This window comes from Thermobia domestica, chromosome 4, assembly GCF_964235325.1.
Source record: "Thermobia domestica chromosome 4, izTheDome1.hap1.1, whole genome shotgun sequence".
In the NCBI taxonomy this organism is placed as follows: Eukaryota; Metazoa; Arthropoda; class Insecta; order Zygentoma; family Lepismatidae; genus Thermobia; species Thermobia domestica.
The window spans coordinates 291202556-291324451 of record NC_137457.1 but is presented as its reverse complement, the minus strand read 5'-3'; the positions used below and the strand labels follow the sequence as shown (position 1 = coordinate 291324451).

Here is a 121896-nt window from a genome sequence, read left to right as displayed (position 1 = left end):
ATGGGCTTAGAGGAGTAAATTCAAATCGTTCATGTACAAAATAATATAAAATATTATATTATTTTGTATAATATAAAATAACCATAATTTAAAACATCAACTAACCAAAATTAGAAATGTTAATTAAAGTTAAAGATATATGTTAATGCAGTTCTTTAAGACAATCGTAATATTACTAAGATTGATATGTTAATTTGTTGAAATGTTTATCTCGCAATGTGAAAAATATCGACACATGATATTTTCATGATAACATCTGAGTTGTCTCGTCATTTCTCGGAAAGAACGAGAGTAGTAGGTCCATTTCTGTGTATGGCAGAACGAAATGAAGAAATATAACCAAGAGTAATATTTTACAGTTTGGAACTTGTTTACTGTGGCTACGGCCGTGTCATGCACTCCTATGTCAAGCCTTACTAGAGTTCAAGTCCTAGAAGCCCAACAAGGGGAGGACTGTGCTATTAGTTTTAGAAGAAAAAGAAGTGCGAGTAGCGGTATAGCTGATTACAATTTTGCAAAGAAATTGAAGGAGGAAAATATGACTGATACTGCAAATCAAAAGCGTGCGAATTTTTCAGCACTTAACAGCCCAAATGGTGTAAATAGGACTTCAGCTACACTTGCTAATACGAAGCCTGGTGCAGCAAAGAAACTTGTCATCAAGAACTTCAAAGGTAATGGAAGTAGCATGTCCTGCAGTACGGTTAATGAGCCTTGGCTTGTGCTACGTAGCTAGGCATGTGTGATGCTTGGGTGAAAGTTCAATACTTGTGTTTAGTTATGTGGAATAGCAAAATAGTGCAGATATTAATGCTTTTATTATATTAGTCGGCGAGAAGTTACAATAATAATTGTCGGATATTTTCCCTTGCACTAAACTTGGAAGGACCGATACTCACCTGGCCATTATGATTTCGTTTGTATTGTTATATTTATAAAATTTACACCGGATTCAGTTCAAAACAGTCACATATGTTGAAAGTAACGTAACAATATATTAATTAGACAGGTCATTTAGCTTTATATTGCAATATTCGTAGAGGAAATTTAGTGCAAGTGGTATTCATAAATGATAAATGTTAGATTTATTATTATTACTAGTGAAACCGGTAAGTACATCATAGTGTATGGTATCTACAACGAAGTTAGTCAACAGAGATAATTATATGACTCAAAACGTATAGAGCATTGCTCTTGAGATTATATTTCTTAACCTTGTAAGAAATGATCTTTCTGTCATGACATACAAGGGGTTAGTTCTGTATCCGATGGACTAAAACTAGGCAAAAAACGAAATGTTTACAGAAAAAATGAGTTGGTACGGAAGGGTAAAACTAGAAATGCAGTGTGTGTAAATGTTGCCGGTGGGGAGGGGGGAAACTAGGTAAAAAAAAAACTTTGCCGATCTGTACAAACTGTGAAGGTAAGTACAAAGCTAAGCTTCTTGTGAATCACCTAATCTAAGTGTAACTACATTTAACAAAAAAGCATCAATATTTACACACAAAAATGCCCCCCTCAAAAGCAGAATTTATGCCATACTAGAAGGTGGAGTCTGGGATTTGGTGACATTTTCAAAAAGATACAAGTAGTATTGCTGGGTAAACTTTGAGTCATTCTGCCCCAACTCGACCAACTCACATTTTTATAAAATTTGTGGAGTTTATTCTAATCATAGGGTGTAATTACCATGGCAATTTGTAGTCCCGTGGTTCTCTTAGTTTTGAAATGATTTAGAGGTTAGAATTCACAGAAAGTGTCAATTCTGAGTTCATGTAGGTATCTTCAAATTGCTATAACTCTGGCCCTAATTGGCCTAAGCAGCCGAAATAAAGCTTATTGTGCAAAAATCTGAACAAACTTTAGAATTATATTCATAACAAGTCCCATACTATTGGACTTGCTATGGACTTGTCTGGAAAGATGTCCCCTTCAAAAATTCTTTTTTATGCTAGACTATACAACAGTGGTTCTCGAACTTGTTGTTACTGCGACCCACATTAAATAATAATAATAAGTATTTTGTGGCCCACCTACTTTTATTCAAATACACATTGACATTCTACTTAATGGTGGTGTATTTCAAAACATTTAAATTCCGTAAATCACTAAACTTCTCGCGACCCACCAAAATAACGGTCTGCTACCCACTAATGAGTCGCGACCCACACTTGGAAAAACATTGCTGTACAACATATTAAGAAATGTTAAGGTGGGGATGCCATTAGGAACGGGAGATATAAAATATGTAGCTACGTGAGGGTATAAATCCTTATGTATATTATACAGGGTGGTCTGTGTATGTGTAAACACTCAAAATAAACTTATAAGAATGAAATGCGACAACACTGAAAAGGTGGGGAGGAGCTTTACAATAAGGACTGTTTTTTTTTTTTTTTTTTTTTCTCCAAAAGTACAGTACGATCACCGATTTACAAGAGAATGGAAAAACATAAATTGATACATTCCATGCATAAAGCAACCTGATTATGGTGTAAATCAGCCATGAAGTAACTTTCAAAGTTGAAAGCAACTACAAAGGAAGGTTAATAAGTGCTCATTTGAAAACACACAACACACATGGCTGCAACTACTTAATACCCAAGATAACTTAATATGACTGACTCTCAATGATGCAAAACATGATAATACAATACAATCCAAAAGCATGAGTGGATGGCATGGCAAACCGATTCAAATTTACATAAACAAAAGCGATTTAAAATGTATCAATAACTTTTACCTTGCGTCAGTACTGTTTTGCAAGATGTGAAGCTTAATTTTTGTCTACGGTAAAGATGTCAAAGTTTCTAAGGAAGGTGTACAAATGAAGGTGAAGGGCCATTAGTATGTAGGAAGCTAAGTTTAGCCCTATTGGTATCTGAGTTATTTAAAACATCCAAGTTACCAGTAACCTTTGTACATGCATGAAACAAATTCAGTGGCATTTCTGAAGTATGATTCTTGCTGGTTTAAGAGATTCATTTCTTACGTATGGTAAAATTTGAGAACATTATATATATATATATATATATATAGTATTATGGTTAACTGGAATAATAAGGTGTACCTTTGGTGTACGTGGAATTTTGCGAATCTTTTCAAATCGGGATTCTTCTTTATATTCAACATTAGTTGTATAATGAAAATGACCTAATATAAGTTTTCTGAAATATCATTCAACCGACTGTCTGGGTGTCATTATCTGACATATGAATATCGCAGACTGGTACGGGCAGCAAGTTTCTTGATAGTACCTTCGATATAGTCACACGGAGCAGGACGCTTGGGCGCGGCCATTTAGGCGCAAAGCAGTTCACGATGAGCTGCTTCGGCGGGGTTGTTCGTTCTTAACTGGTCATTGAGAACTCTGTCATACTCTCATACACATTCCATATCCTCATTCGAAATAATGCTGTTCTTCTTATGCCGCCCAATCGTATCGTTCCTTTACGTTAGATATATTATAAAGGACAGAAATTTGTTTCGGGGTGTCACAGGCTGCTAACAGTAAATTTTATTTGGCCTATTCTTCCTATTTCAATGTATAGCTAGTGCCTATAAGTGCCTATTTTTATGAAATCTGAAATAACTTTTTATTAATGCAATAGAGCGTTAACTATCCGGCCTAATGGGCAGAGCAAATAACAAAAAGCATTCAATAAATACTTAAATAGTACTTCCTGAAACACCTGTAGCATTAAAAACGCCAATTTTTATTCCAAAACTAGTTCTTATTCGTTTCTTCTGACCTCTTGGTGCAGGCCAGTACTTAATAAACACTTCTTATGTTTTGTACCGCGCATTTTAATAATTTATTATAGAAAATGAAAATATGCACAGTATTGTATACATTTTAAGATAGATTGTCTGGCTCAAAATGTCAAGTACACAGTGCAGTATGAATATATAGTCACAACTTTAAAATAACTAAACATTAACGGAAAACGTACTTTATATATATATATATATATATATATATATATATATATATATATACACACACAAATTACATATGTTTGTTACATGTATCATTTATTAAAAGTATCACAGTTATCACATGATGACAAATAGTATATTGTCAGTGCAGGATTGCAGATTATCTGAGCAAGACAGTGTTTGTATGTGTTAAGTTGACAGTCAACATTTTCAGTCTGGGGCCTTCCAACATTAGATTCATATTTTGGTGAATAGTGTAAATACAGATAATATAGGTACCGCCTGCACCAGCCAGAATACAGTTTTTGGGTCATAAGTGGCAAAATTCGGATAATTATATTTTCAGTTCCGGATATTCATCTTTAAATGTTTGGTACAGTTCCGTAAGATTTCCTAAAACCATCCGATTCTGCTTATGAACCCTGGTTCCATTTTCCTTGACGAAAAGAAATTGTTCCTTCCCAGGCACAGACCGTGTTTTCTATCATCTTTGATGTAAAATGCTATCACAAGGTTTTCAGTGTGTTCATTTAGGGTGCGTACAAGTCTAGGATTAGAAGTTGAAAAAGATATAATTGTTTTGCTTTTTTCACTAAATATTTTGAGGCTCCAAATTCGTTCTCAGTCTTTCGAACGCTCTAGCCCTTCGCCAGACCTGTCAATATTTTATTTATTTTTTTATTTACAAACGTTCCAGATACAGCTGAATGTCAGTTTACATTGGAATATCTAACAAATCTAAGATATGATAACATACGACATTCGGCTGTGGATGACAATAGCAATAATAATAATAATATAACATGTAAGTGATAACAAGGAAAGTTGACAATAGCTGACTAAAGTTTATCAATGACGTTGTAGTGCGGAGTTATATGTTGCCTCAGAATTATAAGTCTATGGATGTATGTGACATTTCGTTGTATAGTTTAGGAAGCCTGTAGAACAAAGAACGTTGAACCATTGAAACTCTAGGTCCTACTGTATGAAAAAGGTATGTGTTACGTGTTTGAAGGGAATTCGGAAATACAATTCTAAGAGTAGCTTTTCGGACTTCAGTTGACCATGTGTGAGTTTATACAGATATTTGAGGTCACTGATTTTATGACGAGTGTCAAGTAGTTGAACAGTTGTTTGTGGCAGTTCATGTTTTGTCATCACATGTGTGCGAGATACTCTAAAGCGTACTATTGCAAGGAAGAAATTTAGGACTGAGTTTAGCCGGGATAGTTTTGTAGGTGCTGCCATTGTCCAGATAGGTGACCAATATTCCAATTTAGGAGAAATTATTGTCTTGTAGAACGTTGCTAAGGAAGAGATGTTCCGTATTTCTATTAATCTGTACAGAAGTCCTACAAGACGCATCGAATGCTTAGTGATAGTGTTTATATGTTATGTGTATATTTTAATCTTTTCACTGCTTCTAATGCAAATACGGAATTTATCTTTCATTTGGCTTACAATTTCGGATTACACGTTTGTTTCACTCTTTTTATTTTTATTCAAATGGATACATAGGTCTATATATTTTGAAATACCTTGGAAACTTGATCGAATTCTTCGTAGAATTTTTATTGCAAGACTCTCATTGTAATGCAACTAAATCAACATTTGGAGCTAAAAATGTGCCTGAATCCTCTTATGACAATGAAATGGAGGAGTTATGCAGTTTTGTGATTCCTTTATCTTTGGATGTAGTTGGTTCAGCCTTGTCAGGTTTTTCGTACATTCATAATATATTTTTTGGTCTGTAGTTATGTCACTGATCACACGAACCATCCACATTTGTATTTTACGTATTTTATATATATATATATATATATATATATATATATATATATACACATCTATTATATCCATCTGTGAAAGGATTACAGGAATGCAGCATCTTCTGAAATTCCATCTTGTGGGTAGTTTAGTCCAGTTACACCACTGTCTGCTAAAACTTCTTGTGTATTTTGCATCCAAACTGCCATTCAAACTTTGACAGCAATGCTTAACATACACCAGTTCCTATTTTGTCACTTATACCCTGTCAGGTTCAAAGTAATATTTCTGGGCTTGACGTGTGATTGGTCAACATAAGAATGTTTGCTGTTGGCCTGTTCATATTGTTAACTTATTGTGCGTGGCCATAACAATACAATGTTTATAGATAGCATGTTTTTCACTAATTAAGGTTCAGTTATTTGACCTTCAGTGATTTCATTATTCCATTGATGACATTATTTTGTTGCTTTAATGCATCATGTAACTGTAAATATTTTATGTCTCCCAATCCCAATACTGTCCCACATTGATATTTTAATGTTATATAATGTAGAAGAAGTGCGTCGGGACCGTAATAAGGCAAATTGTGGAGGCGTTAAAATATTAAATAATGCTTTTGATAAAGTGGATACTTTCAAATATTTAGGATCAATATTAACAGACGAAAATGATATTCACGAAGAAATTAAATGTCGATTAAAGCAGGGAATTCGTGTTACTATTCAGTTCAAAATCTCTTGTCGTCGCGAATTCTGTCGAGGAATTTGAAGCTTAAAATATATAAAACGATAATGATGCCTGTTGTTCTGTATGGTTGTGAAACATGGTCGCTTACTCTGAGGGAAGAACATAGACTGAAAGTATTTGAGAACAGGATCCTGAGAAGAATATTCGGACCCAAGAGGAACGAGAATGGGGAATGGCGGAAGCTTCATAACGAGGAACTACATAGTTTATACGGTTTACCCAACATTGTTAGGGTCGTCAAGTCTAGGTGGCTTAGGTGGGCAGGTCATGTAGCTAGAATGGAAGAAAGTAGAAACGCTTTCAAAGTCTTAACTGGTAGACCCATAGGGAAACGACCATTAGGAAGACCTAGGCGCAGATGGGAGGATAATATTAAGATGGATCTCGCAGAGATAGGAATACAAAGTAGAAACTGGATGCAATTAGCTAAGGATAGAAGTCAGTGGAGAGCTTTTGTGAACGCGGCACTGAACCTCCGGGTTCCATAGGCCATAGAGTGAGTGAGTTAGTTATAATGTAGAAGAAGAAAAAATATTTTTGAAAAGTTTTGAAGGTGACATGTTTTGAAATAATCAGGGTCAAACTTTGTCACGTCACCTTGGCTACAAATTCTGTCCAGACACAAGCTTGTTATGTATTATTGGAAAGCTCGTTTAATTCCTTGTTAAATAATCTTTAGTTGAGCTTGCTAGACCAATTAGGGACAGAGTTACAGCAATTTGAAGATAGCTACATGAGCTCAAAAGCGGCATTTTCTGCGAACTTTGACCTTGAATCGTGTCAAAACTAAAAGATATGTGAGACTACAAATTGCCATGGTAACTACATTCTATGATTAGAATTAACTTCCCGAATGTAAGAAAAATCTGATATAGTCTGGTTGAAAATGACACCCAAGTTTGTTGATTTGAAATGGAATGACTCCTTTACAAAACATGCTCCAGCTGAGCATTGATAAGTAGAACCACTTTAAAAAAAATAATTATATATATATATTAAATAAAGTTGGGTCGGGATAACTTATGGATTTGTTAATCGAGTGTAAGTTTTCGCGTGTAGCGGGAACTATTTTTTTTCTTCCTCCTTCGAATTGCCTTTAGTCTGTTAATAATAGTTGGCATTAATTCCGAATACGACTGAACATGTTGCAAAATTTTGTGTTTCGTTGGAAAGTAAGATTACTTCAATAATGTGTATGCATAAGTATTTTCTTAGTTATGAACTTAAGCAGTATTTTCTGCCGAGATTTTAAAATTCATTGTGCGATGAGAGTTTGTAATGTTGTGTACAAAGGAATTTACTGGATTAGTGACGTACCAAGGTATTACGTATAGCTTAGGTAATAGAATTGGATACCTCTACTGTATTTCTGATCAAATGTTAGTAGGACCTAACTAATACGGTGTCGATTTTTTCCTGATACCGTAACTGATAGTGAGTAAAACACATACAAGGGAGCTAAGATGATGTAACGCGCATTGAAGAACTGGTGTGATATCAAGTCTGTTGTTTCCTCAAGTTATAAATGTAATTCTTGCAAGATATTAATATTTGATTTTGTTTTCCTATAAAGCTAGGTGATCTTGACGGATGGAGCGCACTTTTCGTAGAATAAGTTTTCTCTAATGAGCCGGCATATATTGAACAGTGCTATTTCTGATTCTTAAAAGTACAACTTTCAAAGTATTGTTAATAATATTGTTCCCTTGTAGTAGTTTAAACGGGGATCACTGCGCTTGTTCTATCGATTGCATTAAAAATTTTAGGTAAAAGGAGGGGCTAAATAAGTAGATCAAGTTAAGTCATAAAGTTGTGCTTTGAAGTTTAGTGTTTGGCAAAGCGGAATTAAAACTACATAGATATGTGTTTGATGAAGTAATGAGTAATTTTCTGTATCTCTAAAATAGAAAGTATTTCACTATGTCCGGGAATTAAAAATGGTTCCTGGCTTCGTGTGAAACCTTTCTTATGGAAAAAAGTAATGAAATTCTCAATTCTCACACTTGTGGTGTACTTGGTTTCCTTAATATAAATAATAATAATAATATAAAAAGCCAAATTGACCCGCCCGTACTACCTGGAACGTGTAACAACAATACACGAGAACAATAAGCAAAAACTAACAAACCTCGTCTCTAGTAAATTACTTGATGGAGAATATGCACCAACATCTTTGGCATCTAAACAATTCCAAAGGATTTGATCCGTGAAATATCAACGGATTTTCTAGAGGCTGATTCTCCGGTGTCTCATATACACCATAAGATCTTTCACTGGAGAACCTGGAGAACCGTACTTCCTAGTTTACGACTCTCTCCTAGCACGTTGTTCAATGAGGATATAAACAGGAGGAAACAATGAAAGCAGTGGAAAGGAAAACATGTTGCGACAGACCTGAAACCGAGACCACCGACAAAAACTATATCGAATCATGTATATTTCCCAGATTGGCAACTGCACTAAGATTTTTATGCAATAAAGTTTTCGCACAGCGTTGAAACCCCGCAAAACTTCGGAAACGAACTACTGTTCAAGAGCTGTTATGCCCAATGAAAATTCAGGAGTTACATAATCATGACAAAAAGAAATTTAGAAGTACGAATCAAGGAATATCACAGAGATTCTAAAGCAGACTATCTAGTTTCACGCCTGCCATCATCATCATAGGTATTCTGCCATTATTGGCGAGTTAATTGCTGCAACTGAGAACCGTCTATGCTCCACGGTCTTCAGCTAACCTCTTCGTCTTCACTTACGATTTTTCTGTTTCGATACCTTCCATCAACTGTAGTTTCCTGTCGAGACATTTAAAAGGAACTCAACACAATATTGTTGATAAGACATTTTATTTGAAATCAAGAGAGAAGTGGAAAGATTTATTATCGAAAATTTCATCATTTTCGTAAAATATCCAAAGCTTAACATAGATTAGGGTTGGTTAAACAGGGAACAGGCGTCAGTAATTAAAAAAAAAAGTACATACAACATTGGTACCAAAACGAAAACATCAGCTTGAGCTGGCAACCTTCACTACGTGCAGAAAAGAATGTACAAATTGAGCCCGCCATTCTACAATGCACTTCACCACCATTTGGCGTGTGACTAGCAGCTAATATTCTCCGCACCGTTTTATCCCGATGAGTCCGTTTGATTTTTATTTTTCCCCATGTTCCTGTTGTATTGCCTTGTGTTTTTATCTCCATGAACAGGATTATTAGGGGAGAGCCGAAAGCTAGAAAATGCAAAGTATTTTCAAAAATCACAATTATAAGTGAGTAAAATGATTATTAAAATTCCCGAGCGTGTTAGGATATTGTCTTAAAAAAAATATTATTGTATCCTGTATTTAACTATTGATTTTTGCCAATTTTTATTCGATAATATATTTTTTTAAATATATAATAACATTTTGAAGTTGTAGATACAAAATCAGGTTTTTATGTATTACATCATTCTTCCGTGTCATCTTGGTGATTACTTGTAATAGGCATTTAGTGAATTTACTCGTTTGGTCACATTGGAAGATTATGTGCTTTAAATTTCCCAATCCCTCCTTACACCAATAGCCGGGAATGTCTGCTACGTATTTTGTAAATACTTGTACCGGTGATAATTTCGTACAAAGATAATAGTATGATCTGGTTACTTTTCCAACTTCTTATTTTCTCACATGGTTTTACATTCGTTGTTTATATATATATCCTAATAGAAATTCCCCAAACCGTAGTCTGCTTGTAGTTTGGTTTGTTATATTAGTGTCGATTTTGTTTCAAATATATATAAGAAAAAAGTTAACGGGTGGGATTTTTGTGTTAGTGGGAATGCCTTCTGAGGCTTCTAGTCGAGATTCTTCAACATGTTGATTTGTGTCTTGGTATGAGTAAATTTGATATTGAAAATGATTTTCCCTCATTTGTGTGATTAATCTCTTAATCCATTTGATCCCACAAAGAAAGAAAAAAAGAAGGTTGTTGGATTTGGTCAAAATTTCGTAGTCTTCGTCGTGCGGATCTCTTATTACTCTGGAATGTGAAATTTTGTTGTATGATTCTGCATCACGTGACGGTTCTCATGAGATCAGTGGGACTTAGTGATAGCAAATAAACAAGAATGGTAAAGATCTAGAAAATCTAATCTAACGGAACCTTAAAAGGGGAAAAATAAAAAAAATGGGTGGGTATATATGTTTTTATTTTGAAGTAAACATGTGGTTCGGATTCCACGTTAATCAGTAGGTCCACGTCTCATATATCCTCGCTGCTGAACAGGACGTTAAACATAATCATCAACCATCATGAACTTAACCCTCGTAGCACCAAGAGGGGGGAGGTGCACACGCACCCCAGCTTCAATTTTTTATGCACTTTTCCCGTATTTTTTGTGCATTAATTTATACAGTGCAAGCGCCTAAACACAATAAAAATGGGTAAAATATATTAAATAAATTTATCTGTTAATTTGAAACGTAATTATAAAGTATAAGCACAGTGTTACATAAGTATTAAATTATTTCCATATGGGATGCACTTGCATCCCTCCTTGGTGCTTAATGTAACTTGCTAAGCTTGGTGCTACAAGGGTTAAACAAGATTCACTCTAATATACGTGTTATTTTGGTAAAATTACAAAGAATTATAGTCGAGAATGGTTGTTATCAATCGAATGTCACCTATCATAGTAGATTGAGATTAATGGAATCTCAAAATGGAGCGATTTTTGCTAGAAGACAATGTGTTATTTGCCTTCAGAAGTGAAGCAGTGGTCATGTCATATCGTCCTGTTGCTCTGTACACTGACCAACTATTGACAACCGCCATATCTAGTGCTCTGATAACGAGTATCGGGAAGAGTAACATCATTCTAAACATCCCAGTACGTCAGACTTCAACCACATCCATTTCATCATTATCACCTTCATCCTCATCTATAAAATCGACTTTATGAGGTTGTAAAATAACTTCTGCATCACTAAAACTAGTGTTGCCAACACTTAACGAAAAAAAGTGGCTAAAATCAATATCTAAAAATGGCCAGAAATGGCTAGGAAGAAAAGCAAGCTTCCGCGCTGAGACAAACCTAAACAAATTCGGTTCCTGCAATAACATAAAATTAAAATAAAACTTCCGTAATATTTATTTCTCTTACCACCATCTGCTTTTTCAGGTTGAGGCGAAGCATTTTTCTGTCTTAATTCCTTCTACCGAGTTGCTTTTGTTTCAACTGATGGCAAAACTGTGGCTGAAATTTCTTATAGAAAATAACATTTTCGTACACGGTGCAACCCAAATCTCTTTCTTAAGATTGAAGAAAGGTTTTCGTTTTTAATCCGCTCCTGACTTCTGTTTTAATCGCTAAAGAAACTAATTCTGAAAATGGACTCTCCCCTCCAGCATCTGTGTGCTGATTTACTTCTTGCAAAAATTCTTCAGTTGAAGACTTATTCTTCTATTTCATGAAATGGATGTTTGCCACTGATAATATCTTAAAATCACAAAATGAAAACTAAAGCTAAGTCAGTAAGATTGTTTCAGTGGTTTTAAATCCTCATTGACATTCTGAGGGATGTGTATATTATCAGGAAGTCTATTCTAACGAGTTTTGCTAAAACTTACACGTCTTTCCCGAAGATTTCCGTATTGATGACTTATAGGTTTTGAGCTCATTCTCTACTATGCAAACAAGATATGGGGAGGGATCAGTATGACGATAATCTAACTTTCACAGGGCGAGTTCTAGCATATTTAGCACGTAGAGAACGAATCAAACTTAAGAAAATAATAAAATGACCCAGAGAATATATATATAAAAAAGTGGCTAAACCCAGAAAATGGCTAAAAGCAAAAGGCATATGGCTAGAAAAGCAAATAGTGTCTTTTTCGAAAATTTGTTGCTAGCCAAGTTCTCAAAAAGGCCAGATCTAGCCACAAAGTGGCTAAATTGGCAACCTTGACTAAGACGTTCGTCGTCACTCAGTTCTCGCCATATTTCCTGAATCTGTGCTACAGTGCACGACTGTATATTTTTGGCCATCGCTTACACATTTATAGTGCATAGAAAAGTATTACTCTGTATAACACACACGTCAAACAATGCACTCTGAACACACTTTATAAGAACTATTGACTTAGCGAAAACGATCACTGTTACCAGGTCAGACATTGTAAAGTCCCAGCGATCTCATATGAGACCACCGTTGTTGTAACGTGAAAATAGGTGTTGTAAGTTTTTCTTTTGTTAGAAGTGAGATTTCCGTATTGATTCTACATGTCTAAGAAAGAATTTTAGAATCATTGGCCGTTATTTCACCAAACAAAACTAGACTCAAAATAAATAAAACAAAACTCTCTCGCAGCTCAGAAAAAAGGTACTTATAATTGTTAAAAACATACGTATCTAATCACGCAAAAGTGCCACCTTTCTGTAAAAACCTAAAGTATAGTACCATATATTTTCAAACAAATCATTACTGCTTCGAAGGTTTGCATATTTTAGTGCAGAGGGGTTATTAAGTGATGTCATATGAGATCGCTGGGACCAAGTGGATTAATAGTTATTTGTATCCAGGTGTTTTTTTTTTTTTTTCCTTGTTTGTTCCAACTTGTTACTGAGACTGCAGGACAATCACAGTTTAATATAGTGATCGTGATCGTTATTGACTTTGTGGCTGCTTGCTGACTGAATGAGTGGTCAGTGAGTTCCTACAATTTCCTTTTTGCAGCAACTTGTATTTGAGTGAGTGAATTGGAAAATATTAATGAGAGTCTTAAAATAATTGGAATAAAATAAAGCGATCGAGGCCTTAAACTGTATCTGAGTGATAATTGAATGTTAGAATAGAATAGAAGAAGAGAGCAGGAGTTTGATATTGATGTTGCCTTTCAATATTATTCGACATAGAAAAAGTTCTCATGAGCATAAGTTTCATCACATAGAATCCAAGTAGCATTTCCATTTTCGCACATCGCTGAGCAATTTTTCAACAACACAAAATATATTATCTGCTTGCATAAGTTAATGGATGCATATTTATTAATAGAAAAAAGAAAGTGCTCCTTCCTTGCATTTCGAACTGAGAATCGGCACAACAGACAGTTTTGAGGCCATCTCTGAGTCCTTCCTTAATGCACCTCTTTGTAACTTTACTGCACACTAAAACATAACTATAGGTTCTCTCCATCCCTAAACACCCATATGCTTCTGTAGGAAACCTTTGTAGAGAATATAAGGATTAATTCTCACTTTATCATAGTTCACAGTGACCTTGAAAGTTGAAGAATGTCATGTACAGGGTGTCTATCTGTCACGAAAGTCATGAAATCAGAAAACGGTCATAAAAGTCAAGAAAACGTCACGAAATTTAGCTTTAGAGTCACAATTTTTTTGATCTGTACGAATATAAGTACAAACTGGAAATTTTTATTGTATAAAACCTCAAAATTCATCACCAAAAATGTCTATTGTCGGCTTTTGACGCCAGCAAATCGCAAGCAAAGCACGCTGCATGAAAATCCAGCCTAATTCACATTGAAATTCGCTCTTGAGGCTGTCCTTCAGCTGGCATCATTGAGCAGTGGCGATGCAAATCACATCGCCGAAACCACCTACGCATTTAACCAGTTTATTCAACTGTGAGAAGATACCAACCTTTTATCACTCCAAGGAACAGCCTTTGAAAGTAGAGATAAGATAAAAATAAGTGCTGAAGAATATTGGTACTGTTATTAGTCTTTGAATGATAACGAAATTTTATGGTTGGGTAAAGAAAAGGCCACAAAAAAGTCACGAAATTTCATTTTGGAATTTTAGTAGATATCCTGATGGAAAATCTACTGCTTCAAAATAAGCTATATTTCACGGAAGAGTCATACAGTCAGATATCACGAAAGTATTCCGTGTGTTCCTATTACTCAGGCGATGTTAAGCAATACAGTTCTTTACAGAAGATATGAAGAACACCTCAAAGAATCAATGTAGAGTCATATTTTTCTTTCAATTTAACATCTCATTATTATACCCGTTGGGCTGATGGAGATAGATGCCGATTAAATAATTGGTGGAATGAGAATGTGACAGGAAACGGAAAACGAAATCTTTGAGTTTTACGTCCCACGGTTATGCCGCGGAAATGGCAGGAAACGGAAGAACCTCCAGAAAACCCACAGACATGACAATGCAGATTCAAAAAGATGATAAAAAGACTGTAAAATGATAACAAAGATTTGACTTTGATGATGATGATTTCGCTTTGAAAGAAGAACAAAGTAATTTTAAAGTTTTGATGCTATTGAAGATGAAAATAAGTTTGTTAATTGTAGATGATGAAAGAGATAGGCTAAATTATGGTACATCTTTAATTATTCATGTTTATGAGTATTTAGAATGCTCAGATATTACGTTAGTGTATAATTACTGTTTGGTACTAACGTTTTGTTATATTTACAGTAAGAAAATAAACTTTATACTATATCATTGAAATAATAAAAAGGTGAGCGTTAGACGGCTGTAGGAATGGTGGAGGCCAATTAAGGGAGAAAAAAAATCAACCCCATAAATGATAGTGTCACAGGTCAGGGAAATTTACTTATTTAGTGACGGAAAGTCAAGGAAATCAATATAAGAATTTCAGTATGAACCATGTTTATAAAAACTATGTTTGTTAATGAAGTAAGCAGCGAATCATACAGAAAGTTCTTGTTTACCAGAAATGTGCGTCATACCTGAAAGAAGTTGTTTACTTCTGTGGTTGTGGTAATTCTAAAAGGTCAAAACATAAACGTACTCTCATTGAAAATGATATAGTGCAGACTATTATGTTAGCTTATAAGAATAAACGTGATGCTGACAACTGTGTATTAGCTTCAGGTTGATTTCTTTAATGCTACTTATATTCTATATCCGCAGTCGACATTTCGCAGCCAACAAGAGGCCTGTTAATGTCATTTAAATACCTCGCTTAAATGCACGTGTAGCTAAGTTTCTCTGTTGACACACCATATTTATGGATTTTGCGTCTGAGGTTCAGAGAATGATTAATATTGCTTTTCGCTTTGTTTATAGTTCAACAGAGACCTATGTTTTACTTACAACAGTTGATAGAAACCCATTGTGTAGAGTCATATTGTTGGTAAATGTATTCAGTTTTTTTTCTATTTTTCACTGGCAATGCTGTGCCCATTTGATACAGATATTTTTTGAAAGTGTCTTTCTATACGAATTAATCGAGTTAATGCCCCAACTTTTCTTTGGTTTAATGTCCAATGATAATGCTTTTTAAGCTAAAGGAGACTGATAATAAAACTGAATGATTGTGAAATTAAATTTCTGGACTTCCCAACCGAGTAAGGAACCTGGGACCATGCACACCACAGGAACATACACTAGCCACTAGACCAGCGGGGAAGTCTTTAACGTCCTGCGATTATGCATTAAGGCTAAATAACGAAGATGGTGATGGTGAGATGGATGATAACAGTGGAATGACGAAAGTGAGGGAAACGGGAGAATCTCGAGAAAATCCACACTCACACGGTGTTTGTCCACAACAAAACCTATTTGGCGGAAGCTGAGGTTGAACCAGAACTCCACGCGTCAGAGTTGAGCCCTCTGTCACTGAGCCCCCGCGGCTTCAGATTGATTTGTTTATTATAAAATCTTACTGCTAGAACGCATCCTTTAACGAATTTCTTCAAATTGCTTGAACGTCTCATAGCGAATTTTTTTGTTTTATCATCAATAGATTGGAAATAATAACTTTCAATGTGGATTTCAGCTTGAGGAATAGAAATAAGCCTATAAGCGCCAAATTAGGCGGAAAGGATGATTAGGGTACAACAATTGTATTGTTCTTGACCAAAAACTCCCTGATAAAGAGCGCCGAATGAGTAGGAACATTATCATGGTGGAACGTCTATGTTCTGTTTTTCGAAGTTTCCTATCTCTTACTCATAGCCTCCGTCAAGCGCCTTATCTCTTCTAAATAATACTCTTTGTTGATGGTTTGATCACGTGGTATGTATTCATAATGAACAACAACAGAAAAATCAAAGAAAACAATAGGAATCATTTTAATCTTTGAGTGGCTTTGACGTGCTTCTTTAGGTCTCGGCGAAGATTTTCCCACTCATTAGGGCGAGTGTATTTTTTTTCTCTCCAACATCATAGCAATGGAGCCAAGCTACGTTACTTGTTACGTTTTTGAAGAATTTTCTTCGTTTACATGATTTAATGGATGTTCAGTGATTACCACATGTTCAATAGATGTTAAGTGATTGCCACACACATTTCTTTTTGTTCATTTGCTAGCAACTGTAACAAATTTTTCATCAACACGATACATGTTCAGTTTTTCAACAAAGATTACAAGATAGTATGGTTTACTGATTTCTGCCTTATCAGCTATTTTGCCGATGGACAGACTACGATTTTTCCGTATATCATGTACTTTCTGAACGTGAACGTCATCACATGATGTTGGTGAGTGTCCGGGTTTTGTCTCGTCTTCGATGTATGTTCTTCCTGCTTTAAAACACTTAAACCATTCATAATAGTGGGTTCAGCTTATGTTTTTCCCCGTATAATTTCTGTAACAGTTTCAAAGTTTCTGTCAGCGTCTTGCCCAATTTGAAACAAAATTTGATCCACACATGTTGCTCTTCCAAAATCTTTATTTTCTACAAAAATAGCCACAAGTACGGAACGCAGCTTCACTCCAGCGTTTGCAGTGTGACAGTGACAGAAAGCTGAATGAAGAAGTTAACATTAAAATGTTCGGGAAGAATTACACTATATGGCGCTGGCAAGCAAGTAAATGATAGTTTCTTTGATAGTTTTTTTTTTTTTTTTTTTTTTTTTGAATTTTGAAAGTTCGGCTTCTTTTTGGGCAAGACCTCGTATGTTTGATCACAATCATATCTCCTTCTACTCGAAGTTCGTGATCAGTTTTATAATGCAGTGATGAATTTAAACTGACTAGGCTAGAATCGAAAACGTCAATGTCACCAACAGTCATCTGTGTGAAATTCCATAATGTAATCTTTATTGTGAATCACTGATTCTACCAGTCTCTTCGTAACTCCCTCTTTCATACTTCATCTCTTATGCCGTCTATTGGAAGAAAGCCAATCTGCCAATGTCGGACCCTCTTTTCAACTCCGAACCAAAATAATAAATCCATATTTTTGAATCTTGTTGTTCCAAAGATTCTGCTTAAAATGAAAGAAACAATGTAGGAAAGACGAAATTGATGTCCTGATATAGGTGTGAGAGCTGTTTGGATACATCAGTGATTTAATTTGGGTAGATGGGTTATTTGATGATTTGTGATCAAGAGGACGGTTAAGTAGAATCACGAGTTTTTCGCAATGCGCGATAAAACGAAATGCGCCAGAATTAAGTAATTTTCAGTTTCTTGACGTTTTATGATATTCTATGTGTTTTCATTGGTTTCCGTTGTGCGATAAAACGCGAAATTGGCAGTTTTGCGCGAAATTTCTAACAATACGCGATATAACGCGAAATTTAAAAAAATACATTTTCAAGACTTTAAAAACGCTAGTTTTCCGCTGACAGAACGATAGAACGTGACATCAACGGTGCATTTTGGGCGATTCAAACACGGCTACAGGGAACATGTTGCGCGTTAGCTATCACCATCGCAAGTGGATGGGGAGTTCCGAAGTGATGATTGATTGAAGTTTGTTTACGTATGTATGTGTTCCAATTGTGTGTGTGCGTTTTTTTTTTTGTTTTTTTTTCAAGTATGGACTGGTGATAAGTGACAAACGTACAAAATGAAAGAATAAAATGTGGAAATATATAACATGCTTATGTTTAATGCTGAAATGTAACTTGTGCCTATGTGTTTTCAGGAAACAGCAAAACTTTCCTACTCATAGTAAGTTTAGTTACTGATTTTCCTTCAGTTTGATTTTAAAAAGATATAATTTTCTATAAGTGATTGACAATGTCAAGTGAAATATCCAGTATATTTTGTTTTTAGGTAATTAATGGTTTATTTTTATAGTGATCTTTGAATAAAAGAAACAATTGTAAAAATGTCAGGGAATTTTTTCCACAAGAGCTGCAATATGCGAAACTTTATTTGGAAAATGCCACAAAACGCGAAATATGAAAAACGAAACGCGAAATTTTCAAATTCATAGTACGAAAAACTCGTGCCCCTACCGATGAGGATGAAGTATTGTCAAAGGAGAAAGGAAATCCTTTTAATTAGTTAGGAATGCTCTTAAAATGAAATTTTATTTTAATGTTGCTGGAAATTTATTTAAATTAATAACTTTTGGTAATTAAAGGCAAAACTTCATGGTTCTTGTTGTATAAGAAGCTGTCTAGTGGGGAAGTATCGGGATCCCTAAGATATTAGAGCTTGAGATACTGAAACATGGACGCAGCGTCAAGAGAGTACATAGTGCAAAAGCAATCGAGAACCTGTTGGTCAAAACATGTACGTTGTAAGAAAATTGTTTTGCTTTTCTTACTTTTTGTTCATCAACGAGATAGGTCAGATTATTGAAAATAAAGTTGTTTAAAAGTTAATTCAGTTAGTTCTGAAATGAAAGTGTGTTCTGCAAAACACCAGAACAAAAAGAAAGAAAAAAAATGTATATTCGGTTTATTTTTATTTTGTGTATACTAGAAGATAATAATCTATTTTTTCTCTTTCTTTTCTTTTCTTCAGAGAAACCAAAACTTCCTGAGAACTATCAAGAAAAGACATGGGAGAAGTTGAAGGAGGCGGTTGTAGCAATCCAGACGTCAAAATCGATTAGGTATAGTCTTGAGGAATTGTATCAAGCCGTGGAAAATATGTGCAATCACAAAATGGCGTCACATTTATATATTAATTTGTCAGGTAAGTTGTTTGATGGATTTCACTGTAGATAAATTCAAACCTTCAAAAAGCAATTGTTTTGTTTGCACGTACGTTAAGTTCTGATTCCTGAAGATTCCGTGAACTTCCCAAGTCTTATGCATAGTATTCATCGTGGACGGTGAGTCAAATGGTACTTCCATATTTCATGACCAATGAAAATTCTGGTGTTTGTATGCCGCATGTGCCTGCAGCTGCGACAAGTTGAACAGACAGAGAAGTAAGACAAAGTCAAACAGAAATTCAAAATAACTATTTGAAAAGATCTCTGTTATAGGATTTATGAGAGACTCGGAACGTACTCGGTATGGCGTCGACCTGCTAACTGGGCGGCTCCGAGTTCTATCCCCTGTGCGAGCGTGAAATTTTTTTCGTTATACCCTTGTTCTGATGTAGCTCTGAGACTAGCCTAACCTCTTTAAAATGGCTGTCTGGGTCAGAAATGCGAACCAGAGCATGCTACTGACTTCATCATCTCCATGAGTACCGAAGTCAAGAGGAGGGTTCATACTGACCTTGACAGTCAGGGAAATTCTTCAAAATATGCCGAAAGTCGGGAAATATTTCACATTCCACAATTTCCCCTCCATAAAGCTGCCCACACAATATGTAATATCTTTAAAATGGCCAGCTGGGGAAGAAATGCAGGCTGGAGCATGACACTGACTACATCTCGTTCATGAGTGCCGAAGTCAAGAAGAGGGTCCATATTGACCTTGAGAGTGAGGGGAAATGCTTTAAAATATACCGAAAGTCAGGGAAATCTTTTATATTTCACATTTATTTTTTCTTAAGCTGCCCACAGAAGAAAACCTCAATCAAGGCACTAGGAAAAAAAAAAGTCTTTAGAAATAAAGAAGCTTGAGCAACGCCGAAATGTGTTAAAAGCTTTGAAAGAATAACAATAAATTAAATAAAAGATTCAAATGCTACAGAAAAAGAAAAGTTATGTTTCTTGTTTTAGATAACCATAGAGGCTAAATTATGAAATAAAACGAAATCCTTCGGTTTTACATCACTTGGTTATTCCGTGTAGGGTAAAGAAAATGGTGATGATGAGAATGAATGAAATGGTGGAGTAAAGAAAGTGGAAGAAAACGGAATAACCCCGAGAACCTCACTCTCCTACATGGTATATGTCCACCATAAGGCCCACTTAGCGCAAGCGGGGATCGGACCATGATTCGATACATCAGACGTGAACGTTGTACCACTTAACCACCGTGACTCCGACTAAATTATGATATATTTACTTGTTTACGAGTATTCAGAATGCCGACATATTAAAGATATCGTTAGTGTATAATTTTTGTTTGGTGCTAGTGTTTTATTGTATTCCAAGTATAGGAAGCTTGACTCATAACAAATATTCTCAGTAAGAAAGTAAATCTATAAAAGAGAAAAAGGGGAACTTGGGTGGTCATCGGGATAGTGGAGGCCAATTAAAAAGTGATATTTTTCTAAACCTAATCATAATTGATCGCGGTGTCACGGATTAGGGCTTTTTTTTGAGACATGACGAGGGACAACCTCAGCAATACCCTGGAAGTTTGCTTTTAAAAAAATAAATAAGAAAATAAAAGATTGAGAGCTGGTTATGCATGCAACAGGTGCAAGAGCAAAATGTAGTAATCGGCTTCATTATTGTTTTAAAAACTATCAGTCTCTATCCAAGAGAGATGGACAAACACCGTGTTCGTGGGTTTTCTCGGGGTTCTCCCGTTTCCTCCCACTTTCTTCATTTCACTCATCATCACCGTCTCCTTTAACCTAACTGGCATAACCGTGGGACGTAAAACTTAAAAGATTTTTTTCTCTATCCAAGAGATTACAGCAAGGTCGGGCGTGAAGCGGTGGCGTGATAAAACTAATTTGTAACATTGATAGGAATCAACAAGCTTTGTAAATGCAAACACTTCTCTCCGTTCCGTGCAATTCTTTTGAAATACAGTATATTTACCAATTTGTTCAATTTTTTTATGAACGCCCCCCATTAGTTGTTATTGCAAATTTGTACAATCACGGGATATATACATAACTCCTTTTAAACGTTTGAACATGGCTGTGTAGTCGGTGGTGAAAGTTTGAACATTTAATGACCCGTTTTGTTCTTCAGAGAGAAATCTTTTGGTTGGTACGTTGAATCTTACCTTGTATTGGCCTTCGAACCGTACACAACTTGAATACAGATGAGCACAAGTAAAGTTGACATCCTATTTAATGAGAAACAACCTCACAGGTTTGCCCATTTATGAATTATACGCAATGTCCTTGGTGATTATGTGACTGGAACTTGAATTGTGTTGCGCTAGTATTTCTTTAATACTTAATGTGTTTTCCAAACGATTTCTTGACAATAGGATATTGAAAGCAAAATTCAGCAATATTCTTAGCATATAGCAGGGAGAAACAAAGTCAAAAAATGACAAATATACATATTACAGTGCAGCCCACTTATAACGAACTCGGAAATAGCGAATTATTGGATATTACGAACATAAATGAAATCCCCTTCACACCACCTATTTAAAACATGAAAGAAATGACCATATATTACGAACAATATTTTCCGTAAAGACCGCTTAAAGCGAGCTAAGTTTTCAAAACGGAGTCATGTTTTGTTTTCTTTTGCTCGTGCATGACTCTGGTACCGCAAAACTGGGTTTCATAGCTATTGTCACTGTGCAAGCCAAGCATAACTCACTCCTCTCTTTCCCACTCGAATGACAGCAGAAATCGCCCCGGGTGCAGATATTTTTGCCAACGCGCGTCCACCAAAGTTCAAGGTCTATGTTAAAAGTAGATCTCTGTTTTCACTGGAGCTCATTGTGTTAGACACGGAGAGAAAGTGAGGTGCGTTTTACGGTAGCTGTAAGGCAGGAATACATGGCAAGTTGAGTTTTTTTTAACTCGTGTTTGTGAACTGCAGTATGTGCGATAGGCTAGATACCAACCCAATTAATTAAATTATCTACAGATTTTATGCTATACTGTTTTATGTTCTATTTTAAACGTATTTGCTTGTTATCTAATCCTTTTTTTTTTTTTTCATAATTCGGGAAAGTACATGAGTTTATTTATAACGAAGTTCGGATATAAAGAACTCACTGTGTTGGTCCCTTGAAATTCGTTATAAGTGGGCTGAACTGTATATGAGTGAATGTAAATTGTCATGCGTAGTTTCCAAGAAAATCAGGAAAAACTATTTTTCATAAACTTAAAAATTGATATTGTACAGTAACCCGCTATCTATTACGATAAAACTAGTACTTAAGTTCTTCATTAATAATATAATATTGCTCAAGGGTAAAACATACATTAATCTACAGGCCACCACCAGTTAAACAAATTGACATATTTGTGACTAAATTCGTATGCGTAGTTTTCGACAAAAATAATAAAAGCTAGTTTTTACGGCTGTAAAAAAAAGATTGTCGTTCGTTCTCAATATAATAATTCTGGTTGGACATGTAGGCAGGTTATACTGTATATGTAAAACAAATGCACTATTAACTGACAGATTGTATCTGTTGTTATTTGTCGTCTTCTGGCGGTGACTCTCATATTCCTAACTATGTGAAACACATAGCTCCAATAGTGACGCACCTACAAACTCTTAGCAAGCTCAATTTCTTAAGGGGAGGGGCAGAAATGAATACTGCAGATCCAGTGGCGTAGAAATCATTTACAACCACAAAACTATATTTTTTACTTATATTTGTCCTGAGAGAAATATTCGGACGCAAGAGAAACGGCAAGGGGGAATGGCGGAAACATCAAAACGAACTGCATAATTTATGCGGTTTACCAAACATTGTTAGGGTCATCAAATCTAGGACGCTCAGGTGGGCTGGTCTTGTAGCCAGAATGGAAGAATGTAGGAACACTTTCAAAGTTCTGACTTAAATGCAGTCGGAAAACGTCCATTAGGAAGACCTAGGCGCAGATGGAAGGACAATATTGTAATTATCTTATAGGTAGAGGCTAAATAACGGTCCGGGCTAGTCTTTTTCCCCTTCACTAATTTATTATAAAATTTGTTAAATACAAATGACTTTGATTACAAAGAGTAAGATAGTGTCTATCTTGGTATTGACCAAATGAGAGGAAATAGGTGTTTTGCACGGTGCCCCTTCTCTCAAGGCAGTCTCTAAAGCACATACTGGTTCTGGTGAGCCTTGAAGGATAGCTCCCTCAGCCCAAGGTAGCTTCGCGAGGCTTGGTTGTAGCAAGGATCCCTAGTCCAATGCGACCTCGGGTAAGGATAGGTGTACCCCTAGTCCAATGCGACTTCAGGGCAGGTGTTGGTTAGTTGATCAGTTGGTCGACTGATGCCGGGTCCCTCGGTGGTCGAGCTTTTATCTGTCCTCTTCGGGTCCTTCCGTGAGGCCCGTCTTCTTTCGGCGTTCCTCGGTGTCTTTCGTGTCGGCCTCTTGTCTGCTACGCTGTTCACAATCAATTCCATGTGTTGTGTTGACATGTGCTTTTGTTATGATGTGGGAATCCGTACAATATTAAGACGGATCTCGCAGAAATAGTAATACAAAGTAGAAACTGGATCCAGTTGGCTAAGGACAAAAGTCGATGGAGAGCTTTTGTGAACGCGGCATTTTAACTTACGGGTTCCATAGGCCAGAGAGATACAGTATATATTATTATTTATGCCATCTGTAACAGAGCTGTAGTTCCTTTTACAAATGATATAGTGATGAATATATATACACAATATACAAATGTAAGGCTACGAAGGTTCATCAGCGTACAGTTGAAAAACAAATACAGTGGTACATAATTAAATTGAACTGCGTACTTTAGTTTCTTATGGGATATGTTTAGTGCATCTAGCAAGAAGCGTTTATTTTAATTTAATTTGGCACATAAAATTGCAAGGATTTCATATCTACTTATAGCCAATTTGAAAGTTCTCTGCAACATTCTGTTTTGGAAGGAACACACACACACACACAAAAAAAAAAAAAAAAAAAAATTATTAGGCAGTGGGCCTTTCCCTACTTACACTAATGCACATACTGCTTGTAAACTTTCAAAACTAAGTAAACTTCCTTGCATTACTGCTAGCTTACTTGCTACCACATCTGCCAGGCAAGCAGATCAGCTTCGGGTCTCTGCCAGTCCTACTATCAGCGTTCAATATGATATTCAACATCTTTCTGGTATAGTTTCATATTTAGGTTAAAATATTCAGAAAGAATATAATTTTTTATATACAGGGTGTTTCAAAACAACACCGACGTTTGGGAGGTGATTCCTGACACCAAGATAAGACAAAAAGTATAGACCATCCTGGGTGCACAAATGCTTCCTTTCGGAGGTATAAGCTGCCGTAAACATGAAAAATTAACTTTAAATGTCCATAGCTCCAAAACTATGGGACCTACCGTAGTCGGGTCAAGACTTCACTTAGGAACTAATATGTACTCTATCCAAAAATACATGTTTCAGGACTTAAGGTACTCAAGCAATTTTTATAGCGGGAGTTTGGCTACGGTTATATAATTTGAAGTACTCTCCAACTGTCTCTATAAATATTGTTTCGGAAGTACAACAGGATTCTGAAAGATAGATATTTCCTAAGTGAAGTCTTGACCCGACTACGGTAAGTCCCATAGTTTTGTCTATGGACTTTTAAAGTAAGTTTTTCATGTTTTCGGCAGCCTATAACTCCGAAAGGAAGCATTTGTGCACCCAGGTTGGTCTATACTTTTTGTCTTATCTTGGTGTCAGGAATCACCTCCCAAACGTTGTCGGTGTTGTTTTAAAACACCCTGTATTGTCGAGATCTTCTGGTTCTATGATCTGAACTACATAATTGGTGTTTAACAAAAGAAACAACTCGTAAATTCAGATATCACTGCTTATTGAAATTTTAACAGATTTCAATAGTTGTGATATTTGTTCTCACAGGAGATAAAACACTATTTACTATATAATCATATGATAGGATGGAGAAACAGTGTTTACACTTAACGGTGAATGGCAATTTCCAAACTTCATGGAACACTAAACTTAGTGAATGAGGCTTTGGAGAGACCAGTCACTATGAGAATGATTGTGAATTGATAATCACATTAAAGCCTGCGCGGACTTAGTTCAATGATTTGAGCGTTACAGAGTAAGTCTTTTTCATAATATTTTCTTACTTAGACACTTTTAAATAATTTTCAAGATAAATTCAAGATTATTTTTTTTATTATTTGTCTCGAATGCTAACTTAGTTTAATATTTAATCAAAAATTTACTTACGTAGTGATTTAAAATTGTTTAATGAAATATTGTTTCTTAGCAGTTCTGATTTAATAAGTACTTTTTTTTTTAATCCGTTAACCTTTAGACGCTCGCCCAAAATTTAGACTTTCACGGTAGGGGTTCTGGTGACCTCCCTAATTATCACAGAGTCATTATTCATAAACGAAAGCTTATAGACTACAGACACCAACGTGGTAACATTGGTGATGCAATTCCCATCGTATTCTTAGAAGAAAATGAAGCAAAGAATAAAAAAAAATAAAAAAGTGAAAAAATCGACTTTACGGAGATAAAAATTCAGAACAAAATTCCTATAAAAAGGCCATGTCATTTACGAAGGGCAATTGCAGACCTTCACGTTGTCAACCTTGGTGACTTCCCTAATTATCACAGTCATGGGCGGCGATTAGGGGGGGGTAAAGGGGGCAGTTGCCCTCCCACTTTTCTGAAGTGACCCATTGATGTATATAGTTTCATTTGGAAATGTGAAGTTATTGTATATATTACTGGTTCATAGAAAAGAAAGATGCCATATATTTGCCGTTGCGAGAGTACGTATTGGTTATTTCTCTTCTCGTGGTGTTAAGAATGCTACAGGAATTGAGTTTTAATGGCCACGGTAAATGGTCCAAAATTTAACCTATTGGAGCGCAATAATTGCAGCGTACTTTCATTTCTTACTAACAATGTTATTCAACCGCTTTGAAACTAATTGAGATAACATTTCGTCAAAAAAAGTCTTTCAGAAGTTATTCTTTAATTGCATAAAAATTGACAGTTCCTAAAATGTATTCTCTTTTTCCTAATACGTAGTAAAGAATATTGAATAAAAACAGAGTAATAAGAAACAACTTCTACCTTTTCCATTGTTTTGCAGTATAATATACGAGTGAAGTGGTGTGTTTAGGGGTGTACGAATGTATATATAATTAAATTTAGTGAATTCAACATAATTCTGGGTTTCAGAATTATTTCGTATAACTGGAGTGATTCTAAGTATTGTTGAGTTTAGATGTATTCCAAGAAAGTGAAAACTGCACCTAATGGCAACGAACATGTTTCGGAAAGCTACAAAAGTGTTTCTTTAAATGTCGTAGCATACACTCGTAGTATTTACTGTCTTTTTAAGAGTAATAACATGCATTTCATAGCATGTGTGGAATTAAAAATAAGTTGTTCATTTTTTGCTGGTTTCAATGTTACTTTTGCAAAACAAGCCTCATTATTCATTACTGTGATTAATATTATCTTTTCTATTTATTTGTTTTGCAAATTTGTTATTAAATAATAAGGTCACACAATTTTCCAGACAGAATTTTAAGATGTTCATGAGCAAGAAATCAAACCTCTTATACTTTCGTTGTTTAACAATACAAAGGGCTAGTACCTACTTCCGATGCTCTTGTCAATTTACTTAATAAAATATGAAATACGATATACGATATTTTAACTGAAAAAGATAGTATGCTATTAGTTATACAATCTTTCGTCAAACAAAGTGTTAGCATCAACCAGGTAAACTAACACTGACATACAAATATTCAGATCATGTCTTGCCCCCCCCACTTTCAACGTCCAATCGCCGCCACTGATCACAGTCATGATTCATACATCGTTGGAAAGCTTATGGAATAGAACAGAGATTCCAACGAGATAGCAATAAGAATTATGCTTCTAAACCAATTCAGTGAAAAGATATTCTTGTCTTACATGGAACCATCCAGAAAACTAATGTAATATACGTCAAAAAACTGAAACTCCAAAAATTGGCCAACTTTGCCACCTCCCTACTCCCTCCATATAAGCAAGAGATATAAATACAGGATATTACCATGTAGTAACCTACTTCATTGCTTCACATACCAATTTTTATGATTATTTCCAGAGGGCGGGAATGGTCTCCCAAAAAACCTGTTAAAAAAAACGAGCTTTACCCTCCTCCCCCTGCCGTGGTACGCTCCCACATACATAAAATGCACACCGGCGGAAAGCTGCATCCTTCAGGAATATATTGATAACAAAGTCATCTTCCGACCTTATTTAGGGGCTGAGCTATTGAGGTTTGAAGCCCCGATGCAGCAGTTGCGTCAATGCCCGTTTAAAGGTTAAAATGGTAGATTTAGTTAAATACTAATTTGATCTATCTCCCGTAGATTTTATCCAAATAACAAGAATAAAATATTGCCATTTGTTGTGTTCTTTAATCCCATTTGCTGATACATACGTCCAAAGGAAATGATTAGTTTACAGAATGTTGCAATTTATGCACATACAATAAAATGAGTATTGAGCGCGACCAGTGCTGATTTCACCGAAAACTTGTCACAAATAGGGATGGTTGTTCCATAGAGGTTACCGTCTTTTTTTTATATACACACAGTATTTTTGCTAAGGATATGAAACACAAATAGTACAGTAATATGTATCTGGGTAGATGTTCCTTTCAGAAGAAAAGTTTTGAATTAAAATTCTAATAAAAACACTTCTCGTCTCGAGTGCTGTATTCAAAAATTTATTTCAAACGGTTCAGTCGTTTTGTCGTGAAAAGGCGACAAATAATGTCAATTTTTATTTAAATACTAGCAGAATTCCCGTTTTTGAACGGGGAGAATGTGTTTTATTTTGGACCTAAAGGGTACCAAAACTGTCACCAATCAACTTAGTTACCGCAAAAACTATGAATTCGACACTAATATCAGTCATTTTCAGTTATTTTTACATGTCACCATCCTCCTCCTCCCTTTAGGAGTACTAATGAGGGCTGAATTTGGATTTAAATGGCATCGGAAGAGTCACTGTTCGTCTCAGCGACCCCGAAAATTATGGATTCGACACTGATATCGGTCATCTTCAATTATCTATCTAACTATCTGTGTATCTATATACATACATCCTCCCTCCCCCTTCCCTAAGTTGCATTGTCAAAGTGAAATGATAAAAACAATCCCAGACCCGAACCTCATCTATGTTGAAATGGAGATTGGTCGGGTAGTTCAAGAGTTACTTAGTCACAAACAGTCACTTTCATTTACATATGAAGGACACACGGGAATAACAATCTAAGTCCATTTTTTGCGAATTTGAGTTATTTTATACAACGAATAGCGGTCTTACATTTGGTAAACTGTGTATTTCGAAAATGTGACCAGTGTCACTGGAATTGAGCTTTGGAAGGATCGTGTACTTTGGAAAAACAATCAGTGTCCACAGGTCCATCGGAAAACGATCGATCCTCAGTTCTATAGTTCCACTGATTCAATGCAAAGACGAATTGATACTCTTGATACACTGTTTCACCGTCGAAAGTCATATTTTGGTCCATATGAAACATACAAAATCATAGAAACCTCTGAACTGCGAGAACTGAAAGCAGACCCATTGCCTCCAATAAAGCAGGGACAGTCGATTGAAATTTTCCGTACGAAATTTGAAGACTTGCAATTCTTGAAGCAATTCTGTAGGCGCGCAACATTACTTCATTTCATTGAGAATACGCGAAAATGAGGTGGACGAAGACAGTAAGTTAGTGTCAGTAAAGAAACCCCCACACAAACAAGAGACAAGGTGAAATACTATCTCTATGCATGTATTGTTTATTCATGGAAGATTCTGTATTTTTTTCATTTATAACAGTTAATAATTGTAATCTAAATGACTGTAGAAATCAATAAAAATGTGTATTACTAAAGAACAGAAAAACGGACGTAATAATTGTCGAGAACAAACTGAAAATAGTCCTTACACTTTTAAATTGCTTTTTCTCATAAAGTTTAAAAATTGACTTAGATCGTTATTCCCGTGTGCCTTTTATATATGAGATAGATAGATAGATATTCAAAGATGAAAGCATTTGTGGAAATTGACTTCTTTTTTCATTACATGGAATAAAACTAGCTCTGATTATAGCAGTTTAAATGTAGAATATCAGAAGTATTGGAAACGACTAGTACTTTTCTATTATAAATCGCCTGTATAAATCGAAAATTTAAGTTTTAGGATAAGTGTGACATTGAGAAAGTTTAACTTGTTATTTTTTGTTTTTGTGTCGTTGCAGCATTAACGGAGACTCATGTGAAAACCAACATTCAGCAGTTCTTGGCTGAATCAATGGATAGACTAATATTTTTGAAGAAGATGAATGAGTGTTGGCAAGCCCACTGTAGACAAATGATAATGATTAGGAGCATTTTTCTTTACTTAGATAGAACGTATGTTTTGCAAAATCCTGCCATTCATTCCATATGGTAAGTGTAAACTGCAATTCTTTGATACCAATTTTTACAATATTGTTAGTATAAAATGAGATAAAAAAGTCTGGAAAGACGAAACATATATCTTGTGTTCAAAAAAATGGCGCCCACGGATCACAGAGCACTATTCTATAGGCTAATAAAGTGAAAATGTTTTATGATGGTATGTCCTCCGGGGCCCATTCAGTCGCTATGGGGAATGAAAATTTCACCATGTGGCAACGTCGCAGATTAATTTAGAACCATTAGCATTACTATACAAATCCATCAAGCAGTTGGATCAATTGTTACACTAATAAGTGGCGCTAGTGTCGACGTCTATCGACTTCATCTGGAAAGAATGGATTTAATTATCTGATGGATTGGTAGATCTGCTCTATGGTTCTTTATCTGCGACGTTGCTACATAGTGCAATTCACGTCTCCAGGGCAGGATCCAAAAGGTATACAAATATATATATATATATATATATATATATATATATATATATATATATATATATATATATATATATATATATATATATATATATATTTGACTTGTATAATAGTGTTTAGTAGCCCGCGGGCACCGTTTTTAGAACACCCGATATACCAATCGATAGACCTCATTGAGCTAAACAAAGTGATATGGGCGAGTGTACATTCTCATGCGTAGTTTTCGAGAAAATCAAAATTGTAGAGCGGACTTGGTTGGAAGGCTGATATGTGTGAATTATTCTGTAGCGTTCATACTTCCAATGAATACTAATTATTGTATCGTTATTGCATTTTCGAGTTAATAGTGTTATTGATGGTCAGGGTTGGCTGGTTTAAACCAAGGTTGGTTAAAAAAAAAAAAAAAAAAAAAAAAAAAAAAAAAAAAAAAACTGGTTTAAACCAAAAAACGAAAAATGTTCGTAAAAGTGTAAGTGTTTGTAAAATCTTGATGAACACACATTTGTGGGTTATCACGTTTCACTCCCGTATATTATTCGTATTATATTCAGACCTAAATTCCCCATTCATTACTCAGAAAGATTATACTACAAAAGCAACTTTTTTGTTTGTTTTGTGATTTTTTTGTAATTATTGTTGTGTAATTGCAATCAAGGAAAAATTCTAAATATTGTTTCGTTTCAATGTTTAATATTGATAAAATACATCGAAATGCCGTACTTTTGTGTGGGGGGGAGGGGGGGGTCATACAGACCCCACGAGAGGCATTTAGTGAAATGAGAAGTATCTTTGGTATATATTTATGTATAAATGAGTCTGAGCCAAAGTGGACTCAAATAATTCGTATCTTTATACACTTTTCTTACTGATATGCAAATTAAGTCGTTGTATTTCTTTAATTTGGACCAATAAAAGTCGTTGTTAACTAACTTGAACTAAATTAGTTCTTCTGTACTCCGTAGTACTTTGAAATTGTCCATATGTAATTCTGTATAATGGTTTCACTTGTGCAACTGTATCTTTTTGTCCTTTTGAAATGACTCTTGACAGATGGAGGACAATTTCTCTCGGATGTAACTCGAGAAGCAGTTTTTATTCCGTTTTAAGCTTATGTGACCCCTTCCAGCATAACCCGGCTGTTGCATAATAACATCAAGGCGAAACAAACTTATTTCTGTCCATATATGATATGAATATATAGAGCAAATTATTTAAACCAAATAAACCTGGTTTAAACCAAATGGTTTTTGCCAACCCTGTTGATGGTTGAATAGTTTGGTTTTTAAGAAGCCCCATTACGGCGAAATTAAAATACCGCTAATTTTACAGTTATTGTGTGATATCTTCAAATACATAAAAGATAATCGAAAAGTGGAACAAGAGCTTCCTAAACAATATAATTTTACATGAAATACCGTTATCACGAATCACTTACCTGCTTTTGGTTTCCAGCCATTTAGAAAAATCGGCATTTGTTTTCGCGTGTCTAAATGGCTGCAAACGGAAAGCTACTAGGTGACTCGTGATAACTGTACCTAATGCAAAATAATATTGTTTAGGGTGCTCTTGTTTCACATTTTGATTATCTTTTATCTATTTGAAAATCACATAATTACTGTAAAATTAGCGGTATTTTAATTTCGCAGTGATAAGGCCTCTTAAGACGCTTATTATTTGTATTATTGCTTTATAATGAGATGTGTCCTCATATCATTGGTCCATGATGGTATGCGCCCAAATTGGAAAACGACCCTATAATTTAAATTGTTTTTATCTGCACTAAGCTACTGCCAAATACAGAACCATTACAGAATATTCGGAAAGATCTGTGACTTGATTAGTATCTAGCTTTTGTTTCCTCAACATCCGACTTAAGTCTTCATCCCGGCGAAATTAAAATACCACTAATTTTTCAGTAATTGTGTGATATCTTCAAATAGATAAAAGATAATTGAAATGTGAAATAAGAGCGCCCTAGCCAATATTATTTTGCATGAGGTACCGTTATCACAAGTCACCTAGTGGTTTTCCGTTTTCAGCCGTTTAGAAGCGCGAAAATAAATGCCGATTTTCAAAATGGCTCGAAATCGAAAGCAGATAAGTGAGTCGTGATAACGGTTTCTCATGTAAAATGATATTGTCTAGGGCGCTCTTGTTCCATATTTTGATTATCTTTTATCTATTTGAAGATATCGCGTAATTAATGTAAAATTAGCGGTATTTTAATTTCGTCGGGATGAAGACTCTTAAGAGCCCTGCCGTACTAAAAATAATACAAAATTTACCATTTTTCTTTTGCTTGTTTTTCATAAGTGAAAGGAGATAATGAAATGCAACTTACCACAATTATAGATAATGTCATTCTACAACAGGAAATATGATCCTGAAGAATGTTCAGTGTTGCCATCCATAGAAATTACAGTGTTGCCAGAAGAACAACGCCCCTAAAATCTAAGTTACGGCAGCGAGTAGAGGAATGAACTCAACTGCATTTGAGGGGCCGCGGTGGCTCAGTGGTAGAGCGTTCACCTCTGGTGCTTGGGGTCCCGGGTTCGATCCCAGCCCCAGCCAAGTGAACTTTGTGGTGGACGAACACCGTGTGCGTGGGTTTTCTCGGGGTTCTCCCGTTTCCTCCCACTTTCTTCATTCCACCATTTCATTCATTACTCATCATCACCGTCTCCTTTAGCCTAACCGGCATAACCGTGGGACGTAAAACTCACAGATTTCATTTCATTTTTCATTTCAACTGCATTTGGTTACGTATCATGTTGTTTTGGTTTCCTGTGAACTACTTTTTAACTAATAGTTGTATTTAGTTTGTAATAAACGAAATAGTTCTAACATACAGTTATTAAAACTAAATAATAATGCTATTTAAAAAGTAGTTCACAAGAAACCAAAACAATATGATACGTAACCAAATGCAGTTGAGATCGTTCCTCTACTAGCTGTCTTAACTTAGATTTTAGGGGCGTTGTTTTTTCTGGCAACACTGTAATTTCTATGGATGGCAACACTGAAAATCCTTTAGGTTCATATTTTCTGTTGTAGAATAACATTAGCTATGATTGTGGTAAGTTGCACTTCGTTATCTCCTTTCACTTATGAATAAACAAACAAAAGAAAAATAATAAATTTTGTATTATTTTTAGAAAGTCAAGCTCGTAAGGCTCTTTGTTGAGGCACTCACTTTTTTCGGTTTTAGTGAATAATTTAAAGACATTGTAGACCATCGAAAATTTAGAAAGCAAGGTAGGTAGTATCTGCAGGATGGTGTTGCATTAACTGGTAACTGTTTGAAGACCTTCGTAGAGGTTTTTAAAGTTCGTTGTACGATTACCTTCATACAGTGTAGAGATTTGAGTGCCCAACAATTTATAACGTCATTAGCTGAGCACCCAAAGCTCTGGTCTTAAAAAAAAACGATTACAAGTTTATTTAATAGCACATTGTAGTCACTACCAGGCGTAGCTCACTTTCCAGATTTTAATTCTTCATTTCCTGTAAATTATTCACTTCTTCTTTCTCACTTCAACCATAGATTGGTAGACAACATGGACATTTTAAAACTTTTCTCTCCGTTAAGAAAGCTGTTTTATACTTTGATAAGATCTCTTCTTCGTAATTGCATCAAGATATTCTATCCTTGGCCTTCCTGGTTTCCTTCCTGGTTTTCCTTCTGCCTTCCCTCTATCAACGCGGTGATCGGAGTGCGGAATAAGAGGGCTAAGCATGCTGTTTCTTTTTTTCCCTATTATCTTCATGATCTGTCATCCTTCATTAGATTCCTTTAGTACGTCTTCATTCCTTTTCCTTTCGGTACATGATATGCACCGCATTCTGCGCCAGCATTACATTTCAAATGCTTCCAGCTTGGGTTTTCCAGCTTTTCTCAATATCCACGTCTTTGATCTGTAAAGCGACACGCTCCGTACCAGTCTTAATAAATATGTCCAACGACTCATTTCTTAATGTTAGCAGTCCCCTTTTCTTGTTGAATACTTATTTAGTATGCGCTATTCTGGAACTAAAATTGAAAAATGTAGGGGTGTCGTTAGCGAAGAGTCGTAATCAGGTGATGCTCAAGACAATATTTTAGTGGGACATCGTTAAGAGAGAAAAGAAAATGAATTAAGATTTGCGGACTTTCAAGCTATAGCTTATATGAATGTTAATGAATAAGTTACAAGAATGCCAAACAATTAAGCAATACATTAGGATCAGTTGGTTAGTTTGAAGATTTTACTGTTCATGATTTGTTACTGGTATTAACATATGATTCCTTTGCCGGGTGATTAACAGTAACAGAACTGATAGGCATAAGTGAGTTCTTCAAGATTTTGGTTCAGTTTTGTTCACAGTTGTTAGCTGTAACGGAAACGATGTGTTCTCCTGGTTTGGGTTCCCGGATCCATTTGCCCGAATAGACGATTACATAGACGGAACATAAAGAAACTTTCTGATAAAGAAACTGTTTTGGACTCCGTACTGAAACTAATTTTCCGAGAAAGTTGTTTCCGGCTCGGAAATCAAAATTGATTTTTTTCTGAGAAAATCGGCCCTGGTTCTGGAACCGAAACCGATAATGAAGTGGAAAGAGAATTAGAGAGGAAGGAAAAGTTGGTTTTGTAACAAAACTGCTATACATACACAGCAAAGAATGAGGTGTTAAAACGACACAAAATGACTACTACTTTAGAGTGTTACTTGTGTGTTAACACCAAGGACATCACCTTCCGAGCATATCAGAAATCCCCAAGTAATTGTCAGTGAGAATTCGCATTGGATTTTATTGTTTGCTATAAACAAACCTTTACGCAGTATATTTGGCATATTTGCCAAGTAACAAGTAACATATTATGTTTTCTGTAATCGGTCACTAAAATAGTTCTGTAAGCCTATCAATTGTCTGACAACAGTTACATGAGTAGCTGTTTTGCTATCTGTTGTTCTTATATGTTTTTCTTATGTGCTAGAATATAAGAACACTTCTCTTCATGTAACAGATGGCAGCATTTCTCTTCATGTAACTGTTGTCAAATAATTCATAGGCTTACAAAACTATTTTACTGACTGATTACAGCAAAACATATTATGTTATTCGTTACTTGGCATAAATGTGAAATGTACAGCGTAAAGCTTTGCTCATTGCAAACAATAAAATCCAATTCAAATTTTCACTGACAATTACTACTTACTTCTGATATGCTCGGAAGGCGATGTTTTTGGTTAAATTAACACACAAGTAACACCCTGGAGTGGCAGTCATTTTATGTTGTTTTAACACCTCAGTTTTTTGCTGTGTAGTTACTACGAGTCTTTATTTGACAGTTGCTCAACATCATTTGCAATTTGTAACGATCTTTGCAAGTTATGGTGTCGAAATGTATTCCAATGATACTGTCATCAAGAAACGCGCCGAATTTCGGTTTTTGGTTCTGTTACTGTTAACAGCTGTCCTTGCCGAAACGATCCAGAGGAATAATTCCGGACGACAGATTGAGATTATTTTGATGAATCGATTTTCTTGTGGTAACTTCTGAGCATAGTCTAATATTTTCATTGTTCTTTGCAGGGACATGGGTTTGGATCTTTTCAGACATCACATTATCCTAAATCAGTTAGTGCAGACACGGACAGTGGAAGGTCTTCTAATGTTAATTGAGAAGGAGAGACAAGGAGACACTGTAGATAGAACGCTTTTGAAGTCTCTTCTTCGTATGTTATCAGACCTTCAAATTTATCAGGAAGCGTTTGAAAACAAGTAAGTTAACGAGACGAAAATAACATCGTTTGACAGTTGCTGTAAAATAGAAAATAGCTAAGTGTGGTACATATAGTTACGTGGCAGTTTTTATTTCAGAATGTCGTGTGTTCCATTAATACGTATATATTTTCAGGTGGCATCGTTTTTACGTTCATTTTTCATTTATATAAGCACTGGGTATTGGTAAGAGGTTTTTGAAAGCACTTTAAATTTTGTTGAAAAAATATGACGAAATCAGGGTTAACTATGAAACTTTAAAAGGCTGTTGCAATTGAAGACCTGAATTGCAAAACATCTCAAGTCCACTCTTTTTCTTCGTAGTTTGCGTTTTTTGTTTTTTATGTTAGGATCTATGTTTTAAGTGCTATTCACTTGCATAATACGTAAGTCTAAATCAAATCTTAAAAAAAAAAAAAAAAAAAAAAAAAAAAACTAAACAGAATTGCATGCCAAGTATAATCTTGTTTTTTTCTAAAAATAGAGAAAAAAAGTACTCCGGTAAACTTGGGATGTTCTGCATTTCAGGTCTTCAATTACCTACTGTTTAAGCTATAGGGCATTTATTCACAAGAAAAATGACTTACCTTGCCTTCGTGTTTGTTATTTTAATTGTATATTTCCTTCCTCGCTGGAAACATTGTCAGTACTGGTTTTATTACGTGCCACCGGTCTTTGCAAATTGTTTATTTTATTTATTTATTTAACAATCACCAGTACAGGTCAAAGGCCATTTTATACTGGATATCTAATATAAGAACAGTAACAATGGAAAGGATTTGGGAAGGTATCGGCCAGGGCCTGTTTAGTAGGTACCATTCCGGGATTTGCCTGGTAGGATAGGAAAACCCATCAGGATGGTCGGCAGCGGGAATCGAACTCACGATCTCCCGAATGCGAAACCAACGGTCTACCACTTGAGCTACTTCGCTCGGTTCGCTGTAAGATAACTAAAACCACAATAAGAGATGTAAAGATAAGGATCCGGTGATGCAGTAATAAAACTGACGCTGACAGCATTCCTAGCAAGAAAGTAAGTATACAATTAAATTGCCAAACACTGAGCCACACAGTAAGTCACTTTTCTTGTTCTTGTCTGGCAACAACTATTTGAATTAAACATTAAGTAACCGATGGTTGTAATATGAGTGATCATATAATCAGTTCGCTATTGGCTCTGATCGATACTACTTCTATGAAAATATCCATTCTGCGCTTATTGTTTATGAATCGTTAATCGAAGAGTGAGTAGAGTGCTTTTTTTGAAGCGTCGTGTCATGTGTTAATATGTTCATTGTTACTAATGAAACCACTTTTAATTTGTTGATACTTGTGTATTGTAGGTTCCTAGTAGCAACCGAGTGTTTGTATGCTGCGGAAGGCCAGCGCTTAATGCAGGAACATGACGTTCCTGAGTACCTTGCTCATGTGGATAAGAGGATTAATGAAGAAAACGAAAGACTGCTGCATTATTTGGATCCAACCACAAAGTAAGTTTACTTTTCACAATTCTTTCCGTTTTCTCTTACTTTTTTTTTTTTTTTTTTTTAAGAGACTGCAAAATGAGAGAAAATAACCTAAAATTGTTGCTACAATTCCCATGAAACTGTGATAAAAACATGTAATACAGTCATCAGTAATAATGGGAGTACAGACTTTTGTGTTCTTTTGTCGTTCGAACGGATTGATCAATTTGAATGTAGTTTTCAATACTGTACAGAGAATTATTTCTCCTCCCCTTACAGATCGATGAATTACAATTGATTTATACGTTCTGTCATTGATAAGGCAACACGTAGGCTTTGTAATTTTTTTTTTTTTTTTTTTAATACAGTGCAGCAGTTAGGAAACGAGACTGATTAGTTTGCTGCGAAGTTGTGTCGGCACAGAAGTATCTCAAAGTAAATCACTTACCGCTCGCCAGAGTGGCGTGGGACATGACTAACATTGTACGTGTAGACTGATACTGTGATGCCACCGTTAAACAATGGAACAAAGTGAATATCAAGTTCCGTGCGGCTGGAGCATATTGGCTTACGTCTGATACTAGACCGGGACTCGAACTCGGGATCTTCGGCATACCGTGCCGATGCGTTAATCACTACGCTACCCAGTCCGCTTCCCAGAACAGCCACACACACTCTTACGCCTGAAGTCGGTGCCCTGCACTCAGACCACGCGGCTTGTACGCATCGACACAGTACGCCGGAGATCCCGGGTTCGAGTCACGACCCAGTCATTCATTTTTTTTTTCACTCTTTCTGTCTTATTGAATTCGTACCAACCGAGGATCAGGTGTATAAAAAAAGTTTAAATGGGTTGTTTCTTCCTTTCATTAACATATTATTTTACACAACTAATACATCCCATGGATAGTACATTCATTAGATTATTTTTCGACATAGTCTCCATATCTTTTGAAGCACTTGTCACATCATTGAATGGGATGAGTTTGAAGATTCCCTCCTGGTAAAAATCCTATTCTTGCGTGTTCAGCCACATTGTCACGAAGTGTTTCACCTTCTCGTCTGAAGCGAAGTGACGGCCTCGTAGTTGCTTCCGAATAACATTCTCAATTCTGCCATCAGATGTCGTAATGTGATCTCCTGTTGTCCTGAATCAACTTCTTCACGCGAGCTATATTCAGATATGTTGATGCCGTGCTGGGTCGGCCACTGCGTTCCTCAACAGTAACGTTTTCTCTATCAACCGTGAACTTTCAACACCATTCTGCGATATGCTGACGAGACATTACAGTCTCTCCGTAAACCTCTACCAGCTGACAGTAGATTTCAGCCGCGGTTACGTTTCGTCCACAGAAATCGAATAACTGTGCCGACTTCTTCGCGAGACCACTTTTCTAAATGAGTCGCCATTTGTGTGCATCTACAACTAGAGCCGTAGCTTGCGGGTGGCTGAAACTGCACAGTTGCCAACTCCATGTATTACAGTTATCGCACACTAGAGACCTGCACGGGCCGACTCAGTTATTTCTTTGGGCCGGGCTGGGCTTGGGCGGACCGACACTGATTTCTCTTCAGGTCGGACCGGGCTGGAGCCAATTAATTGCAATTCTTTAATAATTATTGACTTCCGTTAAACGATAATTAGCATAAAGGCAAACGTTGAAGAAGTGTGCCCATGAAAAATGTTACAAAATGAAACTTAAAATTTATCGGGCCCGTCCCGGGCTTGGGCCAAGAATTTTAAAAAAACTTATCGGGCTGGGCCGAAAATCTCGAAAACTTTTCGGGCCCGAGCTGGGCCGGGCCTAGGTACATTCGGGCTGGCGGCCGTGTAGGTCTCTATGGCACATTCCTCATTCCTCCATAACAGACTAAACTCCAGAAATATTGGCCTTGTAATCTTAGTTTCTGATCCTCCCTCGTATATTGAAATCATCATCATCGATATGGAGATATACTTGAATGTAAATACGTATGTACGAAATGAAACCTTCATTTTGTCATTATTTTGTTGGATAAATGAACTTATACGCTGTAGTATATATATTTAGGCATGTTGATTACTAGCTACTTAACAAGAATGCTTTGATTTGTTGCAGGTGGCCTCTTATACATACGGTTGAGAAACAACTGCTCAGTGAACATCTATCAAGTATACTTCAAAAAGGCTTAGACAATCTCTTGGAGGAGAATAGAGTCTCGGATTTAACCTTAATGTATAGCCTATTTTCTAGAGTTAAAAATGGGCTCCTCGAACTCTGTATTAATTTCAACAGTTATATTAAGGTAAGTACATTACGGTTCCCACTATGCACCTTAGCGTTGTATATGGTATCTATAACATGAGTGAATTAAAAGCTGAAAGAAATTGTGTAGTAGATAGTACATGTTTATCGTGTACTTTTTTTATTGGTATTTCATTCTTGAATGCAGATAAATTTTCTGGTACATTTGTATGTGCCCTCTAGTTCCTGTTTTGATCATTACTGGAATCATTTCAGAGACCATTCCTGTTGGTGTCATCGACCAGACAGACATGTAGTTGAAGAATGTTGACTTCTTAAAAATTTTATGTTATTTACCTTAGCCCCTTTGCAAGAAAACTTTAATACCTAGGTCACTGTTTGAATTATTGGCCATTGATACCACGTTCCTTCATAATTCTTCTTGTCCATGAAAATCTGGGGAGTCGATTGTCTTAGGCCAGTATCCAAAGATTATTATTATAAAACTACCACAGTAACTTTGGTGTTCCGCTTCGATATTTGTGCTACCATATGGATTAGTTTAGAGAGCAGCGGACTGCTTGTATAAAATGCCAGTCACCAATACCAAGTTCATTCAAGTCCTTTTTAGAGGATTTGCTTTTTAAATTAATTAATGAATTCGTTTATTTATTTATTTATTGTAGAAGACAGTATTAGAGGTTTAACATGTCGAAAGATATTAAGGACTTGCGCAGACCTATTTACAGAAAGCGACATTATTCAACTTATTATACCAATTAATGTGAAAAGTTTAAAGCAGAGGAGAGAGCCCAGGTTTCTATAGAAATGAAATGAAAATAAGTAAATAAATAAAAAAAAAATTAATAAATGTAACTAGCATTTATTATTAGTAGTAGCATTAAAAATCGTAACTATACATTTTCCGCCAAGAAGAAAAATTTAAAAACAACTCCATTAAGCAAATATAAGTTTAAAGCTTAACGTTATAAAGTAAAATCATTATTGAACACGTCCTTCGTATGTTGTTTCGATACGCTTTGTGATTTACCCAGTTACTTGTTCGATAGTTTCCAGCTCTTTGGCGCTTGATTGAACTGTATTGCACGTGTTTCGTTGGCCTCACTCGAAACTCTAATGAAACAACGCGTAACAGCTCAAATCTGGCTGTGCCAGTCCTATACATACTAATTCAAATCCTGAAAATGGTAGTTATATTCAAATTAAAACAATAGAAGACGCTACTATGTGTATTAGACACGTTTTCCCTATGTATAGTTTCAGGTCAAAAGCTCGGGCCCTGTCGCTTGTAATCACAAAACAATACCCAAATGATACAACAATCGACCCCTCCACCAGCATAACTTGTACGTCAGTATGTCCTTTTATGTTCCTTTATGACCAAAATTTCCTGAAGTAACACTTGGAACTAAGAAACTCAACAAATTTGACCTAACACAGTCTCTTTTAATGTTGGTAAATTTTCACAGTTTTTAGGATTAGAGCTTCCTTTCCCTTCCTTTCCTTCAGTGTTAGAATGTATTATTTAATTTCCATTAGACTAAAAAACAAGTCAGTGAATGACATCATTCTCAAGCTTGTACACACAAACAAGCGGCAAAAATAATGTATTAAAAAAAAAAAAAACTGTGGCAACATAGAAAACCCTCAGCATCATCAACTGTTCAGCAACCGGCCATAAATAAGCCTCACACTGAGTTTAATGACATTTTACGTCACCTACGATGCTGTGTTATTGGACATCAACTATACACGAGGAAAGCATACAGACTCCTCTATGTATAGGTTTTACAATTCACAAGCATGCGAAGGTCATATAAAGTGACACATATATTCCAAACATTGACATATACTCGTAACACTGACACATATACGCCTAACAGTGATACACTTCGAACAGTGACACATACTTCTAACAGTGACACATACAGTTCTAACAGTGATACACTTCGAACAGTGACACATACAGTTCTAACAGTGACACATACACTTCTAACAGTGACACATACACTTCTAACAGTGACATATACTCCGAACAGTGACACATACTTCTAACAGTGACACATACACTTCTAACAATGATACATACTCCTAACAGTGACACACTCCGAACAGTAACACATATACTTCTAACAGTGACACATACTCCTAACAGTGACACATACTCCTAACAGTGACACATACACTTCTAACAGTGACATATACTCCTGACAGTGACACATATATAGGGTGGCCCAAAAGTAGGTGTACACCCCTGCATTGATCAAGTATAATATTCTAGTTTATGGATTTATTTGCTTCGACTGTTCCGGGCTTAAGTTATAAGTTAAAAGACGTTAAGAACAAATAGTAAAGAAACTAGGTCTACCTGTTTAATAACAATAAGAAATGATATAAAATACGGGAGGCCATCATGTACACTTCTAACAGTGATACATACTCCTAACAGTGAGACACTCCCAACAGTGACGCATATACTTCTAACAGTGACATATACTCTTAACAGCGACACACGTACACTTCTAACAGTGACGTACATATTTCTAGATGACACACTACTTCTAACAACGACGCTCATTTTACAAAGTGTCACACACATTCCTGACAGTAACACATTCGTAACAATGACAAGCTACTAACGACACACATATTCCTAAGTAACACACACTCACATTCCTAACAGTGAAGTACATATTCCCACAATAATACACATATTCCTAATAGTGACATATATTCTTACCAGTGACACATATCTCCTTGTAATATTGACATTGTATTGTAATTTTCAGAGAAAAGGGCGAACAATAGTGATAGACCCAGAAAAGGATAAGACTATGGTACAAGAATTGCTGGACTTCAAAGATAAGATGGACAATATAGTGTGCACTTGCTTTCAGAAGAACGAAAAATTTACAAATAGTTTGAAAGAGGCGTTCGAGCACTTCATTAACCAAAGAGCCAACAAACCAGCTGAACTAATAGGTAAGGTTCTTTTTGTTTTCTTTTTACGTTCTTTTATGTATTTCTTTTGTTTTCCTTCCTTTTTTTCTTTATTTTTCTGTACTTCTTTTCTTTGTTCTTTCTCTCGTACTGTTTTCCTTTTATTTTACTGTCTCTCGTGCTTATTTTAGCCAATACCTAGCGAGTTTGATTAATTATATTGAGCCGAATTTGAATGTGCCACTTACCTAGGAAATGCTGTGTTTCTATCACCAGTTGTGTTCGATCTGCAGACCACTTTTACTAACTATTGCCCGATATCGGAGTTTCCATTGCAGTAGAGAGACTGCGTTGCAGCTGGACCATCCCACTACTCTTTACAGGCTTTCTACAGACCGGAGACGGTGCGGAGTCGACAATGGAACAGGCGTCGCGTGAGGAGTCCAAAAGCACAATAGCCCAGTGGGTTAGTATTTGGACTCGCGACAAGGAAGTCAGGGAAGGGAATTGCCGAAATTCAAGTTTCTGTTCTATGCGGTGATAGAATTCCAGCGATGTTTTCGTCGTGTGGCTAGATGTTTTGTCTTGGTGCAGTTTAACTTGTTCACGTCCTGTCCGTACACTGCTGGGATTTCATGTTGACACATTTCAGTCCGAATATATCTGGTAGTACGTAGCATTGATTTTGACGTTTTATGCCACGTTTCGGAGAGGCAGTCTTCCACTGTACGAGAAGCGGGCCGCAGTCATGAACTCTTTTTGGAAACTCTCTGCACACTGGCGGAAGAACGTGCTTCGGCCCTTGGCGTCAACAGGTCTGTAATTAATGGCATGAACTTGACCACAGTCTGTGAGGGAAATCCACGCCTCATTAATGGTAACAACAAACTTCCACCGATCACCCACGACATGACGTTCATACAACCTCCTGCAGTTCCTTTTCCGCTCAGCCACAAGACACAGGGTATGCACATTGCTCCTGCAAACGACCGTGAAACCTAAATCCCTGTGGATAGCGTGGTAGACTTTCGCCTGCGATGTGCTGCATTTGCTGGACATTGCACACTGTGTTTGGGGATTTTCGGGGGTCACCAAAGCCGAACCACATGCAATAGCGGCGGGGTCCTCTTCACAGGAGGCCGGTTTTTAGCTTGCCGCGTCGGTGTGGTGGACCCTGGATTATGTGCCGCATATTTCCATGTAATATGATTTACAGTGGCACGACCCACACGAAAATTACGCACTTTGCACATTTCTGCGATGCGCGGCGCTGTGAATTTAGCGTCGGAAAGGGCCACAAACAATAAACCTTCCCAGAATCTGTTCAGTTTCGGCAGCATTAGACAATGCTCGACCACTGCTCTACTGCATGATTATCGAGATACCATTGCTTGCCTCGTGGCAATCTCACGGCGATAGGTTGCTCATACGCAGTACAGTTTGCAAATTGACTTCGGCTTAATATGAATGAATCAACCTCTGTATCTTGGTAAAATCAATATCTTTTAAAACCAATTTTAGGATCATTCAGTCATGTAAAATATTTTATTAGTGCTAATCATTCGTACTTCTGCATATTGAATATACAGTGTGTATATCAAAGAACACAGTAGAGTCGCAAAACTCGGCCTAATGTGGAGACCGAAGGGTGACTAAGTTTTTGAAAATGCCGGGTTACCGGGAATGGGGTTAAGAAAGAATAAGTACGATTGTTTCCTCAGAAAATACAGTACTGTACTTGTATGTATTGGTTGTTTGAGAATACAAGAGAGAATAAATTGACCAATTATTCTAAAACAGGAAAAGTACGTACTTTATGAAGGTATAGAGCCTTTACTATACGTGAAAATGAAAATTAATTAATACACAATGTACAGTAATTTACCTGATAAGATAGACCTCACCTGCCGGGTTGTCGAGTTTTAGGTTTTAAAGCTGTGAATTAACTTTGAATTTTGACTTAACAGTAATGAATCACACAAAACGAAATAGCAACACTCATTTTCTCTGTGTAACGATATAATAGTTGATTTATCTCCTCAGTATTGTGTTTTTAAAAACGACACATCACAAAGAAAATCGAGAACAAATCTTAGAAAGAATATATTGTTGAATATAAAGAAAAGAAAAAGTTTATTCGATGTTTATAGCAGAGATCTCTTTAAACTCACAATTAAGGTTTAAAGGTGATTCATATCACCCAAGTTTCACTGGGTACTTATTGTTTTTTTCTTTTTTTTTCTTCTTTTCTTATTCCAGCGAAGTTTGTGGATTCGAAACTACGGGCCGGTAATAAAGAAGCCACGGAAGAAGAACTAGAAAGATTACTGGATAAAATAATGGTTCTCTTTAGGTTTATCCATGGGAAGGATGTATTTGAAGCCTTCTACAAGAAGGTACGGCTTGAGATAGTAATAGCAATGGGTATTTGTACATAGGTGTTCTTTCGTTTGATTCGTTCGAGAATTATTGCTTGTTTATCTGTAGTGGTTTGAAATGATCTTATAGTGCAGTTCATTAAATCTGATGTAGGTATTTTATTTTAATATAGAAGGTTGTAGTAAAACAATACACAACGATGGATTCTTGAAATGTTAATAGTACAGATTCTTGTATTATTCAGAGCCACTCAAAGTGATTTATCCAGTTCCCAGTCCTAAACATTATTGAGCACTTGTGGTTAGTCTTGAAGCTTACACTCCGAAACACATATCTTTGTTTATCGTCGCTGACAAAATTGAATGCTGCACTGCCCTTAGAAATGGTACAATATATCTCAGAATACTATGCAAGACTTGTGTGCCTCCAGTCAGCTAAGTTGCATTCTCTTCGACTATTTCCATAATTTTAGTAAGCATTTGTGTTTGTATATAGTTATGTAAACATGAATCTAGAAATGCGTTGTTTCTCAATTTCTGACAATTTTTAAAGATACGTTTTAAGTTTTAAAAGAAGAAATAACTTTCTAAGAAGCACATTGTCTTTGTAGTGTAAATTTATATTCAAAATTGGCATGAAAAAAAAAAAAATGTCTGCTTTGCTAAAACATTATAAAATTTTGTTTCAGAAGTTCTTAATGCATTTGTTAGTAATAATGATCGTAAGGCATGGGATTTGTGCAGCAGGTCTCGCGATTACTATCAATATTAAGAAAAGATTGTAAAAACTTTTGAAATCTGCTTGATTCGGATAGAATCTAGAAAACTGCATATAGATATCCGAAAATCTACTTAGATAAGACAAGATTACAAATATCAACTTAGACTAATCTTGGTATACGCACATCGTTTAATAATTGCCGAAATTTTCAATGGAAACACTCATTTTCCTGAACGGCGCACACTTTTCACATTTTATAGCATCGATAGTTACGGAATAAATTTCCTACTGCTTTAGCTTGTGATAAAGTGTCCATAAAGTAATATTCCATTATCACATTTTTCACACGATATTAATTGATTCACAATTTTCCACTTCTTACTTAGGCAGTTAATTGCTTGTAAACAGATTTTCTTTTTAAAATAGGAAACTAAAACTAATGTGAAATTAGATTTATGGCGTTTTGTCATGGATTCTGGGCTTTAATTATGAACGAGAAATAAAATTATTCATGGAAGATTCTGTTTATATATATATATATATATATATATATATATATATATATATATATTTAATAAAGTTAATAAACTCGTAAAAGTAGTGACTGTACGAGGCTGATTGTGGATATGTAAAATGTTTTTATTTATGTTATTTTATTTATTTTATTATCAGTATTTTTTTCTAAATAGGATTTAGCGAAACGTTTGTTGGTTGGAAAGTCAGCGAGTGTGGATGCAGAGAAGAGCATGTTGTCCAAATTAAAGCAAGAATGTGGAGGTGGGTTCACTTCCAAACTCGAAGGAATGTTTAAGGATATGGAATTAAGTAAAGACATCAACGTGGCATTTAAACAGGTAATAACAGATTCCAACCTTCATTTCCTATATATTATTATTATTAAAAACGAGCTATTAACTCATGTCTGTCCAAAATCAGTAAGTACCTAATTTTAATTTTTGTTTTGCTTATTTCAAATTTGGTAATAACAGCACTTAAAATACATATTAATAGTAAACAAAGTCAATTTTTTTTGAGAAAGTAACTTCTTGGAACGCACTGAACTGGTATGAACACTAGTAGGATCTTGAAGGTTCAAAGACGTCGAAGCGACGCTAACACTCTGCTGGGTCGGAGCACTGGCACTAGTCTTTGATACACTTCCTTTCGAGGTGCCGATCACCGGGGACGGACGAATGAGGGACGTGGCACTGGAGAGAGAGCCAAACTCGCTGGCCGGCGAAGCAAGCACTGGAGCAAAATCCTGTCCAAACTGTTCTTGCGAAAGCGTTACTGTAGGTGATGGCACTCGAGACGCATCGTAAGGGACCGTAAAATGGACGGGACAATCAGGATTGACGCGACGTCCACGGCACTTACACTTGTGCGATGTAATGATGGCGGTTGCGGACAGCAAGCGAATGGAATTAGGAGGCAGTATGCGTACGGAGGGGCTCAACCACAACGGGCGGATCCGAGATCACTTGAATCAATCGAGATCCCACGCGCGCTTCCGACGACCCTACTACCACCCTCAACTTGCTCGAACTGAGCGCTTTCCCCCTGGCTGCCAGGTTTTGTTAACCTGGCTGCCAGGTGGAACGCTCTGATTGGCTGAGCCAGTCATGTTCTTTATCAGCTAAAGGGATTAAAAGATAGGTTAAAATCTTGGTAAAAGCTTGTAGGATACTTAGTCTGATAACTTTAAAATCTTCTATGACAGAACTACGTCTGTATTACTCCTTTCGTATGTCTATGTAGTTTTTCTTCTCCTGTACTCAGGTACACAGATGCACAAAGAATGCAACGTAGACTGATCTCTATCATAGAACATTTTGAACAGGGATCTCACCGACCTGGAAAACTTGGAAAAGTCAAGGAATTTCAAGTACGAATATCTAGTTCTCAGATCCATTGGTCTTTTTAGCTTACCCTTAGGGAATATTGTATAAAGTAGTTTGTGGTACAAAACTTCTTTACCTACACACATAACTAGATATGTGCATGCTTAGGAGATGACGAACAACCTCCTGGCCGTGGAAAATGCACTTTTTTTTTTTTTCATTAATTGTATGTAGATCTGGAAATTCGTAGATTGTGACCTGGTAAAAGTTAAGGAATTCGTGCTCGCCAGAAAAATGAGAACCCTGTTTTAAGTTCTGTGGCTAGCTCTCCTAAGTATCCTATATATTTTTACTAATATTTTAACCATTCTTTTTATCACTTCACCTAGGGATATGATGGTTTAGTTGTAGATTGCTCAATTGCTCACCTCTGATGTAATAGGTAGTGTTGTTAACGGCTCAGCTCAGTGATCACCAAACGAACCGAGAAGTGAGCCGGCTCGAGCACTTGGCTCAGTTGAGCCGAACCGAGCCAAGCCAATGGCTGACCCTAACCGAATCGGCTCGAGCTAATGGATCACCTAAGCCGAGCCGAACCGAGCCAACGGTTCATTCCAACCGACCCGATGGCTCACCTGAGCAGAGCCCAACCGAGCCGGTGGCTCATCGCAACGGAGAAAGCTCGAGCCGATGGCTCACAAGCTGAGCCGAACCGAGCCGGCTCGAGCTATTGGTTCAGTTGAACCGAATCGGAGCTCGAGCTGAGCCGGTGGCTCAGGGCTCGAGTCGAGCCGGTTGACATCACTAGTAATAGGTCGTCTTGTTATTTAGTTCTAAATTTAGTATTTACCTTCGAATATTCGCCGAGAGTTGTAAATAGCTTTTCAACTTCTTATTAATGACTATGGAGTACTCACACCTTATATAATATAAAACAATCTTCACACATAATCAATAAAATATTAGCGATGCCTTGTATAAAACACCAAACATAGCCTAATCCAAATAACATGTCTTGAATATTCCGGGGACTGTGGTTGCTCAGTAGTAGAACGTTCACTTCTGGTGCGTGGGGTCCCTCGTTCGATCCCATCTCTTCCGAAGAGGGCTGTGTAATGGACGAACACTATACATCTGGGTTTTCTCGGAGTTATTCATTTCCTCCTACTGCCTTCATTCCACCATTTCATTTATTCTCATCATCACCTATCTCCTTTAGTATGCACGGTGTTATCGTGGGACGTAAAACTGAAAGATTTAATTTGTGTTACAGTTTCGGATATCTAGAGTGTCCTTCATCAGATACTATATAGACACTATAGAACATAAATGAAGATAGACATATATATATATATATAGTCATACTTATGAAAAAGTCTAAATTCTATTGGATGAAGCCTTCAGCCAATCTCGTAGGTCCCCGTGTCCATTTTCCTGGCAATCATGTGCCGCCATTTTTGGTCCTTATAAGGGCCTTTTTCAATTCCATCTTCCTGTCTGTGCTATCCAAAATTCACTGCCATAATTCATTAATGGATAAGCCGTCTGTCCAGTTCATCAACTTATCTCTTCCTACCTTCTTTATCCAATCTACTTCTTTCCACTTCCTTATTATCTTCTCTATCTCCAATACTTCCTTCTTATAAATAACTCTTATAAATACGTAAATTCCAATAGAATTTAGACTTTTTCATAAGGATGACTATATATATATATATATATATATATATGTGTGTGTGTGTGTGTGTGTCTGTATCTTCATTTATGTTCTATAGGGTTTATACAGGGTGTTTCCAAACAACACCGACAACGTTTGGGAAGTAATTTCTGACACCAAGATAAGACAAAAAGTATAAACCAACCTAGGTGCACAAATGCTTAGTTTCAGAGTTATGGCTGCCGAAAACATGAAAAAATGAACTTTAAAGGCCCATAGCCCCAAAACTAGGGATCTACCGTAGTCGGGTCAAGACTTCACTTAGGAAGTAGTGTGTGTCCTATCCAAATATCCATGTTTCAGAATCCTGTGACACTTCCGCAATAATTTTTATAAAGATACTTGGTGAGTACTTCAGATTATATGCCCGTAGCCAAACTCCCTCTATGAAAATCGTTGCGTAAGAACCTTAGGCTTCTGAAGCATAGATTTTTGGATAGCGCACATATTACTTTCTAAGTCAAGTCTTGACCCGACTACGATATGTTTATAGTTTCTGAACTATAAACCTTTAAAGTTCTTTTTTTTTTATGTTATGTTTTCGGCAGGCTATAACTCCGAGAGGAAGCATTTGTGCACCCAGGTTGGTCTATACTTTTTGTCTTATCTTGGTGTCAGGAATCACCTCAAACGTTGTCGGTGTTCTTTTGAAACACCCTTTATAGTATCAGATTAAGAATATGATAGATATCCGAAACTGTATCACATTATAGTTTAAAATACAATGTGTGTTGAAGCTTTTCTTTTGTCAGTATTTCTTTTGTTTCAATATCCATTCTAAAGCCATGAATACTGTTATAATCATCTTTAGCTTGAAGTGCCTAAGCTGAGACATTAAGTTTTATTTCATTTAATTCCTTTCCCTGATAATGGAATTCAACGTTTCTCAGAATGTAATCCGCTGACCACAAATAGTGCGCGAAGTGTGTCCTTTGGATTTCTCATAGATTGAACACTAGTCAAAGACAAAAAATAAATAAATAAATAAATAAATAAAATAAAAAAATAAAAAAATAAAAATAAAGTAAAAAAATAAAAAATAAAAATAAATAAATAAAATAAAATTCAAGTGTTGCGTATTATACAGATAATAGATTACACAAGCTTATATAAACGTATTATTATAAAATATTCTTGATAGCAATCAGTTATTATTATCACTATTATATTTATTATTATTATTATTATTATTATTATTATTATTATTATTATTATTATTATTATTATTATTATTATTATTAAAATGCGTATTTTACCAATACTAATATAAAGTTGAAAAAATTTTATATTAATATTGTTTTAAAAATATGAATTTATTGGTTTATGTTCAGGAGAAAGCTTAAATTTGCTTTCGAAGTGGGACAAAAATATAATGGTTCGAAGAGCATTCTGACTAATAAAACTGGCTCCCATTTAGAGGAAATTTGAGAAGTGCTAATGTAACTAATTGACCCTGAAATGTCGTGAAATTATACCTTGCACTTCTGAGTGGTGATCGATTTTTTTCTTTGTTCGCAATAGGTAAGATTCACTGATCTTTGTTTCTTTGCAGTATATGGGCAATCTTCGGAACCCATTGTTATCCAGTATAGACTTAACCGTTAGCATTCTTACAATGGGGTACTGGCCAACGTATCCTGTGATGGAAGTGACGCTACCATCGGAAATGGTGCAGTACCAGGATATTTTTAACAAATTTTATTTGGGCAAACATAGCGGAAGAAAGCTTCAGTGGCAGCCAACTCTAGGTCACTGCGTTCTCAGGGCTGAATTTCCTCAGGTAATACTATTATTATTTTGATCAAATTCAACGTAGACAGATTGAAAATATATAAGTCATAAGAAAATGGTTTGAGATTTTCTAACTGAATAGAAAATCCTTATTATAAAGATATTCGCTTGAAGGGCAGTCTTGTGTCAATAAATTTAAAACGTACTCACTTTGCTTCTCGAAATTATTATAGGTAGTTTAACAAATTAATCTTGCTGCATGAAATGTCGAATTAAAGATGCTTTTATTTGTAAGTGGAAATATGAAGGGCAGTCAAAAAGTTCCCAGAATGCTGTTGTGGTTTTGGCGTTCATGATGCAATCACAATGAATCTTATACAGTACTGTCCCTAGGTTGTCTAATTATGAAATTAACAAGTGTGAACAGGTCATAACAGGCAGTGTACGAGTAATGTAGCTGAATGGGGGAGTGTGTGGTGATCACTTGGCACAGTGTCACAGTTCGAGCAACGCGCAAACATCAAGTGCATGTACAAATTGAGAAAATCTGATTCGGAGAGTTTTATAGTCTTAAAAATAGTTTAACACCATCGGAAGTTTGTCTCTTTCCAAACCTAAAAATGGACCTTTCCCATTTCGCCAACGTATAAGAGATCAAAACTAACGCGAATCCTGAACTTCAGAAAACAGCAATAGAGGCCTTTCGTCAGTGTTTCCACCAATCGCAGCAGCGGTGGAACAAGTGTGTGTGTGTGTGTGTGTGTGTGCCGAAGGGGCCAGCGTTGAAGGCGATTAAGTAAATATGCACACAACTATATAGTGATAATAAAGAGCTACAACAGAATTCCGTGAACTTTTTGACTACCTATCGTATTTAATTCTCATACACCCTATCCCACTGAAATACCGTTTCTTGTGACACTTATGTCTTTGAGGTGATATGTAGTCAGCACATCGGTCCCCCCTCGCCGTTGTTGCTGGCTTTCTAGACCGGAATTCACTGAATTTTTCAGGTAACTCCCTATTTGTCCTCACGACGTTGGGTGGATGCTACAATGCCATCATCATCTGGCGAGTACGGACGGTCATCTGTCTTTTCTCTGACCCAGACCCGATACTACGTGATTTCAGTGATGTCACAAGAAGCAATATTCCAGTGCGGCTTGGGCTTCGGTTCAGTTATATATAAAATCTAATTGCGATGACGTTCCCCTAATAATGTGACTTCCTTTAAGTTGTATAATCAAAATAAGAATCCCAGAGCACATTTAACCCATTTAATCCCAAATTATTTTTGTTTTAGAATTTCTTCATTCCTTCTAAACTTATTGATTCTGATCTCATTTAATATATTTTGAGAATTTTAGTATTGTTGATTTTGTTGATTTTAGTTTATCGTCCCTTTCAGCAGCGAGGCTATATGAGATGTGGTCCTACCGATTAACGTGGAATCCGAACCACATGAGCTTCCGCCAGGAATGGAACCCGGGTTTCCCACGCCAAAGTCCCGTACGCTAACTGTTTAGCCACAAAGGAGCTCAAGAGGATTTTAATAGTAGCATATGGACTGGTACCAGGTCCTTATTGTAAAAAACAAAATAAATCCACAACAAATAATCCACAGACAAAAATTGATAAAAATAAATTGTTCCCATTTCGGAACAGTGGGATTAAAAGGGTTAAAAAAAAGACTAGTTGTTTTTGATGTTAGGTTCTTAGTTGAGTATGCTGACGACGAGAAAATACATTCATTTTTTGACAATATTTCGAGATAATTCGATTCTCTTTTTCAGAATAAGTATTTAAAAGTTTAATGTGTCTTGTATACGATCTGTTTCATACTTGAACAAGTTTTATTTTATATTATAAGGTGAAACCTCTGCAGTATTGATAAGTACTTACATGTCACCGTTGTTTTCTTGTAGGGAAAGAAAGAGTTACAGGTTTCTCTCTTCCAAGCACTGGTGCTATTACTATTTAATGACATTGACGAGTTGTCGTTGGAAGAAATTAGGGCAGCTACCAATATAGAGGTAAGTGTAGCAGTAACACATGAATATCACATGGCTTTATTGTGAATACAGAGGAAATCAGACTGTTACTGGTAATATTAGAATTCACTTCCATTGTAATTCTGCAACCATTTGTTAAGTGCTTTATAATGGCTATAGTAACTCAAAACTTAGTCATCTCACAGAAACTTAAGTGATCTCACAGGAACTTAAGTGATCAGACAAGATCTTAAATAATCTCACAGGAAGTTAAGTGATGTCATACGGACTTAAGCGAGCTCACTGGAACCGGTAAACCAGCATAACTTATCGTACGAATCTTGCATGATCTGCATCATAGAAAATTTGACCTCAAGCTATGTAATCGTCTGAGATAAGTGATAACGTAAAAATATATTGTGTGTTAATTAGTAATGTATAGAGGCACGAGTTTTTCGCAATGCGCGATAAAACGAAATGCATCAGAATTAAGTAATTTTCCGTTTTTCGAAGTTTTATGATATTCTATGTGTATTTTCATTGGTTTTCATTGCGCGATAAAACGCGAAATTGACAGTTTCGCGCGAAATTTCTAACAATACGCGATGTAACGCGAAATTTTAAAAATACGTTTTCATTGCTTTAAAAACGCTAGTTTTCCGCTGACGGAACGGTAGAACGTGGCATCAACTGTGCATTTTGGGTGATTAGGACACGACTATAGGGAACATGTTGCCCGTTAGCTATCACCATCGCAGCTGAATGGGAAGTTCCGAAGTAATGATCGTTTGAAGTTTGTTGTAAATGCACTTACATATGTGTGGCTTCCAACAAGCAACGCCAATTGTGAGCGATTTTTTCCAAGTATGGACTTTCCAAGTGACAAACGTACAACAGTGAAGGAGGAAAATGTGGAAACATGTAACATGCTGATATTTAATGCTTAAATGCAACTTGTGCCTATGTGTTTTCAGAAGACAGCAAAACTTTCCTACTCATAGTAAGTTTAGTTACTGATTTTCCTCAGTGTGATCTGAAAAAATATAAGTTTTAATAAGTGAAATTGACATTGTCAAGTAAAATATTCAGTGTATTTTGTTTTTAGGTAATTAATGGTTTATTTTTATAGCAATGTATGAATAAAAGGAACAATTGAAAACATTTCAGGGAATTCTTTTCCACAAGAACTACAAAATGCGAAACTTTATTTAAAAAATGCGACAAAACGCAAAATATGAAAAAACGAAACGCGAAAATTTCAAATTCTTAGTGCGAAAAACTCGTGCCCCTAGTAATGTATTATGATATTAATATAGCAGAGATTCAAGTTGTCTACTTTTTCTACTTCTTAACTGTAAAGTAGAATAGATCGCACTTTCAGAAGTAAGTCCTACTTCTAATCAGAAATGAATACGCGCAAGTAATATTTTAATGGAGTTCAAACTGTATTTTTATTGAAACAGTGCGTTTGATTTTGATCCATTTGCTAAAAGGGTTGTATGTAGACTGAATATAAAATCCATGCTAAGTGTGGCCTATGTGCCTAACATTACTCAGTGAAAAACTTGCTGTCTAGTATTCACTGTGAAAGTAGTTCAAATAATCCCCAGAAGAAGGTGCGTGCCTATTATGTCCCATCAGTTCTGAAGTAACATCTGCGATGTTTGCTCAATATTTTCGTTTTGACACTTAGCACGGATTTTTTTTAATGGCATATTGCACATCTACAGCAGAAAAGAACTCGCTCTGATGTGAGTGTTTCTATATTGTATGTGCTCGTTAACGACAAATCAAGTTATTATATACATATATATGAATTATTGTACTTTACAGATATATTGTAGGTCTTTTATCAAATCATAACTGCACAATCTGTTGTACACTTATGTCCAAAATTATTGTTGCATGTCTATAAATGTGTTGTTGTAGGAATATAATTTGATAATGAATTCGCCCGGTATTTCTTACAATGTTAGTATGTGTATAATCGACAAAGACATGTATGTGGAAAGTTTCATGTGGAAAGAGCAGTAAATAAGAACAATAAAACGAAAATAAAATTTTCTTGTCCATTTAGCAACATTTTGTTTTACTCATTCTAATTTTCGTATTTATAATTCTTGTCCTATGTAATTTACCAGAAATATACATTTCCCGATTATACACATAGTATCAGTAATAAAAGTATCCTGCAAAATCATTATCAAATTATATTCTTACAAGAAGATAGTTATAGATATGCGACAATCATTTTGGATATGAGTGTACATAAAGAGTAATCTTCTTTAAAATGTAGGACTATTTGTTTGCGGGCATCGACAAACCACATTGTTTGTTACTGAAAATATTGCAGCTCTGTGTTCGTTTGTGTAACTTACGATCATTGTGTATTTGCGAGCATGCATTATGTATATATTAACTATTTGTTATTTCAAAATACTATTAATTATAACTATCTAGGTAAATATAAAAAATCATGTTTTGTAGTAGGAATTTTTTTCATAATGGTACAGTTCCAACATAACTTGGAATTTCTCATGGTTAGTGATTTGGAGCTACTGAAATTACGTCACTGAAACCTTAAGTTAGCCACGACTTTAGTGATCCTAGACACGCTTCTTGCCAAAACTTCCTACTTCTTACACTGTTTTATCATTCAAGGTCTCTTGAATTTCTGAAATCCATTATATGTTAATTAGTAGTATAGTGTGATACTTGTCCAGGTTTTAGTGCACTAATTGGTTGAAACAATTAGATCAGTTCAGTAGATAAGCACATAAAAATTGACTTTCTTTTATGGACAACTGCAAGAACACTGTTGAAATATACTATTGTTCCCTTCTGTGTTCTAGGATGGTGAGCTTCGGAGAACGTTGCAATCCCTGGCCTGTGGAAAAGCGCGAGTTCTTCAGAAAGTGCCTCGAGGACGAGACGTAGAAGATAATGATAAGTTTGTTTTCAACCGAGAATTCACAAACAAACTTTTCCGGATTAAAATCAACCAAATTCAGATGAAGGAAACCGTAAGTACACCAAATAATATTAGCATTCCCTATAAAGTCTTTGGAAAATAATTACATATACAGGGACAAACTAAGTAAATAGATAGTACTTACAAATTTCAACAGTTTCGTTTATTTAGTGGCCACCGTTGGTCATGGAGTCAATTATGAGAAAACTTTTTTTTTCTTCATCCATCTTCCGTTGAGATTTCTGTTTGGGAACACTCTTTCATCTGGTGGTCCGAAAAGTACACAGAATATCAGGTTATTACAAATGATTGACCCAATTTCATAAATTTACTGTATTTTGTTATTGGGCATATTGTCACAAAAACCAAGGTGGCCAATTAAAAGACGTACTTTACTGTTTATCTAGGAAAATTGATTTATTGTTAGACGGGGTGTATTGGCGTTGGAATTGGGGAATCAAAGATTCTGCTGGTTGTAGTAATAATTTCATAAATGTATGTTGTTAGTTATGTTCTTTTCCTTTCTTTATATCATCGTAGTGTATAACTTTATCAGATGTTAAGGAGAAGCTTTGCTAAACCTTTGTGTATTTGGTCAAATCACAGATTTTACGAGGGATACTAGGAAAGTGTTGAGACATGTGTCTCTGGGTGTGCAAAACTTTATTATAGCTATTATATTTTTTCAAAGTATTCTCCATGACACTCCACACAAAGTCTCATCCTTCTAAACCAATTCTGGAAGCATTGGCGCCAGTCTGCTTCAGGCACTACACTTAACTGCTCTGTGTAAGCAGTGACAGCATCTTCAGTTGAAAGAAATCTACGTCCACAAAGTTTATCCTTCATCGTAGAGAACAAGAAAAAGTTAAATGGTGCCAGGCCAGGAGTGTAGGGTGGGTGGCTACCGACTGTCTTCAATGAATGCAACTGTGATGTTCGCTGAGTGAGCATATGCATTGTCATGGTGCAGCATGATTCCCCGTAGGCTAGTTCTTGGTCGTCTCTCCTTAATTTTGTGGAACACTTCTGGAGGACAAACATCTATGTACCATCTCGCTGTAACTGTTCGTTGATTTTCTAAATTAATTGTGGCCACATGTCCACTTGGTGAGAAAAAAATGTTGCCTCCATTTTCTTTCCAACACTTCTTGACCTTTTGAATTTCATGAGTGCTTCTTCGCCGGGAAATAGCCACACAGACGATTGGCGTTTTGTTTCGGGATTAAATTGATATATCCTTGTTTCGTCATCAGTAATTATGTCCGACACCCTTCTAGAATCACCATTGTAAATTTCTGGAGCATGTCGATACCATTCGACACGAGTCTGCTTCTGAGCATCTGTCAAGTTGTGGGGCACCCAGCGTGACGAAGCCTTCCTCACACGCAGGTGTTTGTGTAAACTGTTTGAAACTCTCGGCGAACTACACTCAATGTCACTGCAGGTCACACGCGCATCTCCCCTGGTCATCATCTCCACAGCATCAATGTTTTCTTCCGTGACAACTGTGGACGGCCTCCCACTGTGTCCCTCATCATCGAGCGAGGCCCAGCCCCATTTGAATTCAGCATACCAGCGAAAAACTGGTGTAGTGATGGTGCACTGTCCCCAAATGCAACAGACAAACGTACAAGGTACTGAGATTCATTTAAACCACATTTTTGGCCATAGAAAATAATTGCACGAAAATCTCTCCTTTGCAACTCCATGGCTGAAGTTTAACTAACAACAAATGCAGCGACTTGGCAACACTACACTGTAAAAAGTGAGGTGTTGAAACAACACAAAATGTCTACCACTTTAGCATGTTACTTGTGTGTTAATTCAGCACCAAGCACATCGCCTTTCGGGCATATCAGAAATAAATCGTTACTACCTGAGAATTTGCATTGATATTTATCGTTTAATATGAGAAAAGCTTTGCGAAATATATTTGGCACTTATGCCAAGTAACGAATAATGTTCTATGTTTTCTGTAATCGGTCACAATAATATTGTTGTAAACCTGTGAATCGTCTGACAACAGTTACATAGGCAACAGTTCTGCCATCTTCTGTTCATACGTGCTAAGACACAAGAATAACAGATACAGAAAATAGATGGAAGCATTGCTATCTGTGTAGCTATTGTCAGATGATTTACAGGTTTACAACATCATTGTGACCGATTACAGAAAACATATAATGTTATTATTTACTTGCCATAAATGCGAAATATATTTCGCAAAGCTTTAGGTATACCAAACAATAAAAAATAATGCAAATACTCACAGCCAGTAACGAGATATTTCTGATATGCTCTGCAGGCGATGTGTTGGGTGTTGAATTGACACACAAGTAACTCGCTGAAGTGGTCATTTTGTGTTGTTTCAACACCTCATTTTTTGCTGTGTACTCTTCCTAACGAGTGGCGTGATTGTTACGAAACTAATTGAGTTCACTTGTAAAGGAGAGGAGTCTCTTCAACGGAAAAGTTTTTCACTTCCTGCGTTCCAGTTGTCCACATCTCACAACTTTCCTAGTTTCCCTTGTATTGTAGCAATGTAGATCTTTAAAAATAAAATATTATGCCTGTATGCTACTAAACGTATTAAAGTTTTTGCGAAAACAGTAATAAAAGTTCAACAAACTGTGCAAGTTTTTTTTTTAATTAATTAAACTGCATTAGGAACCATTATTAAAATTTTTATGAATCTACTTGATATCTTTTCTTTCTGCGTATGTATTTACTCGTTATTTGACGCTCTCTTTTCGTTATTTGACACAGACTGAAGAACAGAAGGCAACCGAAGAGCGAGTATTCCAGGATCGCCAGTACCAGATTGATGCAGCAATTGTCCGTATTATGAAAATGAGGAAAACTCTTAGTCACAATTTGTTAATTAGTGAGTTATATAATCAGCTCAAATTCCCAGTGAAGGTAAGGATACTGGTTGAAATGTATTTTACGATTATCTAGTACAATTTGGGGAAATAGTATTTACCCTACTAAATTTATAATTATGCAATAGATATTTATTTTTCATCGGTGAGAATGCATCTGAGTTGTTTATGCTTATGTGCTCTTACGCGTAGCGAATATTGTAAAGTTACTTGAGTCGTCTTGTACTAGAAACGATTTCTATGTTATAATTTTTATGTTACAGTTTTTATCGCAAAATCTGATTTCTAATTTTTCTGATGGAATTTTGATCTTAAAAAAAATAGTTTTATAGTCTTTTTAATATATTGTTGTGAGTATGAGTTTTAAAGTCTTTTTTAATATATTGTTGTATGAGTATGAGTTTTAAAGTCTTTTTTTAATATATTGTTGTATGAGTATGAGTTTTAAAGTCTTTTTTAATATATTGTTGTATGAGTATGAGTTTTATAGTCTTTTTAATATATTGTTGTATGAGCACGTTAATCAGTACATGTGCATTGTTTCTTCTTGTTTGAAAATAACTTGAAGTAATGGCATTTGTTTAGCGTATGAATACGCACGTCGAGCTTTCAGTTAACAATAATAAAAAAATATTCGTTTATGTAAAAAAAAATATATATTAATATACGGGGTGTATCGAAAATTCCGGGTCATAGTTCAACTCCGCTATGGAGTCAATATATGAGAAATGGAAAGTTGGTAATAGATGGTTTGCAATCTAAACTGACGGAATTTTTCCAATCGCACGAGGCGTTTGGGCTCTACACGGTAGTGCGCCCTATGTATCGACTAGCCACGTTTCCAGTTCAGCACACTATTCAAACGGAATGGAACGGCACGCAAAAAAATTCACAAAATTCCTTCCTGATTGAACTTTTATATAAAGAAAAATGTATACTATACAGTGCGGCAATTAGAAAACGAGATTGAGTCTGTAAAAATAAATGAATAAGAACTGGAATTAACTTAACTCTATTTAATCAAAGTATGAACCTTCTTTGTTCACACACAGTTTTACAGGATCTAATAAACCATGGATTCGTTTCTAGAAGTTTTGAACTATAGTGATGTTCAAAATCCTCGTCACTGTTTTCTAGATGCTGGAAATACTGTCAAGAAAATTCTTCAGTGATGCTTTTAATTTGGGGCAAATTCAGTGAGTATGCGGGGTGGGTAATATAGGACAATTTTGGGAAGGGGGCCGGGGGCAAAAGCTCACGAATATGATTATGTACTCTTTCCAGTTTCTGCTCCTTCGTTAAAGAATGGGTCACAAAACGTGCACACAGTTTCCTTTTCTTTAAATAATCCATTATTACTTAGCGAACAGTCGTTATTCACCTTATGAGGTAGAATATTTCCCTGAGGTTTGTACGTATTTCAGTGTTTCCACATGTTTCCAAAGTCACACGCAACATTCACCACTATGAAAAATTTCCGTCTCAAAATTTAACTTCACCGAAAAAAAAGAAAACAAATTCCTAATTGCCACACTGTATATTTTATGAATCCTGAACTTTTATATAGGGTGAGGCAAAAAGATGTTAACATTAAATGGGGGTTTATTCACATGAAATTACAAGGCAAGGATTTGGTTACATGGTTTCAATTTGGCACTCATCCCTCTCAATGCACTTATGGAGTCTGTGCATTGGTGATTGTATGGCCCTCTGGGCCATTTTGATTGGAATAGCAGCGAAGACCTGCGTGATGTGGTGCTTCAGGTCGTCCAAGTTGCTAGGTTTGTTGGCATACACACGATCCTTGATCATGCCCCACAACCAAAAGTCGCAAGGCGGCAGGTCGGGGGAATTTGGTGACCATGGGAGAGGACCACCTCTACCAATCCGTTTACAGAACGTGACGTTTAGGTAATCTCGAATCATCTGACTAATGGGCACGGGCGCCATGTTGCTGAAAGTGGCCTCGCTGGAGAATGGCACGTGGCGCGTTCCCCCTCCATGAACGTACTGAGCATGACAGGATAATTCTCTCCCTTGACGGTCTCTTCTTCAAAAAAGAAGGGTCCAATCACTCCAGATTTTCTCACTGCACATCAAACGTTCATCCCGTCCTTACAAAGTTCTTGTAGATCCTACCAATTGTCAGGTGCAAAGGTGAATCCCATCCGACTCAGGCCATGAATTTTTATTTATGATGCTTGGGGACTGAAAAACCTCCATCTAGGCAGCTATTTTCTTTCGTTCCTCAATGGAATATCAGCACGCCATGATTTAATCTGCAAAACAGAAACAAAAATAACACCCATTTAATGTTAACATATTTTTGCCTCACCCTGTATAATAAGAAATATCAACACATTTTCAACGTTTGTATTGATTATTATGTGCTCTATAGCGTTCAGATATTGTTGGTAATGTGATTTTCTTTTTTTTCCTTCTATTTACAGCCTGCTGATTTGAAGAAACGCATTGAATCGTTAATAGATAGAGATTATATGGAACGTGATAAGGATAATCCTAACCAGTACAATTACGTAGCGTAGTGTGCCATCCGAAGCAGAGAAAAAGAAATATATTATATATATATTACAAGAAAGAAAAAGGAAAGAAAAGCAAGAAACACTTGAACTAGCGTGATTTATTGTGCGTGGGTGAAAAAACGAGCGAGTGTTGTTTTTGTAATGATGAAAAAAAAAGAACGGTTTTGAAGGAAGACCTTCGTTATTATGTTTAAAAATAAACACACGCCCGCTTGTTTGTTTTTTTGTGAAAAAGATGGGGGATTAACTTTTGTGTGAGTGTGTGTGTTTGATGTACAGTAAAAGAACAACCAGGAAATGACCTGAATAAAGAACTGAAAATAGTTTTGTGCGTGCATGTGTGTGTGTGTGTGTGTATGTGGTTAAAAAAAGTGATTGGCACACAACGAAGGTAACATATTGGTTCAGTCGGTTGTAACAAGAAAGAAAAGATATAGAATTTTGTTTTGCTATCCTTTCGGAATCCCGTTATGATGTATTTTCAGCTAAAAATAATTTTTTTTTTCCATCACCTCTATTCGCAAAGAATGCTTTTAGAAATCCTCGAGAAGACGCATACATACACACACATGGGTAATATAAAAAGATAATATATAGATATATATAAAAATTGAAAACGTGGTTGGTTTGGATAGTGAGAGAGATATTAGATAACAGGTGAGATGTTTTATTGCAGTAGCGAGAGAGAAATTGTTTTTGCGTCTGAATGTGTGTGCGGATGTGTGTATATGTGTGTATGTGAGTGAGGGAATGCAAGTGAGAGAGAGAAGAAACATGGAAAAATAAATGAAAGATGATTATGATTGTCTTTATGCGATAGTCCATTTCATTCTTTCGTACCTTGAAGCGTAGAACAAGGATATTAAAAAAAAAAGAAATGTTTTTTCCCGTTTTTCATTACTTCAAAAGAAAAAAAAAGTACCATAACCAGTTTGTAATATTGCCTGTATTTCCAAGATAATTATATATATACACATATATATATATGACAGCATACAACAGAAAAAAAAAAAAAACATTTGAAGGAATAATAATAAAAAAAAGGAGTTGGCTTGAAGATGCTCTGTACATTTAAAAGTACCAATTACATCAATATCATTAATATATTTATTATTTATTTACAGAGAAAGTGTGCTAACAAAGTGTCGTTTGTTCTTAAAATAAAAAAAAAGGGTAGACAATGAAAAAAAAAAAAAAAAACTCATTACCTATAAACGTGCACATTTGCAGGTTGTGGAAAGCAAACCTGAAATAATAAAAGAAAAAAAAAAGTTAATCAATTTTAGTTTATTTATTTTTCTCTTCTTTTTTATTTATTTCTGGTTCTCCTAGAGAATTAGGAGGAAAATATACAGACTTACAAAAAAAAAAAAAAAAAAAAAAAAAGTCTCAATATTTTGGGAATAGATTTCTCACATCAAAGTAAAATAAAAACTTCATATGGACCTATGGTCGGAAGTGCATAGTTTCGTAGCTGTAGGGAACCGAAAACGTGAAAAAATGAACTTTAAAGATCCATAATTCCACTACTCAAGAACCGATCGTATTTGGGTAAAGACCTCACTGAGGAACTAGTATGTGAACTATCCAAATATTCATCTTTCAGAACTTCCAGTACTTGCACAATCATTTTTAGAGAGGCTGTTTTGGAAGTATTTGATCACTCCCTACCTACTCGTACCCCTCTAAAAATTGATGTGTAAGTACTGGAGCATTCTTAAACATTGATATTTGGATAGTTTATATACCAGTTCCTTAGTGATGTCTTGACCTGACTACGATAGGTCCCATAATAGTGGTGCTATGAACTTTTAAAGTTCACGTTTTCGGCCCTACAACTCCGAAACTATTCACTTTTGATCACAGGTGCATATGATTTTTTTTTTAATTTTGTTGTGAGTAATTTGTTTCCAAAATATTGTGACCCATTTTTGGAACACCCTGTATATATTAACAAGCTACATTGATTTTCCGGTTTTTGAAATTCTGCTTTAATTTTCTTTTTTAAGTAAAAAAAAAATCAAAAGAAAATCTTCCAGTATGTTGATATGCGAAATTGTAAAAGAATGTTAACCAAAATCTAGCTTAAGCTTACTTTTGTGATGAGCTGTAAGCAAAAACAAAACAACAACAAAGTATTGTTCTTCTGTTCACTATTGTAATACCAGCGTACTTTTTGCTTATGATTTATCAAAAATTGAGAATCGGATGATTGCATCATCGAGATTGTATGGTAAAACCTGTAAAATTGGCCACACCTTGAGTTTGATCTTTTATTCAAAACAGGCAAGATTCACTATAATAGTTTTAATCATTTAGACAGTAAGAATATGGACCCACGTAATATTGTTATTGGTATGAACATGATCTGAGTTCATCGCTTTGCTTTTTTCTTCTTTCTTCATGTTATCCTTGTAAAATTACATGTTGGGTAACTTAAAATAATAATTATAAAATTGCTTCTAAATTCGTGTCGTATACAGTAAATGGAATAAAACATGTAACGGTAGCCATACATATTATGTTCGACAATTTTCTTCGGAACTGATGTGGTCAACTCTGTCAAATCTTAACCGTACAATAAATTTTGTTAATTTAAATACATCTGTAACGGGACCATATTTGTAGAAATTAGTTTCCTTCGGAACAAATAATGGCCAAATTAAGACAGGTATTTTGTGCGCAGATTACATTATGGGAATTAGCTACAACAATCTATAATTAACTTTTCAAGGCAAAGGAAAATTTATTTCTGATTATGTTCGTTGAGCGCTTTTATTTTCCACAACCGGTAATTCGAAAAGTTGAGTACCCTTATTATTTTTTTTTCTTTTTTTTGTTAACATGTATGCTCTTTCCGCACTTTGATCTTTTCCCGTCCAAAAAGAAAACAATCTTGCCAAAAACTTGGTTTATAAATGAGAAAAGTTGTAGACCATGACTCGATATGGGAGGCAGGAAACACGTTTTGTAAATACCAAAATCCGTCCTCAGTATGACACAATATTCGTTATAGTAATGGTCGTGTTTGTGCTGTAATAAACCTAGTACCTTCTAAAGTTAGTTTAATAGGCCAGGCTTCTTTCCTGTTGTCTATTAGCATTGAAATTTGATGTTATAGTGGTTTCTAGCTTGAATTGAGATTGAGTTTAACTTCCCTTTCAGCATAGAGGCGATATGAGACACGGACCTACAGCTTAACCTGAGATCCGAACTACATGAGCTTCCGTTGGGAATCGAAGCCAGGTCTCCCACGCCAAAGGCGTGTACGCTAACCGCTTAGCCACGAGCAATTTGTATAGTGGTTTCTAAAATAAATGATAATGCACCAATATACAGGCGTGCAACTTTTCTTTTTTTCTTTGGTAAACTTCGATAACAATCTTTTCAGTCCGTTATTTTACGGTCTGCAGTATTATGCTTTATCTATTATACGTTCACTTTCCAACGCAGGGTCACCGACTGAAAGGATTATATTCGAAGCGTACAAGGTTCTCATGAAAGAGACAAAATTAATTTTCGATTAGGCAAACCTTAGTAAACACGCACGATATTATTTCAAGCTATAAACAACACGACTATAGTAGAAAAGAATAATTTCTACAGGGTATTCGGAAACAATAACAAAGGACTTTGGGAAGGGAATCTTCACTAGAAAACATGAAAAAGAATTATGTCCTAACATGATTGTTCAAATGTGTCATGTCGGACCTGTGGTGGCTGAAAATTGGTAGAAGTGATAAATTGAAAGGTCATAACTAGAGACCAGATGTTTAGGCATAAAAAACCTAGAAAATAAGCAGACAAATAGGCACTTAAAATTTAAAAAATAGGCACTAAATTGTAACTCGAAATAATGAAGATAATTACTCAATACAATTAAAAAATAAATTCAAGTCACAGATAATGTTCAAATAATATAGAGACATACCTGTTTGATAATATATTTTCTTGCACAATATATATATATATATATATATATATATATATAAATAAACGAAACTTGACATGTATTCCATGTATATTTGGCAAATGCACATGGAATAGCTCTATAACACTTATCATTACACATTAAGTCCAAATTTTATACATTTTATCAGTACACATAGCAGTCCAAAGTTTTACAACACTTTATCAGCATACATAGCAGTCCAGAGTTTTAGACATCTTATCACTACAAACAGCACTTATATCGGAAGGGGCAGAATCCTTTCTTGAAATACTAAGTTATATATTTTTACCCAGTAAAGTCTTATTTTGAAGAAAATGCATAGAATAGGCAACATTAGGCACTAGAGCAAGTATTTAGGCAGGAATGGGGGAAATAGTCAAAATAAAATTGGCTTAAATTGAAACTATAACCATGTCTATAAACTTTAGAACGTCATTTTTGACCATATCTTTAATGTTAAAGAATAGGCATTTGTGCCTAACATCCGGTCTCTAGTCATAACTCAGAATGGTTAGAACTGTTTTCTGATGAAGGTCGGGTAGAAGGACATAGTGCTAAGTTCGATCCTAGTTTCCATTAATTTACTATGGGTGTGGAATGGGGAAGGGAAGCGACAAAAGTAACTTCGAAGCATAGAAGAGGATTCATGATGCTTTCTAGATACGAAAAATAAGATATAAGGAAATGAAAAATGGCACACATTGTACAATCACTGGGACTTATTGGAATCTAGGTGCCAAATAACTACTATGTTCTTTTGCACGACTTTCATCACACGTTTTGTTCTCGAGTTCAGACCAAATTTTCGACGGATGATAACATCGAAATGACGCATTTGAGCAGCCATGTTGGTCTTTTTTTTTTTTTCATGCTTTCGTGTAAGATAGTTTTCCAAAGTTCTTTTTTTCTTTGATTACCCTGTATTTACAACGTCCAAGTTCCATTTTTTATATAAGATCAATCATAATTATCTCAGGCTACAATCTTTCTCGTTTATGGATTAATTGTTTCTGGCAACATTCTTTATTTCTTTGTTTTTTGTATGAAGAAGATTGAAAACCACTTACCAACAAAAATAATACTAGATGTGAATAGGGGCGCTCCGCGTTAAAATAATAATTAGGGATGGCCAAAACTTTCCAGAATCAGATTCCGGAAAACTTATTTTCTGGAATTGGAAATTTCACTTTCTGGAATTCGGAAAAGTCCGGAATTCGAAATTTCTCCGAAATCGAAACTTTTTAAATTCCGGATTTTTTCGAATTTTTCCTAAATCCGGAACTTTTCCGAATTCTGAAATTTTCCGATTTTACTTTCCGGATTCCGGAAAGTAAAATTTCCGGAATTTGCCATCCCTAATAATAATATAAGAAAGCGTTCTGAAGTTCCAAATTATGTCCAGATTGCTCACTGAATATTATCGGAAATATGTTTTCCTTTAGCAGCGGAAAAGTTAGTGATGGACTTTTTCAATTTTCAATGCATTACATAGTGAAGTTTACCAAATAGGTTGAAGCTAGCATTTCCGAAAGATTTTCTTTAGGAACTTACATGCAGTACATTTAAGAAACATTTGAATACTTATAAATTGTTATAACTATATCATGTTTTTCCTTTATCTTTTTTTCCCCTTTGCAACAGTTAATAATTCAAGGTAGACGGTTTCAAGAATACAGCCTTTTTGTGCAATCTTTGTTAGTTTTAGAAGAAAAAGTCTACAAGAAGGTTGTAATTTTGGTAGAAAATTACTGCGTACGGAATGAAACAGCTTTAAAATAAATCATCTCCATCTAGTCAGTCAGAAATTTGCTAAGCTACAATGAATACTGTCGGAAATTCGTTAGGTATGCTGATGTGTAGGGTTCATGTAAATTTGGTAAATTTGTTCTCTTCACTAAAACCTTTATAGACTTAATGAAACAATTAAGTTATTATTTTCAAATTGAATTGACTTAAAATGAATAAAAGTTAGAGGTTTTTCTTTTTGTTAAAACCTTCAAATGTGTTACGAGCATCAACGGCCATTTACCAACTCCTTTTGTGATATCGAAAAGAATGTGATAAATAGCTGTATATTATATATAAATAAGATATTTGATTAAAAGAATGCCAGATATGTCTGCATTCTCTTTATGCACCGTAATTTTTTTAAAGGAAAATTGACACTTGTTTCCAGTATTAACACTGTCATGGTATTCTGTAAAACAGAAATGCTGGCACATCGTTTGTTTTGCTGGTCAAATCTTAAACAACAGAGACAAAATGAAAACTTCGGGCTATTGTCAATGTACTGCTGGGTCTATGCTGTGTTTTTGAGTTGAAGTTTTAACTTTCTAGATAATAAATAATAATAATGATGTCAATATCATCAGTGAAGTAAATAAAAGGGAATGAATATCGGCCATTTTTTTAAAGAAAAAAAAGAGGGGAAAAAATAATAATCGTGATTTGAAATAAAGAATGGCTGAGAAAATCTTTCCAAGTTTTGTTTAATTCCTCTGTACCATATTGTGCATTCTTTACAATAAATAAGTTAAGAATATGGTGCACTGGCATTTTCTCCTTTATAGATTTCCTTTTTCCCCCGCTAACCACTTCTTCGTGAACCTTCCTTTCCGTCCCCCCTTTTTAAGTAGTAAATAACGCAAAATATTCAACAAAATGCGTGGACGGCTCGCTTGAATTAATGACTTTATAATCGCACATATCTCTCATACGAAAGGTCTTGGAAACTACTGTTTGGGCAATAGCATACAAGGAGTTTCAGGTTAATGAAAATGAATTCGGTCGTTAGGTAGCCTTACCCGTGAACACGCCTAATAGAGTTATTGCGGGTAGTTCGAAATGCTGTGTATTGACTTGAAGTAAAGACGTATGGCTCCGAAAATTTAGGAGGGCTATATTCATCCCCTTTACGATATTGGTATAGTCAATAAACAGTCTGTAACAAAATGTATCGTGTGTCGAATAAAGGAGTTAACGCTATGTTAAATCGCAACTAATCGGGCATCCCTGCTGTTGCTAGATCTTTGAATATTGGGTATCGCAGATATCGGAGAGATAGGCGTAATCCCGATGTGGTACAAAATGTGCGTTTCTGCGACGTTAGAATCCACAATCTTATAGGACAATAGAAAGAGCAGTACAACGTTCCTGGCTGGTGTATTGGTGAAGTGCATACCTCTGGTGAGTAGAGGTCTCTGGTTCGATCCCAGCCAAGCAATTTTGTGGTGGACATTATCGTGATCTAGGTTTTCCTCGGAAATCATCCCACTTGGAGTTGTCTCGTGGGTAACCTTACTCCCGTTTTCTCTCATATTTTCATTCTACCAATTCATTGCATATTTTAAAAACTAATCTAACAGGCATTAACGTGGGACGTATGGGGTGTTGTTGACAATAGGGAAGGGGCTCGCTTCAAGGCCAATATGTGTTAATGTTGGAGTATGTACTTTGGGAGAGGAGAGGGGGTCTTCAGCGGACAATAATGTATTTGCATTGAGTTGTGTGCTAGATTGTTAGACATTGTTTAAGGGGGTGGATCCCATCATGGGATATTATGTATTAACACTGGAATATTGCTGTGGAACGGGCACACGGTCTGTCTGCGTGACACGGTTAGTAAATTCCTGGGGAGGGTAAAACGGGTCCTCTGTGAGGCACACCATATATAAGGATTTCAGTGTATTTTGATATGTGGTGTTTGCTAGATGGTTGTATATGGTTTGACAGAAAAGTTTTGTAGGAGTGGAAGCGCCCTCTGAGAGGCACTATATATATTACGCAGTGTTTCTTTCAGATCTGTTCTTGGGGCGGGGGGGCAGACCAAAATAATACGTCTATACCATAATAATAAATAGAATAGTATCAGTAGTGCCCCCAGAATACTAAGTGTTCCCCCCCCCCCCGGAACATTGTTTCTGAAAGAAACACTGATATTAGGAATATAGAATGTTTGGCATAAGAGAGGAGTTCAATGCTTGCTGATTGGTGTATTGTTGGAGGATGGATGGAGAGGGTATGTGCTAAGATTTGAAGATTGTTGGCACAGGAAATATGATTGTTGGCATATGGTTGAAATGATAGTTTGGTATAGGCTTCGCAGTTACAGGAGATGTCTGAAGAGATTACATGTTGGGGCTTTGAAGAGTTAGATAGCAAAGGGATCAAATAGAGTACACAGTATGTGTATTATTATTATTATTATTATTATTATTATTTGAACGCAGAGGAATGTCAATTGCATTTGTAGTATATTAAATCGTGTAACGTCATCACTTGTAATATAATGCTATTAATCGCGAAAGGTATTTGTGACAATGGCGGTAGAAGAATCAAACATCAATGCGATTTGTAATAAAATTCTCTGAGGAAATATAGGTTTGGGTAGTAAAGCATGAACATCGAAAATAGTATTTTCACCTTTTAGCATATTTGTCATCATACTTTTTTTTTCTGTCTCTGAACTCCATTCCAATTTTTTGCGCAAAAGCTCACAGTTTCCTTGTTTAGAAAAGTCGATTGCACACCTCACAAAATAATTTTGCCTTCATTAATAAACCGGTTATCAAACTCCTTTTTTAATGGCATCTAACACAGAGGAAAGAACACCAACCTGGAAACTGTTTTCGTCAAGATGTGCCGGCGTTTTGGTGGAGATCTTCGCAGTAATTGAAGCACCCCACCGAATAACGATATATGTTACATTTTTAGAGATTTCAAGAAAAACTTGTAGTATATTTCAGGAGTATAATAGGAAAAAAATAAAACCAGGTGAATGGTTGAACATACATTGTGTTCAACCATTGTGAATGGTTGAACAATATTTGATTTGATTAGTGGTTAATTTGTAACCTTGAGCAGCACGACAGGCCGCAAAAAAGTTCGCCAGTGGAACAACTACATGTGCATAACTACAATGCAGTATATGAACACCAACAGTTACAGAAACAGTACGGGAAATTAATGTATTTTTTAAAAAACTACTAGGTACCCCACAACACCCACTGGACGTATCAACAATTGGCAAGGTACCTTGATACCAGTTCCTGAACCATAATTCAAAAGTAGTGGTTCGATGACGTCACAACACACACTACTATGGCAAAAGCTCATGCAGTTCTTGACACAATAATCAAGACAGCTCTGATACACTCTGGCAAGTTACTCTGGTGCCAGACCGGTAACCAAAATAAAACCACATCTCTTGGTACAGGACTGCAAGAAACAAGTACATTTCTTTGCAAATTTCAAATGACCGTCATATGTTGATGGATCCTTATGATTTTCATACGAAACACACATCTTTATTTTATTTATTTATTTATTTTTTTTATACTAGTTGTGGTTTCCATCGGTTACTAATTGTGGAAATTACGAAATTCTGAACATTTCAAAGGGTCGTCATTTTTACTACCGTATTTTAATCCGAACTATTTGGTTCACGAACCTATTCAAGGTATCGATACAACGAATTTTTCTGACAGGTTTGGTTTACTGTTATCTTATGTTTGTTGCACCCGTTTTATGGTTCCAATTGACACACATCGTTATTGTTATCGTAACAAAAATCGTATCATCGATATCCTAAAGTAGCAAATCCTATAGCATTTCCCATGCCATGGCGTATCCTATGGCATTTCTTGTCGATAAAACCTGCTCTATTTCCAGCATTTTCCCGAGCATTTCTGGTCCGATTGCAGCGCCGTGGTGTGTTAGAAGGAAGTAAAAGATTTTGTGCCAAATACACTGTTCAACAACGAAAATGTAAATTGAACAAAATCAGCTAATTCTTATTGATTTTGTGGTGCTGATCACCAATTTGAAAGTTATTTTCGAATATTAGCTCTACTTTTCGTTTTACAGGCATGTCTAATAACGCTTCAAAAATAAATATATTCGCTTCGATTGGGGTAAGATGTTACACTGATCTGGCAACACTGGAGAAACTATATGAACGCTTGGTTTCATTGTGTTCCTTATCTCAGTAGTGTTCTGCTATTATTAGAAAAGACAGGTTTAGTGCAGTTAGCGTTTTGGGTGTGACGTTTGTGTAGTGCAGGACATAAAAATACAACTACAAGTACGCAAAAATACTGGTATTTCGAATGTATATTTTTAAATAGTTGTCGGAACTATTTCAAGTGACATTTTGAGGATTTCAATAAATAAAAATGCCGCGAAATTGTGTAAACAGTGCGGATAGCTTCTGCTACGTGTGTGGGGAAGTGACATTTTCCTCACAAAAGCAGACTATAACGCCACTAATAAGAAAAGCCTATCAATATTACTTTAGTTGTAAAATTGGAGACCAAGATAATCTTGGGCACCCCACATTGTGTATAACACTTGTGCCAGCAATCTAAGAAATTGGATTAATGGGAAGGGGCGCTCAATGCCTTTTGCAGTGCCCATGATTTGGAGGGAGCCAAGCGACCACATCAGAGACTGTTATTTTTGTATGGTTCCTTCCGTCAAGAAGGGAATTTCCACGAAGAAGAAGCGGGCCTTGATCTATTTTAACATTCCTTCTGCAATGCGCCCTGTTCCACATGGAGAAGGACTACCTGTTCCTGACCCACCTAAAGAATACGATCTTTTTTGTGATGATGATCAAGAAGTTGAAGCTCCTGAATCAAGTACTTCGAAGGACCCTACGTTTGTTGTAGAAGAACTTCCATGTGAACCACATAGACTTATTCAAGAGGAACTAAGTGATCTAATCAGAGACTTGGACCTCTCGAAAAGCAAAGCCGAAATTTTAGCGTCACGCTTAAAGCAATGGAATTTATTGCAGGAAAAAGTAAATATTTCAGTGTATCGGAATAGGGAGAAGATGTTCACTTCATTTTTTACTATGGAAGACACACTTGTGGCATGTACAGATGTAAATGGTCTCATGAGGCACTTAAAATTAATTACGAACCTACCTAGTGGAGGCTCTTTATAGATTCGTCCAAGGTGAGTTTAAAGGCAGTGCTTTTACATATTGGAAATGAACTTCCTTCAATTCCTGTAGGTTACGCAGTTCATAGGAAGGAATCTTATGAAAACTTGAAACGTTTACTTCAAGCCATTAAATATTACGATTTTCAGTGGCTCATTTGTGGTGACCTTAAAGTAATAGCACTGTTGCTAGATATGCAGTTAGGGTATACAAAGTATTGTTGCTTTATATGTGAATGGGACAGTAGAGATCGTGGATCTCATTACCGCAAAAGTGATTGGAGTACCAGAGAAACTCTTCAGCCGGGAGTGAAAAATGTGCAGCATGAACCACTGGTAGATCGTTACCGAATTTTGCTTCCCCCTCTACATATTAAATTAGGTCTTATGAAAAGTTTTGTTAAGAGCATGAACCAAGAGGATGAGGCCTATAAGTGCCTAAGAGGACAATTCCCTCGATTAAGTGATGCCAAAGTTAAAGAGGGTGTTTTCATAGGGCCACAGATTAGGCAACTATTCAAAGATCACAAGTTCGACGAAATTCTCCAAGGTGAGGAGAAAGCTGCGGGGAAAGCTTGAAGAGAGTTTGTTCACAGTTCTTGGGAAGACACCGAACAACAAATTACAAACAACTGGTAGCAAAGTTGTTATTGTGCTACGAAAATCTTGGTTGCAATATGTCTCTGAAACTCCACTTTCTTCATTCACATCTAGACTTCTTTCCCGAAGATTGTGGAGCAGTAAGTGACGAACATGGTGAGCGTTTCCATCCAGATATTGCAGCCATGGAGAAGAGATATGAGGGAAAGTGGAGTTCTAACATATTGGCCGACTACTGTTGGACTATTGCAAGGGATGCTCCAGATGTAACCTACAAAAGGCAAGCCAAGCGAAGACGCTCAAAATAAAATAAACATAATCCTGTACAGGGGATCACTTGAAACTTTTGTCTACATTGCAGTGTAGTTCTTGCACAAAAAGGTATTTGTACATATTTTTCATGTTTTGATGTTAATACTGATTTTTATTACGGAATTGTTAATGTTTAACTTGACCACGTTTACTTTATTTTCTGTATCGCTGTGAAACTGGTATTTGCGCAATTTTGAAAAAGGAAGTACAAGGATATAGAAAGCTATAGGTTAGGGTACTTCGTAACTCCCCAGCTTATCACATCACAGTGAAATAGATTTAAAAAAAAAAAAGTGAAATGTAGGTTTTTACAAGGATTTGGCTTAAATGTTCTATAAATATTAATACATTTGTATATATACAGCTACTGTTGTACAAGGGTGTTTTTTTTTCACAACCTGAGCTAAGAAAATTTTTCTATTATCATTTCCTTTCATATTATGCTTAAATGAATGTAAAAATCGCAATTTCAAAGAATTTACATACTTTCGATCAAAATTTGTTGAACAGTGAAATATCCATGCTCTTTATTCTGTGGGAAATTGAATTGAGTAAAGAAAAATGAGTTGGAGTAAGGATGTTCTTTGCCCACATACTTCTTTGTGGTTTTCGTTTTTTAATATAACCTGCGAGAACTACTGTTACAACCACTATAGCTACCTTACGATTTAGTTTCAGAGCCATAATTTGGCTTTTCTCCAGCGATTTGTTTGCTACGTCACGACAACATGCTTATCAAAATGCTACTGTGTAAAAGCACTATATACAGTGTGTTCGTAAAGTTGCGCATCCCAAAGTTGGATTGCGTATATTTTTTGAGCTAAGAATGATAAAGACCTGAGACTTGAAACAAAGGTAAGCATGTTCTATGTAGATTTTTTTTTTTTTTTTTTTTTGAGATCATGACCAATGAATTTTTATTCAAAAATTTGCGATATCGCAAATTTTTGAGTGAAAATTCACTGCATTAATGATGTGTAAATTCTCATTGCTTATCATTAATTAACCTAAAACACACCTGTTGCAGTAATTTAACAACAGTGTTGCCAGGAGCCGCGTTTTTGTCAAAAACACCCATTTTACGGACTTGTATTAAATAGCCTTTTTATATGGCGACACTGCATCAACCTTGTCACATTTTCGCACCAATGGATAAATGTGGATGCATAGTGTACATATACATAGGAATTCACCCGCAGGAAATCAGTTTTTTGCAACTGAATATTGATTTTCTTCATTTTGCACATTTTTTTTTTATTTTACACTTACGGTAATTTCTTTCGTTACTACATAAAAACGTTACAAGTTCCAGAATTGGTCATGATCACGAAAATATCTACATAGAACATGCTTACATTTGTTTCAAGTCTCAGGTCTTTATCATTCTTAGATCAAAAGATATACGCAATCAAACTTTGGGTTGCGCAACTTTACGGACATACTGTACTTTTGATGACAGAATATTATACGAGATATTTGGTAGCACATCTGCTACAATAAATTCTTCCGTCTAAAACTAGCCTTAGAGTAATATCCTCACCTTGTACAAATGCATTCCATACGTCCGTAATTCCATAAAATGTATGTAAAGCAGTGGCCGAAGGGAAATGGTATGCGGTGGTATGCCATACCGCCTCTCAGGCACGTAGCCAGAATTTCGTGAAGGGGGGGGGGGCCGTGACATGAAATACTGTGGTCATCACAAAAGGTGCTCGATCACTCTAAACTATTTTACTGGAACATATATTGGTTCTTTTAGCCAGGATTTCGTAACGGGAGGGGGAGGGGGAAGGAAGTGACATGAAATTGTGAAGGCCAAGGAGCTCGATCAATCTAAACTACTTTACTATCAACATATATTGGTTTGTTAGGACAATAAAATGAGGATATGTTGGCAAGTATTTTAATAACAAACTATGAAGAAATTTCGAGCAAAATAATAAAAAAAAGTATTGAAAAAGATTTTGCAATATTTACGTCCTTCTTCTGTTTATTCAAATATAACAATTTTCCTTTCGTTATGACCTCAATTATTACAAAAGGTACATACTGAATACTGTCTTGTAAACTATCTTCTAATATAAATAAAATAAAGAGTTTGTTTGTGTGTTTGTCTGTCTGTGTGCGGCCTGGGGACCAGACGAGTGGACCGAGAATTACCAAATTTTGGTCAGGGGTACCTTGGTCCAGGCTTCAGACTAGAGTTAAACGTTTCTGTCGAAATTCGAACCAGGGGAGTCTCAGGGGGACGTTTACCGGGACATGTAAAAGTAGTAGAAAATGACCGATATTTATTTATTTATTTATTTATTTAACAATCACCAGATGCAGCTCAGAGGCCATTTTACATTGAATATCCAACAACATTAACAATGGAAATGATTTGGGAAGGTATCGGCCAGGTCCTGTTTAGTAGGTGCCATCCCGGCATTTGCCTGGTAGGACTGAGGGAAACGCTGGAAAACCTCAGTCAGGATGGTAGGCAGCGGGATTCGAAGCCACGACCTCCCGAATGCGAAGCCAATGCTCTACCACTTGAGCTATTAGTGTCGAATCCATATTTTCGCGGTCGCTGAAATCAATGGTGACACTTCCATTAGCGATGACTTGCAAGTATGCGGGCCGGGAGTCAGCGGGGGGTGGATACCGAGACATGTAAAAAATAGCCCGAAATGACCGATATTAGTATCAAATCCATAGTTTTCGCGGTCGCTGAGATCAATGGTGATACTCCCACAGGCGTTGACTTCCAAATACAGCCCCTGTGCGAAGCATGTGTATATTCAACTAGTTTTACAATATATGCGTTCCTTTCTCTGTTGAATCAAATGCTAACAGAACTTTCTTTCAACATAATTTTTTGTTTTTATTATTCCGTCAACTACTGTCGGTTCCAAATGACAGGTTAAAGGAGCAACAGAAAATTGTCCTTGAAATAACATGTTTAATACTGCAAGGATGCGATGACGAAAAGTTATGATTAAAAATGTCCACGCTGTTACACAACGGCACTTATGCTTTCGAAAGCTTGAAATCTCCCTGACTAGTAGCAGGAATTCTGAGAATTCCATAACTTTTCTTGAAATTTCAAATTCCCTAACTCTTCCAGAATACCCGCTTACCTCGCCACCATATTGCAAGTAATACAAATCTCCTCATAAGAAAGAGTAAGCAAAAGCTTCCTGTAGTTTTCTTTTTAATTTTTAATTTCTTTTTAATTAATCTGATCCTTCTTTTTGTCATTTTATTTTGTTTTATCCTTCCTTAATTTTTTTCATTTCTGGTCTCGAAAGGGGGGGGTCCGGACCCCCGCCCCCCCTTGGCTACGTGCCTGCGCCTCTGGTTTTTCGGTGATCAAGACATACCGTCACTGGAAAGTGGTTGCTAATATACGACACCTTTAATGAATCCATTTTTATACACAGTAATTGACGAACAGCTTTGCACGCGAAAGATTTTAAGTTGGCAACATTTTTATTTTCTTTTTCCTAATACTTTTATTTTGTTTTGTTTTTAAAATGAGGTGTCTACAAAGAAGTTCACTCCTTGCTCGTGCACAATAATTCGTGTTGGTTGTATTGGTTGCACATAAAGGCCACATAACAGAAAGGAATGAGTCATGGGCCTAATTCAAGGGCGCCGATTTCTCTGTAAATTTTGGGGGGGGGGGTATTCAGATGCAGAAGGTATATGTATGAAGATTTTAAGACAAATTGCACTCAAATTATGCCAAATATTATATATTCAAATATAGAATAGGTGGGCTCACATGAACCTTGGGGGGCCCGTGCCCCCTCGCCCCCCAGAATCGGCGCCCTTGGCCTAATTCAAATAAAAGACTGTATTGAAGATGTGACTCGTTTAAACTGAAATCGGAAAGTATTGTTGAGTTCACCGGAACTTCTTTTGTGTCTCAGAAAGATAAATACATACTGTAACTGAGTCGTATTTACGAGAGAGAGCTCCCTCGTGGCTAAGCGGTTAGCGTAGACGCCTGTGGCGTGGGAGACCCAGGTTCGATTCCCGGCGGGAGCTCATGTGGTTCGGATTCCGTTAATCAGTAGGTCCATGTCTCATATAGCCTCGCTGCTGAAAGGGACGCTAAACTAAAATCAACTGAACTCAACTCATATTTACGAGAAAAATGTATTTTAAGCAATGAAAAAAAGTCTGTTGTTTTACATAGATAAGTGTTTTATGTTAAATCTGTTGTTTTCTTTGTTCTTTTATATTAAACGTTTTATATTTTGTTATGCCATATTCAATTGTTTCTTTCTTATGTATGTACGTATCTTCTTGCCTTAATGTGTATAGTTGCCGCGTTTCGAGCATAGGCGGATTTAAGGGATGTCTTTTGTGGGAGCGGACCTTCCGGAGGTATGGAATAACCTTCAGTCTAGTGAGGGTCCGCGAGTTCTCCTTTGGGAAACTGTTTATGTAAAAATTCGTTTTTATTTATCTTTTCATGTATAATTCTCTATACAACATAAGGGGGTATTTTTTATTTTTCTCAGGAAGTTGGGGACAGGTTTAAAGCCCCTCCATATCCCCGTAACTACGGAGAAACTCTTTCATGGGTTTGAGTCATTATGTAAATAGAAATGCAATCTTTTAGGTAACATATCCTCACTGTATTTCAACATTTATACAGATGGTATGCATAAATGTTGAAATGGTAATAAAACCTACCGCCTCTGCTTTTTCTCCACTTCGAACACTGATGTAAAGACAAATAAATACGCGATGTTGTAACAAATAAATTAAGCGATCACACATTAGATAGCCTATAACCTTTTCTACTTGATGTTAATCACAACGAAAACTGTGATACATGGGAAATGCACAAAGAGTAGTCTACCGTTATAATTACAAATGGAAGAGGTAGATTGGTACAGAGCAGTGGGGCACATTGGTCCGTACCAATCCCTCACATGCATGTGTACTAATGTGCTCCAACCGAACTTCAGGATCATTAATTCCTATAACTGAAAAATTGCTCCATGGAGACCAATTGAACATAAATGAAATTATTTGTAAAGAATTACACTTTCATGCAACATACATAAGTTTTCAAAAATCCAGTGCTTATTGCAAATATAAGCTTACAAAGACATAGGGCTAAGTGAAAACTTACTTTCGCTCTAAGAAATCAAGTTTTTTCTGCACAGAGAAAAGAACGCTGCGTCTAACCATCAACTGTGCCTCACGATATTCGTTTGTCACCAATGTTGCCACCACCAAACGGTTGTCCATTTACCTCTTCACAGTGGAAAGATATCTACCTCATACCTATGTGCCCCGTGTACCAATGTCCCCCCCTCTTCCCTAAATATTTTAAAGCTCATTTTTATATATCGATGATTTCCTTCTGAATGATATGAGAACGAAAGTACATATATGTTCGGTAGATGTCAGCGTACATATCTGTAAGCGCATGTGAGAAAAAATTCTCAAAGATAACTCAATAATACGATTCGTATTGTTGACAGGAACATTGAAATAAATATGTACTTGAAGTTCTTAAAGCTTCTGCTTCCTGCTTTTATATATCTAATGAAATCACTATTCACAATTTCATCAGGCGTAGTTAACTAAGTTGCCTTTAGCTATGTAAATAATGTTTTGGGCGCTGGTAATACGTATATCACTCTATGGGAAAGAACTTTTTGGGAAGAGCATTAGTAGTAGTTCCTTCGGGAATTCCTAATGCTTTTACATTGTTTATTTTCAGTCTTTAACATGGGTTATGATTGAGTGTAGGATATAGCTTGACATTTTTGTTTTATGAATGCTACTAATGTTATTCGTCCCGTTTTTCTCCTGCAGTTGCAAAACATTCCTCGTTCGAAGATACTTTCTTTGTTTATTAATATTCATATCTACTAGTCGTATTTCAATGAATGACAAACAGGGAATGTAGTATACTTGGTGGTCTTTACGGGTAGGTCACCGAATTCTGAGCTCCTGTCGGAACTCACAAAAAACATCTTAAAGAACTAGTGGTTATGCCTGCAACTATTTTTAACCTATCAGCAGCGTTTCTTTAAGAAAACGTGCCGAGGAGGCACTCTAAATCTACGAATTAACAAAAGCTACAGCTGGTTGTCTTACATTTTTCTGAAGTACGTGCAATAAGACGTTCAATTGTTACTTATCTGTTCAAGGTCTGCAGTTACAGACACAAGGTACCATCTAATCTCTATGTATGAAAAAGGAAGAAAGAAAAAGGTTCAGCACGAGCTTTAGAACAGTTGTAAAGTAGCCATATTAAAATTTTATTTATTTATTTATTATATTCTGACACTATTTATCTCCCACTGCTGGAACTATTCTAGTATCGTAAGTAACTATTCTACTTTGCACTTCAGGAGTAACTTTGCACAAAATATGAAAAAAAAAAAAAAAAAATTGCACAGTCCTCTGTCGGAATGGATTTCTTGTTGAAAAATAAATTACGAACAGTGGTGGATTCAGAAAAATAGTTTCAGAGGGGCTTCACTCAAAAAGCTTTTTTTTTTTTTTTTTTTTTTTTTTAGAAATCACTAGATTTTGGGGAGGGGGGATTGATGCTTATACGCATAGGAATGCCTAACATCATTTTTTTTTTTAAGAAAATAAATCATGGAATTTGGGTGGGTTTTAGCCTCAAAGCCCGAAACCCCGTAAATATTCCACCGATTACGTTTGGGATGATATTCTGGGACATAAACAACAACGAAAGTAAATCAGTTTCACGGGGATATTTCTTTTCTGTTCCTGAGTTGACATTTTTGTGGATCATAGAATGCTAAAGTATCAGATTATGGTTCCTATGCTGGTAACAGAAAATACATAATTTTCTTTACAAATATCGATAACTGATACTGGTACCATCATTCTAATATCAATATTTATAGACTGCATGGAGTTTTGTGTAGGGAGTGATATGTATAAATACTGAAGGGAAAACATTATACAGAAACATTGATCTTTTTTTTTTTTTTTTTTTTTTGCATGAATGTTTTCCTTATATATATCTAGCTTTGTAAGTTACATGCGATTTTCTTTAAAATTCCTTAAATCTAGTGCAAAGTGTTACGGTACGTAATTTTCTTCCAGCGGGCACTCTCAAAGTCCGAAGAACACAGGCCCCCAAAAATATATCTGGAAGAAACATTACCTATAAGTCTATGGGGTCAGGACAAAAAATATCTCAAATTTGAGTCTTTGAAGTACCGCTTTGGCAGTTGAAGGGCACACGGGAAAAAGAGGCTCATTGCAATTTTTGTGAAAATGCCGATATGGACACCACGTGTTTGTGCTAGTTTGTACTCGTAAATGCACGACGAATATTATATATATATATATATATATATATATATATATATATATATATATATATATATATATATATATATATATAAAAGTGACTCGTTGCAGACAAATTTACACAAGAGAAACACCCATACAAGAAAAGAAAGAATCCATCAACATTTTAAATTGCTTTTCCTGGAAAAAAAATGTAAAATGTCGATTAGCCCCTTCAGCTCTAAAGGAGCCCACGCTTCGAGACATTTCTAATTACACCTTCCATTGTGATTTGAGAATCGTGACTCCAATGGAACTTTCAGAAAACCTCACTCGACCATGGAGCCACGATATAAATGACCTGAAAGTTGGACTCTTTGAGGCATTGCTTATGCTACTGGTGAAAGTGTTCCTGATTCCATGGACTAAGAGATCATTTTCGTGACAGTGAATGAATAAGTTTGAAAATAGTCTAACACGTGATTATAATTTCGGTGTCAAGAAACACTTTGATTATGTTCTCCACCACTGATGCCTATGTTGATAGGAGCAAGCCATGACTTTTCAGCTGGCTGTTCAAGGAGATTAGCAGAAAAAAGACAAGAAAGAACATTAAACACTATTTTTGTCTTACCTTTTTTTTATAGTGTATTTGCACAACTATGTGGAAACATCGTGGCACGTATTTTTTTTTCTTTCTAAAAGTCGTCGATGATACCAGATACATCCTTTTGAACACGGAAATAATAGTTACACGTTAGCCGAATATTTAGTACAACGATTACCGCACGTAAAATTGTTTCTGAGTACGACACACAGTGTGTAAATATCACTACACATAACCGATTTTTTTTTATATATTGATATGAAGAAACACGAGGATGTATACTTTGTGAGAAAATAATATATTCCGTTATTGGTTGAGTTTTGGAAAATATTCGTTCACACAGAACAAAACTTTGGTGAAGTACCTAGTCTTCGTTTCATTACTTGAAATAGACATGGAAACACGAATTATTTTCTCTTACGAATACTAATCATCTATGTGTCAACTTTCCCTTTTTTCTTCCTCCTCGAACACAGTCAATAAGATCAATGAACTGTTTTTGCTCAACAGAGATACCTTGTTCCTGGTTATCTGTCCTGAAAATTAACTCGCTGCTATCCCAACGGGGAGCCCTTGATCTGTATATACATTTACTTAAGGTTGATTTAAAGGGACAAGTTTTACCGATAGATGGCACTACTGTCTTCCTATATCTCCCATGTATTTTTTTACCTTTCACGAAAATTCACGATTTCTTTTACAAATTTCAGCCTACAGACTTCAAATTTTCAGAAAAGGAACTTCATAATATATCGAAGGCAATAATCCGTGTCGATTTTTTTATTTAGAATTTTCTTCATTGTTGAAATCGCTTGATCGTTGAAGTGGATATCCAAACCTTTAACAATGGCACTGTTTCAACAATGAAGAAAATTCTAAATGAAAAAAATCGCCACGGATTGTTCCCTTTAATAGGTTATGAAGTTCCTTCTCTAAAAATTTGAAGTCTCTAGATTGAAATTTGTAAGAGAAATTGTAAATTTTTGTGAAAGGTAAAAAATACATGGGAGAGAAACGAAAACTGTAGCGACATCTATCGGCAAAACTTGTCCCTTTACACTAACCTTAATCCATTTATTTACCAGTATTTATTTATACGAGATCCTATCTAATCACCACGCCCCCTCCCCAAAGGAAATAAAGGGTACAGTCTTTTGGGATGTTGGTAAGGGTTTTGCCCGCCGAGTTACGAAAATTCACTAATTTTGTATAGGTTTCACTGAACTTTTACCCCTAGAGCATCAAAATTAATTTAGTAACAGATTACGGCTTGCTGCACATAAAATTGAATATCTCCGCTAGTTTTAGAGATACAGCAACGTAACTCGGCTCATTGAAAAGCTCTTGAAACGATGAATAACGCTTACTTGAAGATATTTTCTAGTATAGTACCCCTTTCCAAGTTATTTACAGTTAAAATAAAAAACCGGATCTAGAATTCACATTATTTTTACTTTGAGGTCCTTTATTTGAAAGCAGTGTCAATGTAATATCAATTTCCAAAGTGTTTTCTGCAAAACGAAGCAAAAACGAATTTTCTATGTTGAAATGCAGAGTAGATATAACGTTTTAAAGTTTAAGGGTTGAATTCGGTCGGCGGACATATTGATAACGTCATATCTTGGTTTCCCCAAACTGGATTTTTTGGGGGGGGACTTTGAGTGAGTTGATTAGGATAACATTCTGAACATCTCCACCAATTTTCAGCTTGTTCATCAAAATGTCCGAGTTGGGTCATTTTTTGGTTTAATTTTCCTGGACTAGTTGGGCGACTTGCAGTGGCGTAGCACACTTTTGCGGCCCCCCCCCGCAAAGTATACATAAGGGCCTTCACTTGTAAAGTCGATAGAAGTAAGGTTGAAGTTCTACTTCTTTAAAACTTTATTCATCGCAAGACTTTGGGGCCCCCTATACCTCGGGCCCCCCCCCGCACAGCGGGGGTTGCGGGGGCAGCTGCTACGCCACTGGCGACTTGTGATGAGTGTCTCATGCACACTACTGTTCCTACAAAGCAACTTTTCGATTTTTTTTTAGTTTGATTACACAAAAATGGCAATATTTAGTAATACTTTAATTTGATTCCTCCGAAACCTGGTCCTTGAGACACATTTATTTATTGATCCGGCTGCCTGCGTACGGATTTGTGGTCGTAAAAACCATAAATCGCTGACCAACCCACGTGCGACATTTTGGCGGCAGCAGACACGTTACAGCTAAGCGGGCCGCCGGCGGAAAAGTGTAAAGTCGTTGGCGGGTCGTTGTCAATACTGGCCCGAGGCCTGATGTTTGGCCGCTGGCGGCTCGTTCTTGCCCGCCAGCGAATTGTTAATGGGGTAGGTATGTGATCTTTTTGCAGGCATCAGTATCTGCTTCTAATAACTTCGTATTTTTCCACGATGTCGCATCGATTTTCACGATTTAAAGCTTGGTCCATCCAGTCCGAAATTTTCTTTTATATGTTGCATCTTGGGGGCGATTCGTTGAGGGGCGCACTGGGCGCTGCCCAGTAGCCCGGTGACCCTACCCGCCCCTGCAGATGGTTCAGATTCCACGTTAAGCAGTACATCCAAGCAGGCCCGTAGCCAGCCCAAAAATATAGGAGGAGTCGGTAGAAGTTAGGGGGGTCCGATCCTACCATTTTATAGTTCATTTGCAAGTCTACCGTGAAAATTTTACAAAGCCAGTAAAAATTTAGGGGGGCACGGCCCCTAGACCCACTGTGGGTACGGGCCTGTATCCACGTCTCATATAACCTTGCTGCTGGAAGGGACGCTAAACTGAAAATAAAATAAAATCTGAAGGAGAAACTTGAGATCCAATTAATTTCAACAGAATTTTAGTGATTGTTCTTTTATCATCAGTTTAGTTCTAATATACCGAAAAACAAGGAAATACCATATTCAAGTTTTAAAAATTGAAGACTTTGGGGCAAAAACAGGTTGTCCAAAAAATGAAAATGTAAAGGAGGTACTTCACAACGGTTTCCACTCATCCGATTTTCTTCAAACTTGGCACATATATAGTAAACCGAAAATAAATCAACACGTATTTTTTGTTTCTTTCGGAAAAGAGGTTAAGAGGGGCAAAGGCCCCCTTTTCAAAATAGGCCTTCTTGATTAAAGGGAACACATTAAAGAAACGAAACTCTGCCGATGCAAAAATGACTTCAAAGTAGGAAATACGGGTTTTGTGGTTTTTGCGAGAAAAGGGTTGCAGGGGCTATGGCCCTCTTCGAAATGACAAAGGACCCCGCACAATCGTTATGAAAATTGGATTTCGGTGCAATTGCTTAAAACCATGTTGTAGATATGGTGTTCCTGAGAAAAAAGTCTCAATGAGCACAGCCACAAATCACTGACCGTATGGCCACTACAGGGCCACTTTTTTTGAAAACAGGCGAAGATAACGATATTCTGGATTTCGGTAAAAATGACTAAACCCGTGATATGTTGTAGATATTGTCATGATGAGAAAAAGTCTTAATGGACATAACCACAAATCACTAATCGTTTGGTCACTGCAGACAATTGTAGAAATTTTCATATAATTTAGTCTCAAATTGTATTTGGACCCCCTCCATAAACGCTTTAGACCCTCCCGAAATAAATTCCTGCGTACGTCCCTGAGTACACCGCCCTCCCCCCAGAAGTCCGTCCTGGATCCGCCCCTGCACGAAGCTATCTTTGCTTGTCGTCGCTGGATGTTGTACGTGGTTAAAAGATAATATTTATTAAAGTATCTATTGAAGTATTCATGATAATAGTTATTGTTTTTAAATTATTTTTTTTAGCAAATAATGTGTGATTCTGCACAGTGTTATATTGTTTGCAAGTTTATGTGTAAATGACTTGTTGTTCGGCCCTTCGGTGTTTCGTGGTTATACTGGTGGAATTGAAACTTATTTAACATCAGCAATGGCCATAAGGAGCCATACTAGCGGTGCCACGAAAAGAAACAAAAAGAAGAAAAGAATTGAAACTTTAAATCGAAGCAACATAGAAATTACATCGTTTTTTACAGGAAAGGAAACATCATCATTACCACCACAGCTGGATTCAGGTTCGTTAAATAATTATTTAAACAATTTCCTTCTGTTTCCGCTTCTATTTGTTTTATTATCAGTTATTTTTGTGCTTGTTTTTAGCTCCAGAATCGCAATTATATTCTGAAGGAAAAAAAAATAATGGTTTAATGCTCAGCCTTTCAAATCAAAATGTAAACTTCAACGAAACATAAGTGTTGAGTTTTCAACGACTTTAAAATGATTTTATTCTTAGTTCATTGGATAATTTGTTGTATAACTTTGAAAGAAAAAAAGCATCTTGCAGAGCGCTTTTCAGTATCGAAAATACAAGTATCTAAAAGTATCTAAAATGTTTTTTCTAGAGTATTTCGTGTTCTGTGTCAAATATACTTTTCAATAGTATTTTGCCCATCTCTGAATAAATGTAAGTTTTACAAAACGTGTTTTTTTTTTTTTTTTTTTTTTTTTTTTGTTCCTGCAGAAATGCCAGCCCATACTTCAACTGAAACCGAAGAAACTCCTCGAACATCAAGTGAAGCAGGCACGTAGCCAAGGGGGGAGAGCGCAGGGGGTGCGGACCCCCTTTCGAGACCATAAATTAAAAAAAAATAAGGAAGGATGAAACAAAATGAAATTAGAAAAAGAAGCATCAGGGTTAAAAATAAAAAGCTACAGGAAGCTTTTGGTTACTCTTTCTTATGAAGAGATTTGTATTACTTGCAATACATGGTGGTGAGGTGAGCGAGATATCCTGGAAAAGTCAGGGAATTTGAAATTTCTAGAAAAGTTACGGAATTCTCAGAATTTCTGCTACTAGTGAGGGAGATTTCAAGCTTCCGAAAGCATAGTGCTTTTGTGTAATAGTGTAAGCTTTTTTTTTAATCATAATTTTTCGTCATCGCATCCTAGCAGTATCAAACATGTTATTTCAAAAAGAATTTCTGCTGCTCCTTTAGCATGTCATTTGGATCAGACAGTAGTTGACGGAAAAATAAAGACAAAAATTTATGGGGAAAGAAAGTTCTGTTAACATTTGATTCAACAGACAAAGGGACGCATATATTGTTAAATGTTTTACAAGATATTATTGAGTATGTACTTTTCATAATAGTTTATATGTACTTCTTATAATAGTTGAGGTCATAATGAAAGGAAAATTGTTATATTTGAATTAACAGAGGAAGGACGTAAATATTGTAAAATCTTTTTCAATACTTTGTTTTATTATTATTATTATTATTTTACTCGAGATTTCTTCATAGTTTGTTATTAAAATATTTATCAACATATACTCATTTTATTGTCCTACCAAACCAATATATGTTGATAGTAAAGTAGTTTAGATTGATCGAGCTCCTGGGCCTTCAGAACTTTATGTCATGCCCCCCCCCCCCCCGAAATCCTGGCTAAACGAACCAATATATGACCCAGTAAAATAGTTTAGAATGATCGAGCCCCTGGTGTGATGACAACAATATTTCATGTCACGGACTCCCCTTCACGAAATCCTGGCTATGTGCCTAAGGAGAAACCTGTGCATGTGCTGTAAACGAATCCCAAGCAGATTCTCGAATATGGAGTGGAGAAACCTCTATATGTGCCTTACCTGAACCCCATGTAAATCCTCGAACATCGCGTGCAGAAACACAAAGGATGAGGGTCCGTGAGTTTTTTATTCTTTTTTTTTTTTTTTTAGCTCTGAAACCCTCTAAAAAATGAAATGAGTACTAAGACAATTCTAACTGAACATGTTAAATATATAACAGACCTACGTAACGATGCTATAAATATTTGTTTCGCGCCATCCAAATTTACGTTTATTTTAGAGTTCCAAACTCGAGTAGTTGGAGGATTTTTGCGAGAAGTTGCTGATTTTTCGTTAGTCTCGTGCTTGTTAAACTACGAGCGCAACGTTTATACACTTTCTTATTCACAAGCATGTAGCAACACATAAGATATATACTTTGTTACTTATATATATATATATATATATATATATATATATATATATATATATAACAAAGTATATCACGATTGCGCTCATGAGTAAAAAAAAAAGTAAAACGTGTATCAGTAGATAGCTGCTGCACTGATGTCATGTAGCAGAAAGTTACCTGTGAAGACCAACAAACAAAACCGCATTTGATCGAATGGAGTGTGCATTTGTGAGGGAAAGAAGGTCCATGCAGTAGGAGAACAGAAAGCACTATACTAACCTTGAGTGAAGTTGCAGAGATGTATGTATGGTGCAAAATGTTGAAGAGTCAAGGGAGACTTTCTCCAAAATGCCACATTTCTTACAAAGCAAGAAACAGCATACCTTAAATGAATCGAATGATTCAGTTACAGGGGCGCCGGAACCGGGGGGGGCAAGGGGGCAGTTGCCCCTCCTGAAATTTTCAAAGGGGGCAAGATACCCTTTTTGCCCCCTCACTTTCAGACTGTAGAAACATCACACAGCACTGATTATATGAACTAAATTTTGCTCTTTATAGTAATGTGAAAAAAAAATTCTATTCCAGATTCATCTTTCTCTTTGAAACAAGAGACCGGGCGCTTTTTCTGCCCCCATGTTAGACAGAAAGAGTTAGGAAAAAGAATAGAATATTCTCTTTATTTCCATAAGTGTACATTCTCAAAACACTGTAAATTCTTTTAAAACTGTTGTTTAAGTAATCGTAAGTCTGCAATATGAAACGAGTCGTCGAGCAAGATTTTAAAGTTTGAAAAATATAACAGTTTAAATGAGTAACAGGACATTTAGGAACTAAATACATTTTCCATAAAGTTAAATTAATGTTCTTACAAACAATATGCACAGTGCAGTAAGTTTTATAGTGAGGAGGAAAAATGTATAAGGTAGGATTAATAATTCAGAGCATATGAAAAATGCGAACTCTATTGTAATTCCGTTCGTTTAATCCTTTCACTACCATTTTTTTCGGAGTGAGAAACATTAATATATGGCTATTTTAAGTTGTTTTCAAACGTATAAATATATATAAAAACATTTTCCACCGTTTCGTTTTTCGATGTGGGAAGGGTGGGACATATGTATCCCTCTGATATTTTTACGTGGGACCTATATGTCCCAGTGGTACTGACATGAATGATCATCTTGTATTTTCAATTATGAAATGTATATTGTCAGAAAAACAATTGGGTCGTATTTATGATTACATATATTTTACATTTCGGAATCCTTTTCCAAATTACAGTACATGCAACCACTGCTCTATCACTAGCACATTGTTCCTCACTTTCATCTGTTCCATTATCACTTTCATTGTTCACGTTCACTTCCACTAATGTCTATTTGATAATGTTAATAAGAATTCTGTGAACCATTAGAGGGCTTCTCTTTACCAGTGGAACATCGATTCATAGCAATAAAATGTGGTAAATTACCAGGGGTTCTCTGAGAATGTATCGTGGGACACACATATCCCAGTGGTAGTGAGAGGGTTAAGATATGAGTGCAAAAACAGAACATCTATTTCAGCTCTCCTTTCAGACCAAGTTTGTAAACAAAATAAGGAAGACAGTCACTGCTTATAATAACTAGTAGTGTTAGATATTTAGCTCGCAGTGGTCAAGCAATCAGTGGACATTTGCATAGTACAGGTAATTTGATGTCATTCCTGGATGAAAGAAAAATGGGTGTGCCTGTTCTCAACCAGTGGATTAATCGACAGGATAACTGGCTTAGTACTGATTGAAAAAATGAAATTTTAAAGATTATGGGACATGCAATATAGAGAGACTTGGTAGCAGAATTAGTCTCTCCATTTTATGCAATCATAGCCGACTCCATGACTGATATTTCAAAGAAAGAACAGTTGTCTCTGTGTGCGCTGTATTGACTCTGATTCATGAAACCCAACAAAATATTTTTGGAAATGATCACCTCCACATGGCACAAAATCGGAAACAGAATTCACGATCAAAGATATTCTAACGAAACCTAACCTGAATGCAGAAAATATACACGAACAGTGTCATGACGGTGCAGCTATCATGTCAGGACGAGTGAAAGCTGTATACATTCATTGCAGTAATCATGCATTAAATCTTCCATTGCAAGAAGTAGCACGAAAATACGAATTTTTGTGTGACGTGTGGGCCATAGTGAAAGACATTTGAAACATCAACCTGGATTCTGCAAAACGATAGACAACATACGCATGCCGACATTGTTCTTGAACCCTGTAAAACTATCAACGAAAGTAATCCTAAACATTTGTTGCCTGTTTGTCCTACTCGCTGGTGTGTTAGGCGAAAATCTCTAATCAGATTTCAATCTACTACAAACGAATTCAAATCACGTTCGAAAAGAATCATCAGTAATACAAGTGGTCCAAACGATCAAAATTCTAAAAGGGCATTTGGAAAGAATGAAAAAAATTCGAAATGATATTTTTTTTCTGATAGGCAGTATACGTGCTTTTGTACCTTGCGGACAACTGGCGAAAGTGTTTCAAAATTCTGAAGCTTCTGCTTCTGGAGCTAAAAGAGCAGCAACACTCTGAGAAACCTACGAACGGACAGTGCATTTGAAAACATCTATAAGGAAGCAAAGAAAATGCAGACATACTACACTCAAAATTGCCTACTTCCTCAAGATCAAACAGAACACCAATTAGGTTGGAGCAGACTGACAATCCTTCTATAGCACCTACCCTAGAACCTGTATCAGATCTTCGAAAAATGTATTTCGAAATCATTGACTATTGGTTGAATGAAGTGCAGCGTCGTTTCAATCAGCCAGGCCTCAAACAACTCATAAAACTCTAGAAGATACTTTCTGAAGGAGCTATGTGTGCTGGTGAGCCTCTCTCAAGAGAATATTTGAATCAGGAATTGGGAGTTCACTCGTCGGATTTTAACCTGGATAGATTATGAGCTCAGCTCAGGCTGCTTCCACCTACTTTGATGACCACTAAGTCGCTGACGACCATCAGAATATTAAAAACTATTAGTGCTAAAACCGCAACTGTTCGCAGTCTTCTCGACCAAGTTGTTCGTCTAGGGACTTTCGTTCTCACTATGCCAGCTTCTTGAGCATTTGCGAAATATCATTCAGCTATTTACGTTAGTCTAAAGACATATTTGAGGACGTCCATGAGACAGGAAAGATTGGCTCATCTGCTGTTGTTGCATATGTGTAGCGACCAGACTTAAACACCATTGCAAGAGAATTCATATCAAAGACAAGCGAAAGAAAAGATACTATTGGTCTATTTTGAATAGAAATAAATGTAGAATTACGTAAGTGAAAATATTATGCGTATAATAACCAATTATTTAAATTACAAAATAGCACTTAAAATTCAATATAAACTTGAATTATTTCTTATTAACTGTGTCGTACTTTATTAGTGTGAAGTGAAGTGAATATAGTGAGATTAGGAAGAGAGGTGAATGTAATAACAAACTGGATATACTAAAGTAAGTGTAGTAAAAATACAAATAACTCTGGATAATTAGTATAATTGAATTTTCTATATAAATTTTGTGAAGTCTTTAGTGAAAATTCCATTTTTCCATTTCTGGTACGAAGTCAAGTAGGTAGAAAAAATATTTTTTACTTAATTATATAGCCTGTTTTATAATGTACAAGTTACTTTCTAGTACAAAATGCTACAAAGTTTGTAGTTCTAAATAGCAATTTCTAATATTACAGTGTACTGCAACACCAGAACTAGATTTTTAAAAATATAATTTTAATTTCCTCATTTCCAAGTGATTTAAGTAGCTTCAAGATTCTTTAATAGTGTCCGTGTGACCATGTCCAATACAGTTAAAAATATGTACCAGTATATAAAATGGTAAAATTTGTACTTACAAGCAGTCATTATGAGCAGTACAAAATTTACAATTTTATATGTTTTTAATTCTGATTTCAGTGGTTGAGAATTTCTGCACCAGACGAAAATCCAACACAAAACTGACACAGGGTTAAATAATCTAAAGGTGTAAACTAAGATTCCTCTAATAGATGGAAATTTCACTCTCACGAAACTGTTTACAGCTACATTATATTATTATTATTATTATTATTATTATTATTATTATTATTATTATTATTATTATTATTATTATTATTATTATTATTAACTAATCATACCTATGTTACATTCCCGTGTCTATTTTCTAGACAGCAGTTTGCCCCCCAGCTGAAAAATACTTCCGACGCCACTGTTCAGTTATATGTATTAGGTGATTGATCGAAGTTTTCAACCATTTAATCAAACGATGAAAAGCTGTAGGACAGATAATGCCGAACACACAGATACCCATGATTGGCGAGTTTGTTCGAATTATTTGTGCTATATGCAATGCTTTTCGACTTTCTTGTATCTCAAGTGATACGGAAGACGAGATTATCGCCGAACGAATGCTATACTTGGTGAACCAACCTAATCATTTACAAATACTTGTAGAATCCGAAAACTGGAGAAAACGCAAGAGTACTTGGCACAAGATGTTCGCTTACACTTCAATGGACTTTCCAAGATTGGCCATTCTGGAGTTGAGCAATATGACGCTTTGGGTGTATCAAATTAAGCAAGCTAAGGCTTATACAGAGAAGCATTTGAGTGTATTAGGTCTTTATGAACTATTTGTTCATAAAGAGCGCGATGATATTGTTCATGTCCAACTACAATCACGTCATACGTCTTCCAAAATATTTGTATTTTTATAATTGTAAAATATTTGTAATTTGTATTTTTACTACACTTACTTTAGTATATCCAGTTTGTTATTACATTCACCTCTCTTCCTAATCTCACTATATTCACTTCACTTCACACTAATAAAGTACGACACAGTTAATAAGAAATAATTCAAGTTTATATTGAATTTTAAGTGCTATTTTGTAATTTAAATAATTGGTTATTATACGCATAATATTTTCACTTACGTAATTCTACATTTATTTCTATTCAAAATAGACCAATAGTATCTTTTCTTTCGCTTGTCTTTGATATGAATTCTCTTGCAATGGTGTTTAAGTCTGGTCGCTACACATGGAATCAATATCACAATGGTGTTTCACCGCCAATTCGTGGCTAGTATTGGGATTGCAAGGTTGTTGCACGGGTGATTGCGTGTTGTATACGTATAGCCGCTGTATTGTGGTATTTGGTTATCAAAGATATTTACAAGCATCAGGCAAGGGCGCCTATTTCTCAGTAAATTTGGGGGACTTCAGATGCATATATATGAAGATTTTAAGACAAATTGCACTCAAATTATGCCAAATATTGTACACTCATAAATACAGGACCGCATGAGCTTTGGGGGGAGGGGGGCCCCTCCAGGATCGGCGCCCTTGACATCAGGTCCTTCTTTACTTCCACACATCTCCTCTATCATGGATGCTGACGTTTCTCATTGGTCTGAAAGTGCAGAAAGCAGTGACGACGGGTCAAATTAATTACTGAGTAGGTTTTCACATAGTTTATTTGGTTATTGTACAAGCCACAGCAATGTTTTACGTCTTTGTGATTTGTTGCATCAAGAATGTTTTAGTGTATTCAGCTAGGTTATTATAAACTTTTGGCTTTAATTTGTGTATATTTTTTATACTAACGATCCTACTTTATAAATACACAGCTCATAATATTTAACTCCTTAGAGCCAACCCCCCTTATGGACCCTCATCTGTTTACAGAACCTCAAGCAGATCCTGCAATCTCATTCGCATCCAATGAACAAGCTTAGCAAAGGGACGAATTTTCTAATATACAGCCTTAGAGCCAAAGAGCCTTGGAGCCTTAGAACCAAAGAATGGTCCCTATAACCCCTGTAAAGAATGGATTCTGCTTATGTATTGGCTCGTGTTATTTAGAATAATACACCTCCTTAAAGTTGCCACTGTGCAAGACCCTCCTTAATTATTTGTTTTTTACTGTGATACGAACGTGATGCACATAACGTAGAACAGATATGTTGTGAACATATTAATTATTTATTTTCTCGTAATTACTTGTCGAACAATCGCTGATTGTGATCATATTATTTTTCCCGAATCGTATCTTTTAACTCACTCCTAATAATTTACTCGAACACTGTATGAGTATACTTAAGAGAAACTTTGTTTCAAAATACTAAGAGATGGGAGGGAATAAACTTTATTCATGCGGGACATTTTTAGCTCCTTGTAATGATTTTTAATTGGATCGTATCTTTTATTCTCTCGTATTATTTCTTAATTGGATAGTTTCCCCTGGAAACTCGATGAACAATCTTTGATTGTGATGCAATAAAATTAAAAAGCTCGTGTAGCGAGTACGCATACTGATGCATATTCAGAGTATGTTCTTCGTATGTCCTTCCTGGCCGAGGTCTGGATACTAACTGATGTTTTTGCGCGCTTTTGGAACCTGGATGTATGAGCGGAAGTGAAAGCTGGTCTTGTAGGGTATTGACTTTATTACTACGTGACACTAGAGAAAGTTGCTGACGCATTACCAATTAACTTTGGCGCCACGGCGAGTAGACATAAAAGAAAACCGCCGACTCATAGAAAAGAACTTTGGCGCCGCGTAAATTCAACACATGATTACTTTCTGGGTATGAAAATTCTTTAAATACAAATTATAAGAGACAAAATATATAAAGATACATCATGCAGTTGTATGAGAAAAAGGATCATTGCAAAAGTAATATTGAAGCATCATCATCATCTGATACCGAAACAGAAATATACGAATCATCGTCAGATGATGAATTTGATATTGACGCGATAGAATCACCAGCACTAACAGCTTCACAAACCCCACCATCATCTCCGCCTGTATTATCAAGAGCATCAAGATTTTGGAGTTTAGACTATTGTTGTAATAGTCAAAAAGTGGACCGAGAATGTATAAAGAAGGCTATTGAAAAATGGAATTTCAACGACGCATTAATATGCGACAGTTGTAGAGAAGGCTCCTATCATTGCTATGCTCATGATTGTATGAATGTACCTCCAAAGTCATTGGAAACCCGTGCATGGAGTATTATAGCAAGTCCTAGTGTTGAAGAAGATGTTTTACCTGTATGCCAATACACGCAATATGGAATATTAACAAGAGAAAAATTTTATGAATCATATTTGGAATTATTAAATGATACAGACTATTACCCGGAGTTACTGGACGTTTTATGAAGTAAAGACAGCTGGAAATCGGACATTCCAGAGTGAAAAAAAGTATTCAAATCGTGGTAGTGTTTCATGTGTGTTATGCACTGCTGAAAATATTAATGTGAATTGTGTATTAAAACAATAAAGGTATACTTACGTAATAATAATCCAATTGAATGCGTGGAATGGAAATTGAATATTCTCCATGATTGTACTTCTTTTCATAATGCTGGAACATTTGCAGCGAAGTACTTATCTCTCGATAAAATTCTTAGTGAACTTTTTGAAGTGTTTGAACAACAACATAGTGAAATATCATTTATAGGCTTTATGCGTAAAACTTGTGATCTTTTCAGAAATATAGAGTTTGTTGGTCAAATAATACCATTTTTTATTCAGCGCACAAATGAAATTTCAGCATGCGTAAATCAGTATATTATTGATATTCAAGGATTTTAAAATGTCTGATAACGAATTTATTATTCGTGAGCTTTGTCTAAGCGCATGTTATGATACAAAAATTTCCATTGCTTGGTAAAATCTCCAATGGAATATATGGTATTGTCGTTAGGTTGCCAAAAACAAATTCATTGGTTAACATTAAATTTACACGATTTGAAGTGGGATAGCGAAACTGTATGAATGATATACTGTATCATTCATACGCAACCTTGTATATTAATTGTGTGCAAAGAATTCAACCTTTTATTGTAAAGGCTTAGAGAAATCTCTTTGGATTAAGAGAATATTTGCATTAGATAATGTTATTGATTTAGAAACAAAACATTGTTCTTCTTTAAATGAATTATGTGGAAACACATTTAATGAATATTGCTCTTTTCACACAAATATTGTAAAGAAATCAGGATGTGCATATCGTAACGCACAACAGTTGAATTATTGGTGGAAATATGAAAGATCAAAAGCATTAACTAATGCAATATCAAGATTATAACGAGGAATTGTAAATAAAATGCAGGAATGTAATTTTAAAAAATATTGTAAAATTAAAAAATGGAAGTAAAAAATTGTATATATAATAAAAAATAAAATATTGTATATATATATATATATATATATATATATATAATACAAACAAAAATGTTTGTTTTCTTTTTAAAATTTTGTTTACGTGTTTATAAACGACATCATCATTCTATTTAAGAATTTTCTTGTTAAAAATTTTTAAACACTTGAAATGATTGAATGCGAATAATATGATGCAAAAGGAATAAAACAAAATATCCACACACCACAGAATCATCGTCTTGATATTGTTGACTATTCATAAAATATATTTTAGTATTTTTTGAAAAAAAGTTTTTTATTTCCTTGGGAATGTCCATAGCAAGACTATCAAAGTAATAACCTTGTTTTTTGTCATCAATGTACACTGCAACCCAGTGCGTACCATTTGAATCAGATACATCAAGATTAATCACAAGTGCAGCAGGCGAATCCACAATTACAGGAAGTTTGTCAATGGGGTAAATTCCAGTAACACTTGCACCAGTCACTTTATCAACTAGTAACACTTTTAACAATTCGTCACTATACATGATGAAAATTATTATTATTTTTCTTAATTGTAGTAGATATGTAATTATCACTGTTATTCACATGTAAAACAATCATATACTTTTACATATTCACTATACAGTAATGCTTCATGAACGTTGCACCTATATTATCCGAAACGATGTTTGTTATGTGCACACTTGTGAACGTGAAAACTTAATGCAGTATATTTTGGACAGTCTATTTCTTCCAAATTTGTAACATTTCTTTGAAGAATTTCTTGAAGAAAACATTTTCTAGTTATTCCATATGTGTAAATACTTGTAGTATCTGAACAATTTGATTGAAGTATCTCCTTAAGATGAGAATACTCTACATCGCCTTCGTGCCAGGTAATGCCATATACGTTCTCACTTAGATACTTGTTTCTACTTATGATTGGCTCAGATAACTTATTAATTGGTGGTTTAAATATCCAATTTTGAAGAAAGGGAACGTCAGTATTTACAATTGCTAGTTCCCATACAATAAATTCATCATCGTTATCGTGCAAAACAGAAAAGTGCACAACAACCCTCATTATACTCAACTGAATGAATTAAAAGGTGTTATCAGTATAAATATTTCTTTATCTACTTGTGCTAAGGAATCATGTTGCGCATACACAATACATGTGATAGGTTCAGTTAAAGTTTCTGAAAATGATACTTTTAAATTTGCAGGGCAATCACGAATTTACATCCATGGATTGTCATCTAAAGTTCCTGTTGGAGACAAAATGAAAGCATACAGAGCGTATCCATTAGTATATTCATCAAGGGTAACAGAATGTGAATAATTTTGATAATATATACCAGTACCTGATATCAGAGTATAGTAACTTAGAAGGATAAATCATTATTAAAATCAGATAAGAGGGGGTTGGGAGGAAATTATTTTGAGCCGACGTGTAATTGCAGTTTGTTAACGTTAAAGTTTCAAAACTCCTAGGGATTAAGATGTGATTTCCCATTGAAGGCTGTGTTGGAGATGAAACCAATAACCAGGCCTTTAGGAACATTACCCAGGAAGAGATTATCAAGGTTGTAAGACTTGACTTGCGCAGGAATAGTATAAGATCTTGTTTCCACTCTTGTGAGAGGTAACTTGGCCGTTTCCGAAACCATTCGCGTATTTAATTGCATAGCTAAATCTGCAGCTACATCAATGCGCCGTACCCGAAGAATAACTTCCTCAAGCGCAACTTTATAACTTGTATTTTCAGGAGACATTAAGCAAAAATTATCTTTACTGCGGTGTAATTTTACTCGTAAACTTACTTTATTGGGAAGCATACGATCTAAACTTACAATATTAGTATGAAGACGTCCGTACACTTCAAAAAAATTACTATTTTTCACCTTATTAGCACGTTTTTCAAAACCAGCATTTGTATTATCCAATTTATTAAAATGTTTTGCAGTATCTGTATGCCAAATGGCACACGGTAAATGTGTTTGAGAAGCATCATAAGAATAATTTAATAATGTTTCAATGTATGCACGATAAGGATAAGATCCTGATGATGAACTAATTAATTTATCATTTAACGAAATATCTATTTGACTAAATAATGAATGTAAGAGATTATTTACTGGTGCAACAGTATCATCTTCAGTTAAATTTTAACCATCAGCTTTTGTAATTTTAGAACTTGCATAAAGATATAGATCTGCAGGATGAATAAATTCCCCCGTTTCTCCAGGAATAACAAATTTTAATAGGTCCTTCCGAGGTTAATGTAGAAATAGGACGATACTCAGTAATCATTTGTCTCCTTTACTTTTTATGTGGGGCCCTTTAAGAACCCGCGCCAAGGGCCCTCAACTTAGCCGGTCTGATACTGTTTATAATGGATTTCCTCCAGTAGCAGATAAAATAGGCTAACAAAATAGTATAGAAATGTCCGATAGATAGCAGCAGATCTGCGCTATTAATATTGCAGAAGACCACAACACAATACAATAATAGGCTAATTCTCTGTGTCAAATGTGCTACAGTAATATAATAATAATTAAATTGTAGAACTTTTACTTTTTAATATTTAAATTGTTATGGAAGAAGAAGACGAAATTAGAACTTTCGTAGTGAATGAATTAGATCTTGTAAATGTAAGAAAAACGTGCGTGCTCGCGTTATTATCATCGCTATGAACTATAAAGCATGGTGTGATGTATCTCGTGGCCATGAGATTATTTTTTGGCAGGAGTATTAGTAGAAGTTGCTTCGGTAATTCCTAACTCTCCTTCTGTGATGCCAACCCGTGGGGAAAATCCCATATTGTTGGATTTTTTTGGCGATGGTTTCTCGAAATGAGATAAAGAGAATTTTCGTAAAAAAATGGCAGGATTTATGGGATTTTCCATATATCTGTTCCATTGACGCCAACAAAATTGTCTATGAGCGAGGACTAGACAAATGAGGCTTCAATTGACTTCAAATTAATGCTAATCGTCAAATTTTGTTATTATGTAATGCATGTTAGTGTTAAAGTAACATATGCCGTGACTTGTGAATCTCAAATAACAAATGCCAAGGAACGTTGATTGTACTCTGGTATTTTTTTAAAAGAGAGAAAAATGAAAGAAAGAATAGAATTAACGGAAGAAAATAAAACGGAAGAAAATTAACGAAAGAAAAGTCCACCTTCCAAATCGTTTCATACGGAAATGACTCAAGAATGAAATTTATTAGGTTCTAGTTTTATTATGTTCAAAAGATGATTATGGCACAAACGCATGATGGAAATACTAAACTCCCAACAATATGTACTTATTTTTATAATCATTTTCAATTGTCTCTTTCAATTAAGGAAAATACTTGTTCATAAACTGTCTGATGAAGATAGACAATCTCAATTTTTGAATAATTCACTCATATTTTGAAGAAAATGGCGGATATATACTAAGCTCACTGTTCATGTTCTCTAAGTTTTGAGAATTCCGTTATTAACATAGCGTGGGAAATTCAAGAGCAAAATGGGAATTTCTACCTCTCGAGATGGGATTTTATAACCTTTTAGGTTGGCATCACTGCTCTCCTTAAAAATCGATGAGCAGTCAGCAACAAAAAAATTGCCTTTTAAGAGCCATAATTCATTTAGGTCGACTTCACTCCATTTGCTGCTATCACCAACGATTGGACACATCGCAGTTTAGGGTAACTTTTGCAGTTGTATGCAGAGATGGGCACCCTCACTCATATTTGCCCTCATTTTGGTAGATAAGTGTGTGACGGAGTCGATTCAGGGGTGTCATTTAGGTGGGTCAGGAAGGGGCAATTTTTCTCCTTGAGTTTCACACACACACAAACCTATTAGAAATATAACATATAGGGAAACATGGTTGGAAATAGAGCAGCTGCATGGATTGATGTAATTTGGTCGTAAAGCATCAGCTGGCACAGTGTACGAATTGACGTGCAAGGTGAAAGAAATATATCCTGTGACAAAAATGTATCGTCCGCTGGAGAAGAACATTTTCGTTCTGACGGGGAAAACATTTTCTTTTTTTGAATTTTAATCCGAATGGTCATATACGGTAGATAGAAAAGAGAACAACATATTTTATGTAACCAAACAAAAACAGTACTTTTATCTGACTTAAAACTGATTATAAATATTTTTGCAGTCGCTAGAATCACACATTTTGTTTCTTGAAATAATTACTTATTTATACGGAAAACACACTCACTTTGTCAGGAGAAAGCTAAGAAGTTCAAAAGGATTGAAAAAGGTTACCAAATGTTTAAATCTGCAATTCTTCGAAAAACATGCTTGAATGACGTCACAAGTGCTCATAATATTCGTTGCAAAGTATGATCTACTATCCATTTCATAAAGATAGGCCCCTGACTTGGCGGTGCTGCCGTGACGTCCAGTCAAAACTTATATTACATTGTCGTACCTCGTTGGAATTGTTGGAATGTTGTCTTTTCAATACTTAAGACATATAAATTTTCTTTGTACTGTGTAGTGAGAAAAAAATAGAAATTAATGAAAAAGTGCGTATTTTTTCGTATTTTTTTGGTAAATCAATGTTTATAGGACTATATCTCAGAAAGGAGATAACATGAAATAATTTCCTGTGTACGATATGTAGATGCATATATTACCCGTAAGTTCTGAAAATTTCATTACTCAAGACGTAGTAATTTTCTTGTTATTCTGTAAAAAGTGAGACATCATTATCTCTGAATTGCTGCGGTGTATTTACAATCTGAAAAAACTTTTAGAAAGATCTTAAAGTAGCTTTTTCAACCAAACTGTTTTGACTTGTTTTAAAAGATAAACAATCACAAATATGACATTATGATTTTCTCAGCTTTGCGCCCTTTCCTATCGCAGTTTATACGAAATGCCACGTTGAAACATTTCCCGGACGGGTATTTAAACTTGTCATGCACACTGTCCGGCACTTGTTAGATATTTTTAAAATTTTGTCTGCACAGATTTTTAACCAATTTCTTAGAAATTAACAGGATATACAGTAAATGTGCCAAGTGTTCAATATTAGAAAAGCGAACTCTTATTTTGTTTGGATTTGCATGTGATGATCCTCGAAAATTTGTTGCTTTTTGTCAGTTTTTCACTTACTGCACGCAGTAAAAAATACACTTGCACAGAAACAAATACAAGCACAAACTTTATTATACGACACAACCTTTGTTGATATGTAATATTGAGTTTACACTACACAGAAAATCTGTTTTCAGATCTAGGAGTCCCAGTACTTCTCTTTAGTGTTGTACATTTCGAAGCACTTTCCCATGCAAAGTCCAACTTTATATATCAGGCAAAAAACCAGGGATGCAAATAAGCAACAAAAGTTTACTCGCCCAAGAAAAAAGTTACTAGCCCACATCACATAATAAAAATAATTTACTTAACTTCCAAATGATATTAAATACTCGCCCGCACCGATGAACCACACGCCCCGGGCGAGTGGTTATTTGCATTCCTGCAATAAACGCTAATATTTATTAAACAATTCCTTTCACCTTGCGGATGCTACGTACTTGTAGTTTGGATTCCACGTTTATCAGTAAGTCCACGTCTCATATAGCCTCACTGATGAACAGGACGTTCAATTCAAAATCAACTCAACTTTTTTCTTTTTTTTTTTTTACTATAAAACTTCATCGGTAAAAACAGCTGAAACACTTTATATGCGGAATACTCTGTAGATAGCCCAGCATTTTGATCAATTCCCGGGACACCACTAAACAGGGGTTTTGCGTTTACTTGAATTTTATCACTCCAAGCTACATCAGAATCTGTCTTTGAATAGGAACGACACGTTTTTTTCTCTCTTTCCCGGCGCAGCCTCAGGTTCACTTGAAACCGAGTTACTACCTTGTTCACTCCCGAATACGCCACTGAGCACATAATAATCAATGTCATTACTATTCATTACTAACTCATAACCGTCTGAGTCGGAGTCATTCATCAGTTCTGCATTGAAGACGTAATCAGTGAGACATGTTAGACGCAAATAGAGCCCTCGTCAGCTACTCATTGCATTGTTTTGTTTCGTTGAAAGAAAGCAAAGGACCCATTCTGTGTTACTGTACATTCGGCAGGGGAATACGTCGCAGAACTTGGGTGAACACGTGATTGCCAAGGCTACATTTCTTTTTAACCTTTAACATGTTCCTAAGCTGGAAAGTGTATACTGATAGATCTTGAGGTAGAAATGGAACCATTGTTAATAAGTGTTCAGGAAGATAGCAGGAGCAGCGATGAGTCAACAAACCCATTACGAAAGTGAATGAAGCAAATAGATTAAGAGATGAGTTTTTGGATGTTTTACTTCAACGTTTTATTTTGATTCATTGAGATGTGTAATGCATTATTATTATTTTTATGATGTTGTGAAAGATTATAATAAATACTTTTTCCTATTACATTCTTTATGAAGTAGGCTTCGCGCTACAGGCTTCCTGAACGCGACAACACTGTACGACAGCGGTGCCGCACTTCCACTTACTGTATGCTGTATCTTCATATAAGCGCGGGGGAATTTGAAGGTTGGGCTGCAACATGGCTCACCGCTTAACGGAGAGAATATGTTGAAGTAAAAATTTAAAAATAAATAAATAAATAAATAAATAAATACTCTACCAACTAAACCTTTTTTGTTAATGAATTCAAATATTTGAAACACTAGACTTCAAAATTTTCGAACAGTGTTTTGTACGTTTCTCTACCTACCATAAAAAAGGAGATCCGAGCGTCGTACATTTGTTTTAATTACACAAAAAGTATCAAGTGATGAAAATTGAATTTTTCACAACTTACAGTTAATGGATGTATCTACATATTATACACAGGAAATTATTTCACGTGATCTCTCTTCTGAGATATAGTCCTATAAACATTGATCTACCAAAAAAGTACGAAAAAATACGCACTTTTTCATTATTTTTTATTTTTTTCTCACTACATAGTACAAAGAAAATTTTTATGTCTTAAGTATTGAAAAGACAACATTCCAGCAATTCCTACGAGGTACGACAATGCAATATAAGTTTTGACTGAACGTCATGGCAGCACCACGAAGTCAGGGGCCTATCTTTATGAAATGGATAGTAGTTTCACGTATTAGCATCTATATCCCTGTTATCAGTATAAATATTTCATTTTTACCAGTGAACTGAAAGTATTTCAAATTTACTTCTAACGTTGAAATTTGTTCGCTTGTTTAAATCAGTCTTGGCGAGTCACGCGTCACTTGTATCTAGGGTGACCAGATTCTGACAAGCGAAAAGTTATAACGTTATCGTTATATATCTCTTAATCAACCCTTATATACGGAAAAGGATTTCGTAGAACTAGTGCCTACCAGGACATAATTCTTAGAATTATGAATGCTGCAAACTCATTTGCTCACAAATTTCTGTGTCCTCCTACTTTTCTCTTTATACGATCAAATACGAAAAAAAAAAAATGCGGCTCAGCTTGCCTATTTTCTCTTACCCTCGGAAGCTGAATTCCTAAGCTAAAAGGCAGTGTTGCACTATACGTCACAATATGGATTTTTTTAAGTAAATAATAATTATCTATATTACTATGTGTTTAAACGTGATTAATGTGATGAAATGTGATTAATTACACATGAAGGTTTGATGTCATTACCAAGTTCCCTCTCCCCCCTAGAATTCAAAAGGGAACGAGGTTCCAGAGAAGTGTTCAGAGGTGTCTGGGAATTTTCCCCTTCGTTCCCTTCAATTACCACACTGCTGCTTATCATAGGCCAAATTACGATGAATTTCAATTAAATTATCATGGTATAATTATTTCCTTGTTGAGTTACCTATACTTTTGAGTGGAAAAAGGGATGAAGTTTGAAAGTACCAAATCAAGGTAAGTAGACTAATGCAAAGGGAAAAAAGTGTAAAATTTTCCACATAATTGTGCATGCAATCCAAACGTAAAATTTCCGTGTACTTAAGCTTGAGTGTTGCCACGAGACGAGACGAGACGAGACTTCAGGCTGTCTCGTCTCGTCTCGTGCAAAGCATATCTCGTCCCGTGTCTCGTCTCGAAAAAATGTGCTCGTCCCGTCTCGTGTCTCGTCTCGAGAGGTTCTGTCCCGTCTCGTCTTGTCTCGTCTCGTTTTGTCTCGTCTTGTCTCGTAAAAATATAGCAGCATACCATGGGAACGAAAGTAAAATGTAGCAGGCTGCACCATGGTAATCAAGATACAACTAAGTTACAAGTATTACCCAGAACACACAAGACAAGAAATGTCACGGTAGCTACACCGTGAAGCCTTCACCTCTGGTGTATGTGGTAGTCGGTTCGATCTCGGTTAGTGCCATGTGAGCTTTGTGGTGGACAAACATCGAATGTGTGTGGGGACCGCGGTGGCTCAGTGGTAGAGCGTTCACCTCTGGTGCTTGGGGTCTCGGGTTCGATCCTAGTTCCCGCCAAGTAAACTTTGTGGTGGACAAACACCGTGTGTGTGTTTTTTCTCGGGGTTCTCCCGTTTCCTCCCACTTTCTTCATTCCACCATTTCATTCATTACTCATCATCACTGTCTCCTTCAGTGTAGTCGGCACAACTGTGGGACGTAAAACTCAAAGATTTCATTTCATTTTTCGAATGTGTGTGTTTTGTCGAAGTTTTCTAGTATCCTACCACTTTCTTCATTCCACTAATTTTCCCATCATCATCCATTCGGCCAAAGTTGCCTAAAGTTCTTTAAAATAAATTCAAATAAGTTCACAAGGCAAGGACAAATAGTTTACAAGATATTTCTCTGCTGTTAGTTGTCTGAGGCTTCTCGACCCTGGCTTTTTTTTACATTCTGAAACATTGAAATTTGTTTCATCAGTTTCAATACACGAATATACAGTAAATTGCTTATAGGTACGTCGAAGATGAAGACACTAATGTCAAATAATGTTTACACGACAAGGAAAGAGTTCGATGTAAAGGTGTCACCATCCCTGACACTATCGTATACTATCAGCCCACTTGCTTTATAGTGTCTGTATATATATATATATATATATATATATATATATAGAGAGAGAGAGAGAGATGGAAAGATATATAGATAAATATATATATATATATATATATATATATATATATATATATATATATATATATATATATATATATATATATATATATATATATATATATGTGTGTGTACACTTTGATTTCATATATTCCAGCCTTTAGGTTTCACAGTGTTAACCCATACCAATCCAAAAACTACTTTTCATTTTAGCATGTTTAGATTTGTTGCAATTATTTTTTTTTAAAAAAAGCTGGGAACCAAATAATTTTATTGAGTAATGGAAAGTATTTGATTGAAATTTTATATGTTACTGCACAGCAAACTCTACTTGAAGTGCCATAGTAATGGGAGCGAACGACATAATGGACGAAAGAATGCTTGGGGCCAGTCTTCACCTCCATGGTTCAAATCTGTTCCCATAACCACGGGGTGTGTGCTACTATGTGGTGGTTGCCCCGTTTGTGTAACAAACTCATGACAGTACAAACAGATTAGCTAGTGGTCTAAAAAAAAGTTTTTTTTTGGGTGGCAATTTTGGATTAAAGTTTCTTATATTGTCGTGATCTATTCGCAATCACACATCGTACATCTTCATACCAAGCCGAGCGGTCTGCAGCGATAGACCATCGGCTTGAAGGCCCCGGGTTGAGTCCCGAAAGGATCATGTGTATGGATTTTAACAGCATTTATTTTTTCGTATTGTGTCAGGGGGCGAAATCGTACGGCATAAAATGATTGCAGTCTGAAAAAAATTGAGAGAATATCCTTCCCAAGATACTTTCATGGGAGTAAGGAATTAGTAAAAATATAGGATATAGATTTTATAGCTGGTTTAAAAATATGGTTTGGGTATCCTATTTCTTTTCTGTTAATTATGTTCTTCAATGTTCGAATTTTGATTATTCTCATGATATTTTCTGCTTTCAACGGAGTTCCGTGAATATTATACCAATGTTCTTTACACTCTGTAAGAAACCATTTCTGAAGATAATTCAGGTCCTAATGAATATTATTCACTAGGAAAGGGAAGTATTTCCCTCCTCTCAACATGGAAGCAGAGGACAATTTCACACTCTGATCAGATTAAACATTTCCGCGTAACAAAACGAAGGTCGCCCTGTAAAACGTCTTCACCTAAAATGTTATTGTTAGTATCATAAATTTGCTGAAAGCAAACAATTTGAAGGGTTCGTCGATAATATCTTTGCTTTCTTTGTCCTTCGCCCTCCTTCCAAATGAAGAGGTGAATTTTACAACATGACTGCTGTATAATAAGCGAGCGATTGGCAAAATGGTAAAAGTGTGTTTTTATGTGTATGTGTGTGTGTGTGAGAGAGAGAGAGAGAGAGAAGACAAAATTTTAGTTGGAAGATGACATACTTCAATTGCCGTTTTCGGTTCATATAGCAAAAAGAATACCGCCACCAGAGAATAAAGACAAGTGTAGTCTGTTCTGTTCTCTTCCGCCATGTAAGCCAGAACTTTCAACTACAGCCTGTAATGAGTGTAGACCTTACCCAGTTTTCAAATTGAATGGATGGTGGTGGTAGTTCGGTTTCTTGACCCTGTAAAAATCTTCCCTGTCTTTGATTTTTTTTTGTCATCGTTCCAGCCAGAAATGAAAAAAAAGAGAATCCCTCAGTTTACAGCAAGGGGAATTGGGGACAAGACATTAAGGATGATATTCCTGGAAGCTCACGTATCACGATTGTTTCATTCAATAGACAGAGGATACTTTTCTATGAAGGCTTTTCAACATGTTTTCTCACAAAGGGGATTTTCCTTTTGCAATCTATATGACCACTGGCAATTTCAATCTTGGCCCTTCCCGCCACCGTTTTCATTTTCGAGACATGAGACGAGACAAGACATTTCACGAGACGTCTCGTCTCGTCTCATGTCTCGTCTAAAAGGGTTCTGTCTCGTCTCGTGGCAACACTATTAAGCTTACAGTACAAATTTTATGTCTATTTTTCTCACAACTTTATGGATTGATTGGCCTGTGCTGTAAGCACTCCATATAATAAACGAATCTTCAGCAATTATTATAGTAGAAACAATGGATATATAAAGCGAAGCACTGTATTTTTTGTTTTTGATTTTTTTTCTTAAGTAATATCGATCGTTTTTGATTATTTTACAAACCAACTCACTTCCAATTTTCCATATATAGAAAGTCCCCCCGTCCATAAAAGAGAATTTAAAAAAATGCTAGGACACATTCTGTTTATTTTCAATAAAGAGTTAATACACTGATCTTCAGCTTCGTAAGTTTAACGGCTTGCAAGATACTCATTTTTTTCTCAAAAAATCCGTATCCCCACTATACCTTAGGATATGTATTATAATGAAAGCAATATAACATCCCAGTTTGGATTAAGGCCTAACTATATACAAAAAGTCATTTCAATTGACTTTGCAATTTCGCCGTGATGATCAGGCAAACATAGTTACATTCATTTTTTTATACAATAATTTATATATTACAGTGATTCAAAAATGTGTTTCTTCTAGTAGTTAGCTCTTGTAAAATCTGACAGGCCTCGAAAGCCAAGTAGTAGTATAAGTCCTATTGCTATTATTACAATTACAAATATCAAATCCAAAGTGCCTGAAGTTCTTTTTTCACTTAGATATAGCCTACTCACCTCAGGTAAGTAGACAGAAACAAATGGAAAAGGAAGGGAAATGAATGTCTTGAAAGTAAAACGCAGACAAATTTACTAGTCTTCAGAAGACACTGTCTACAATTCAGTAAGCAGAGTGAGTCGGTAGGTCAGACTGAGTCGGTGGGTCGTAGTGGGTCATGGTGGGTGGTGGGTCGCAGTGGGTCAGAGTGGGTCACATGCTGTTGACCCACGACCCATTGATTCACCCAGAATACTTGACCCACTGACCCACCGACCAACTGACCCACTCCATCTCTGTCAGAAGCAACCTGTTTATAAACGGAATGATTACTAAAACGATGCTGTATTTCTAATTCAAACATTATTATCATAATGATAAGACTTTAATACAAACTATTTTACAGTCGCTTCAATTAAATTAATTTTAACATATTACATTATCACATCAATAAGAATAAAAACGAATAATAATAATAATAATAATAATAATAATAATAATAATAATAATAATAATAATAATAATAATAATAATAATAATAATAATAATAATAACCTATAATCAGTTTTCCTCTCACTATAAATTTCTAAGTAATATTAGTGGTGTAAAAATTGTTGAAAGTGTATAGAGAAACTTCTAGTATCTGAATGTAACAATAATACGTGCCTGAGAATGTAATGATTAGATTCTGTACAAAATTAACTTTGTACTAAATTAGAAGTAAACGTTTTAAGTAAAACAAAATATTCATTGTATTACTATAATTATGTCGAAACTATCTCCAGTAATACAAGGGTGAATTCAAGTGATATAGTAAACAATAACGCCAATTAACAAACTGGAAAATATCACTGTTCTGTATTTCATGTTCACAAGGAAAATTTCAGGTCTCTCCCTCTTGCCTATTCAGAAGTGTATCACAAGATTTTAGGAACTTCTGGTTTCACAGAGACAGATACAGAAAAGCACAGGTTTACTTATTTGATCTCTAGTACCGTTACCTGTCAAATTTCAACAGGAAATGTACAGCATTTGGGTATTGTTACCGATAGGAACAAGATAATAGACTGTTGTAGAATCTCTGGCCTGAGTAATTAAGATTATTTTTAACTGAAAGTAGATATTAGTTTGTGAATAACATTTTTAATTGCTTTTATTTGGAAGGAACGTATTAGACCTAAAAGTGCGAACAAAATATATTTTATCTATTTTAAATTAATAAAAATTGAAACGTGTGCCTTTTCATCTTTTTCATTATGTAGAAAAATGTAGAAAAGATAATGTGCGTATGATGTTAATATAGATCTATGGTCTGAGATCAAAATGCTTGTTTGAATAACTGTTTTTAATTTCGTAAACCTTTTAGGAAAGTAAGAAATGGGAATGTCGTGAAAGTTAGGCGATTAATTTTGCATACTTAGATGTAATGAAAATTATTTTTAAAATGCTGGAGAATGAAATAAATGGTGCAGGATGCTTGATATGATATTGTCAATGTTTTTTACTTTTATCAGGGATGGCCAACACCTCGACCGTGGCCTACTACTAGGATGTAAATCCTAACAGGTAGACCTAGCTGCACTGTGTCATATTGTCTAATCCAATCAGGCACACCCATTTCGGTGAGCAAATTGGTAATTTATGATATATTAACATTTTTGATCATATAAAACAAAACAATAATGTTTGTTTTAAATATTCTTCAATTTTATAATATTGGTCTTTATTATTTACTTTTCATTAGGTCCTCGTTATTAATTTATATCAGTGATTCTCAACCTATTTCCTATAATGATCCCTCTTTATAACATCCTGTTTCCAGCGACTATTATATCTAAGTTTCTGTTCTTAAGAAGCGTTTATGTGGGGGTTTTATATACCTATTGCAAAGAGATCACGATATTAGTTAGAAGAGGCAATTTAGACTTTTTTGTTTTAAATTGCACACATTACGGGGAAATGCTAACAAACATAAGGACGTTTTTCTTGCACAAGCCACGTTTACGTTCGATGGCCAACAGTTTTAACTAACAAGTAAGAGTTTTCGAATCTTTTCCTCTTTGCCACTAGGAAAATGCTGGACAAGCACTATTAATATAAATTCTCAGCGTGTTTGCTTCCTCTTCCTTTTCCATTATTTGGTTTGATTTCAGTGTAGCGTTCCGTTCAGCAGCGAGGCTATATGAGACGTACACCTATAGCTTAATGTGAAATCCGAACCACATGAGCTTCCGGCAGGAATTCAACGCGGTATCCCTTTTCTATTGTTATTGGTATCACTACTGTTCACTCATTGCCAAATATTAAAATGCAATTCGGATATACAGGTTGTATCAGCAACTCTTTACTAAATAAAAATAAACAAAACCCTCCTTACTAAATTACAGTGAAACAACGACGACAGTGTAAGTGAGGAATTATATCGACTTTGCAATAAAGTTTCATTTCACTCGTAACAGTAGTTCCTGTATGTTGTCTTCCGTAATATTTATTATCAGTTCATTTCCGTAGACTTACAAGGGAAGTATCAATGAGCTCATATCGAAACCTACCGCAAAATTTCACTCAGAGGAAGGACGTCCTACAAAAAGACCACACACAAAAAAGCAGCTGCGTTTTTAAAGTGGAATTATCCAAAATGGCAGATTGAAATGTCGCGTAACCATGTCGACAGTAAACTGCCTGTTAACAAAAAAAGTCAATAACAATAATGTGGGTAGGGGAAGTCGTACGGTAAGGTGAACCTTGAGGCAGCCATCTTGAAATCCGCCATCTTGAATTCAGGTCAAGTTTTGTAAATAGGAATAGGGCAATATGGTACATGATTTTGGGCTAGAATTTAAGCATTTTTCCAAAAAACACATTTCAAATCGGATTATTGGGGGAACAGTCCCCCCATTTCCAAGATTGGAGGGGACATGTCCCCCTCATCCCCCCGGGATTTGCGCCAGTGGAAAGGACGTGAAAAACTTGTTATTTTGAAAAATGATTTCTACTCTTTATGCTCTTAGGACCATCGTTTTTGTACATTAGAAACATCTTTGTAGTGTCTTCATATAAACTATATATTAAATTTTATAATTTTTGCTTCTGACCCACATTGGATTACTAGAAAAATATTCTTGTTTCCGCGATAGTAGTATAATTATTGAAACTGTTAGTGAATTGAGTGAGAGAGTGCTTGATATGTTCACTAATTAATCACCTAGTTAAACGTTTTGTACGGCTAAGACATAGTTACATAACTAAAAATATTGGAAAACTTCCCAGTAAAAACAGTTTATAAAGCAAATTAGCTGCCACGAGGGGCGCTCTCGCGTCCCGACCATTTCCTTCCCGTCCCTCTTCTATTCTTTTGCATTCCGTTTTGGGGAAATCAGGCTTGCCTGGGATATCCTCTTTAGGGAAAATCCCGTTTACTTTTTCTGGGCAATCCCGCTTTCTTGAAGAATCACGTTTTCCTGGGAAACCCCGTTTTTCTCGGAAATCCCCTTTTTTATGGTAAATTCCGTTTTGTGGGGAACCTCCATGTTAACCCTTTCCGGATCCTGGCTTTTTGGGCTATTTTTTAGACTTTCAGTCAAGCAGCTACTGTATCGTCACTATTTATCCTAGGATCATGGTTCATACCTCATTCTCTTCAAAATAGAGCTGGCTTTCGAATGGTACCACTTGCATGCTCATACCATATACCAGAAGCGGGGAAACAATGTCAAAGTGAAAATTTCGGAGGGAATTTTTTTTTCTCGAACTTTGGCTCCCCCTGGACCCCACCTGTGTGATCGTAGCTATCAAAAAAATCTGATAAATAGTACTTGGTATACTGAATGTGTGTGTCAAATTTCAAGTTTCTATCTTGAATAGTAAGGGCGGGAGAATTTTTATCAAAAATTCCCACAATGCCCCAAAGTACTATAAAACACTATGATCTCAGGGAAAAAAATCCTGAGACATCCCTAATTACCCTAGGACTATAATCCGCCAATCATTCTCTTCAGAATAGAACTGTCTTTCAGGTGGTACCATTCACATGTCTCCATCATGTATCTAAGGCGGGAAATTCCTGAAAAAAGGGATTTTTGGGGCAAATTTTCCCTTTTTTCAACTTTTGCCCCTCTGGACCCCCTGTTTTTACGCAGAAATCGAAAAAAAAAAACTTCTGGTAAATACTACTCGGTGGACTGAATGTTTGTGCAAAATTTCTATCTTCTACGTGAAAAAATAGGCCCGCCAGAAAAAAATTTCCCTACCATGCCCCACTTTTACCCTATACAGAAGTATATTTGGATAAAAATTCACTGAGACGGCCCTAATTACCCTAGAATAATAATTCGACCGTCGTTCTCTTCAGAATGGAACTGCCTTTCAGACGGTATGACTCACGTGGTCCTATCATGTATGTAAGGCGGGAAAATGACCAAAAACGGGATTTTTGGGGTAAAAAAATCCCTATTTTTACCTCTTTGCCCCTCTGGTTCCCCCCTGTTTTAGCACTGACATCGGAACAAAAAATCTGGTAAATACTACTCGGTGGACTGAATGTTTGTGCAAAATTTCAATCTTCTACGTGAAAAAATAGGCCCGCCAGAAAAAATTTCCCTACCATGCCCCACTTTTACCCTATACAGAAGTATATTTGGATAAAAATTCCCTGAGACATCCCTAATTACCCTAGGATAATAATTTGACCGTCGTTCTCTTCAGAATGGAACTGCCTTTCAGACGGTATGACTCACGTGGTCCTATCATGTATGTAAGGCAGGAAAATGACGAAAAACGGGATTTTTGGGGTAAAAAATCCCTATTTTTACCCCTTTGCCCCTCTGGTTCCCCCCTGTTTTAACACTGACATCGGAACAAAAAATCTGGTACATACTACTCCGTGGACTGAATGTTTGTGCAAAATTTCAATCTTCTACGTAGAAAAATAAGCCCGCCAAAAAAATATTGAACATACGCTTAGAAAATGAGAAAATAAATTTTTGATTTATGACGTCATCACCTTTTATGTCTGGACGCAGGACGGTCTGAAACCATACGTAATGTCTTCTGCAAGGCCTCTGGACTTGGAAAACAAAACAAAAAAAAAAAAAAAAAAAAACCCGGACGAAAAAGCTCAAATAGAAGAGAAATAACGCAATGTACCATGAAAAGTGCATATGGTACAAATTGTACCATAGGATCCCGAAAAGGTTAAGGGAAATTCCGTTTTATAAGGAATCATATTTTAATGGGAATACACACTTTTTTGTGTAAACTCCACTTTGAGGAAATCCGTTTTCTTGGGTAATACCCACTTCTTAGAAAATTCCCATTTTAGCGAATACCCACTTTCTGGGGAATCCCCACTTTCTGGGGAATTCCACTTTGTAGGGGAAATCCCACTTCCTAGGGAGTCCTTGTTTTTGTGGGAATTCCCACTTCCTAGAAAGTCCGTATTTTCCTTATTGGGGAAATCCCGTTTTCCTAGGCATACCCACTTTTTGGGAGAATCTTACTTTTGAGAATTCCACTTTTTTGGGAATCCATACTTTCTGGGGAATCTCGTCTCTCTGGGAATTCTTACTTTCTAAAGAATCTCCACTTTCTGGGAAATCCCCATTTTGGGGGAATTCCAACTTCTTATGGAGTCCCTACACTTTGGGGAACCTCACACTTTGGAGTATGCCCACTTTCTAGGTAATCCTCACCTTCTGGGAATTTCCACTTTTTGAGGGAATCCCCAATTTATGGAAATTCCAACTTCCTAGAAGTCCCTACTTTTGGAGGAAATCCCCACTATTGGGGAATCCCCACTTTTCGGCAATTCCCACTCTTGGGGTAATCCCGTAACAGAATGACAAAACAGAGATAAATAACTATTTAATAGGGAAACCTGTTACCAAACTGTCCAAACAAATAGATTTAGGACAATTTAATGATGAGCGCTGTGAAAACTATTATAACATTTTCTAAATTAGAATTACAATTTACTGGAAAGCATTTGTTATTTACCAGTGAACAAGTAAAATGAACATCTCACTTTTACTGGAATCGAACCCTCTTCCCACTACCTCCTGCTTACAGACTCGTTGCTCTAACTAACTTTTTTAAAACTCTTTATTTGGAAATCAATTATATAGAGATAGAGTAGCTCAAGATAGGACATGCATAAGAAAAAAACAAACAGTAAAGAAGACAAATATAACATTTGCGATAGTCGGACAAACATTATACACTTAAGGTAATATAGTTAAATAGTTTGCAAAATAGTTTCGTTTATGAACATTAGAAATGTCGTGAGCAGAATAAGTGAGGTAACCAAAGTAAACATCAGAGTAATATGGACCCGGTGTAGTTAACACATACGTCGTTATTTCGTTAAAAGTTCTTCTTGTAGATTTAATCCACATTCATCTCAATGAAATAAATTAGACGGTTACTGATATTTAAAGTTTAGCTAAAACAAAGTTACCTAACCAAATACATTTGATATCTCGATGTCAGAATTTGATTTTTTTTGACATAAAAAAAGAAAACCAATGATAATAAAAAGCTTTACTTTTGCTGGGCTCGAACCAACAACATCTTTCGTACAGACTACTTGCTCTGACCAACTGAGTTCTCGAAAGGAAATCTGTTATAATAAAGGCATTGTTTTCATTATGATCGTGCTGTAAATTTATTCTTTTTGAAACAAATACGTCAAAACTATTCGAAGCAATACGAACATGCCTTAAGAACACGTACGGAACGGAATTAACACTCGATTGATCTTGAGGGCAAATCACAAAAGGGTATCTCTAAACTTAAATTCAGCATGCATTTATGTGAAGTTCTGTTCAGGAGTTCAGTATTCTGTTCAGTGATTGGCTATCTGCCAATCACGTTTGTTCTTAGGAATAGTATTTTACAAACCCAAGCTGGAGATGTAATCATTCGATAGAGTGCAATTGCAGAGAACGCAATGGAAGACATTCTTGCCCTTGTTAATGTAGGGTACAGTGTCTCGCAAGCAGGAGTAAGTGTTGGGGTTAACCCAAGAAGAGCTCAACGGTGGGTGAAGCAATACCGAGAAGCTGGGGGAGCTGGTAGACGCCCCGGTTGCGGGAGTAAACGTGTGAAAACAGAACAAGACCATCATCTCATTGATGATGCACAGCAACAACCTACACGACCTCTCGACAGCTGATGCGAATAGCAGATTTCCCAGCTTCTAGGTTCACTGCAAGAAGACGGCTTAGGGAAGCTGGCCTTTTCGCACGTTTTGCGGCTCAAAAAGAAGTCCTCTCGGAAGATCACATTCGAGTGCGACTTGAATTTGCAGAAGCGAACAGGCATCGCAACTGGAACGATGTTGTTTTCACCGACGAGTAGGTGTTCGTCTCTGAAAATTCAGAACCAGTCGTTGTGTATCGTCCGCGTGGAACCAGGTATGACCAACGATACAACCATCACAGACGACACTGTGGTTGTGTGTCGGTGTCGGCCTGGGGATTCTTAACATCAAAGGGCCTAGGAGTACTCCATCGGATAGAGGGACGTTTGACGGGTGCGTAGTATTTGCACATTCTTCAGAACGTCATGCTGCCATCTGTTAGAGAACTTTATCCTGATGGCGTAGTCAACTTTTAGCACGACAGATCTCCCATCCACACATGTCAGGAGTTGAGAATTGACTAGCAGAACAGGCTGATCTAGATGTATTGATTGGCCTCCACGTGGGGCTGACATGAACCCCGTCGAAAATGTGTGGGCTGAGGTGAATAGAATGATTAAGGAACGATTTCTTAATCCGCCACCCACAACACAAGCTGCTCTCTGGAACTTGGTACAAGATCCATGGTAGGAGGTTGATCAAAGCGAAAGCTATCTCCGTCGTCTCATTGATGGGATGCCGCGAAGAATACAAGCGGTTATTGATGCAGATGGCCATTGGACGTCTTATTAATTTGCGTCTTATTAACAGCCCTTTTGAGAGCTACATTAATAAATTCCAAAAAAAATAGAAATAGAAATTGTAACTTCTAACAAGAAGCGCCACATGTAGAAATCTTAAACTTAACAAAAAATACTCACCCACTGGGAATCGAACACCCGACCTTTCGTTCAAGTGTCCCACGCGCTAGGAACTAGACCAAGAGAGTACGCTATGAAGTAACACCTTCACACTGTCCCTACAGACTGAGAACAATTTCGTAAATTAGTAACATGTTATACCAAATATATTCTAAAACTAAATCTAGAGAAATGAACTAATAATAAATATTACGGAAGACAACATATAGGAACTACAGTTACGAGTGAAATGAAATCTTTATTGCAAAATCGATATAATTCCTCATTTACACTCTTGTCGTTGTTTCACTGTAATTTAGTAAAGAAGGTTTTGTTTATTTTTATTTAGTAAAGAGTTGCTGATACAACCTGTATATCCGAATTGCATTCTAATATTTGGCAATGAGTGAACACTAGTGATACCAATAACAATAGAAAAGGGATACCGGGTTCAATTCCTGCCGGAAGCTCATGTGGCTCGGATTTCACATTAAGCTATAGGTGCACGTCTCATATACCCTCGCTGCTGAACGGAACGCTAGACTGAAATCAAACCAAATAACAATTGAAAAGGAAAAGGAAGCAAAAAACGCTGAGAATTTATATTAATAGTGCTTGTCCAGCATTTTCCTAGTGGAAAAGAGAAAAAGATTCGAAAACTCTTACTTGTTAGTTAAGACTGTTGGCCATCGAACGTAAACGTGGCTTGTGAAACAAAAAACGTTCTTATGCTCGTTAGCATTTCTCCGTAATGTGTGCAATTTAAAACAAAAAAGTCTAAATTACCTCTTCTAACTAATATCGTTATCTCTTTGCAATAGGTAGATTAAAACCACCACATAAACGCTTCTTAAGAACAGAAACTTAGATATAACAGTCGCTGGCAACAGGATGTTATAAAGAGGGATCATTATAGGAAATAGGTTGAGAATCACTGATATAAATTAATAACGAGGACCTAATGAAAAGTATATAATAAAGGCCAGTACCATAAAATTGAAGAATATTTAAAACAAACATAATTGTTTTGTTTTATATGATCAAAAATGTTAATATATCATAAATTACCAATTTGCTCACCGAAATGGGTGTGCCTGATTGGATTAGACAATATGACACACTGCAGCTAGGTCTACCTGTTAGGATTTACGTCCTAGTAGTAGGCCACGGTCGAGGTGTTGGCCATCCCTGATAAAAGTAAAAAACATTGACAATATCATATCAAGCATCCTGCACCATTTATTTCATTCTCCAGCATTTTAAAAATAATTTTCATTACATCTAAGTATGCAAATTTAATCGCCTAACTTTCACGACATTCCCATTTCTTACTTTCCTAAAAGGTTTACGAAATTAAAAACAGTTATTCAAACAAGCATTTTGATCTCAGACCATAGATCTATATTAACATCATACGCACATTATCTTTTCTACATTTTTCTACATAATGAAAAAGATGAAAAGGCACACGTTTCAATTTTTATTAATTTAAAATAGATAAAATATATTTTGTTCGCACTTTTAGGTCTAATACGTTCCTTCCAAATAAAAGCAATTAAAAATGTAATTCACAAACTAATATCTACTTTCAGTTAAAAATAATCTTAATTACTCAGGCCAGAGATCTACAACAGTCTATTATCTTGTTCCTATAGGTAACAATACCCAAATGCTGTACATTTCCTGTTGAAATTTGACAGGTAACGGTACTAGAGATCAAATAAGTAAACCTGTGCTTTTCTGTATCTGTCTCTGTGAAACCAGAAGTTCCTAAAATCTTGTGATACACTTCTGAATAGGCAAGAGGGAGAGACCTGAAATTTTCCTTGTGAACATGAAATACAGAACAGTGATATTTTCCAGTTTGTTAATTGGCGTTATTGTTTACTATATCACTTGAATTCACCCTTGTATTACTGGAGATAGTTTCGACATAATTATAGTAATACAATGAATATTTTGTTTTACTTAAAATGTTTACTTCTAATTTAGTACAAAGTTAATTTTGTACAGAATCTAATCATTACATTCTCAGGCACGTATTATTGTTACATTCAGATACTAGAAGTTTCTCTATACACTTTCAACAATTTTTACACCACTAATATTACTTAGAAATTTATAGTGAGAGGAAAACTGATTATAGGATATTATTATTATTATTATTATTATTATTATTATTATTATTATTATTCGTTTTTATTCTTATTGATGTGATAATGTAATATGTTAAAATTAATTTAATTGAAGCGACTGTAAAGTAGTTTGTATTAAAGTCTTATCATTATGATAATAATGTTTGAATTAGAAATACAGCATCGTTTTAGTAATCATTACTTTTATAAACAGGTTGCTTCTGACACAGAGATAGAGTGGGTCAGTAGATCAAGTGGGTCAAGTATTCTGGGTGGGTCAATGGGTCGTGGGTCAACAGCATGTGACCCACTGTGACCCACAGCGACCCACCACCCACCATGACCCACTAAGACCCACCGACTCAGTCTGACCTACCGACTCACTCTGCTTACTGAATTGTAGACAGTGTCTTCTGAAGACTAGTAAATTTGTCTGCGTTTTACTTTCAAGACCTTCATTTCCCTTCCTTTTCCATTTGTTTCTGTCTACTTACCTGAGGTGAGTAGGCTATATCTAAGTGAAAAAAGAAGTTCAGGCACTTTGGATTTGATATTTGTAATTGTAATAATAGCAATAGGACTTATACTACTACTTGGCTTTCGAGGCCTGTCAGTTTTTATAAGAGCTAACTACTAGAAGAAACACATTTTTGAATCACTGTAATATATAAATTATTATATAAAAATGAATGTAACTATGTGTGCCTGATCATCACGGCGAAATTGCAAAGTCAAATGAAATGACTTTTGGTATATAGTTAGGCCTTAATCCAAACTGGGATTATATTGCTTTCATTATAATACATATCCTAAGGTATAGTGGGGATACGGATTTTTTTTAGAAAAAAAAAATGAGTATCTTGCAAGCCGTTAAACTTACGGAGCTGAAGTTCAGCGTATTAACTCTTTATTGAAAATAAACAGAATGTGTCCTAGCATTTTTTTTAAAATTCTCCTTTATGGGGGGGACTTTCTATATATGGAAAATTGGAAGTGAGTTGGTTTGTAAAAATAATCAAAAACGATCGATATTAGTTAAGAAAAAATTCAAAAACAAAAAATACAGTGCTTCGCTTCATATATCCATTGTTTCTACTATAATAATTGCTGAAGATTACGTTTATTATATGGAGCGCTTACAGCACATGGCAATCAATCCATAAAGTTGTGAGAAAAATAGACATAAAATTTGTACTGTAAGCTTAAGTACGCGGAAATTTTAAGTTTGGATTGCATGCATAATTATATGGAAAATTTTACACTATTCTCCCTTTACATTTGTCTACTTACCTTGATTTGGGACTTTCAAACTTCATCCCTTTTTCCACTGAAAAGTATAGGTAATTCAACAAGGAAATAATTATACCATGATAATTTAATTGAAATTTATCGTAATTTGGCCTATGATAAACAACAGTGTGGTAATTCAAGGGGGCGAAGGGGAAATTCCCAGACACCTCTGAACACTTCTTTGGAACCTCGTTCCCTTTTGCCTTCTAGGGGGGAGAGGGAACTTGGTAATGACATCAAACCTTCATGTGTATTTACAAAAATTAAATTTATAAAGAAATAAGAAACCATCAGTTTTATCAGGCTTTAATTGATAATTTATGCACAAGATTCCCTATTGAAGGTGCGGTAGATGAATATTCTGTTCTCCATGAGTCGACATTGCCAACTGACATGGTCGATATGGAAAAGATGTTGTATGGCGATAGAGATGATATTTTTTGCTGAGTATTTCAAAACTGACCGAGAAATATCGTTATCAGACTTAAGTCTAACAAGCAGATTGTCGATGAAGAGTTGCAGAAATTTTTACGTTGGGTAGAAGGATTACCAATTTCCACGACTTAGTACGAACATAAAGGAGGTGGGCTGATAAGGGCCATTTTTCGCCCATCAGGCCCGAGATGTGAAATGCATGGTTTCCAATAGTATACCTCATAAAAATAAGAAAACAAATATATTTTGATGGAAAGCGCTATAAGTGAGAGGTAAAAAAAATTAAAATAATAAACAAAGACGTAAGTCGTGTGTTAATGAGGAACGTAAACACTAATGTCATGAGTTGTAATCCGAGAAAGCAATAGTAAATAGAACACTAACGGCAATAATAAGAAGAATGAAGTCTACTACGGCTATGAGATCAATATATTACATCGGAAATAATCAAGCATAGATAATAATCAGATAGCTGGAGACACTTGTAGCTAGTGTGCAGATTAGGCATCGTGCTTGCTGTCGTCTCCGAATCGCCACTGGACCATCGCGCAGCGGCGATATCTTGTAGTGTATGAGTATATTCTAGACTTGGTTTCTTAATTGCGGTGGAATTGTGGCGCCAGTAAGCCAGAAACCATAGTACGGAAGCAACATGCCCACAACATCCGACGACCCGTGCGCCTACTTTACATTGACAGTACCACTGAACTCGGAGAACAGAAGCATCGTCATGATGTATGTACAAAGAGTACATACCTTTGTCACTTAAGTGCTCGTGAGTGTAAGGATCGGAGACATCAGGTAACTATTGTTGGTCGTTGTTTTTCATCTTTCCCTCAGTATTGCAATATAACGTATCAATGACTTCCCATCGGTACTTCATTGACGCGTGGTATGTATGATTCTTCGATATATATATATATATTGCAGAATTTCATGTCATTCTGCGACTGGTTTTCCTGCTCGCACTTTTACTCATACCACTTTCAGAAATGACACGCTTTCTCAATACTCTATAACGCGCTGTCTCTATTTTTGCTGCCCTACACACATATCCGCGCAAACAATACATTTTCTTTATATATTTTATTGACATGCTGAGCATGTATTTTCAGTCCAATCGGTAACTTACATCAGAGCTGGAGTATCCAGTTGAACTCGTACATTACAGCGTATAAACGGTATTCATCGCTCTATACTCTCGCGCAATACATTTTGTTCTCTAATAGGTAGAAGGACACACTGAACCAAAATCAGTTAGTACTCATATCAAAGGTTACACATCGTTATATTATGAGGAGTCAGATTTATTTTGGTTCATCGACTCCTTCTTCCTATAAACCTCCATCAAAGACAGCAAACATTACCAAAATGTCGCAAAACGCTGAAACGGACTCTTTTTGGGCACTCATTTCTATGACTTACTATTTTCTTTATCACGTATCTATTATTTTTACATATGCAACATATCTTCTAGTATACAAATACATTGCAAACTTGTCGGAATCGGACACTTCATTTTTCCGTTGTCTGATGGGCGAAAAATGCCCCTTATCCGCCCACCTCCTTTCCCCTTATGAATTTACAGCTTACTGATATTAGAAATGGACTAAGTACTCAAACATTGTCTAACTTGTTGTTCATCAATGTTAATGGCCCACCGCTAGACAAGCTCAAAGTAGACGAGCTAGTTATTTCTTGGCTGAAGGATGGACATCATTCCGCTGCGGATGATTTGCCACGAAAATGTCCTGGAGGCCAACAGGAAATAAACCCGATTTGAGATTTGTTTTAAGGTGGGAAATTACGAGTTATAGAAAATGTATACTTGTATTACTAATGGCTTATTTGTGTTTTTCAACTTTGTACCTAATTTTTAATAAGTCTCTTCCTTCCTTTTTATAAACTAGAAGGTAAACTACTTTTAATAAATATTCATAATAATTGCAATTATGCATATTTGTAACTTAAATTTAACGTGGTGTTTCAGTAATTACACAAATTACAATTATGAGCATTCTTTATGGATATGCTCTTACAGACGGTACCTGAGCACTTTATACGCTAAGGAAAACTGATTTTTCAAATCTTTTGGAGAAAAATACTGTGAACTCAGAAATCATAACCTTTTCCATATTGTACTGAAGTATTTTCCTGCGAATAGCAGTTTCTTTTGGAATGCGTTGAGAAATTAACACTCGCAAGAATACTCTCTTAGTACAAGTATATTTTATGCACACACTAATTTGCCCCCACCTCGAAGTGCTTCAATTTCCACACTGACAAACACTTTACCATTTTATATCGTAAAGGTCAGTTCCACCGTTATTGTAACAGAGTGGTGGTTGAGCGATTGGCCGTAGAAATTCAAACTCCGATTAGTGACAATTTCACAGTCTTGTTTCATTACAAGTGTAAAATCTTTAGTCAGTAGAAGAGGCCGTGGATCATGTGTAAGAGTTGATGACGAGATTTTGGTGAGTCAGAGTAGGTCACAGTGGATGAGAATGGTTATGATGGGTGATAGGTCACAGTGGGTCACGGTTGGTAGTGGGTCATGGTGGTTCATAGTGGGTGGTGGGTCACAGTGGATCATGGTGGGTCACGGTGGGTTGTGGGTCAGAGTGGGTCATGGTGGATAGTGGATCAGTGGGTCGTGGGTCACGATGGGTGGTGGATCAGTGGATCGTGGGTCAAGTTTTTTTTTGACCCACGCCAACTTTCTGATACTTGAAACACTGGAAATATGTTGGAAATGTCCAAGTCAACTCCTGCAGACCGTGTTAACTTTCGTTACTATTATTTACGATCAGCTAGATTTGATTTTACTGGCGTTACAAGACGGGGGTTAAGGGACTTTGCATCCTTCCATAAATTCTGGTAGAAGATATTGGGGACTTTGAAGGAGCGTAAAGTTTATTCT

General features: G+C 35.9%; 1 protein-coding gene across 1 annotated transcript; it reads left to right on the top strand.

Annotated features, from left to right (window-relative positions):
• The first annotated feature begins 266 nt into the window (after positions 1-266).
• On the top strand, positions 267-67990 carry Cul4 (cullin 4). The gene is made up of 14 exons (XM_081756148.1): positions 267-674; positions 19154-19327; positions 29667-29856; positions 35878-36066; positions 37410-37556; positions 39632-39818; positions 42568-42760; positions 44978-45114; positions 46507-46671; positions 50928-51155; positions 53032-53139; positions 55950-56120; positions 58838-58990; positions 61404-67990. Exons 1-14 carry the CDS (start codon positions 404-406, stop codon positions 61497-61499), a joined length of 2409 nt encoding a protein of 802 aa, XP_081612274.1. The 5' UTR covers positions 267-403; the 3' UTR covers positions 61500-67990.
• The last annotated feature ends 53906 nt before the right edge of the window (positions 67991-121896 follow it).

What these genes read in the sequence shown, in the direction of transcription:
- Cul4 (XM_081756148.1), top strand. Translation starts at nt 404, where the DNA reads ATGTCAAGCCTTACTAGAGTTCAAGTCCTAGAAGCCCAACAAGGGGAG. An exon ending in ATTTCAACAGTTATATTAAG is followed by an intron (nt 39,819 to 42,567) that starts GTAAGTACATTA and finishes TGTAATTTTCAG; the next exon opens with AGAAAAGGGCGAACAATAGT. An exon ending in TCAGGGCTGAATTTCCTCAG is followed by an intron (nt 51,156 to 53,031) that starts GTAATACTATTA and finishes GTTTTCTTGTAG; the next exon opens with GGAAAGAAAGAGTTACAGGT.